Genomic DNA, 110591 nt, shown 5'->3' with positions numbered 1-110591 from the left:
ACAACATTGGAAATGAAACCCGGTTTCGCCATATAACGGTACAAAACACGCGTTCTGTGTAGTAAAACGTAGTAAAACAAATCACGTGCTTATTCCTCATTCATGCGCGTTCTGTGTAGTAAAACGTAGTAAAACAAATCACGTGCTTATACCTCATTCATACCATTGGGCGAAATTTAGAATAGAACTATGGGTAATTAGTGATCACATGATTGCGTGTTTACTTCCAAATATAGTAATAGTTTGCTTGCAATTTTTCGGAAAAATTGATTTATTTGAAAATATCTAGACTCCTAAATGTTATAAATATCGCATGCATATCATTTTGAGTTGCATATATGCACTGCTTTACTATAAATAATGGATTGAAATGACTTATAAAACTGCCATTTCCACGTTATATATATAAATGATATAATGCGAATTGACCAATTCAATGGGTCTAACCGTCTAATCTAGGATTAACGAAGATCGGCTACTCCCGGCTAAAGTCGTAGAATTCTAAAATATGTTGCTTTATGTTTCAAAACAGATTAATATAACACAAAGAAAATAAGATCTCCATCAAAAGCCCAAATTATATATACTAAATACCAGGTCAGAGAAATCATTATATTTCGAAGTAAACACACACTCATGTGATCACTAGTTACCAATAATACAATTCCATATTAATATTTCGGCCAATGGCATGAATGAAGTATAAGCACGTGACATTCTTTACAAAGTTTTACTACCAAGAACGCGTGTTTTGTACCAATATGGAGAAACTCCTCCGTGGATCGGGGTTTCATTTCCAATATTTGAAATTGCTAAGCAATATTATAATATAATTGTTTAGTTTCCATATTCTTTCCAACCAAATGGTTAAGCTTCTGCGTAGCCCACTTAGCTTTTTGGGAAGTTAATGCATGTCATGGACTTTACGCTGGCTGTTCTCGTTTTCGTACTGGCCAGGCGTGTACCACAGGGCCTCGTTCCTAATGTTGAGATATAAAATCAGATAGGTAACGTCTACTTACATAAATAAGGAATAAGGTATGTCACTAGACGTGACCTATCTTTAATATCAGCATCGTCATCATCATCATCATCATCATCATCAGGAACAAGGCCCTGTTACTGGTTACATTTATATAACCTACGTTACAAGTAGGGACAAGTCCCTGTGCATTTATATACAAAATATATAAGAACTCTTTAAGAATGATGTATAGGAAATCACGCAATTGACAATTCGTATATATATAAACCATAGAACAAATTCCATCCACCTGCTAAAAGGTGTTCATCGATCTCCAAAATATCCCCAAAGATATTCTAAAAAACACTTCAATTTTAATATTTTAAACCCATCCTTTTTGCGACATTGGTAAATGTATCATTTGAAGGCGTGGATTATTTTCTTATTACTCCATATGATATACCATGGTAACATTAACAATGGTATACATATGTTCGCTTTGCCAAAAAAGTGGTGGTTATTTTCCTTATTTCATATTTAAACAAAAGGAAGTAAGTTCACTTTTAGAATACATATTCATTATTTGCTGAGAAGAGGGTGCCCGGATTCGGCATCCACATTGTTTCAGGGGCTGCGGTGGCCGAGTGGTTAAGATTTCTCGGCATATTACCACAAGCCCTCCACCTCTGGGTCGCGAGTTCGAATCCCATGTGTGACAGTTACCAGGTACTGACCGCTGATCGGTGGTTTTCTCCGAGTACTCCGGCTTTCCTCCATTAAAAAAAACCTGGTACGTCCTTACATGACCCTGGATTTCTATAGGACGTTAAGCTAATAAAACACATTGTTTTATCCCTGTCGGCTACACCCCTGCGGGGACCTCTTTGCAGATAGTATTAAATGAAATGCAGTAAATACACACATCTATATAGAGGTGTTCGTATATCTACTGTATAGTCTAAAGCATATGCTCTAATAATGCAAAAATGCCAAGTTAAGTAAGACAACTGCTTCTTAATTATCATAATTATCATAATTATAATTAATGTAACATTATCGATGTGTATCCTAAACAGAGGACATTGGTCCCCCGAGACACGCGGGGCTAATTTACCCATGATAACAACAAGTTGTTTGTGGTCGTTGGTCGCCACTGGGGACAATGACCCTGTTTCTGAGTCCTTGACCGTTCGGTCACTGCGTGTATTGTCCTGCCTATACCACAACTATCGCAAGTACATACCACCAAACTCACAAGTATTTTACAGATCAAAGTAAAACATGTGCAGCTGTCAAGCGCTATATCTGATGCTGGTCGTGTTCGTTGGTATACGAGTCAATTAAAAAGCCTAACAAACAAATCTGCATTTGTATATAAGCACAATATTTACCTATCAAAGTTCTGTGTTAGGTCCAGGGTAAAATATAGCTCTTAAATACCCTGAAAATATTTCTGTAAAATAAATCTCTGAAGATAAATAAAAAATTGTTATGATACATTATGACAGTATACGGTAAATCTCGACGATTGAATTACGCGATAGATACTATTATCAATCTACTTTAATTGTGTTTAAAACAATTTCGCGGGGATTTCTCAGTTTCGCGATTTCCTTTCGTATGAGAAAAATAAGTGGATTTACAGTTAATTTTTTCTCGTTGTCAGCAAATTCCTAGGCCTATATGGTCCTCTCGATATCTTTATATGCATTCTTTCCTAGCACAGTTTTCACACTTTCGATTAAGATTTTATAAATTAGTGATTTGACCCAAAGTGGTTTTGACAGGTATGGATCTTGAGAAAAAATAGGATAATACAAATTGACAAAAGTGAGAAATTATCTGTTTGTGATTTTGACAACTTTTGAAATATACATTTACTGGCACTTTCTTGAAATACAATACATATTTGTATTTATTCGGTTTACATTATTTGAACGTGATTTTTAGGATATGTATAGGTAATTCCAAAATACAGAATAACTCTGATCTTACAACTGTATTCCTGTAAAACTACATATCGTTATGTATGGTACAATGTAGATAATCACTTATATAAACATACACGACCGGACCGGTCATAGGTATAGCTTAGTCATAATCTATCAATATTTGATCGTTGTTTTCACATAACAAGGCCTCGCGGACAATAATCAATTTGTGACATCTTTGGTAGAACGTGACCAAAATAGAATTGGTCACACAATACACACATCATGAACCATAACTCGGGTCGGACGACGTCCTTGACTGGGGTTTAATCGTAATCAAGCCATTCAGTCACTGTTGACGTTACGCAGGCACCAGATGTTGACCTTTCAAACAAATTTGTTTACTGTCGAATCCCAAGGTCTCACTAAGGGTCAAGTAGTGGTCAGGGACGAAGTTCCACGGGGTCAGAAACAAACTTTTGTTAAAGATTGCATAACACGTCTGCTACACATAATATGACCGTTTGAGCAAATAATCCATAGACCCAAATTACCCCGAATTAATTTTTTAACTGAGTATTTTGACAGGCTGATGGCATTTATAAATTTCCTGGACCCAGTTTCATGAGCATTCCTTAAATTTAAGGAATTCCTTAACTTAAATTATCCCATAGAAAAGCATTACAAAAGTTAAGGAAAAAATCTTAAGTTAAGGAGCCTGCCTTAAAATCTGTAATGCTTTCCTTTATGGAGAATTTTAAGTTAAGGGGTTCCTTAAATTTAAGGAATGTTCATGAAACTGGGCCCTGATTGCTTCTAACTGCATGGTTATTTCTTCAGAAGTAAATGCAAATTAAACTATTATTACAGACACACGGCATTTATAAATTTCCTGATTGCTTCAAATGGCATGGTTATTCCTTCAGAAGTAAATGCAAATCAAATTTTGATCTTTTTTTCAGCACATAGGTATGTAGGCTACTTTTTAAAAATGTATTTTTTAGATAAAACTTCAATCGTATTAATAGTTATGATTTAAGTTTGCCAGACATACTCGATATTCCAGGGGTTACTATCATTGTCGTTATGGATATTACGACAGTGATAGTAACCCTAGAATATCGAGAATGGGCTATTACATTTGACCCCATGGGTTCCATTTGTGCTTAATCTTAAGCTAAAAGATAGGGGGCCAACAACATATTTTTCAATGCAAGATAACCGGATGGGGTATGCATTTCGGTGTTGTTTTGTTTTGTCAGTATCATACTGTGCTATGGTTGATGAGTTTGACCATGTCGCAGTATTACGCCAAGCTAAGAGCGAAAATGCACAGTGCGACATTGCGACAATGCACCACGTGAAGAACGACAGTATGTTTGTCGTACGGCGTATTGTCGTTGTTAGCTTGACGCATTGTCGCACAGTCGCATGACGCATTTTTGCACTGTCGCATGGCGGCGACAGTGCGGCATGGCTAAAATCAGCCACCATACTATTCACCGGTTAGAATGTGCAGGAGTTCCAAAAATAAAATAATAGATGTCGTTGCCAATATATGATATCATCAAAATAATCAGAGCATATCTATCAAGCATGTTTATATTTAATATATTTGATTGCTTCAAGGTCGACGAGCGCATGCATAGAAGATAACAAGACCATTGCATTCCACTGCAGTGCAATGTACCAAACAATGGGTATTAGTGTCTTGTAATAGCATACAACCATTCCAGACCTTGATCCGCCTTCAGGTACACGGCGCATGGTAAAGTAAATGTACTATAGGACAGTATGCTGGCCAAACAGTTCTGGGTCATTACTCGGTAGATTTACCTCGATTGGTTATAATATTATTCATGTTCATTACACCGTATACACAGGCATTGTAATTACTTGAACGTTGTCGGCATGGTACTATATATAAGGGCACGTGTTTCTTTGTATGGTGTAAGTGACCTTGACCCTTTATTATGTCACAACCTTTCATCCTGATAGTAAAAATATATAATTTATGCTTTTCCAATCACAATATCCACTGTATTTCATTTCGTATTGCATATAACATGCAAATGGATTTGGCATCAGGCAATGTCCATATTAGCCATCTCCAAACAAATATGGTATTAACAAAATATTTAAATATTTAATATCAAATCTTGAAAATGAATTTATGTCAGTGTTTCTCCCCAACCTATCACCGTAGAAAAATCTGATTTTTTAAAGTTTAGATATGTAGTCTGATATACATTGCAATAAATATTTATTCATATCTTCATCACAACGGTCACAGCCATGTAATAGAGTTTTTATGTTAAAATGAGATTGGGGAATATTAGGATTGCGTTTTTTGGTTCTGAGTGTTGAGTGTCTTTGTTAATTAAATAATGGACATATAAAAAAAATCCTGTTCTGCTGCTTCATTACCAAGGCCACAAGAACACTGTATGTAATGTGTTGTGTGCGGTGATTGGTAGTATATTGGGAGGCTGTCACTTTGGTTCGGTTTATAAGATAATGTAGGTTAACGTCGTATTAACAGCCAGGGTCATTTAAGGACAGCCTTCCATGTGTGCACCGTGGGTGTCTGTAAGGTGTGGAAGGCTGCGGTTTATTCGTGTTGTGTCTCCTTGTGATAGTGTGTTTTGGTAGGCTGCGGTTTATTCGTGTTGTGTCTTCTTGTTAAAGTGGAAGTCTTTTCTGTAGTGCTATCTCACTGAAGCATGCCACCGAAGACATAAAAGAAGTAAATCACATCTGGTCACATTATACTTACAACGAGAGAACCAGTCGTCCCACTCCCTTTATATAGACTATATGGTGTCTTGGCCAGGAGACGGAGTCCAGAGCCTTCCTCATAAGGGCGAATGCTCAACTGGAGGCAAAAAGGCGGTGGTGTTATAGAGAAGTTAGGAAGAGGAAAAAACTCATCCTAAATCAAGTCGCCTTATACGATCATGCAATTGGGCAGCAGGCAACATTCTAACGTTTTACCTACGGGGTAGCAGTGGTATGTTTGAGTTTTACTTGGCGGGATAAGCATAAAGGATTAGGATAACCTATTTGTTCGACTTGTGTCTTTGTCCTTATCGAAGGCACATAACTAGGACATATTTTCTCCTAAAAAGTTCAAGTTATTTCTTCATTGAGAAACCATTTTAACTACATAAAGACGGCATGCTATATGTTATGTATCAGGGAAACATACAGAAGAGAAAAGAGAGGATAGCGGGATAATAATGAGAGAAAATACACCATAGTAATACTATGATAGCATACAATCTGTGCTGCGCGTGTTTTTAGACTTCTATAAATAACCATTGTCTAGGTCGCCAAAATAACACTCATTATATAACATGGAACCATCCATCACCGTAATATTTTTCAAAAAATGTACATGTATGTTTTGGTTTGTTTGTAGTTATACGTAGTAAATAGTAACAAAACAATTATAAGAGGTGACTCACTGGAGCAAAATTGTGTTTTCATGCATGGAGTAATAAGTGCTGATCTTGATGTTACGTCATGCGTGTTGACGGTAAATGTTTTCTCTCAGGGATTGTAAACAAAGAATATTCATTATAGCGAGATACGTAAACATGTAAATATACCGTACATATCATGACGTCCTGTTGCGAGAAGACAATACCATGCATCAAGATAACACTAGATCAATTAAAGTGAAACGATTCGACATTGAAGAAACAATGTCATCATCGAATATTCATGCATGTGATGAAATAGATTCCTGAAAATTATTTCAATTGTATATTAACTACTTTATCAGGGTTGCTGAAGAATACCTTTAAACAATTTTAATTCTACATTTAAACTTGATAACAAAAACGCAATCCAAGCACGAATTTGTGTTGATAAATGAATTTATTCGCAAAAAAACTCTTGGTTAAAAAAAATCCTGAAAAGTACATATCCTTGAAAGTTGTGCGTTCTCAGCATCACTAATGACATCAGCGTATTCAAATATTGAACCGTATTCAGTTGACAATTTATATGGGAGAATGCCTTCCAACTGGACAACGGCAGGTTTGATGAAGCGCACCTTTATGACGAATTTTGCCGTTGTCCAGCTGGCATTCATTCTTTCTATCAACAAACCATTCAACTTTAATACATCGAAAACAAATGCATTTGTGTTGATGATCTACAATTTTAAATAATTGACTGCTGATTCGTTGTAATGTACAGACTATTTTTTTTTACCAAAATTCAGTAAGCTTAGTAAGACGAATAGTTAGCTACTATTTTAGTAAATAAATCAATAAGAATATATGTTTTTTTGCTTTCCGGCCTCTTAGATATCTTCGGACATGTGGAATCAGAAGTCAGCTAAGTAAATCTTGAATTTCCAATTGCTGTAATGCCATGTGCCCGAGGATGGTCAAGAGGCCAAACATTTGCAAACGATGATACATCCGTATTGGTTTATTTCTGTTATTTCTCCTTCTGGAGGACAATTATTTACAAATTTTGTCTAGTTTGGAGATATACCGTGATCATAACTTACGCCTACCTACTAAGCGAGTGTTTTTTATCTTTATTATGACTACGTCCTTGTGAAGGTCACATGTTCCTCCTGCAATGTTGCGAGATAATGGAATAATCAGAGCGAGAAGACATTGAATTTACGTTGTCTAGAGGCATGTCAAGGACATTACATATTAAGTGGTCAAAATAGATTTAGAGTTGTTTATCCATAACATGTGCAAAACTCGTGAAGACATGGGTCTCCATTATCTTGACAACCATGATATACAATAGCAGATGTCCTTTCTATAATTAGTAATAGTGTGTTGGGTATGTACTCTTAGAGCGTCACCCAGAGATTCAAAGAATTGCACAAAAGACACACTAGACAGAATCATACTTACAAAATCAATCTGCATGTTTCAAGGTTATGTCATAATCAAAACACATTACCGTATAGTCAGATGTTTTCGCTATTTCACGGTTCAGTGCAGTGATGGCGAAAATGTGACCCACAAAACGTTGTAATTAACATTATGAAGTACTGGGGTTCTTTGTAAGGCGTTTTAAAACATGTGGAAAATATTTAACTCCAACAAAAGTGATCATGTACAGTGAACTTAGTCATTGAAGTTATATGTGCCGTAACAGCTCGAAAATTTTACATCTCATTTTTTCTCCAATAATCTATTAAAAAGCATAAGGTTTAAAGAATTAAGCAGTGAAAATCATTCAAATTGTCGGACAAACATGTATAAATGTTAGTTACAACACAGACGTTATGCACTGTAAAATTTCTTGGTCTTTATGCCTGATGTATATCTAGATGTAATTATACCTGACAATTCACTTAACATTTACTTGTAATACTATAAAAATGTGAAATGAAATTGTAGACCACAATTTGGCTTCATGGTCTGACAGCATGTACTCGTTTCACTGCACTTTAGATGTAAATATAATTTTTACAATTTTCAGCTCCTATTTGTATTTGTAAAAATAAAACCTATGCATTGAAAGTATTGTAATGTATTGTAAATTTTTAACATTTACCATCTTATACCGTATAACGGGTTATTTTCGTGGGTGTTAAAATTGGAAAAAAATAAATTTTAGTAGATTTAGAAGTAAGAGATTTTCCGGTAATGGAAGACCTGCATGTAAATAAATTTCATTGATTTCTCAAAATTTTGCGGATCACGAAGAGATACAATACCGCCATGTTGCAGTCTCCCAAAACAGGCAAGCCAGCACCACATTGTTAGTCTTGAATAACAAGTAAAATCAATTACCAATAATCTGACTCAAGGCATAATTCTATTTTTTGTCCTTCTGAGCTCAAATCAATGACCAATATTCTGACTCAAGGCATACTTCTATATTTTGTCCTTCTAAGACTCGTTCTTCTTGGACTTGTCAGTAACAGTTATCTAGGCCTCATTTGTGGCGTGTTTGGCAACAGAAATAAGGAAGCAACGTCCTAATTACATGACAACAATGTTCAATAGTACAGTTAGGGTGTTTGGCATCAGAAATAAGGAAGCAACGTCCTAATTACATGACAACAATGTTCAAGTACAGTTGTAGTTACAATGTGCGTATACACCATGTGATGAACAATAATAATATTAACACCATCGGGTTTATCACCACCGGGGTTTATCACCACCGGGGTTCATCACCACCGGGATTACCACCGTGGGGTTCAACACACCGGGGTTTATCACCACAGGGTTTATCACACCACCGGGGTTCATCACCACCGGGATTTCATCACCACCAGGGTTTATCACCACCGGGGTTCATCAACAACGGGATTCATCACCACCGGGGTTCATCACCACCGGGGTTTATCAACATCATGGTCTATCACTATCACTCGGTTAGTTTTCCGAGTACTGACCCACAAGCCCTGGCAAGTACACTACCCCACAGTCCATTTAAAACATGACCATGTATCGAATGCATGAACGCGGATTCAAGGCTAGACAAGTACTGATTACACACGGTTAACAAAACAATTATACACATTGTATATGTATATTAGGTTCGTGCATTATCCTTCTGTATTGTATTTGTCTTTTGTTATCCGCTATAAATACGCTCGTCGACCTTGACAAAATCAAATATATTATATATAAACATGATATGCTCTGTTTAATTTGAAACAGCTTTGTGGGGCATAGCACGATACTGACAAAAAACAAAACCGGGGTTTTTGATACAAATTATGATATTCAACATCTAAACTCAGTCTAGAGGAGTGCCATGTTTTTATTTCTATGGGTCATTAGGAACGGTTTGTGTTCATCTACGACTGGTCAGTGACATTTAGAGTCAACAGAAACAACATCAGGAGCCGCTACTTAGTCCGGGCCCGACACCTAGAATATACCAGCGATAAAACTATTTCAAACTTTAAGTAAAGGGCCTTACATCTCAGAGCTTTGCTTTAAAGATGCTCCACCACTGACAAATGATATTTTTCTTTATCGAATACAGAAGCAGACGATTTAGTATTTTTCTTCAGTTAAAAAAGTTACTTACTTTACACCATTACCACTATTGAAAAATCTGAGCTTCTAATTTTACTTCAAGATAAAAATATTTAAAATAATTAAAAAAAAAAATCACTGGCACTATATCCTTTATGGAATAAAGTACTTATTGCGCGCCAATAAAAGCAAAATGAATTATTTTACATTATTTTTTGTGTTAATTAGACACATATATATAGCACCAATTATTGTTAAATTGGTGATTATCGTTTATGCTCTGTCGGCGGTGGAGCATCTTTAAAAATATATTACGTTGATAAAATAGTCGGAGACATCCTCGGTAACACAGGATGAGTTTAAAAGGAAAATATCGCTCTTTACAACAATTTCCTGACCATTTTTGTGAAGACCCACTAGAAATGTTTTTGTCTAGGGAAGCTTTGCTTTCACATGTATAATATGATTTTTATTTTTTCATAATATGATTTTTTGATCTAGACCTATAGAACGGTATAGGGATCTATAGTAGGTCCAATATAAACTGTAACTAATTCTCAGACTTCCGTATCACAGGCAGCACGATATCCCGCTATAATATATTTACATGTTTACTTATCCCGCTATAATATATGTAAAGGTATATATGTTTACAATTCCCGAGAAAAAACATCTACCGTACAGTGGTGTGGTAATTAGCACTATTTATTCTGTGTGAATTTCATAAGCCACCTCTTTAATTTTATTGTTACCGTGAAATACATGACTATAAACAAAACATGATGATGAAGAAAGGATACAATTAACCTATAACGAGTATTATTTTGGCGACCTTGACACTGGTTATTTAGAAAAACACGCACACCACAGACTGTATATATTTACTTTGGGTGTGTTTATCTCAAGATATCCCGCTGACTCTCGTTTTCCCTATGTGTTTCTTTGTTGCGATACAATAAAATGTAGCATTTACGCCTTCTTTCTTTAGATAAAAAAGTTTTCAGATTACGACGTCATTTTCTCATGTTTATTTTTGTCAAATTTACAGTTTATTTGAATTTTGTTTCCATCGTGATATAAAAAAATCCGAAAGTTCCATTCCGTAGGTAAGCAACAGAATCATATTACAATCTGGAGTAGGCAAAAAAAAGTTTTTTGACCATTGAAGCCACCGAACGTTATCAATACATTCATGCTAGGTATACATGTACTATGTAGTCTATTACCCTTTTATTCTGTTAACCGTAGCGTCCTGTCTTTTGATATATAAAGGTCAAGTGACAGTCAGGGACGACTCCTAGAGTAGAAAGTTCAAATGTCTAACCTTGTAGCTATGGCACCACTGGTCGATGTTTATAATAAAAACAGTGTCTAAATATTCTAGTTTGTCTGGATTCACCTAATGAACATCATATCGAATATCAAGTGTGTGAGGAATCCTATTCACTGACTCTTACTCTGAGTAACAAAAAACATATTTTTAGAATTGAATCCGACTATTTTATCAATGTAGTACACTTTTTTAAAACAAAGTCTCTTGGCATTTAGGCAACTACTAAACCAGTAGTATTTCTGCGAACCGGGACAAAAAGTTGTATTTAACGTAAAAACAGTCTCGTGAATTTCAAGTGAAGCAATTTTTGCTTGGCTATGTAGTATAACCGGAATTGATCATTTTGAGGAATTCAATAATTCTAATATATGGAGTTTTATCTAATGATTTTAAAGTAGTGATAAACAGCGAAATTAAAGGCACAATTCAATCTAAGACAACATTAAAATTTGTACATATATCGGGGAAAAACCCGTTCTTATGGAAATTAGATCAGTCGGTTTTACTGTGATATGCTCGAAAAGCCCATGGTGGTGAAATGTGTGTGAAACTTTCAGACTCGCTCGCTGTCCGCCATTACACATTGTGGTCGAACATCTTGTATGCCGAACCCTGTCCCTTGCTCGTAGAGTAATGCAACTTTTGTCTAGAACTGCTCAAATCGCTCTGACAGTAATGGTTTACCTTATTAGATGAATTGTCTTGCCTAAGAATCATTTTATTACCTCCTCAGTGGTTATGTAGTTCATTTGTTTAACGTGCGTGACTTTGGCTCGGGAATTGGTACAGAGTACATACTGTACCTGCTTAATCGTATTGATCAACGATTTGTAGTTACAACGGTATCAATTAAAATACTTAAAAATAACGTGGAATTTGTCAATATCTTGAGTTAAATGTTTCATAAGAAATGTAGAACAATACATTTATGCCATATTTTGCTTCTTGGTTATGTAAAAGAATTAGCCTGAGTTAATTGTCCCTTTAAGTTACCACTAGGAATCTTTGAGGGAGGTTTAATTATACAAACTTCAAAATCAGCCCATAAAAAGTGCTTCACCGTTTGTAACGCCGTTTCTGATTGGTTGAGACAACGACGTCATAGTTTCATAGAAAAAAAAGAGTCCAAAATGAGTTCTGAAAAGATATCTTTAGTAAATTTAATTATAACGATCACTTTGAATATTTTTTTTTGTTATGGACATATAACGCACAAATCTGAATGTACTCTAATCATAAGCCCCATAATAAACCGCCTGATGGTTTCTCTAGAGTTCACTGAGATCTTTGTGTTATAATAACATAAAAATCCATTCAAGTTAATCCTGAAAATCCATTCAAGTTAATCCTGATTGTTTTATGATCTGTATGCAACGTTTGAAGACTTAAAGTTAGACACAATATGGCTAATTACAGAGAGGCCACCAGTTGTTGAAGACCTTTTTGTTTTTCACGCATTTTTTCGTGTTACGACAAACAACTCTAAATCTATTTTGACGACTTAGTTTGTGGTGTCTTTGATCTTATGGCATGGGTTTAAAATGTCTTCTCGCTCTGATTAATCTATAAGCTATTATCTCACAACATTGCAAGAGGGAACATGTTTGTGCTCTATTAAGTACGTCGTCATAATAAAGACTCTCTCTAAGAAAGAAGGCGTAACTTATGATAACGGAATATCTCCCAAATAAGATTTAAATTATAAATTGTTGTTTTCCAAAGGGAGAAATTACAAATATAAACCAATACGGATGTATTTTTTTTTGTAAATTTCGGCTTCGAAGCCCTCCTCGGGTAATGACATCATATTGGAAATTCATGATTGAGCTTGCTTAAATGGTTTTTGATTACATATGCCCGAGGATGGTTAGCAGGCCGAAAAGTAAAAAAGAGACATTCTTATTGATTTATTAGTTAAAGTAGTCTATATATATTCATCTAGCTAACTTACTGACGTTTGGAACATTTTTAAATATCTGCATATTGCCATAAAATTTAAAATGTTTTTTAGAATCAGTAATAATTTATTAAACAAGCGGAATAATTCGTTATTTCAAATTATGAAAACATTAACATAAATGCAATTGTTTTCGTCGTATTAAATTCGTTGATTTGGAGAATAAAGGCCAACTGGACGAAGACAAATTCAACATGAAGCTATTGCGCGTAATTAAATTTACTTATTTACCTGGTAGTCTACCATTATTGTACCTTAACGTACTCTAATGCTCAAAATATATTTCTTGACCGGTGTCATTCATAATGCGGAGAACGCTCAACCTTTCCGGGAAGCTTTCTTGAACAATCTACTTTCCATGAGTTTTTGTACCAAGCGACATTTTGCTTGCGAACAAGTTCGTTTATGAACGCAATGCGTGCCTGGGTTTCGTTTTTTTGTGTTTTTAAGTTTGAATGTAGAATTCAAATTTTAGATATTCATCGGCAAGGCTACTTTCATATTGTACTATTGAAATAAGAACTTTTTAAAATCGGTTATATTGCATGTATATATGCAATTGATGTTGTTTTTAGACATAGAAAAGTACTAGTGTATTATGATTTTTGATTGAATGGTGATAGATTGATGCAGAGTATGCTTATGTGTCCCGTGTAGTATAGTGCACAGTATATTTACTTGTTTACGAATCCCGCTATAATGAATGTATGTATACAATGCCGGTACTGTCAACACACGTATGACGTTACCCCAAGGTGTGGTATGTATCACAATTTGCTCTACGAGTGAAAACACAACCTTTGTCAGCAATCATCCCTTTCATTTTATTGTTACCGAAAAATGCATAACTGTTATGTAACAACACGATGAAGGAAGGCTATCAACCTATAATGCGTGTTATTTTGGCGACCTCGACCGTGTTTATTTATATTACTCATACTTTTTGATATACCAAAATCACGCGCAATAAAGATAGAATACTATACATTTTTGTAGGTGTACATATTTCTCTCACGACTGTCCCGCTACCTCCCGTTTCTCTTCAATATGTTTTCTTGTTATGATACATTAAATTGTAGCATCTTTCACGTCTGTTTTCCTCCGATAAAAAAGTTTCATTTCAGTGACTATTTCAATGTTAATGCCTCATTTGATCTAGAAACTGATTTGTAAGTTTGAATATCCTATGTTATCCATGATTATAACCAAATACATTTTCAAATGTTTAAATTTTTATCAATGAAGCAAAGTTTTAAACGAAAACTACACCTTATACATTTTCTGTTATTTCCTGGGTTTGTCTTATACCGTGAATATATGAAGACTTCTCACTCACTTGTATTTAACTGGTATGTTGATTGACGTCCTGCTTGTTTTTTGGGGTTTTTTTTTGTAACGAAATAAAAATGTTTTCCTTTTCTCCGTTTTTATCATTGTTTTAAAGCACTATGAAAGGTAAAACTGCCAATGCATGTAATTAATGTAAGAAAATTAATTTTATAATAAAGGATTATTTTAAAAACACCAATACCCATTGCCATTTTTCTCATGCTAAAGATTTTTTTCGTGTCTTTAATAAATCCACTAAATACAAAAGTGAACTCTGCTGGTATGGAACAGAAAATCATTTTGTGTAATCTGACAGAGTCCAAAATAAAAAAAGGGGGAAAATCACAAAATTATGGCTTCTTTTTGCGTAACGCAAACCTGGTCGGGACTTCGTCGAATGTTATCATAACTCATGGATAATACATACTGTATGTTGACAGGTATGTAGGTTTTCAGGCTGTTTACCGTCCGATTCTTGTTCCATGGACCTGCTAAAGGTCACGTGACAGTCACGGACGAGTCCTAGAGCAGGAAACCATGTAGGTATGAGAGTATTGTTACGTGCCAATTGGTAACAAAGTCACAAGTCTTACCGAATTTTATTGCATAAAACAATGTTGTACCAATCAGGATTTTGTTACAAATTTCCACGTAACGCTTAATCAATAATACCATAATGTACATGGCGTATAGCCGTATACATAATAGAACAGTATCTATATGTGATCGTTTTCCTGAATTCATAGAAAACCTGTCACAGACTCTTAGCTTGGGTTTGCGAAGATGTTTCATACAAATTGAATTCAACACATATAGTTGCACTTAAAAAACCTTTGCCATGTTAGTTTTTATAACAATACACAAGGACTTGTAAATATTATACGTAGTTTAATGTACATTCTAAAGGTCCTACTTTGATAACTATATTCCCCCAAATTAAAACGATATATTAACATTCGAATGTTTGTTTACCGAAATGTTTGTCTGCTCTGAATACGGCATGCAACAACACGACATTATAATATTACATTTTTGAACATATATGTCTATTTGTAAAAATTGTAAAACATCAATCAAATAAGATATAAACTGTGCAAGATATATATCCCGGGAATACAAGGGTACCAACATGTTAGCTAGGGCGCAAACAATCTAGTTTACCTAATTTATATATATATTATGAGGTCGACCTTGGTAACGTTTATTTATAGACACGTGTATACATATAACATATTATACTATATCCATGTGCAGTACCGATTGGCCACTTCTGACAGATACCGTGCATTAACAATATTAACACTACTGATGAATCCCTGGTAGCATCACATTTTGTCATATATATCGGTCAATATTCCCGCTAAATTGATAACCTAGTTAATTTAACTACTTTTCATTATTTGATAAATCATTTTTAATTGATACAACAGGGAATAAAACAGAGAATTTCACGTGAATTTCATATGAACAATTTCACGTGAATTTCATTTGAACAATTTCACGTGAAAAACATGCATAGTTTCATTATATATGTAAGAAGCATTTGTAAGGTCACAACACAAAGTATTAAGAATCTTTGAAAAAATCCATTAAAACATGTTGTTAATATTCTGAAGTCATTAAAACCTAGTCAATACATGCACAGTCAATACGTAAAGATGGGTTTGGATCAGTCATACCATCATAGTATCATTTGTTTTAAAACCTTAAATAATGAATTTGTCGTCTGTGCGCAATTCTTTTAATATTTAGCCAACGCTTGAAGAGTCATAGCCAATATTTCTTTAGTTCGCCTACGTGTTTTTGCATGTACAGGTTCCCGACATATTGGATTCGATGACCTAATTTTTTTGTTCTTCAGTTATTTTACAAATGTTACGAATACACAACTCAATCTATTATTTGAACACGTACTTAGTAACGTCCTTTGTCTAATTATATAACAAGATAATGCATAGTCTCTACACAGCTTAAATATAATGTCTTCTCGCTCTGATATATCCTATAGCTTTTCCATGGTACCAATTTACGTCATGAATTGTGCTAAACTTATTCCTCGCAACACTACAGGCGGGAACATGTTTGTGGCTTACCAAGTAAATACATAGCCTAAATAAGAAAGATATCTAACGCTTTCTGAGTAACTAAGAGTAATCTATAATAAGGAGGTCCAAACTTTCTTTAACTTTAAATTATTCGTAGGAAAGCCTTACTTGAGTCATTGAAAGACCCCTGAAGCTAAGGAGCCTTCCTTTAAATCTGTAATGCTTTCTTATTGTGAATTTTAAGTCAAGGAATTCCTTAAATTTAAGGCATGTTCGTGAAACTGGGCCCAGAATATCTCCCAGAATTATCAAACTAGTGTTTAACTTTTTATAGAAGTGTGGTTATATTGAATAATATGCATGTTACCTTTGAATTCAAACATTCATGGTGCAGACCTCAGTAATCATTAATTGATTAGTTGGTTGGTTGGTTAAATTAACGTCCTGTCGATAGCTAAGGTAATTTAGGGACAGGCTCCCGTTACAGAGTATGTTGCGTGTATGTGAAGTGCGTGCGTGTTTTGGGAGACTGCAGTATGTTCCTGTTGTGACTCTCTCATAATAGTAGCACACTTACCATTGTGTAAACCACCATAGACACAAAACAAACATACAGAAACACACGGAAAAAACACGGAAACCAAGTCACATTATTATTTATTATGTAAAGTTGCTGAAACCTGAACACTTATACAATTGTTTTCATCGCATTAAGGTTTGTTTGTTGCCTTAACGTGATGTTCATCGATACAGTTATTAAAGGACGACTTTCTGTGATGCAGTGTGTTGCTTGTATGTATGTCAGGAGATGTAGGGATTATGTACTCTTTCTGAAATCAATATGAAGGTTAGGGGTATTCTACCCAATAGTCACAAAATGTTGTCTAGAGGCATGTCAAGGACATTACATATTAAGTGGTCAAAATAGATTTAGAGTTGTTTATCCATAACATGTGCAAAACTCGTGAAGACATGGGTCTCCATTATCTTGACAACCATGATATACAATAGCAGATGTCCTTTCTATAATTAGTAATAGTGTGTTGGGTATGTACTCTTAGAGCGTCACCCAGAGATTCAAAGAATTGCACAAAAGAGACACGAGACAGAATCATGCTTACATGTTTCAAGGTTATGTCATGTTCAAAACACATTACCGTATAGTCAGATGTTTTCGCTATTTCGCGGTACAGTGCAGTGATGGCGAAAATGTGACCCACAAAACGTTGTAATTAACATTATGAAGTACTGGGGTTCTTTGTAAGGCGTTTTAAAACATGTGGAAAATATTTAACTCCAACAAAAGTGATCATGTACAGTGAACATAAAACTTAGTCATTGAAGTTATATGTGCCGTAACTGCGCGAAAATTTTGACATCTCATTTTTTCTCCAATAATCTATTAAAAGCATAAGGTTTAAAGAATTAAGAAGTGAAAATCATTCAAATGGTCGGACAAACATGTATAAATGTTAGTTAGAATACAGACGTTATGCACTGTTAAATTTCTTGGTCTTTATGCCTAATGTATATCTAGATGGAATTATACCTGACAATTCACTTAACAATTACTTATAATACTATCAAAATGTGAAATGAAATCGTAGACCACAATTTGGCTTCGTGGTCTGACAGCATGTACTCGTTTCACTGCACTTTAGATGATTATTTTTTTTTAGAATTTTCAGCTCTTGTCTTTTCTTGTAAAAATAAAACCTATGCATTGAAAGTATTTAATATATTGTATGACTCGTTATTGACGTGTTTGTCTTCTTGGACTTTTCAAGTGAAGCAATTTTTGCTTGTCTATATGTAGTATAACCGGAATTGATCATTTTGAGGAATTCAATAATTCTAATATATGGAGTTTTATCTAATGATTTTAAAGTAGTGAAAGCAGTCGACAATAAGTTACCACTAGGATTCTTTGAGGGGAATTTAATCATACAAACTTCAAAATCAGCCCATAAAAATGGCGTCACCGTTTGTAACGCCGCTTCTGATTGGTTGAGACAACGACGTCATAGTTTCGTAGAAAAATAGAGTCCAAAAATGAGTTCTGAAAAGATATCTTTAGTAAATTTAATTATAACGATCACTTTGAATATTTTTTTTTGTTATGGACATATAACGCACAAATCTGAATGTACTCTAATCATAAGCCCCATAATAAACCGCCTGATGGTTTCTCTAGAGTTCACTGAGATCTTTGTGTTATAATAACATAAAAAATCCATTCAAGTTAATCCTTAAATATCATTATTATTATTGTTTTCGATCTGTATGCAACGTTTGAAGACTTTAAGTTAGACACAATATGGCTAATTACAGAGAGGCCACCAGTTGTTGAAGACCTATTTGTTTTTCGCGCATTTTTACGTGTTATGACAAACAACTCTAAATCTATTTTGACGACTTAGTTTGTGGTGTCTTTGATCTTATGGCATGGGTTTAAAATGTCTTCTCGCTCTGATTAATCTATAAGCTATTATCTCACAACATTGCAAGAGGGAACATGTTTGTGCTCTATTAAGTACATCGTCATAATAAAGACTCTCTCTAAGAAAGAAGGCGTAACTTATGATAACGGAATATCTCCCAAATAAGATTTAAATTATAAATTGTTGTTTTCCAAAGGGAGAAATTACAAATATAAACCAATACGGATGTATTTTTTTTTGTAAATTTCGGCTTCGAAGCCCTCCTCGGGTAATGACATCATATTGGAAATTCATGATTGAGCTTGCTTAAATGGTTTTTGATTACATATGCCCGAGGATGGTTAGCAGGCCGAAAAGTAAAAAAGAGACATTCTTATTGATTTATTAGTTAAAGTAGTCTATATATATTCATCTAGCTAACTTACTGACGTTTGGAACATTTTTAAATATCTGCATATTGCCATAAAATTTAAAATGTTTTTTAGAATCAGTAATAATTTATTAAACAAGCGGAATAATTCGTTATTTCAAATTATGAAAACATTAACATAAATGCAATTGTTTTCGTCGTATTAAATTCGTTGATTTGGAGAATAAAGGCCAACTGGACGAAGACAAATTCAACATGAAGCTATTGCGCGTAATTAAATTTACTTATTTACCTGGTAGTCTACCATTATTGTACCTTAACGTACTCTAATGCTCAAAATATATTTTCTTGACCGGTGTCATTCATAATGCGGAGAACGCTCAACCTTTCCGGGACACTTTCTTGAACAATCTACTTTCCATGAGTTTTTTGTACCATGCGACATTTTGCTTGCGAACAAGTTCGTTTACGAACGCAATACGTGCTTGGGTTACGTTTTTTGTTATTAAGTTTGAATGTAGAATTCAAATTTTAGATATTCTTCGGCAAGGCTACTTTCCTAATTTATTGTTGAAGTAAGAACTTTTTACAATCGGTTATATTGCATGTATTTATGCAATTGATGTTGTTTTTAGACATAGATAAGTATTAGTGTATTATGATTTTTGGATTGAATGGTGATAGATTGATGCAGAGTATGCTTATGTGTCCCGTGTAGTATAGTGCACAGTATATTTACTTGTTTACGAATCCCGCTATAATGAATGTATGTATACAATGCCGGTACTGTCAACACACGTATGACGTTACCCCAAGGTGTGGTATGTATCACAATTTGCTCTACGAGTGAAAACACAACCTTTGTCAGCAATCATCCCTTTCATTTTATTGTTACCGAAAAATGCATAACTGTTATGTAACAACACGATGAAGGAAGGCTATCAACCTATAATGCGTGTTATTTTGGCGACCTCGACCGTGTTTATTTATATTACTCATACTTTTTGATATACCAAAATCACGCGCAATAAAGATAGAATACTATACATTTTTGTAGGTGTACATATTTCTCTCACGACTGTCCCGCTACCTCCCGTTTCTCTTCAATATGTTTTCTTGTTATGATACATTAAATTGTAGCATCTTTCACGTCTGTTTTCCTCCGATAAAAAAGTTTCATTTCAGTGACTATTTCAATGTTAATGCCTCATTTGATCTAGAAACTGATTTGTAAGTTTGAATATCCTATGTTATCCATGATTATAACCAAATACATTTTCAAATGTTTAAATTTTTATCAATGAAGCAAAGTTTTAAACGAAAACTACACCTTATACATTTTCTGTTATTTCACGACTGGGTTTGACTTATACCATGAAATAAGTGAAGATTCCTCACTCACTTGTATTTAGCTGGTATGTTGGTTGACTTCCTGCTTGGTTTTTTTTTTTTTTACGAAATAAAAATGTTTTCCTTTTCTCTGTTTTTATCATTGTTTTAAAGCGCTATGAAAGATAAAACTGCCAATGCATGTAATTAATGTAAGAAAATTAATTTTATAATAAAGGATTATTTTAAAAACACCAATACCCATTGCCATTTTTCTCATGCTAAGATTTTGCTCGTGTCTTTAATAAATCCACTAAATACAAAAGTGTACTCTGCTGGTAAGTAACAGAAAATTATTTTGTATAATCTGACAGAGCTCAAAGTAAAAAAAAGGGGGGAGGAGGACACAAAATTATGGCTTCTTTTCGCGTAACGCAAACCTGGTCGGGACTTCGTCGAATGTTATCATAACTCATGGATAATACATACTGTATGTTGACAGGTATGTAGGTTTTCAGGCTGTTTACCGTCCGATTCTTGTTTCATGGACCTGCTAAAGGTCACGTGACAGTCACGGACGAGTCCTAGAGCAGGAAGTTCAAATTCGTAACCATGTAGGTATGAGAGTATTGTTACGTTCCAATTTGTAACAAAGTCAAAAGTCTTACCGAATTTTATTGCATAAAACAATGTTGTTACCAATTAGGAATTTGTAACAAATTTCCTCGTAACGCTTAATCAATAATACCATAATGTACATGGCGTATAGCCGTATACATAATAGAACAGTATCTATATGTGATCGTTTTCCTGAATTCATAGAAAACCTGTCACAGACTCTTAGCTTGGGTTTGCGAAGATGTTTCATACAAATTGAATTCAACACATATAGTTGCACTTAAAAAACCTTTGCCATGTTAGTTTTTATAACAATACACAAGGACTTGTAAATATTATACGTAGTTTAATGTACATTCTAAAGGTCCTACTTTGATAACTATATTCCCCCAAATTAAAACGATATATTAACATTCGAATGTTTGTTTACCGAAATGTTTGTCTGCTCTGAATACTGCATGCAACACACGACATTATAATAGTACATTTTTGAACAAATATGTCTATTTGTAAAAATTTGTAAAAAATCAATCAAATTGGATATAAACTGTACAAGATATAAATCTCGGGAATACAAGGGTGCCAACATGTTAGCTAGGGCGCAAACAATCTAGTTTACCTAATTTATATATATTATGAGGTCGACCTTGGTAACGTTTATTTATAGACACGTGTATACATATAACATATTACACTATATCCATGTGCAGTACCGATTGGCCACTTCTGACAGACACAATGCAACAATAGTACATCATTAACAATATTAACACTACTGATGAATCCCTGGTAGCATCACATTTTGTCATATATATCGGTCAATATTCACGCTACGTTTGATGACCTAGTAAATTTTACTACTTTTCATTGTTTGATAAATCATTTTTAATTGATACAACAGGGAATAAAACAGAGAATTTCACGTGAATTTCATATGAACAATTTCACGTGAAATTTCATTTGAGCAATTTCACGTGAAAAACATGCATAGTTCATTATATATGTAAGAAGCATTTGTAAGGTCACAACACAAAGTACTAAGAATCTTTGAAAAAATCCATTAAAACATGTTGTTAATATTCTGAAGTCATTAAAACCTAGTCAATACATCACAGTCAATAAGTAAAGATGGATTTGGATCAGTCATACCATCATGGCATCATTTGTTTTAAAACCTTAAATAATGAATTTGTCGTCTGTGCGCAATTCTTTTAATATTTAGCCAACGCTTGAAGAGTCATAGCCAATATTTCTTTAGTTCGCCTACGTGTTTTTGCATGTACAGGTTCCCGACATATTGGATTCGATGACCTAATTTTTTTGTTCTTCATTTATTTTACAAATGTAACGAATACACAACTTAATTTATTATTTGAACACGTACTTAGTAACGTCCTTTGTCTAATTATATAACATGATAATGCATAGTCTCTACACAGCTTAAATATAATGTCTTCTCGCTCTGATGAATCTTAAAGGTTTTCCATGGTACCAATTTACGTCATGAAGTGTGCCAAACTTATTCCTCGCAACACTGCAGGCGAGAACATGTTTGTGGCCTACCAAGTAAATAGATAGCCTTAATAAGAAAGATATCTAACACTCTCTGAGTAAATAGGAGAAATCTATGATAACAATGCCCAGTTTCATGAAACTTTCTTTAACTTAAAAATTATCCGTAGGAAAGACTTACTTGAGTTATAGACAGACCCCTAAAGTTAAAGAGCCTTCCTGGAAATATGTAATGCTTTCCTATGGAGAATTCTATGTTAAGGGATTCATTACTTAAATTTAAGGAATCAATATTCATGAAACTGGAACCGGAATGTCTTCCAGCAAAACTAAAATTATGATAAACTTACTAACAAATTAAACGTGTTTAGATAATGTACAAATAAAACACAGTTTTTTATGTGCTCTTGAAAACCCGAACGCCTCAAATTCGTTCGATGACATGACCAAGTTCCAGTAATATAGAAATTTAATTCGGTGACCATGTTTTCTGCATTCCATTACATAACTAGATTACATTCTGTTTATCTATTGACCTTGTTCTATTTACATGTTTCCATACCTGCGTATATATCAACAGTAAATACAATAGGCAGAATATCGTGACCATGATGTCATCCACAAGTACGACATTACAAAGTTTGTTTTCGTTTTCTTTTTTAGCTTAAAAACAAATACATAATGTTTCGAAACAAATCACAGCATAACGAAAAACAAAATATAAAAACGAATAGATCGCAGACGTGAGAAATGTCTCGCCATTTTTACTTACATGTACTTAAGACATTGGAATACATATGAAGCGAAATACTACTAGTACTTACTGTATCATAACATTAACAACTAAACATCAATGGTTATCAAGCACTTACAGTTGTAATACATGTAGCATTTTTATCATTTGTGTCAGTCTGGTGAAAATCATCTGTCTACGGCTGCGTTTCTTTCTGGTTTTGAGGCAACCCCTAGGTCAAGAACAAATCATTATAATCAGGTTGGATTTTTTGTTTTTTTTAATTTACCAACTATACTTAAACGTGTATGGTCTATGACTTTCTGTCTTGTTGTCATAGCAAAAGTCATTTTAAAGTGTTCTACATATTTTTTTCGCCTCTCTAAATTTTAAACATTCCATATTTACCGACGTTTGAAAAGTGCGTATTCACAAAGTTATTAAATAATTCAGTATATATACTTTTTTTAAATTTTGAATTTGTGAAAAAGGTCAAATAAGAGTTCAAACAAAGGCTTTCTACCAACCAAATGTTGATAAGGAAGAGAGGTCAGTGCAAGATCTCCACCTCTAGGTCGCGAGTCCGAATCCCATGTGGGGCAGTTGCCATATACTGACCGCAGGTCAGTGGTTTTTCTCTGGGTACTCCGGCTTTCCTCCAGCAAACCTGGCTCGTCCTTAAATTACCCTGGCTGTTAATAGGACGTCCTTAACCTAAAAAATCAACTTAACGTGACTTTATCCACAGTGTATCGCACAGATCGTCATTATCTCTTGGAGTCGATACTCATCATTTGATCAATAATTGGTGTTTAAATCAACGACTTTAAAACAGCCAGGGGTAATGTAATGACGGCCTCCCATGTATGCGGTGTGCTGCATGTATTGTATGAAATGCGGGTGTACGTTGTGGGAGACTGCGGTATCTTCGTGTTATGTCTTCTTTTAAAGTGGAACTTTTGCATTGTTACAGTGCTATATCACTGAAGCATGCCGCCGAAGACACCAAGCAACACATCCCAACCGGTCACATTATACTGACAACAGGCGAACCAGTCGTCCCACTCCTTTAATGCTGAGCGCTAAACAGGAGAAGAAACGACCACTTTATTCATAGACGTTGGTGTGTCACGACCAGGGAACAGATCCTTCTTCATAGGACGAGTCCGACAATCGAAGGCTAAAAGTGAGGCGGGGTCAAGGGAGACTTTTAGGAAGAAAAGATAAGATCCTGAATTTAGTCACCTTTGTCAGTGGAATATATCTTTTAGGACGGCCTCCCGTGTATGCGATGTGTTGCGTGTGTGAAGTGTGTATGTGTAAGATTGGGAGACTGCAGTATGTTCGTGTTGCCACTTCTTGTAAGAATGGGACTATTGTGGTCTTTTTATAGTGCTCTCTCACACTGCAGTATGCCACCAAAACACTCTTCGTGGAAACTGGTGAACGAAAAGCAATTTTTTTATGTATAGCATACATATGTATCACTACTTGTAATCGGTTTAGCGAAATGGTTTCAAAGTTGAAGTAAGGAAATAAATAGACAAATGAAATTATAGCGATTTAAGGAATATCAATGATTGACCTTTGTTGGGGTTTAAATAGTGTTATACCCCCCAGGTAGAATATACGCCCTCGGTCATTATTTTAAATTTTACTAGGGCGTTATAACACCAAATGAATCGAAACAAAGGTCCTTAATTTTTATGCTAGAAAAACATTCTCCAATACGCATGTTTATTACAAGTAAAGTGTTGGCAATAGGGCGCCACCCTGAAAAATGCTACATGGAAATAAACTTCACAAAGGGAGAGTCAATATGCTTTATATTGAATGTCGCGTGACCATGTATTGGCAAATGAAAATAATGGAAAATCAAGGCATATCAAATATATGGATTTAAGTCAATGGATAATTGTATTTTTAATGTATCATAGATTTTGCTGTCAATGTCAAACGGTTTTTTAATAGATACCTGCTGCCAAAGTTGAAATAACTAGACGTTTTGATGTTTTGTAGGTACATGTATCAGTATCTTTTGCATATTTTGCATTTTTAGGGTGGCGGCAGGGGGCAAAATTGAAGCTAATGGTATTGTCAATATTGAAACCATTGGAGTGTTTTATTAATTTAATTACATGTATTTGCTTTGTTTGAAAATAAGTCGCTCATTTTGTTTGTAAACACACAAGTTGGTGTACTGCAAGACTCTCGTAGGTGAAAAAACGAACGGTTCCGCGCGTGTTGGCAGTGTATTGCAAGCACATGGCTCTAAAAATAAATATTATCAAGGTCGACCAAATAGCATCCCAGATATTTGGTTATTCAGTCCCGTTGGCCTGCAGCCAGTACTCGTGAGTTACGCCTTCAGTAAAATAAGACAAACCGACATTAAACATGCACAGAAATATTGATTTAGTAAAATGTGATGTGCTATGTAAACAAGTTACTATAGATTTGTACGACATGTATTGTCGTTTTTAGAACTTAGTCTAGTAAACACGCGATGTAATCGGTAACGTATATATATGGGTCTTACTCGTGATGTTTTTTTCTACAAAAACCTGTAAACATCTGTATAGATGTATTTTCAAAAAACATATATCATATGATTTGAAAATGTTGAACTACATAAATATATAATCGTATACATAATTTAGCCTGTACGAAATGCTGAATGTTAATTGTTTTGAAATGCGCGTCAATGAACATTTAGAGAAAATCAAAAAGACTTCTGCCTTCAGTAATAAATATGCGGTACTTCTTTCTTACTTTGTTGTTGTTGTTGTTGTTGTTGTAGTTGTTGTTGTTGTTGTTGTTGTTGTTGTTGTTGTACATGTACATTATTTCTCATTTAGAACTCAAACTGAACAATAATAATCTTAAGGTTCGGTCCCACTGAAGAGCGGATTAATTACGGATGAATTTAGTTTATAACTTTTGGCCGTTCGTTGTCATCCGCAACAAAATTGGCTTAAAATAAGAAATTTTCATGTATAAATTACGGATATATTAATAACATTCTGCGAACTTATAACGAACAAATGCGGACATTTCACGAATACAAGCGAATACGATAACGGACGCTCTCCCGTGAGGTGAACAATCGGTAAGATTATCCAACAATGCGGATACGTAACAAACAATTACGAATATATAACGCATATATTGAGGAAACAGATCGGAAGTATTGCGATTGTTACGGAAATATTACGAATCTATTAATAATGCATTGCGCAGACGTAGCGGAAAGAACGGCTGTATTGAGCATGTAGGGCATCTGAATTACGGAGTTAAAAGAAGCGCGCTCGGGCCTTTCGGTATCCCTTTTCAAGCAAGCTGCAACTTTCATTCAACCTCCTCCAGATACAAAGAAGGTCCAGTCTGTTTCAAATTCAAATCAAAGTAGAAAACTTTTTCTTTTCTGTCTTTGAAACAATTTCATGACTTGAACAAGTAGATTAATATGTTGTTTTATTGCCGATGACCCATTATTACACCAGTACTTCCTGGCGGACAGGAAATAATACACAAATATGTCGAGTTTTTGCCATATTTATACCGTAGTTTTGGTTTACGCAACACGTTTGTTATACATTCGCAAATTATTCTCAAATCAAATGCAAAACAGACGCAATACAAACGCTGAACTCAATATGCATTCGCTACAAATTATTTTAATTCGCGATGTCAACGTGATAGGTACGCTATTCATCCGTTTTACACACTGTCCCAGTTCGCTACAAAGCCGCAAAACCCTGTCAGTTGCGGATATCAACGAATAACAGCGGATATACAGCGCATATAGTAAGCATGTATTGAGTATGTATTGCGTACGAATAGCGTATCTAATGCGAATGATTTCCGCAATCAAAATTTTGTGCAGTTCAAAAATCCTGGGAACGGAAAAACATGCCATTGCGGATAATTGCGGACGTGTGCGGATATGTTGGGCGACAGATACAAGTACGATTTACGAATATTGCGAATGTTCAGCGAATGTTCATTTTGTGCGCAATACATTCGCAAATCTTCCTAAAGGTCAGTGGGACCGGGCCTTTAATTAGATAATCTTAATTTTCCTGATACATTGTGCTTCTAAACCAGCTTTATCTTCTGTACGTCTAGATTATAACGCATTTTAATATGTCAGAGTTACTTCCCTTCTCACTCCGTCAGTCTGACGGACAGAAACGAATGAAAGTAACACTTGATTCAGTGCTTTTAATTCTCATCATGCAAAGCTGAAGCATTGATTCAGTGCTTTTAATTCTCATCATGCAAAGCTGAAGCATGTCAGTGAGAGAAATATCTGGGCTGGAGTATTGTATTTGTTCCGAATCTGCAATCTCTGTAGGGGGCCGCGGTAGCCGAGTGGTTAAGATGTCCCGACATTTACCACAAGCCCTCCACCTCTGAGATGCGGGTTCGAATCCCATGTAGGGCAGTTGCCAGGTACTGGCCGCTGGGCGGTGGTTTTTCTCCGGGTACTCCGGCTTTCCTCCACCAACAAACCTGGCAAGTCCTTACATGACCCTGGCTGTTAATAGGACGTAAAAATAAATAAACCAAAAAACCCAAGCAATCTCTGTCAACAAAAAATGGCGTCTACTTTTCCACAAACAGTTTTATTTCGAAAATGATATTTTGAACTCGTATAGCATTTCATATTGATCAATAGCACGTTCGTCCTGTTTATTTTGGAACACATATTAAAATTCAGATAGTGAGGTCACAGGTTTTCGTTTCTAATATATAAGTACAGTTAAATACTGTAGACTAATATCTATAGTAGATACCCAGTAATATACATACATTTATGTGAGAAACGAAATCCTGTGGTGAAACAATGGGGCCAGTTTCATCAGATGACCAAATTGCTAGATTGAAATATGGAAAGAGTCCAAAGGTCGAGTTTTAACTTCCAGTTAATTCTATACCTTCCATAAATCAAGTATGATAAGCGTATCATTTACAAACGAATAACGTTAGCAGATTGTAAACTGAGATATAGAATATATTTAATTCGTGAGAAGAATACATTTGATCAATAAATATCGACAGCTGTCACGTTCGTATATTGAATATATACATATGTAACTGTGTTGTATCGATATATCTATATGCTAAACAACGCCTACATGATTTTAAAGACTTTATTTTATGTTTTTACCGGCAACTATCATTCTACCGTTCAATATATATACATTAAACAGATAAGGAGAAATCTTATTTGTTTGGCTACATGTATAGATACGTCACATATGGCTTTGTCCAAATTCTAGTGGTCAAACTACCATAGCTACCTGAAATTTTACAGAAAGACCGTGTACTTAGCCAATGTCAACAAAATATATAAGAAAGGCAACAATTTGTAGCTAAAAACATTAAAAAAAATCTAATTTCAAAGTCACTTTCAAATAAATATTCACAATCGATTGGTGAATTTTATTTCGAATTCTGAAAGACATCAACACTGATGAGCTGTGCGTTTCAGGGAAAAACAATCAATCAAATCTACAGCTAGGATGTTACCCAAATACAGGCTATAGAATCTCAACCTAAGCAAATCAATATTCTCCAGACTTGCAACATCACCCACGCTTCAGCTCAAACTGTTTCCTAATTAGTTCACACTCACAAAATGTATACAAGACTTGACATTAAACTCTTGGCAGGAAATGAAAGCAATTACATATACAGTACATATTTATAGGAACTCGGACGAATTTGGCGCAAAAGTTCGTCCAGTCAATGATGCTAATTGATAATTGTTGCAAGCGCAATTAGTTTTTTTTACTTAACGCATGACATACTAGCGTCGTTTTGGCAAGGTTCTGCGCAAGACATTGTTAAACTCTTGAGCTGGGCCATAGAATTTGAACAAGTTATCAAATCATACAGATATTGAAAATATTCTGATGACTCGCTGTAATGAGAAAATAAGTCTAGATAAATTTGGTATCGTCTGTGCAATAATCATATCAATCATACGTGTATGTACATGCAGTATGTATTAGTTAAATAAATATATATGAATATTTCAGTCTACGAATAATGTTTTATGGACTTGTTATATGTGGCATATATATTAATATGTAAGAATGCATGTTTGTACATGAGGATATAAAATCATTTCGTATGATACTTCATATCATAGTTATATATAGTGCTGGAGAAAATAATTCTGGTTTTATTGTAAATAGATATAAGGTGTGAACTACCTGTAAAACTGAATTGTACATGCGATGTAGATTTCACAGTGTCAGCTGGGCAGAGATGGTGACATTCATTATATATAATAGGGATAACTGTATCGATTACAGATATATCTTTTTTTTTAATTTACATTATGTATATTGATCTGTAATAATCACCACAAGAAATACTATGAATATTTTTAAAACATTCATTATGGATTTCATCAAGAAAATTGTGAATGTGAACTTTTTAAAATCTTTAAAAAATCTATATACTGTACATTCATAGTTTGTCAACCATCAACCTAAATATTAATGTAAAAATTATTTCAGTTCGCTTCTAATTCTGTAAAAATTATTACACAAGTAGCGGCAAGTATCAACAAGAAAGCAATAGGATTTGGAGACAAGTTTAAAACTTATATTAATCCTTATCTAGTATTATCTAATAAAATATATATATCTGATACTTGAAAAGGAAAATATCAATATAAGGTTAGTTTTTAATAAAGTCATGTTTCTACTTGTCCGATCTTCTGTCATTTAAGGTCGAGTATAAATAATAAATACATATTTGATAGCTGAGTATTAATTAGATCATTGTTTTTTGTTTTTTAATTTAAAATTAACTTTATTTACGAGTTAAAAGAGAGGTACCGATGGCGTCACCTTTCCATACACATTTGAATGTTTGAAAAATAAACTTGTTTTTTATTAAAGATGCTCCACCGCCGACAGAGCATAAACGATATTCATCATTTGAACAATAATTGGTGTTAATCGTGTATATATATGTCTAATTAACACAAAAAATAATATAAAATAATTTATTTTGCCTTTGGGGCATGTGCAATCAATACTTCATTCCATATAGGATATAGTGCCACGGAATTTTTTCGGGATGCAATTAATTATTTTTCATATTTTTAACTTGAAGTAAAATTAGAAGCTCAAACTTTTCAATGCTGGTAATGGTGTTAAGTAAGTAACTTTTGTAATTAAAGAAAAAATACCAAATCGCCTGCTCCTGCTTTTGATAGTGAAAAAATACTATTTGTCAGCGGTGGAGCATCTTTAAATTTAGAATTAACTTTATTTACGAGTTAAAAGTGAGGGACGGATGGCGTCACCTTGCCATACACATTTTAATGTTTGAAAAATAAACGGTACATACCAAATTATTCATTGATTATAAACATTTTTATCTTACTATGTAACATGTGCAGACGTTGGAACTACTTCAATACAATATTGACGTATTATATGAGGCAGGTATATTAATTTAATATTGTAATTAGTTTCAACAAGATAATAGCGTCGTCAACAGCTACGGGGATAGTCGGGACCGTGGATTCTATATACATACATATATATATGTTAGAACAATTGCATGTGTCTAGCATTGTCAATATTTCATTAAATTAATTTCACAACTTAAATTCTTTCCATAAAAATAATTTATGTCATAAGTTATGGGTGGTTCTTTAAGATTGTTTTCACATTCTTGTTGAGAAGTTTAATTAAAATAAAGGAATATTGATACTTATCCTATCATTTTCAGAGATATTCACAGAACTGTGTTGTTTTTATTTTCCTTTTTGTCATTATTTTATCAATAGTTAGACTTACAAATAATCGAATTCTTGTAGAAAACATGGGAATCTTACTTTAATGGGCAAATGGAGAACATACCATCGTACATCTAGATTAAGTCATCTATAACTAATAACCAATAGTGATTTGTTTGCTCCGAGGATTTCTTGGCCTAAAATACATATAAGCTTTAGGCAGTATGTGTCAAAGTTGTGCTTCTCGACCAGATAAGAACTTACAATTGGTAATCAAAGGTTGGTCGTAGCTGTCAAGCTGACAAATAAATAAATCTGCTAAGCTGTGTGATCGTAACGATATTGACATATTAGGGCGTCAAAGGTCTTGGATTATGAGATCATGAGTATTTCACGTCTAATTCATTTACATACATGTATATAGATGGAAGCACGTGTTATTTATCGTAGGCCTATATAAGTACATGTATAAACATGCGTGTTTTTGTCTTATTTCATTCCAACAAATTTTATTACGTGTGCAAGAAAACACATAAAAATAGATCACAAAGCAGGCTAAGCCTATATATAAACCAAATAAAAAATTTTATCACTCAAATCGGTTCATCGTGCTGATTGACTAATTTCTTATTTAATTTGTATAAAAATTAAAAATAATACCCAATTTCTCATAAGAAATATATAAGTATGCAGGAAAAGTGAGTATTTAGACTCTAGATAAAATTAATACATAAGTAATTAATTAAATATCATTGTGCATATGCCACATTTTGACGCGCAGAGTTGAATATTTACTCATTAAAGTAAAAATGAAATCAAAATATGTTCATATGGTAATTGTTGAGATAGGATATATCTAATTAACAGAAGAATTAATTAAATGTCACTTGAGTAGTGTTCGAGGCGATTGATCTCCAGTCTTAGGACGGTGACATTTCACTTTGGTTTATCGCGGTCAATAGTACCGATGATCAGCTATCAGACTTTCACTCATCAATCAAAGGGTCAAGGGTTGTGACCGCTGTGTGGCAGTTTCTGACCTTAGTTTTATGTTAAATTGTTTCCTATTTTAAACAATCCTATTTCTTTTGCGTTTTCTGTCTTATTTCCTCTGCCATGACATTTTATATATAGTATGAATTCATATAAAGGTTCATTAAAAAGGATGTTCAATTAATGTTGTCTGATACTTAATTTACGGAATTAATTATAGATCTTGATCTATTTAAAACATTAATATGATAATTATATAATCTTGTGATTCGAGAAATTAAAAAAAAAAAATAATAAAAAAAGAAAATATAATGTTATAAAGATATTGATCATGACACAAAAGTCGCAAAAAAAAGTAAATTTTAGAAAGCGAAAAATTGATGAGTGAAGGAAATGAAGAAGTCCATTAAAAAAATCTTGTTAAAATGTTGTTTTTTTTTTTTTTTCAAATATCAATACAAAAAAAATCAATGACCTTGAAACTATAACATCATTGATAATTTTATTCATATTAAGGTAATGCGCATATTCGAATGATTGACATCACCTGAAAAAAAATATACAAATGGCTAATATTATGTTTATATTGAATTTACTGCTGAAATGTAAGCAAAATACCACTGAAATCAGTCATTCGATGATAAAAATACCATTGTTAGCTTTTGTGATACTTTTTAGTAGGCCTACAATGTATATTTTGTAGATACTATTTTTTCATTCTTATGATATCGTTTATCAAAAAATGTTTTTTTAATCATAATATATGATATACCTTAGTCTATTTTCATATGTAAAACGAACCAGTTATTTTTAAATAAAGCTTTAACTGAATATCAAATTAAGTTATATGTCCAGCAATTTAAGCCAGTTCGGGTTTAGGTTGATCAACACCGGTTGGATCTGGTTCTGTGTGGCGATTGCTTTACGGTGTTTTTGAAAATAAGTACTCCACTACAGAAAATAGTTCGCTATATAATTTCTGTGTAAATCATGCTTACGTTGTGTTCCAATTTATAGATAAAACTTTCGTGTAAAAATATTTTGAATATACAGTGGAGAAATTATTAATACAATTCAATTTAGTTTACAATAAGACGCATTTTAGCAATTGGCCGCATGCCAAACACGTTTTCGCGCGGAGGGATACATATGCGACAAGGCCCAGTTAAGTCAGCGAAACAACAATTACGACCAAGGGCAGCAAGGAGACATACGTGTTATAGGATAGTTGGGGATAGGTATAAATTGTTTAAAAAGAACAGATTTACCACATTATCTATTTTACAGTTTAAGCAGTAAGAACTGGGAAAATATTAACTGTAAAGTGTTTGGAAACGTGCACCTGCTGACCGGAAGTGTTGTGTTAATTTGTAAACATTTCATCATTGTTGATCATCTGGTATTCTCGTCCAAGACCATGTTTTGACAAAAGCCTAGGGGTAATACTGGTTACCCCAGGATTTTCTGGAATCCTTAGGAAGAACTTTAACGACGCAATCAAGTAGAAAATCATCATTTTAAACATGGAAGTTGTAAGTATCAGACATGCATAGGGTGTTGTTTAATTTTTGACGTTTTGTGAAACAAGATGATGAAATCTACATCATACATGAATATTTATGAGGTAATCTTAGACTTTAATATCCTCTTATAATCTGTTTTTTTCTTTCTGTACAGTCACCTGTGTTGAAATCGTTCCTTGCCGGATCGCTTAGTGGATCCTGCTCCACCTTGCTATTCCAGCCATTGGATCTTGTGAAAACACGCATCCAGACATCAGTTACTTTTGGGTAAGTGAGCTTGTATATTACTCAACCTGGTGAATACGGCGCATCACGTTAATTTAAGCACCATTTAAAATTAAAATTACATTTAATCGAAAGTATTATTGTAAGAGAGTCCAACGTTTTAGAGAGAAATTATTTTGGTTTTACTTTGCATTAAAGGTCTCCAGGAATGGTGACAGTAGCACATGCTGTGGTCCGCCAAGATAAATTGCTGGGACTCTGGAAAGGACTAGTGCCAGTAAGTTTGTCAAAAAATAAAAGTTGGAAAAAATAAATTTTAAAAGCTATTAATCTTGATAAAAATATTTTAATATATATGAAAAGAATTAATCACAATTAATTAGTAACATAACATTTTGTAATTTTATATTTTATGATCAGTTAGTTTCATAGTATAAGAAATCGAAGCACATGTAGAGTATAATGAATATAAAAAGTACAGATTTACAGGCTTAAGATCTCGATAAAATCAATTTTACATGGTAATTCAAGTTTAAAGATATCTATATAAATAAAATTTTTTATGTTTCAGTCATTTTCAAGAGCTGTTCCTGGTATTGGAATCTACTTCTCATCTGTTCACTACATCAGAAGTAAATATGGGTGAGTTCCACTCAAGTTTTCGCAATTCTTTACTTCAAATTTGTAATCATGATATCTATTTCTGTTAGTTATCAATATCCTTTTGAATTAAATAGACACACAGATATTTCTACAATATAAATAATTTTGGTTTTAGATCTGAAAAGCCTGCATTCCTGGAATCAGCAATGACCGGAATGTGTGCTAGGGCGATGTCTGGAATCATGGTCATCCCATTCACTGTGCTGAAAACTAGATACGAGGTATATACTACAATCTGATTCATCCTGCTCTTATTTAGAGTTTTTATACGGTTTGTCAAATCAGGATTTAAGTAGCAAACTTATTTCAATATAGACTTTGGTTTTCAGAGTGGACTTTTCAAATACGGAAATGGTGTGGCGAACGCTTTGGTCCTGACCTACCGAACAGAAGGTTGTCGAGGTACGTGAAATTTAAGTTAACAATCTTCTTAAGTTCTTATCTCTCGATTTTATCCAATTTCAATTCATGGTGAAAACAGATATTGTACAATAAACTAGGTTTGAAATATAATAGATATCCTTGTCTAAACCGGATGTCGCGAGAGCAGCATATTTGGCTGGTTTAGTCAGATTTCCAAATTATGTACAGGTTTTAATTAATATGAATTAAAAAGGAAAGTGTCATAAAATAAAGTCATAATGCACAGTCATTTGGATTAGACAAGTGTCAGTTTTGTCGAGATATACTGTTTATAATCATATATATCCAAGTTTTTGATGTTTAAAATTTCTCTGCTTATGAAATTATTTGTTTTCTGTTCACAGCATTGATCTCCGGCCTTTCTCCAACTCTGATGAGAGATGTTCCATTCTCTGGGTTGTACCTGATGTTCTATACCCAATTCAAACAGATTGTCAATGACAGTAAGTATTGCTTGAATTCTCACCATAATTCATACCATTAGTGATCATGCAACTTATTAATGATTAATTTTTTTATTTCAGGTAAAAAAAATATCCTTCTAGATACCATGAATCTTCTTATTGATTTTGGAAGAACATTTATATTATTTTTAACATTGAAAGAAAAAAACATCAGAAGAATTCATGAAGGAAGGGTATTTTAAAATATTAGGCCAAACAATAATAAAATGTTTCATGTCTGTTATGGTATTCTTGACCAAATAGTGACAATTTATATAAAAAAGTGATTAAAAAACGATTAAATACAGTATGATGAAAATGAAATTGATATCCACCGAAGTTATCAATTTGGTATGGTGTACTATAGGATTTTGCCAGGTTGGTTTTTCATCCACTTTATAATTATTAAGAGACCTGAAACTCATAAACATTTTTGTTTGGCCTAGTAAGTTATTACTAAATTGTACAGAGATCTGGTGTACGACACTTCAACCCCAGAACTAACACACATTTTTTTTGTGTATCATTATTATAGATTTATCCTGTCCATCATAGCTCTCCAAAGAACAAGAGGTAAACAAACGGTTCTTTTTAACAACAATCTCACGATGCGCACATGTGTGAACAGGTAAATGATGTAAATGCTTTCTTGTATTCTTGTAAGGTGTATTCGTAAGAATGTTGGTCACTTTCAAAAGTTGGAGTAACTAAAGGTACAAATCTGGTGTTAGTGCAAAGTAAAGCAATTCAAGTGACATGGAAAGAAATTGGTATTTGGAATGGTTGATACAAAAAAGAACTGGTACAAAAATTGAAGAGTTAAACGAGTACCTTTTGTACATGGATGGTACGGGAAAATTCTGTTTGTATTATAAATATTGTGTAATGCATTGATAAAATGTTCAATTTTAATTAAAACAATTGCTTTTTAGATGGACTTCATCTATAAAGATTGAAATTAATTAAACTTAGTTTACTCACCAGGGACAGAATCGTCTGGACCATGTGTTTGTCCGTTTTTCTTTTCTTGACAGTAAATACTACACTGCAGTATCTAACCAAGACATTTGAATCGGTTAACCTAAATTGATGATAATAGTTTGTTATAATTTTGTATTTGCAGATACTGTTGACGAGTCAAAGCGTCCAGCCCTTCATTTCATCTGTGGACTGAACGCAGGAATATTGGCTTCACTTATCACACAACCTGCTGATGTCGTCAAAACATTAATGCAGCTGGACCCCAAAAAACATGCCAAAGTTTTTGAAACAGCAAGATATGTGCTGGAGGTTAGTCGTCTGTGTTTCCTTTCATCAAAATGCATATGCTAATACATGTATCATATTTTCAAAGGTTCTTCATGTTAGCTATACATAAGAAAATTGAATCCAGTATATCAAAGTCAAAAACCAAGTATTTCAAACTACAAGTACCTCCAGTTTTTACCCTGTCATAAAATACTGACTCGCAAATGGAAAGACATGTACATTTATGCACATCTGTCTAATGCATGTCTTCAGATATAACTCGAGATTGGGTTGAAAAAGTTTTTAATATTGGTTATTTCACATTTTGTTGTTTTCTGATTGCAGAAATATGGTGCTAATGGCTTTTTGAGGGGTATTGTTCCTAGGACTCTAAGGAGAAGTCTGATGGCTGCCCTAGCATGGACAGTCTATGACGGGGTAAGTCACATGATGTTTGAAATTATTTCATTAATATTTCAATAATTTGTACTGGTGTTTTGAATAAGTGTATAAAATTTGAATGGTAGTTACTATTATTTTGATATTATTGCTGAAAGTTAAGCTTAACATTTTAGTAACAGACAATTTGAGAAAGGTAAACTTTTACACTTTCATTCAACAAATATTCTTTAAAGTCTTATATTTTCCATTGAAGGTGTCAAGGAAATTTGGTCTGAAAGGATAAAGACTTAAGTGATCTTCATATGTATCAATTGACAGCATTCATTCCAAGGATCTCGGCCAGATTATATTGAATGAACTAGTTCTACCATATGTGTTCATTTCTTTTTACAAGAAATAGAAGAATCGGGTAGTATTCCATTGCAATGTCAATATTGCAGCTACAACCAAAGGATATCTGTGTAACTTCGATGGTTTGAATTTTGCCTGAATTGTGAAAATGGAACCTGTGTGTTTGTTACTATTGATAATTTCTTCTCAAAACAATGAGAACGACATTGCTAGAATGCCTACGATATTGACGTTATTTTGTGCATGTCTTGCTGAAAACAGGACAAGTGCTCGCTGTGACAATTCATGAAATTGTTTTATCCATGAAAAAGCTTTGAAATCATATGAAATACATGTACAGCTACCTTTAATTGACTTGGTGCACATGTTGGAAAAGGGATACAAGACTCTGAAAACCAATGTGCTGGACATATATATATTGGTACATCATGATCTATGTTGCCATTCTTGTCTGGAAAAGCTAGCCCTGTACCTGTAGAAGTTACAAGAAGAATTGTGTGATTGGAACTTGTCACTGATGGACAAGATGAACATGAAAACGCAATGAAGAATATATATAACTGTAGATCTGTATTACTTAGTATCAGTACTTTGTGAGAGCCTTGTTGAACTGTTGTTATTGCTCTTATGTGAAATGTGTTGGACAAAACGGTTTCTGGAATTCCAGTAGTTAGTCAGTACCAAGTTCTATAGGTATATGAACATTCTGTGATCTGAAATTTTGTCTAACTTTTGTTTAAACTTGAGATGTGGTAAATGCATTGATTTTACAGCAGTGTTGTTTTTCGTTGAAATTTGATTTCATATGGCAGCAACCATAAGAAATATCTTGTGGAAAGATTTTTAAGCATTTGTATTTTATGCATTGACATATCTTTCAGTTAAAGCTATGAATACAAGTGAAGATGTGTTTGGAAGTATTATTTATTGTTTTGAAAGAAAGGTGTGTGCAACATTAAAATAATGCTTTGAATTATGTATTAATTGATAATCATAATGTGATATTTTATATTTGAAATACTATGCTAGCAATTTGTGTATGCAAGGTTTTTTTTTGTCCGAGAGAATGTGATGTAAAATATTTGAATTTCATGTTTATTTTTTTTATAAATGATTAGATTGCTTATTACCAAAGTATGCATTTATCAGAGAATTACATTATCTTAATCATGAGCAATTTTGATGGTTTTATAATAATACCGACTATGTTGGATATATTCGTATTTGAAGTCTGTGACTTCTGATCTGTATTGATGAGGTAAAGCTCTGAAGGGATTTGCTCTGACACTTATTTGAGCAGTGCAAGATATCATTCCCCTTTGTAATAAAATAATTATAAATTTAATGTTTTGGTATTTGTGTGATTATTTGGTATAAAGGACTAGATATGGTAATGGCTCTTTTTGGCCCCTTAGTCAACCAAATTTCAAATTAAGTGTTTAGAAATTAAGTTGCTGTATTTGAAATATTGAATACGCTCTCGATAAAATCTTCATGATATTTTTGTTGACAGAAAGTATGTTTTTGCTATATAACCATGGTAGCTTTACATAAATTGTGCAAATTTCAAAATTTGGTCAATTTTGGCATATTTTTGATAGTTTTTCTTTTAAAAGCAATAGAGCACAACCTCGAACAAACTTTATATTTTAAGGGAATTAGCCAACATGAAGAATACATCATTTTGAGAAATAATAAGTTTGTTCTAGAATGCGCTCTATGTTAACTAGGTGAAAAACTATAAAAAAGACCCAATTTTGATGAAATTTTCACCTTTTGCATATTAAGTGTATAATTACCAAATAGCACTATCAAATGTCAGGTATGTGGTCAATATTTGAAATGCAAGATTCACATCTTAAAATAATAGACTTTGAAAAATAGCAGATTTGGGGGCCACAAAAGACCCTTACCATACCTAGTCCTTTACAAAGTCCCAGCGTTAATGTCGCAATCTGCACGTACACCATTCCGTTTGTAATACCAATACTAAGAATGTGCAGTTTTAGCGGACCAGAGGTAGGTAGGTACTCATTAGGTGTGACTTCTTTACCTATGCTCCAATTAGCAGATTCGGTCGGACTATGTCACAGTTGAGTGAATCTTTTAGTTTGCATGGGTTGTTCTACCAATAAGTGTCACTGACCCTAGCTAATATACCCCTTATTGGGTGTTGGCATCAAATACTACACACATACACAACTAGTACTCTGATGATGAGCAGTGGTGGTAAAAATGTGAAGCGTCAGATTGATGCACAGCATGCACAGATCGTGCGTCAAAATTGTTTTTGCTGTGTCGAGAACCAGAGGTCTCGGGTTAATGGAACTGCCTGCACTCTATCTTACAAGGTAGTCATGTGGAATTCTGACAAATCAGTGTGAAGTCACCTTTGTTCAATTTGGTATATATAGGTTTTCCGTTGCACAAAGTTACCTAGTTACTTACAATCACATTGTTTATTGATTTAAAGTGAAGAACAACTTGACCAATGGACTATATCATGTATTGATAATTTTATGGCAATTTAATACTCTGAATGTATTAAAGATGTATTTTTCAGACGTTGGTTAATTCACTGAGGAACTTAAATTCTACGTTACATACAAGATGCCATCTTTCACCAGTTATTCGGTGATTGTATTTTGGTTCATTACTTATATAACTAAATATAGTGCCAACTTTATTTGTCAAAATAGCAGCTCCATTGCCATCGACTATTTTTCCATAGTTAAATGAAATATCCATCTTTCACCTGGTCCAAAGGACCAAGGTGAGCTTATGCCATATCGTGACGTCCGCCTGCCCGTTGATAAGGACTTTTTCTCTGACCCCCTGGGGCCTCTAAGGCGCAGGGCCAAAAAGGTCAATTAGGCTACTATTTTCATATAAATTACTTCTCTGAAACTATGTATTGGATAGCATATTTGTATGGTATCTATAGCATCATTATATGGTTGGGATTCAAAATTAAACAAATGGTGGGGTCTTTGCTCAAAGATCAATCTGATTAAAATACAGATCCTTATTATCACTAGGTTGGATAAGAGGATCTGAGAAAATCCCATTAGGGGTCATGTCCAGGTGACCTTTGGAAATGACCAATCAAACTGCTGCTTGCATAATTTTGACAGTGAATTTCGGAGAACGGAGTAATTTGCAAAACGTGTACGTAGTCATCTCGCCCAAAGAATCAGATTGCTCAAAAATCCTCTGTGATCAAATGGTATATGTATACAAATTTTCATGCAAATCACCATTGCCACAGGAGGTTGCTATGGATTTGTGGACCCAGACCCGCTTCAGGTAAGATATGGCCAAAACAATTTCTGTTTAGGGTTACCTAATCAAACTAATTTTCCCCCCACTATTCTATGAAAAGAAAATTAAGTCAGGATTTTGATCCGACTCTGATTCCACCCATTACTTTAGAGTGAAAAACTCCGACCCTATTTCTTTTGTCAATGTAACCCTCAACAGACATTTTTTTTGGCCTAATATGCTGCACTGTTTACAAAGTGTGGTGGATATATATCCACAATTTCTGTAAAAAAAATTCTTTCATAATACCGTATTAACCGTAATAAGCATCCAAGGCACTTTAATAATAGTTGCAATAGAGTGCGGAGGGGGGACTTATTAATGAACCAAAATGCAAGTTGCGGAAGAAAAATCATCCATATTTTAAGTCTCTCTGTATTCATGGTACATTAATTTATTGAAGTTAACATGTTCACCTCACCTCTTTATCCTTTGAGACGCATTATCAGGTCGTGATTCACATGTAAAAGAGTTGCAAGTTCATGTAATATTGGTTACAATGAATGTTAGAGGCAGCAAATTGTAAAACATTTTTAAATCCATGGGATGGGGGTGTTTCAACAACTTATCCAGACAAGAGGCCCAAAGGGCCTTAACGGTCATCTGACTACCTTGACAATAGTTAAATTAAATATATATGGTGTCACTTTGTCAGGATCAAGTCAGGATCATTTTCAATTTCTTTTAACAAATTTTATTTCAAACAAGAGGCCCAAGGGCCTTTAAATATAGGAAATTAATTAGATATATAGTGTCATGGTAGTCATCTTCGATTTGGGATCAACCAGAGATGTAAAAATACTTTGTCGGGATCATGTCAGGATCATTTCATGCAAGTTTCAGCCAAATCGCACCGGTAGAACTTGAGGAGAAGTTCAAAATGTGTTTCCAAGATGGCGGCTGTGACCGCCATCTTGGATTTCGGATTGACCCGAAAAATAACAACACTTTGTCAGGACCATGTCAGGATCATTTCATGCAAGTTTCAGCCAAATTACACCAGTAGAACTTGAGAAGAAGTTCAAAATGTGTTTTCAAGATGGAGACTGTGGCTGCCATCTTGGATTTCAGATCGACCCGAAAAATAACAACACTTTGTCGGGACCATGTCAGGATCATTTCATGCAAGTTTCAGCAAAATCCCACAGGTAGAACTTGAGAAGAAGTTCAAAATGTGTTTTCAAGATGGCGGCTGTGGCGGCCATCTTGGATTTCGGATCGACCCGAAAAATAACAACACTTTGTCGGGACCATGTCAGGATCATTTCATGCAAGTTTCAGCCAAATCGCACCGGTAGAACTTGAGAAGAAGTTCAAAATGTGTTTTCAAGATGGCGGCTGTGGCGGCCATCTTGGATTTCAGATCGACCTGAAAAATAACAACACTTTGTCGGGACCATGTCAGGATCATTTCATGCAAGTTTCAGCCAAATCCCTTCGGTAGAACTTGAGAAGAAGTTCAAAATGTGTTTTCAAGATGGCGGCTGAGACGGCCATCTTGGATTGCGGATTGACCCGAAAAATAACAACACTTTGTCGGGACCATGTCAAGATCATTTCATGCAAGTTTCAGCCAAATCGTACCGTTAGAACTTGAGAAGATGTTCAAAATGTGTTTTCAAGATGGCGGCTGTGGCGGCCATCTTGGATTTCAGATCGACCCGAAAAATAACAACACTTTGTCGGGACCATGTCAGGATCATTTCATGCAAGTTTCAGCCAAATTGCACCGGTAGAACTTGAGAAGAAGTTCAAAATGTGTTTTCAAGATGGCGGCTGTGGCGGCCATCTTGGATTTCGGTTCGACTCGAAAAATAACAACACTTTGTCGGGACCATGTCAGGATCATTTCATGCAAGTTTCAGCAAAATCCCACAGGTAGAACTTGAGAAGAAGTTCAAAATGTGTTTTCAAGATGGCGGCTGTGGCGGCCATCTTGGATTTCAGATCGACCCGAAAAATAACAACACTTTGTCGGGACCATGTCAGGATCATTTCATGCAAGTTTCAGCCAAATCCCTTCGGTAGAACTTGAGAAGAAGTTCAAAATGTGTTTTCAAGATGGCGGCTGAGACGGCCATCTTGGATTGCGGATTGTCCCAAAAAATAACAACACTTTGTCGGGACCATGTCAAGATCATTTCATGCAAGTTTCAGCCAAATCGTACCGTTAGAACTTGAGAAGAAGTTCAAAATGTGTTTTCAAGATGGCGGCTGTGGCGGCCATCTTGGATTTCAGATCGACCCGAAAAATAACAACACTTTGTTGGGACCATGTCAGGATCATTTCATGCAAGTTTCAGCCAAATTGCACCGGTAGAACTTGAGAAGAAGTTCAAAATGTGTTTTCAAGATGGCGGCTGAGACGGCCATCTTGGATTGCGGATTGACCCGAAAAATAACAACACTTTGTCGGGACCATGTCAAGATCATTTCATGCAAGTTTCAGCCAAATCGTACCGTTAGAACTTGAGAAGATGTTCAAAATGTGTTTTCAAGATGGCGGCTGTGGCTGCCATCTTGGATTTCAGATCGACCCGAAAAATAACAACACTTTGTCGGGACCATGTCAGGATCATTTCATGCAAGTTTCAGCCAAATTGCACCGGTAGAACTTGAGAAGAAGTTCAAAATGTGTTTTCAAGATGGCGGCTGTGGCGGCCATCTTGGATTTCGGTTCGACTCGAAAAATAACAACACTTTGTCGGGACCATGTCAGGATCATTTCATGCAAGTTTCAGCAAAATCCCACAGGTAGAACTTGAGAAGAAGTTCAAAATGTGTTTTCAAGATGGCGGCTGTGGCGGCCATCTTGGATTTCAGATCGACCCGAAAAATAACAACACTTTGTCGGGACCATGTCAGGATCATTTCATGCAAGTTTCAGCCAAATCCCTTCGGTAGAACTTGAGAAGAAGTTCAAAATGTGTTTTCAAGATGGCGGCTGAGACGGCCATCTTGGATTGCGGATTGACCCGAAAAATAACAACACTTTGTCGGGACCATGTCAAGATCATTTCATGCAAGTTTCAGCCAAATCGTACCGTTAGAACTTGAGAAGAAGTTCAAAATGTGTTTTCAAGATGGCGGCTGTGGCTGCCATCTTGGATTTCAGATCGACCCGAAAAATAACAACACTTTGTCGGGACCATGTCAGGATCATTTCAGGTAAGTTTCAGCTCAATCCCACTGGTCAAACTTGAGAAGAAGTTCAAAATGTGAAAAGTTAACGCACGGCGGACGGCGGACGGCGCACGACGACGGACGAAACATGATGACTATAGGTCATCCTGACCCTTTGGGTCAGATGACCTAAAAAGGGGAAGAACGTTAATTACGGTGAATGCAGTAAGTGTAAATTTTTGACCAATCCTAGATATCATTAATACACTCAGTAACGTCAATGTCAAAAGTAACAATCCATGTATGGACATATCTACATTCTTTATCCATGGTATCTATGTCGGTCAAATACTACTATATTTTGATAGAAATTGAATTTTAGTAGGAATGTATAGACAGACACATGTTCATAATAGACAAGTTCAAGGGCAAAATAGAATATTCTGTGTAAGTATTAATAACAGAAAGAAAACATTATTGAAAGTGTAATGATTTATTTACAAGTGCTGTTCTAGTACAGATCAATTGTTATGAGCTACAAAAATCAGATAGCTATAAAACCCCCTTCTTGGTCACTGAGAGGACAGACCTTATTCACCGTTAACAGTGATATCAAGTATTCATGATTTTAATAGAAAATGCTTTTACCCAAGATATCACCAACTTCAAATTCAACAGAATAAGACCAAGAATATCTGTGCGGCCGAGTTGTGATGTCTGAGCATTTATAACAACAAATACAGTAAAAAACTAATGAAGTGTTATTTAAGATATATAAACCAAAGTTGATCTTAGAATTAAATAATTCTTTTCTTTGTCTTATTCAGATTCTTTGAAGTATGCAGTCATCCTTTCAACTTTAAAATAAATCAAATTGAAAAGAATGAGACGTCTATTAAGACCAATATCTAATTTTACCCGGCAGTTCTAATAGGTGATATTGTTCATTGATGTTATGTGAAACAGTACAACATTTTTACATGTTGATATAAAGTGTTTCCTTTAAGATTTCAGACAGTCAATGGAACCTGAAACACTAATACACAAATAAGTCACAAACATTAAATCACAGATTAAGACATTACCAAAGACAAATATTTACAAAAAAATTTTTTATAAAAAAAAATCCCAAAACATTAAACTGACCTTTCTGACAGTGCTATGCCTATCCTTTACCTGGCTTTTATCTGTTTTGTAACTTATTATTATATTTTAGGTTTCCTTCAATATTAATATGACACTGAACAAATAGTGAAATTCAAATAGAGACCCTCGATATTTCACGCAGAAAAATATCTTATAAACGAAAAAGAAGTTTGAATTCCCAACGCAAAAAAAAGAAACAAGAGGCCCAAAGGGCCACAACGGTCATCTGACTACCTTGGCAATAGTAAAATTAATTACATATGGGGTCACTTTGTCAGGACCATGTCAGGATCATTTCATGCAAGTTTCAGCCAAATCGCACTGGTAGAACTTGAGAAGAAGTTGAAAATGTGTTTTCAAGATGGCGGCTTTGGCGGCCATCTTGGATTTCAGATCAACCCGAAAAACAACACTTTGTCAGGACCATGTCAGGATCATTTCATGCAAGTTTCAGCCAAATCGCACAGGTAGAACTTGAGAAGAAGTTCAAAATGTGTTTTCAAGATGGAAGCTGTGGCGGCCATCTTGGATTTTGGATAGACCCGAAAAATAACAACACTTTGTCGGGACCATGTCAGGATCATTTCATGCAAGTTTCAGCCAAATCGCTCTAATAGAACTTGAGAAGAAGTTCAAAATGTGTTTTCAAGATGGCAGCTGTGGTGGCCATCTTGGATTTCAGATCGACCCGAAAAATAACAACACTTTGTCGGGACCATGTCAGGATCATTTCATGCAAGTTTCAGCCAAATCGCACAGGTAGAACTTGAGAAGAAGTTCAAAATGTGTTTTCAAGATGGCGGCTGTGGCGGCCATCTTGGATTTCAGATCGACCCGAAAAATAACAACACTTTGTCGGGACCATGTCAGGATCATTTCATGCAAGTTTCAGCCAAATCGCACAGGTAGAACTTGAGAAGAAGTTCAAAATGTGTTTTCAAGATGGCGGCTGTGGCGGCCATCTTGGATTTCAGATCGACCCGAAAAATAACAACACTTTGTCGGGACCATGTCAGGATCATTTCATGCAAGTTTCAGCCAAATCGCACAGGTAGAACTTGAGAAGAAGTTCAAAATGTGTTTTCAAGATGGCGGCTGTGGCGGCCATGTTGGATTTTGGATCGACCCGAAAAATAACAACACTTTGTCGGGACCATGTCAGGATCATTTCATGCAAGTTTCAGCCAAATCGCACTAATAGAACTTGAGAAGAAGTTCAAAATGTGTTTTCAAGATGGCGGCTGTGGCGGCCATCTTGGATTTTGGATCGACCCGAAAAATAACAACACTTTGTCGGGACCATGTCAGGATCATTTCATGCAAGTTTCAGCCAAATCGCACTGGTAGAACTTGAGAAGAAGTTCAAAATGTGTTTTCAAGATGGCGGCTGTGGCGGCCATCTTGGATTTCAGATCGACCCGAAAAATAACAACACTTTGTCGGGACCATGTCAGGATCATTTAATGCAAGTTTCAGCCAAATCGCACTGGTAGAACTTGAGAAGAAGTTCAAAATGTGTTTTCAAGATGGCGGCTGTGGCGGCCATCTTGGATTTTGGATCGACCCGAAAAATAACAACACTTTGTCGGGACCATGTCAGGATCATTTCATGCAAGTTTCAGCCAAATTGCACCGGTAGAACTTGAGAAGAAGTTCAAAATGTGTTTTCAAGATGGCGGCTGTGGCGGCCATCTTGGATTTCAGATCGACCCGAAAAATAACAACACTTTGTCGGGACCATGTCAGGATCATTTCATGCAAGTTTCAGCCAAATTGCACTGGTAGAACTTGAGAAGAAGTTCAAAATGTGTTTTCAAGATGGCGGCTTTGGCGGCCATCTTGGATTTCAGATCAACCCGAAAAACAACACTTTGTCAGGACCATGTCAGGATCATTTCATGCAAGTTTCAGCCAAATCGCACAGGTAGAACTTGAGAAGAAGTTCAAAATGTGTTTTCAAGATGGAAGCTGTGGCGGCCATCTTGGATTTTGGATAGACCCAAAAAATAACAACACTTTGTCGGGACCATGTCAGGATCATTTCATGCAAGTTTCAGCCAAATCGCTCTAATAGAACTTGAGAAGAAGTTCAAAATGTGTTTTCAAGATGGCAGCTGTGGTGGCCATCTTGGATTTCAGATCGACCCGAAAAATAACAACACTTTGTCGGGACCATGTCAGGATCATTTCATGCAAGTTTCAGCCAAATCGCACTGGTAGAACTTGAGAAGAAGTTCAAAATGTGTTTTCAAGATGGCGGCTGTGGCGGCCATCTTGGATTTCAGATCGACCCGAAAAATAACAACACTTTGTCGGGACCATGTCAGGATCATTTCATGCAAGTTTCAGCCAAATCGCACAGGTAGAACTTGAGAAGAAGTTCAAAATGTGTTTTCAAGATGGCGGCTGTGGCGGCCATCTTGGATTTCAGATCGACCCGAAAAATAACAACACTTTGTCGGGACCATGTCAGGATCATTTCATGCAAGTTTCAGCCAAATCGCACAGGTAGAACTTGAGAAGAAGTTCAAAATGTGTTTTCAAGATGGCGGCTGTGGCGGCCATGTTGGATTTTGGATCGACCCGAAAAATAACAACACTTTGTCGGGACCATGTCAGGATCATTTCATGCAAGTTTCAGCCAAATCGCACTAATAGAACTTGAGAAGAAGTTCACAAAATGTGTTTTTCAAGATGGCGGCTGTGGCGGCCATCTTGGATTTTGGATCGACCCGAAAAATAACAACACTTTGTCGGGACCATGTCAGGATCATTTCATGCAAGTTTCAGCCAAATCGCACAGTAGAACTTGAGAAGAAGTTCAAAATGTGTTTTCAAGATGGCGGCTGTGGCGGCCATCTTGGATTTCAGATCGACCCGAAAAATAACAACACTTTGTCGGGACCATGTCAGGATCATTTCATGCAAGTTTCAGCCAAATCGCACAGGTAGAACTTGAGAAGAAGTTCAAAATGTGTTTTCAAGATGGCGGCTGTGGCGGCCATCTTGGATTTCGGATCGACCCGAAAAATAACAACACTTTGTCGGGACCATGTCAGGATCATTTCATGCAAGTTTCAGCCAAATTGCATCGGTAGAACTTGAGAAGAAGTTCAAAATGTGTTTTCAAGATGGCGGCTGTGGCGGCCATCTTGGATTTCGGATCGACCCGAAAAATAACAACACTTTGTCGGGACCATGTCAGGATCATTTCATGCAAGTTTCAGCCAAATTGCACTGGTAGAACTTGAGAAGAAGTTCAAAATGTGTTTTCAAGATGGCGGCTGTGGCGGCCATCTTGGATTTCAGATCGACCCGAAAAATAACAACACTTTGTCGGGACCATGTCAGGATCATTTCATGCAAGTTTCAGCCAAATCGCACCGGTAGAACTTGAGAAGAAGTTCAAAATGTGTTTTCAAGATGGCGGCTGTGGCGGCCATCTTGGATTTCAGATCGACCCGAAAAATAACAACACTTTGTCGGGACCATGTCACGATCATTTCATGCAAGTTTCAGCTAAATCGCACCGGTAGAACTTGAGAAGAAGTTCAAAATGTGAAATGTTAACGCACGGCGGACGGCGCACGGCGGACGGCGGACGACGACGGACGAAACATGACGACTATAGGTCATCCTGACCCTTCGGGTCAGATGACCTAAAAAGAATCTATTCGGGTCACAAAACATTGGGGTTTCATTTTATAACTGATTTTAGCATTCTATTGGAAGTTGATATTAGATAGAACCCTAAAACATTACTGAGTACATATTTAAATAGAGATCATCTCTACAATATTTTCTAAGTAATTAGTCCAGTATAACGTAACTTCTCAGTGACAGAACAACCCTTTGGTCGTAGGAACATACAACATACAATTCACAAAACTAACAATAACCTTTACAATGACAAAACATAAAATTTTAGCACATCATCTTTAAAGTTTTAAGTCCATAAATAAAGGAGCAATATCTTGTGTTTCATATCGAACTTCACAATGAAGGGTCTTTGAATTTCACAGCCTGTTCTCGGACTCGTCTTTCGTAATCTGTTCTGTTTTGGCTAAAAACAAGAAAAAAACCACCACAAAATCAAAAGGTATTCAAAATCAAATGATTTGGAAAATTGATACATAGTAAAAGAGAATTCAATAATTAGACTGTCTACTGCCTATATAATTTGTTTAGCTTCATTCTTGAATCTTCTTGCTTTACAACATTTATACAGGAAACACCCATTATCTTGAGTATATAGTTGCAATTGTCATTTTCCGTAAGGGATTTAAAACCAATTAAAAGTTTTACCAGTGTGTATGCAAATGCAATATGAGTGCAAAAAATATTTGCAGTCAATATCTGTATTAATTTCTGAAACTTTGTCAAGACCATGTCCACAGCATCGATAACAATACAACAAAATTTTACCAGTAAATTGTGTAGGCTTCAGCTTGTGCAGGGTCTTTAATATTAGGTTCATTCAAAAGTTCTTGAATTCCAAGGAGAATCTTATAAAACAAAGAAGATAAGCATTGGTCAAACTTTTTATATCACTTGAACAAATAAGTTTATGAAATTAAATATTTTTATTCCAAAATTATTCCTTAACCTCCCATAAAACAATTGTAAAAACAAGATTTATTTTCTACAGCAAATTCAAAGACAGTATATTTGAATTAAAAATTTGTTTGCAAACTGTGTGAATCTGCGTAGTGGATTCTCATAAAAGTTTGCAAACAATTTTTTTTCTCCATAACCCGACAAAATTAAAAAAAATAGTGACATCAATATGTATAATTAATTCTATACTCCATTTGATAAAATGAAGTATGTTTAAATGTAACATTATAGTGGTTTTTCAAGGGATTCTTTTTCTCCGCATTAATACAAAAAGTCAATGTCTCTATTGTGACTTCACGATAATGTCGGGCTTTCGCGCCATTCTCGGATTTTTTCCCATAGTGGTATGCAAAAAAAATATTGACCAATCAGAAAGCCAGATTTGGTATGAAAACAAAGAAAAATTAATTATTTAACCATAATATTCTTTCAAATTGATGGAGAGACCATTGAGCTTGACCCATTCCATCTAAGGGCCCCGGGTCTGACAGTAACAATGGTGTGATAAGACCAGTCAGATACAATTCCCCAGTGTGGCATTACTCACACAGGGCTACAGTTACAGGCTAATTGTTTCGCACCTCTTTTGTTTACACTAACAACCTATAGGCTTAATTGCTCTGCCCAAGCCGTGTCAAAACCGACAACCAGATGATGGGCGTTTTGGAAAGATCGAAATGACATTCATATTTCTGGTCACTGAAAAGAGATTTTTTTGCGACCACAGGAAGGAAATTTTGTGAGTTGTGTTAGAGAGATGGTCTTTTAATAGAGTTAAAATATATAGTGAAAATGCATAGGAGGAATTAAAGTGGTCGTTTAGAGCAGGGGGTCGCTTGATACAGATGGCCGTTAGTACAGATTCGACTGTATCACTGTTTCAACAATAGCGCCACGATGTTCTGAAATCCATCAATGCTCTCCAGTAAGACTGCATTATTCCTGTCTCACCTGTCTTATTGTCACAGCAGGTCGCCAGTCTTTCTCTTCATCCAGTAATGACAAACACACTGTTCCTGAAGGGTATACATTGGGGTGGAATAGAGGTGGTTCAAATTTACCTGTGAACAAAAAGAGACATGTTTGATGCTGTATTTCATAATCCTAGAACGAGTGTGAAGATTTTCATCATTTGACCGGTCTATTGTTTTTCTATCCAACATTTGGTAAATTTTAAGCAATTTGTGATAAAACAATACATAACACCATTATCACCTGATTCAAACAAATTCAGAACATTGTAGAAAGGGAAATAACTCTAAGTGAAAACTTACATTTAGGTGGAGAACTTGGATAGTCTTCTTTAAATAACATCCGCAGCTTAAACAGTCCACATTCCCATGGCGTCTGTAATGTCAGATATAACATAAGACATTGACTCAATAATCATACTTAAAAAAATATTTAATACCTGGTACCACAATTCTGCAGTTATATGGAGCTTTCACTTTGGCACGAGATGTTGTGACACAAGTATTGGCAGCAATTATGGTACAATGTAACTGGAACACCTCATCAAAGTTGAGTTCTGATTAATTAACTGTTGTACCTAAGAAGTTGACAATGACCATGGCCAGATTCCAGAAAGAAGAAGTATTAATTTCTTAAGAGAAATAAAACAAGAGATCCCAGAGGGATCTTGGCGCCCACCAAAGAATGATCTATGTCTGACAACAGAAAGAGGGATCTTTTCCCTGCTTTTCAAACTTTTACTACATACTATATATGAACCTTGAGAAAGATCTTTTCAGTACTTTCTGAGATATGTAGCAGTAACAAACTTCAATTATCAAAATTCAAGATGGCTACCTGTCGATCATCTTGCTGACCGATCTGTCCCAAAATGCAATATGCACAACTAGGGTCGTAGGGGAACCTACATATAAAATTTGAGAAAGATTCCTTCAGTACTTTCTGGGAAATAGTGTTAACAAACTTTAACTATCAAAATCCAAGATGGCCGCCAGTCGGCTATCTTGTTGACCGATCACTCCCAAAATGCAATATGCACAACAATGGTTCAAGGGGAACATGCATATGAAATTTGAGAGAGATCCCTTCAGTACTTTCTGAGAAATAGCGGTAACAAACTTTAACTATCAAAATCAAAGATGGCCGTCAGTCGGTCGGCCATCTTGTTGACTGATTGGTCCCAAAATGCAATATGCACAACTAGGGCCCTAGGGGAACCTATATATGAAATTTGAGAAAGATCCCTTCTTCAGTACTTTCTGGGAAATAGCGGTAACAAACTTTAACTATCAAAATCCAAGATGGCCGCCGGTCGGCCATCATTGTTGACCGATTGGTCCCAAAATGCAATATGCACAACTAGGGCCCTAGGAGAACCAACATATGATATTTGAGAAAGATCCCTTAAGTACTTTCTGAGAAATAGCGGTAACAAACTTTAACTATCAAAATCCAAGATGGCCGCCAGTCGGCCATCTTGTTGACCGATCTGTCCCAAAATGCAATATGCACAACTAGGGCCCTAGGAGAACCAACATATGAAATTTGAGAAAGATCCCTTCAAAACTTTCTGAGAAATAGCGGTAACAAACTTTAACTATCAAAATCCAAGATGGCCGCCAGTCGACCATTTTGTTGACCGATTGGTCCCAAAATGCAATATGCACAACTAGGGCCCTAGGAGAACCAACATATGAAATTTGAGAAAGATCCCTTCAAAACTTTCTGAGAAATAGCGGTAACAAACTTTAACTATCAAAATCCAAGATGGCCGCCAGTCGGCCATCTTGTTGACCGATTGGTCCCAAAATGCAATATGCACAACTAGGGCCCTAGGAGAACCAACATATGAAATTTGAGAAAGATCCCTTCAAAACTTTCTGAGAAATAGCGGTAACAAACTTTAACTATCAAAATCCAAGATGGCCGCCAGTCGGCCATCTTGTTGACCGATTGGTCCCAAAATGCAATATGCACAACTAGGGCCCTAGGGGAACCTACATGTGAAATTTGAGACAGATCCCTTAAGTACTTTCTGAGAAATAGCGGTAACAAACTTTAACTATCAAAATCCAAGATGGCCGCCAGTCGGCCATCTTGTTGACCGATTGGTCCCAAAATGCAATATGCACAACTAGGGCCCTAGGGGAACCTACATGTGAAATTTGAGACAGATCCCTTAAGTACTTTCTGAGAAATAGCGGTAACAAACTTTAACTATCAAAATCCAAGATGGCCGCCAGTCGGCCATCTTGTTGACCGATTGGTCCCAAAATGCAATATGCACAACTAGGGCCCTAGGGGAACCTACATGTGAAATTTGAGAAAGATCCCTTCAAAACTTTCTGAGAAATAGCGGTAACAAACTTTAACTATCAAAATCCAAGATGGCCGCCAGTCGGCCATCTTGTTGACCGATTGGTCCCAAAATGCAATATGCACAACTAGGGCCCTAGGGGAACCTACATGTGAAATTTGAGAAAGCTCCCTTCTGTACTTTCTGAGAAATAGCGGTAACAAGAATTGTTAACGGACGGACGGACGGACGGACGGACGGAAGGACGGACGGACGACGGACCACGGACGAAAGGCGATTTGAATAGCCCACCATCTGATGATGGTGGGCTAAAAAGGTCTGACAAAGGAAAAGCCTTAATAAAAGATAACTGTAAAATTACTGTAAACAAGAATATTTATGCGAGAATGTGAAGATAACTTGAATGTGGAAATGTTACCTGCGCATAATATTGTTTGAATGTATGAACTGTGTAGCAAAAGCATGAAAGTATATCTTATCCTAAACTAAAAACACACTTGTATACATATTTATATATGCATAGGTTTTAGACAATTAGAATTGGTCACTGAAAACACCTTTTAATTCAACAAAAGTTATGAATAATGAGAGCAGTAACTTGAATGCAGAAATGTTACCTGCACATAATATTGTGTGAATGTATGAACTCTGAAGCAAAAACATGAACATATATCTTATCCTAAACTAAAAACACACTTGTATACATATTTATGTGTGCACAGGTTTGAGACAATTTGAATCGGTCACTGAAAACTCCTATTAATTCAACAAAAGTTATTAACAAGAGATTCCAGAGGGATCTTGGCGCCCACCAAAGAATGATCTATGTCTGATAATGGAAAAAGGGATCTTTTCTCTGCTTTTCAAACTTGTGCAAACATATATACTACATATAAAATAACAATATTTAACTATCAAAATCCAAGATGGCAGCCTGGCGGCCATTTTGTTGACCGATCGATCCAAAATCGCATTATGCACAACTAGAGCCCTAGGGGAACCTACATATGAAATTTGAGAAAGATCCATTCAGTATTTTGTGAGAAATAGCGATAACAATCTTTAACTATCAAAATCCAAGATGGCTGCCTGACCGCCATTTTGTTGACCGATCGATCCAAAAACGTATTATGCACAACTAGAGCCCTAGGGGAACCTACATATGAAATTTGAGAAAGATCCCTTCAGTACTTTGTGAGAAATAGCGATAACAATCTTTAACAAGAGATCCCAGAGGGATCTTGGCGCCCACCAAAGATTGATCTATGTCTGACAAATGAAAGAGGGATCTTTTCTCTGCTTTTCAAACTTACAATTCTTTTTCCTGCTTTTCAAACTTTAAACTATCAAAATCCAAGATGGTGGTCGCAAAATGCAATAGGCAGAACTAGGGTCCTAGAGGAACCTACATATGATATTTGAGAACAATCCCTTCAATACTTTCTGAGAAATAGCGGTAACAAACTTTAACTATCAAAATCCAAGATGGCCACCGGTCGGCCATCTTGTTGACCGATCAGTCCCAAAATGCAATATGTACAACTGGGGTCCTAGGGGAACCTACATATGAAATTTGAGAAAGATCCCTTCAGTACTTTCTGAGAAATAGCGATAACAAACTTTAACTATCAAAATCCAAGATGGCCACCGGTCGGCCATCTTGTTGACCGATCAGTCCCAAAATGCAATATGCACAACTGGGGTCCTAGGGGAACCTACATATGAAATTTGAGAAAGATCCCTTCAGTGCTTTCTGAGAAATAGCGGTAACAAACTTTAACTATCAAAATCCAAGATGGCTACCTGGCGGCCATCTTGTTGACCGATCAGTCCCAAAATGCAATATGCACAACTGGGGTCCTAGGGGAACCTACATATGAAATTTGAGAAAGATCCCTTTAGTGCTTTTTGAGAAATAGCGGTAACAAACTTTAACTATCAAAATCCAAGATGGCTACCTGGCGGCCATCTTGTTGACTGATCAGTCCCAAAATGCAATATGCACTACTAGGGTCCTAGGGGAACCTACATATGAAATTTGAGAAAGATCCCTTCAGTACTTTCTGAAAATTAGCGGTAACAAACTTTAACTATCAAAATCCAAGATGGCGGCTGGTCGGCCATCTTGTTGACCGATCAGTCCCAAAATGCAATATGCACAACTAGGGTCCTACGGGAACCTACATATGAAATTTGAGAAAGATCCCTTCAATACTTTATGAGAAATAGCGGTAACAAACTTTAACTATCAAAATCCAAGATGGCTGCCTGGCGGCCATCTTGTTGACCGATCAGTCCCAAAATACAATATGCACAACTAGGGTCCTAGGGGAACCTACATATGAAATTGAGAAAGATCCCTTCAGTGCTTTCTGAGAAATAGCGGTAACAAACTTTAACTATCAAAATCCAATATGGCTACCTGGCGGCCATCTTGTTGACCGATCAGTCCCAAAATGCAATATGCACTACAAGGGTCCTAGGGGAACCTACATATGAAATTTGAGAAAGATCCCTTCAGTACTTTCTGAGATTTAGCCGTAACAAACTTTAACTATCAAAATCCAAGATGGCGGCTGGTCGGCCATCTTGTTGACCGATCAGTCCCAAAATGCAATATGCACAACTAGGGTCCTAGGGGAACCTACATATGAAATTGAGAAAGATCCCTTCAGTGCTTTCTGAGAAATAGCGGTAACAAACTTTAACTATCAAAATCCAATATGGCTACCTGGCGGCCATCTTGTTGACCTATCAGTCCCAAAATGCAATATGCACTACAAGGGTCCTAGGGGAACCTACATATGAAATTTGAGAAAGATCCCTTCAGTACTTTCTGAGATTTAGCCGTAACAAACTTTAACTATCAAAATCCAAGATGGCGGCTGGTCGGCCATCTTGTTGACCGATCAGTCCCAAAATGCAATATGCACAACTAGGGTCCTAGGGGAACCTACATATGAAATTTGAGAAAGATCCCTTCAGTACTTTCTGAGAAATAGCCGTAACAAACTTTAACTATCAAAATCCAAGATGGCCGCCTGGCGGCCATCTTGTTGACCGATCAGTCCCAAAATACAATATGCACAACTAGGGTCCTAGGGGAACCTACATATGAAATTTGAGAAAGATCCCTTCAGTACTTTTAGAGAAATAGCGGTAACAAGAATTGTTAACGGACGGACGGACGGACGGACGGACAGACGGACGACGGACCACGGACGAAAGGCGATTTGAATAGCCCACCATCTGATGTGGTGGGCTAACAATCAAAATCCAAGATGGCTGCCTGGCGGCCATCTTGTTGACCGATCGGTCCCAAATCAAATTATGAACAACTAGAGCCCTAGGGGAACCTACATATGAAATTTGAGAAAGATCCATTCAGTATTTTGTGAGAAATAGCGATAACAATCTTTAACTATCAAAATCCAAGATGGCTGCCTGACCGCCATTTTGTTGACCGATCGATCCAAAAACGTATTATGCACAACTAGAGCCCTAGGGGAATCTACATATGAAATTTGAGAAAGATCCCTTCAGTACTTTGTGAGAAATAGCGATAACAATCTTTAACAAGAGATCCCAGAGGGATCTTGGCGCCCACCAAAGATTGATCTATGTCTGACAAATGAAAGAGGGATCTTTTCTCTGCTTTTCAAACTTACAATTCTTTTTCCTGCTTTTCAAACTTTAAACTATCAAAATCCAAGATGGTGGTCGCAAAATGCAATAGGCAGAACTAGGGTCCTAGAGGAACCTACATATGATATTTGAGAACAATCCCTTCAATACTTTCTGAGAAATAGCGGTAACAAACTTTAACTATCAAAATCCAAGATGGCCAACCGGTCTTGTTGACCGATCAGTCCCAAAATGCAATATGCACAACTGGGGTCCTAGGGGAACCTACATATGAAATTTGAGAAAGATCCCTTCAGTGCTTTCTGAGAAATAGCGGTAACAAACTTTAACTATCAAAATCCAAGATGGCCACCGGTCGGCCATCTAGTTGACCGATCAGTCCCAAAATGCAATATGCACAACTGGGGTCCTAGGGGAACCTACATATGAAATTTGAGAAAGATCCCTTCAGTACTTTCTGAGAAATAGCGATAACAAACTTTAACTATCAAAATCCAAGATGGCCACCGGTCGGCCATCTTGTTGACCGATCAGTCCCAAAATGCAATATGCACAACTGGGGTCCTAGGGGAACCTACATATGAAATTTGAGAAAGATCCCTTCAGTGCTTTCTGAGAAATAGCGGTAACAAACTTTAACTATCAAAATCCAAGATGGCTACCTGGCGGCCATCTTGTTGACCGATCAGTCCCAAAATGCAATATGCACAACTGGGGTCCTAGGGGAACCTACATATGAAATTTGAGAAAGATCCCTTTAGTGCTTTTTGAGAAATAGCGGTAACAAACTTTAACTATCAAAATCCAAGATGGCTACCTGGCGGCCATCTTGTTGACTGATCAGTCCCAAAATGCAATATGCACAACTAGGGTCCTAGGGGAACCTACATATGAAATTTGAGAAAGATCCCTTCAGTACTTTCTGAGAAATAGCCGTAACAAACTTTAACTATCAAAATCCAAGATGGCTGCTTGTCGGCCATCTTGTTGACCGATCAGTCCCAAAATGTAATATGCACAACTAGGGTCCTAGAGGAACCTACATATGAAATTTGAGAAAGATCCCTTCAATACTTTCTGAGAAATAGCGGTAACAAACTTTAACTATCAAAATCCAAGATGGCCACCGGGCGGCCATCTTGTTGACCGATCAGTCCCAAAATGCAATATGCACAACTAGGGTCCTAGGGGAACCTACATATGAAATTTGAGAAAGATCCCTTCAGTACTTTCTGAGAAATAGCGGTAACAAACTTTAACTATCAAAATCCAAGATGGCGGCTGGTCGGCCATCTTGTTGACCGATCAGTCCCAAAATGCAATATGCACAACTAGGGTCCTACGGGAACCTACATATGAAATTTGAGAAAGATCCCTTCAATACTTTATGAGAAATAGCGGTAACAAACTTTAACTATCAAAATCCAAGATGGCTGCCTGGCGGCCATCTTGTTGACCGATCAGTCCCAAAATACAATATGCACAACTAGGGTCCTAGGGGAACCTACATATGAAATTGAGAAAGATCCCTTCAGTGCTTTCTGAGAAATAGCGGTAACAAACTTTAACTATCAAAATCCAATATGGCTACCTGGCGGCCATCTTGTTGACCGATCAGTCCCAAAATGCAATATGCACTACAAGGGTCCTAGGGGAACCTACATATGAAATTTGAGAAAGATCCCTTCAGTACTTTCTGAGATTTAGCCGTAACAAACTTTAACTATCAAAATCCAAGATGGCGGCTGGTCGGCCATCTTGTTGACCGATCAGTCCCAAAATGCAATATGCACAACTAGGGTCCTAGGGGAACCTACATATGAAATTTGAGAAAGATCCCTTCAGTACTTTCTGAGAAATAGCCGTAACAAACTTTAACTATCAAAATCCAAGATGGCCGCCTGGCGGCCATCTTGTTGACCGATCAGTCCCAAAATACAATATGCACAACTAGGGTCCTAGGGGAACCTACATATGAAATTTGAGAAAGATCCCTTCAGTACTTTTAGAGAAATAGCGGTAACAAGAATTGTTAACGGACGGACGGACGGACGGACGGACGGACGGACGGACGGACGGACCACGGACGAAAGGCGATTTGAATAGCCCACCATCTGATGATGGTGGGCTAACAATCAAAATCCAAGATGGCTGCCTGGCGGCCATCTTGTTGACCGATCGGTCCCAAATCAAAATATGCACAACTAGAGCCCTAGGGGAACCTACATATGAGATTTGAGAAAGATCCCTTCAGTATTTTGTGAGAAATAGCGATAAAAATCTTTAACTATCAAAATCCAAGATGGCTGCCTGGCGGCCATCTTTGACCGGTCGGTCCCAAAACGCAATATGCACAACTAGGGCTCTAGGGGAACCTACATATGAAATTTGAGAAAGATCCCTTCAGTACTTTCTGAGAAATAGCGATAACATGAATTGTTAACTGACGGACGGAAGGACGGACGACGGACCATGGACAAAAAGTGATTTCAATAGCCCACCATCTGATGATGGTGGGCTAAAAATGAGGCCATTTATCAATATACTATTACCCCTTTTTTCCCTGGTATTGCACACTCCCAGTTCAGTAGGTTTAAAGAACCATCAGGACTTTTTGTTGGTCTGGCTACAAATCCCTGTAAAATAATATAAAACATAGATTAAAAACATTTACAAAAAGTTAAACAGTTTGAAAATATTACTTCAACCGTCTAAAAAAATGTATTTATGGATGATTTACTCATCATTTAGACTGGGAATGAAGGATTATTGAGAGTTCACAGTGAATCACTGTACATGTTTTCATTAGCTTATAAAACCTTTGTTGACAGCTCTTTCAATGACCATGGCATTTTATATAGATTGTTCAACAATACTAAACCAAAACAAGAGGCCCATGGGCCTTAACGATCACCCGAGTTAGAATATATAACGAAACAAATTAAAGACATATAAACATTATATGCTGGGCCTTGAAGTTGGTCAGTGATTTATAAATTTGACTATTTAGACTATTAAGAGTATTTACTTCCATCAAACCTGTGAACTAAGATGTATTTTTTGAAATCTTAATCATTTTGACCCTGTTTGGTCCTGCCCCTCTGGTCCCCCAGGAGGTCATCGAGGACGGATATGGTTGTTAAAAGCTCTATCTTAGGTTAATAATTCTAATCAAGTTTGACTAATTTCCTATGAAAATTGGGCAAATAATGTTCACAAATATGTAAACTTGACCCCTCACCAGGGGATAACGTGAGACCCCAAGATCATATAATTCACAATTTTTATAAAACACCTTAAGACCTTTCCATCTATATTAATTTGATTCTACTATTTCCAGAATTTTAGAAGATTTTTTAAGTTTTAGCCTATTTGACCTTTTTTAGCCCTGCCCCTCTGCCCCAAGGGGGTCGGCCAGGACCAATATGGATATATTAAAATGCTATCTCAGGCTAACAATTCTTACCAAGTTGGACTCATTTCCAATGAAAATTGAGCAAAAAATGCTCATTAATGTGTTTTTCCTATTTAAACTATAGTAAATTTGACCCCCTCCCCAAGGGGAAACGTGAGACCCCAGGGTCATATAATTTACAAGTTTTATAAAACACACTTTAAGACCTTTTCATTTATAAAGTGTATTTGATTCTACCATTTCCAGAATTTTAGAAGAATATTTTTGAAGTTTTAGCCTATTTGACCTTTTCTGGCCCAACCCCTCTGGCCCCTGGGGGTCTGCCATGACCAATATGGATATGATGTTAAAATGCTATCTCAGGCTAATAATTCTTACCAAGTTGGACTCGCTTCCAATGAAAATTGAGCAAAAAATGCTCATTAATGTGTTTTCCCTATATAAACTATAGTAAATTTGACCCCCTCTCCGGGAGAAACGTGAGACCCCAGGGTCATATAATTTAAAAATTTTATAAAACGCACTTTAAGACCTTTTCATTTATAAAGTGTATTTGATTCTACCATTTCCAGAATTTTAGAAGAATATTTTTGAAGTTTTAGCCTATTTGACCTTTTCTGGCCCAACCCCTCTGGCCCCTGGGGGTCTGCCATGACCAATATGGATATGATGTTAAAATGCTATCTCAGGCTAATAATTCTTACCAAGTTGGACTCGCTTCCAATGAAAATTGAGCAAAAAATGCTCATTAATGTGTTTTCCCTATATAAACTATAGTAAATTTGACCCCCTCCCCGGGAGAAACGCAAGACCCCAGGGTCATATAATTTAAAAATTTTATAAAACGCACTTTAAGACCTTTTCATTTATAAAGTGTATTTGATTCTACCATTTCCAGAATTTTAGAAGAATATTTTTGAAGTTTTAGCCTATTTGACCTTTTCTGGCCCAACCCCTCTGGCCCCTGGGGGTCTGCCATGACCAATATGGATATGATGTTAAAATGCTATCTCAGGCTAATAATTCTAACCAAGTTTGACTCGCTTCCAATGAAAATTGAGCAAAAAATGCTCATAAATGTGTTTTCCCTATATAAACTATAGTAAATTTGACCCCCTCCCCGGGAGAAACGCAAGACCCCAGGGTCATATAATTCTCAATTTTTGTAAAGGACCTGAAGACCTTTCTATCTATGAAAAGTATTTGATTCTACCATTTCCAGAATTTCAGAAGAAGATTTTTGAAGTTTTAGCCTATTTGACCCCTTTTGACCCCGGCCCTAAGGGGGTCAATTATAGAAAATTTGTTAATAGGATTAAATGGCCATCTCATACTGATAATTCTGACAACATTTGACTCATTTCCTATTACAAATGACCAAATAATGCTCAAAAATGTGTTTTCCCAATATAAACTATAGTAAACTTAACCTCTTCCCCAAGGGGAAACTAGAGACCCCAGGGTCATATAATTCACAATTTTTGTAAAGGACCTTAAGACCTTTCTATTTATGAAGAGTATGTGATTCTACCACATCTGTGAGTAGAGAAGAAGTTTTTTGAAATTTTACTCAATTTTACCCCTTTTGGCCCCTCTCACAGCCCCCTGTGGGGTGTACGTGTGGACCATATAATTCACAATTTAGATTGGCCTTATGCCTTAGAAGGTTTGTGCAAAATTTCATTGAAATTTGCTCAGCAGTTTAAATTTTGGAGAAGAAGTCGAAAATGTAAATTGTTTACAGACATCGCACGACGGATGACGACGGACAAAAGGCGATTAAAATAGGTCTAATTATATAGTACGGTTGTCGGATTGGACGACTAATACTGCTGCTGCACTAATGTAGTAATAACTCCATTAATAGGGGACATTGCAGAACCCTAAATAGTTTACTCAACTAGTTTACTCATGGTCAACTCCCCTTTATGTCAGGGTTCTGTGTACCAAATTCTATCAAAATCTGTCAATAGTTTAAGAGCAGTTCACTGGACGAAGTTGTGGCTACAGACAGATAGAGGGACAGACAACTTGATTCCAGTATATCCCCATGGCCACTTAACTTCATTGCAGGGGGTATTTTGATTTTCACCTGAACTGTAACTGGCTGATATTCTGCTAATCTGATTGAAATACAGATTATTATTCATGATCCGACAACATTCTATTTGGCGTAAAAAAAATTCTTAACAAGGACAAAAAAAGTTTGCAAATCAAGAGTTGTCAGAATTGTGTATGTAGTCATTTTGATTATGGGTTACCAGGGTATTTACAGGTCAGGAGTGGAGTGGTATGGGCATGTATTACTCCGAAAAATTGTAAATGGCAATTTTTTTTTAATGTTACTAAATATCCGGAATTTTTACGCTTTCGGATCTGCCTTATGTTTTAGTTTAAAATTTAAAAAAAAAGGAGGAAAAGTCAGATGTAGCGCATTTGGTTTGAGTTCATATTCCTAACGAGAGGCCCAGAGGGCCTGTATCGCTCACCTAGTTTGTAATGCCAAGTAATGTTCTGAATACAGGTTCATTGTTTCTTTTCTGAAGGAATTTGAATATTTACCTCTAATTCCCATTTTGGGCCCCACCCTTCCTACCCCCGGGGGGTCAGAGCCAAAATTTATACAAGTTCTGTTCCCCTTCTCCAAAGAACGTTTGTGGCCAAATTTGGTTACAATCCATGCAGAACTCTATGACTAGTAGCGATTTAAAGGAAATGTTGACAGACGGACAGACGACGGGCCAGGTGAGCTTACAAATTAATGACATATTAGCAGTGGCATCTCCCCAGCGCTGCTACAAAATGCATATATGTATCACAGACAAAGTATTCTTTTTATTTGAATTGAAGTGCTAGAAGTGTAAAATTGAAAATGATAATTTGATTGGCCAATCTAAAATAGATCACCAGAAGTTGTCAGAATCTCTATAAACATCTATAAAACTGGAGATCACTGCTCTAACTATTCAATCTAAATACAGAATAATCTAAGGCAGCTATTACTAATTAGGATAATTTTCCAATAATAATTAATCTATTTTAAAATCAGGTTTAACTTACAAAAGGGTGATCTTTCCTCCATGCTTTTCTTTCTTCAGATAAACGGGCTAGAGCAATTCCTGACATTATTCAGCATCTGAAGAAGAAATAGTTAACATTACATTGTTTTCAAGTGGAATTCATTATATATATACCATATTTCTAAAAGAAAGCAGGTACGGTACTAGGGCTGCCGCGGTTCACCGGTATATTGGGGTATTGCAATGCACCACCAAAAAATATTGTACCGCGATACAGTTTACCTGTACTGGTTTTTTTACAATATATTTTCTTAGTATCATAATTTCATTAATTTGATATATTTAAAACGTCCTGTCATTAAAACCAAACCAGCAAGTTGTATTTGTTTTCCTTTCCGATAATATGAAGCCATGTGGGTATCCCTTTCGTTTTCATTCGATTCAGATGTTGGTCAAATGTTTGTAACTAACGTGTATAATGTTCAAATAATTCAAACATTTGCATGACGTTGAATATAAACAATATGACATTAGGCTAGTTTCTGAAATATTATCAAGCTGATTTGCTCCATCAATCAACAATACCGGAATATATAATTCTCTAAACACATTTAAGGCCCGGTGAATACATGGCTGCAGGGATTTTGCCAGCTATTTCAGGCTTCATCGTCCGCCGCCATTTTCGAATTCCTACACGTGTCAAAACAACACTGCAAGCCGATCAGCCCTTTGAAGTTTAATCACGATCGTAAGCTTAATTTACCAGGACAATTGTACTTAATTTTTTTCATTATTTAGGTTCAAAAGTGTAAACTATCATGTTTAGTTATTGCATTATTAGGTTACGATCGTCTGTAGCCTAGCATTTTCACAAACAGACTCGTATTTTTTAAAACAAGAAACTCACATTTGAACATTTCTGTTACTCAACAACACGGTTCAAATCGATGTAAAACTACATAACATAGCACTGTATGTTTGTATAATGTAAAGGGTGTTTTTATTATGGAATATATACAAAATAGACACCACATATGTTAAGGTCAAAATATTGCAATATATATCGCAATACAGTTGTTGTGTATCACAATATATCGTGGTACGCTTCTGCCGTATCGTGGCAGCCCTATACGGTACCCATAATTCTCAAGAAAAACAAAATGAGCGAGCTTCATGCCAACCCTAGCTGTTTCAAGCAAAGAATTATGGCGATCCTGTACCCACTCAAACTCGTACCCAAACAATCTTGTACCCACATTTGGCGAACTCATACCCAAGCATGGCGAACCCGTACCCATGAAATTTGGCAAACTTGTACCCATCATAAAATTTATAGTTCATGCATATATATATAGTTATTTGTGATTTTAAAAGACTTTGACTAGACTTAAAATATTTGTGTTCGATCAGATGCTACTTGTCATGATCAGTGATCATAAAACGGTACGCAAGAGGTTTGTTGTTCCATACCGAAAAATTGTCAAAACAAGCGATTTCTAGAATAATTTCCGGTTCAATACTGAAAAATACAGATTATTGAAATATTTAAATCTGCTTTTAAAATGATTGAACATTTGCTGTGTTAAGTCACAACGGGCTCGGATGATGTTTTCGAGTTATATTTAACTTTTATACAAAATTATTACAGATGCTATACCTTGTAAAATATATCAAAGAATGTGTGAAAAATTTATAGCAGGTTACCCGATATATATAAATGTTGGCTCGATTATGCATTTAATATTTAGACCAGTAATAAATTGAATCAGATACACAGAAGAAATAAACATCAATACTTTTAATTAAATTTGAAAACCAATGAAACTTGATTGGTAAGGGTTAGCCAACCATGGGTACGAGCCCATCAAATATTTTGGGTACGACTTCGCCAATTTTGGGTACCGGTTGGTGGGTACGAGTTGGAATGGGTACAGGTTAACTATACCCCCAAGCAAACTGCATTGCCATTAGGAGTTTGCTTAGCAGGGGGCATGTGAACTTGCGAGTTGTTGTGTTTTGGGGTGTAAAGACTAGGAATGTAGCCGATAAGCAAAAAGAATTTATTAACTATAGGGGAACCTACATGTGAAATTTAAGAATGATCCCTTCAGTATTTGAGTTTCTGTAAAATAGCTGTCACAATCTTTAACTATCAATATACAAGATGGCTACCTGGCGGCCATCTTGTTTACTGATCAGTCCCAAAATGCAATATGCACAACTAGGGCATTAGGGGAATGCAAATGTCAAATTTGAGAACGATAACTTCAGTACTTTCTGAGAAACAGCGGTAGGAAATGTTAACTGATGGATGACGAACGTAAATTTATTTGAATAGCCCACCATCATCAGATACAAAAATGAAGATAAAAGATAAAAATACAAACTTCCAGCTAGCACTTTCAATTAGTCCTCTTTTCGACACTAATTAGACCTTAAATGCTCCCCGAAGGCAGCACCCTTTGTCATCTTCTACTACACTCAATTTGTACATTATATTTTTTCTGTTGTGAGAATTTCTTTTGTCTATGAGCTGTAAGATTATTTTTGAAAGAGCGGAAATTAAGTTAGCCTAAGGTGAAGTGTTTGTTTGGTGAAATTAGAATTTAGAACTATTAAAAATCTGGAGCAAAATAAACCCATATGATTTGATGAAATTCTTCAAAACTTTTTGCTTCTGTTTAAATCTCCGTGAATGGTGAAGGTAAGATGAAGATTAAACAGTCGCTTATTACTTAAAATATTTTTCTTCTTTTCTTTCCCTCCACTCCTCGTTGTATGAGCCTTTTTTCTGTATAGTCACGTGACTAATCTGGATTTTCGAAATGTTTTGTTGTCGACGGATTGTGTACAGCTAAATGCAAGCTTCGAGCGGACAAAGATCGTCTCGGACATGACGTGGTCTAAATGAGATTTGAGAGCAAGATGGCGGCCTCCAGTACGGCCAAAACTAAACACTTGTCAAAATTTGCTGTAGATTTTTTAAACGAACATTTTTCTGACGATGTCAAGTCACTTACCAACGTTAAAGACATATTTAAGAAGATGAAGGAATCAAAAGACAGTTTAGAGAGCCAGGTTGGTTATGTTTATTTAAAAATGAGATATTTTCAGTCGCGTCTTGTTGTTTTGATTTTGTCAGGTTGGGCACATGTAAATGTATTGCTATTATAGCGATATATAGCTAATATGAATTTAAGGCAAAGCCTCAGAAGAGCGCAGCTACATGTAAAAGATTAAGATTTTAACATCATAACTTTATATTGTCTATATTTTTCTACGAGATAACAATAAAATATTTCACTGACATGCACATACTATCGATAGTTAGAAAGAATTCAAAATAGTTCAATATACTTCAATCCTGTTTTTATCAGATGCAGAGAAAACTGGGAGCGGCTAAATACCCAATACTACCCAATACTACCCAATACCACCCAATACTACCCAATACTACCTGTAAACAGCTAATAAACTACTGTTTTGGGACTTCATATAATCAATACTATTCAATTAAACTATATTTTGCTTGTAAAAATGAATTTTGTGTAAAAATGTGTGTTTTAAAGCCAAATATCGCCCAATACTGGCCAACGAAACGACTAAATACCCAATACTACCCAATACTATATGTAAATCACTAATTAAACATCCTTTTATGACATAATCTATTTATTTATATTAAATCAAAATAAAATTTGTCTTATGAAATGAGTTTTGTGTAAAAATGTGAGTTCTGAGGCCAAATATCGGCCGGAAATTACCCAATACTAGCTAACGAAACGACGAAATACCCAATACTACCCAATACTATATGTAAATAACTTACTAACCACTTTTTTATGACATTTTCTATTTGTCTATGTTAAATTAAAATAAAGTTTGTCTTATAAAATGAGTTTTGTGTAAAAATGTGTCTTTTAAAGCCAAATATCGCCTAATACTGGCCAACGAAACGACTAAATACCCAATACTACCCAATACTACATGTAAATCACTAATTAAACATTCTTTTATGACATAATCTATTTAATTATGTTAAATTAAAATAGAATTTGTCTTATAAAATGAGTTTTGTGTAAAAATGTGAGTTTTAAGGCCTAATATCGGCCAGAAATTACCCAATACTAGCTAACGAAACGACGAAATACCCAATACTACCCAATACTATATGTAAATAACTTACTAACCATTCTTTTATGACATATTTTGTTTATCTATGTTCAATTAATATAAAGTTTGTCTTATAAAATCAGTTTTGTGTAAAAATGTGTCTTTAAAGCCAAATATCGCTCAATACTGGCCAACGAAACGACTAAATACCCAATACTACATGTAAATCACTTATTTACCACGCTTTTGTGACATAATCTATTTATTTATGTTAAATTAAAATAGAGTTTGTCTTATATGACGAGTTTTGTGTAAAAATGTGGGTTTTGAGGCCAAATATCGCCTATAAACACCCATATACCGCCAAACACATCTAAATGCCCAATACTACACAATACTACATAAAAAGCAACTAATTTAGCATTTTATGCAACATTTCTAATTAATTTTGTTTTATGATAAATAAGTTTTACTTTATTACAAATAATGTATCATTAATCCAAATCTAGTTTACATTATTCAAGGATTTAGAAGTGAGAGTCTTACTTATAAATCCTTGACATTATTATTTGAGTTATATATGGCCTAAAAAGTAATTTGTAAATGTAAAATAGATGATTTGCTTTGATATCCTTTACCCATAAATACCTGATATCACGCAACACAATGAGTCTAGATACTACACAATACTACTTACACATTGTTTTGTTAAACTCTCCTAAGTATAACGTACATTATGTAACGATGTTATTTGTCAATAAAATGCGCGTGCTTGTCATCTACTGGGCTAGATTTTGCTGTGGGAGTGGAAAAGGAATGACTTTCCTTGAGAGACAGCAGTCCACAATGTGACGGTTTATTACATTTTTGCTGTGAAATGCAAGGTTTTATTGTGAAAATATACGGTATTTTCCAGCCGGGTAAAATATCAAGTTTTGCATTTATTTGCAATACTTTTTTCATCTTTTATATCTAATTTGGCACCAATAGGCTTCCGTATATTTATATCCTAAAAGTTATCAATTTATATTGTAAAAACGTCATTTTGTACGTTACAGGAATACACATGGTAAAAATATGCTTGGCTAGAAGTAGAAGATGGGATATGCATATCGCTCTATATACATTTTAATTTCCTGTCTTTAAGTCAACGTAAAACTATGAAAAATATTAATAACCACTTGCAATTTCCATTTGCCGTTCCATTATCTATTTTGAGCAATACGGCAAATATTCTATTGCGAAACACAGGGATCATAAAATTAGTTATAGTTTATATCAATATGGACCCGTTTTATTGGTATAGATCGAAAATCGGTAAAGTTTCTATTTTACATAGTATTGAGCACGTAAGAGGTCAGAGAAATCACTATATATTTGGAAATAAACACATAATCACGTGATCACTAGATACCCAAAGTACAATTCCATATTTCAGCCAATGACACAAATGAGGAAGTAAGCATGTTACTTGTTTAACTAGGTTTTTTACTGCAGAAAAATTCACGTGTTTTGCACTTTTTTAGTGAAATTCTCTCGCGGATCGTGGTTTCATTTCCAAAGTTGAGAAACAGATTGAATTTCACAAATATGAATTTGTATCTATCTTGTTACAAGCGTTTGTTATATAAAGGCATCACGAACTTTAATACGGTTTTAATGGCCATGTACAATATTGGTTCAACTTTGGGGAGGGATCCTCCCGGAATGAATTTGAATTTCATACATGTACAGTATAAATAAAGATTAAGATGAATTGATAGTATCATATCCTTATTTATTGAATACAAGGTCAGTATAGAGGCTAATTTAGCAAGTCTGACCATTATGTATGGATATACATGTTGCGATATATTCAGCTACATTTAGGAACCATTGGAGATATTTTCATTAAGTTCTCAGTATGGGCTGTGCATCGAAATGAAGTTTTAAATGCTCATTGTATCCAATACTGTAAACAACTTGTTAACCACTCTTTTATGACATAATCTATCTAATTATGTTAAAATCAAGTATCTTTTACCTTCAATAATGAACTTGTTTTTACAAATGTGTGTTTTAAAGCCAAATTTCGCGCGGAAATAACCAATACACAATGAATTAATGCCCAATACTACATAAAAACAACTAACATGATTAACAATCCTTTTGCCGTTTTTTTTCTTTTGTGTTTTGAATGATGTTTTGGTGTAAATTTATTTCAAAATTTGTAAGTCCTATACTGACTGAGCCAACCCATAAATACCTAATAACTGTTTCAGTTTCATACTCGGAAACAGGCTTTGAAGACTTTCTGACAGACGCAAAATAAGAAAACTTGTTTAGTCTATAAATCGAGAGTAATTTAGCACCATACTACCTCCATGTCACTTCTTCCTCTAAAAGTTCTTTGATACATTCTTCTCTCCATGTGGGAAATGACTTGGATGAAGCGACTAGATCAACACCTTCATTAGCAACTTTTCAAATATGTACATCACGTAATTCTGATGAAAAAATATCCAGCCAATTACGATTTTGGTGACAGATTCTTCAGATTTCTTTATTACTCTCTTACGTGTGTAACAAGAGGTCAAATCAGTGTAATACATTTTGACATGACGGAACACAGTCAACATAGCATTAGTATAATACAATCAACACAACATAAGTATAATACAGAATATAATGGAATTAATTGATCTAATTATTATAAATTAATTTCTCTAATTTCTCAATAAACCTGCTAAGTTGCGAAAGAATACGTACGTTACACAGTGAGATTAGACCTTTCATTTTTGTTAGATTAGGGTTCGTAATGGGTTGGTATTTCATTATAGTTACATATTACATTTACTCCAGTGAGTGTAATAAAAGATTTCTTTTTCATATTAACGGCGGACAAAAGTAATTTGACTAAATATTAACTATCTAAATATCTGGTATAATGCGATTACTAGTCCGCTAAACCTGCCTATATTATTAGGCTTTTTTATTTATTTTTTTTGCCTAATATATAGTCTATATAAAAGTATAAAAGTATCATTTTACACATTTCAGATGCATTGTGCAATTTTAGAAATAGATTACACAGTGTATGAAGATATCTTATAAAGTATATAAAATATCTTATATATATGCAGTGAAATTAAGGATCGACATTGCTCTTTGAATAAATGTCATGTTGGCTTGCCATAAGATTGATTTGTTTAATTTCTTAGCTTCAGAGTCTTTTATCACTGAATATATTTCCTTTCTATAACAAGCGACTATACAGTGTCCTCGCAAGCAACTATACATCGCCAGTTTCAAAACAATGCAAGTGACTATACAATTTTAACTAATCATCCTACAACTTCAAAATTCGATTAAGTAAAAGATATGGTGTCCATTGATATATATTGATATGTGTTTTATATTGTTGGATTCATTTGTAAACCTTAGATGGTGCTTGAAAGAATGAAAGTCATACAGAATACCTTAAAATTGTGCAAAATATTAGGCGGGCGTCTCAATTCTTCGATGATGAACAGCAGATCAACTCTCGAAAAGTGTCTGAAACGTTAATGCTGATTAACCCTCAACATTTCATTAGTCACTGGTAGTTCAAATTGCTATCCATGACGCCATTTATAACTGAAAATTACAAAAAAAAATGTATAGAATAAATGAAATTGGCAAAAATTATCCACTATCCATTGTTGCATTTGTCTTAGCAAGTGATCGAGTACCGCTATACAGACTCGCAACTACGAAATTTAAAAAATACTATATATACACTTCCGTTCATACACTGTGGATTCGTTCATGTCCAATGTTAGAGATCAAGTAACCAATGAGAATTCAGCCTTGTCAATCACTTGATGATTATAATGACTGACACCTGTAATTAGTGTCCGCTAGCCAATGATATGTTTGAAGAGGAGGGGCCTAGAGTCGTGCACCTGTCAATTATACCTGACTGATCAAAGGGGACGTCCACGGACAAATGCCGTAATTTCTCTATACCGTGTATTTTGTAAAAAGATTAATTATAAAGTTTGAATGGATTTCTACGAAATTTTAGTAGAAAAAAATCGCGTTATTGCACAAAACTTTGGCGTTGTTACGCGAAACTTTGGCGTTATTACGCAAAACTATCGCGTTATTACGCAAAATGTACATTATACGTATGATCGTTAGCACACATTTTTGTAGCTATCAGAAAATAATCAACAACTTTCAAACCAAACGGTTATTACATGATCAATGGTGCAAAAACGTGTGCATTTGATGAGGCAAATATTTATTTTATGGTGTTGTACCACCATAATTAATTTACATTGTGTAAATTATGAATGAGGTCGTATACATAATCGGACATCATTTTTTTATATTCTACCTGGGCAATATAACACCATATGCATATTAAACGAATTCGAATCGGTCCCTAATTTTTACATTAGATGCGTAGTTTCTCTGAAAAAATATCAATTGGATTGTTTGAGGTGCTTGAAGGATGGCCATAGGACACTACCCTGGTGAACTCAACGTTTGGACATTGGAGTTAAAAATTACAATATCTATGCGAATATGACGGCACAACACTAATATTAAGATGATATTTTTGAAAAAGGTAAACAAAAACTTAAAAGTCATATTCCTAACAACGGCAACAACCATTTTTTCCAATGATTTTCAAATTTCTTTTGAAGAGTATCGCTTTTATTAAATAAAAACTATATATTTTTGGATACGGTAGTGATATTTTATAACATTTACATGTGCATTTACATTAAACGTTTTATGGAGACACTTTGTTTTATAAATATAGTGGTTAATAATGAGTAAGATTTCATTATTAGTATTAGTCACTAGAATATGTATAATTCTCACTTGCAACCACTGTAGTTTCGAACTTTTTGTCACGGTGAAGGGGAGTTTATAATTTTTTTCCTATTTCTCTTTATCATAATCAAATTCAAGGTTCCACTTTCTTGTACCTGTTGGTGTATCAGCAGGAGAAATCAAACAGTAAAAAAATCTTTAGACCCTTTTTGTTTCTTAAAGAAAATCTTAAATTCAAGTTGTATAGCGGGTAGGGAGAGTATCTCCAAATGCAATTGTACAGTATTCTGTATTGCTATAAGAAATTCTTGACTGCAGACACAAGACCTTGAAACTGGAGAAAATTAGTATTAATTGTTGAGTCATTGAGGGTAACTACACCAGCATTGTATTTTAATGAAAAAAAATCTTATACTGTATTTGTTATTTGGCATTACAGATGCTTCACCGCCGACAGAGCATAAATCATATTCATCATTTGAACAATAATTGGTGTTTAATCATGTATATATATGTCTAATTAACACAAAAAATAATACAAAATAATTTATTTTGCCTTTGGTGCATGGGCAATTAGTACTTCATTCCATATAGGACATAGTGCCACGGAATTTTTTTCGGGATGCAATTAATTATTTCTTATATTTTCAACTTGAAATAAAATTAGAAGCTCAAACTTTTCAATGGCGGTAATGGTGTAAATTAAGTAACTTTTGTAACCGAAGAAAAATACTAAATCGTCTGCTCCTGTTTTTAATAGTGAAAAAATACTATTTGTCAGCGGTGGAGCATCTTTAATAGTATTTCTTGCGAACTTATCAAAAGGGTACAATGATACATGTAAATATGGATTGAAAAGGATGAAATTGGATTCACGTCGTGGATATTGTAACGAAAACGCTTGGCTCAAATTTCTCTAAATCTAACATCCCGCAGAAGGAAAATACAGATTTCGTGGAATTGATAATGATCTATATGCATATTAATATGAAAAAAAAGCTTTGGTATTTCTGATAAAATATTTTTTTTTAATATCATTTTTTCGATTTTATTAGAAAATCAAACGGGTTTCTTGAACACTATTACTGTAACAGTATTCTGTATTGCTATAAGACTTCTCCAGGGTGACATTCTTTGCCATCTTTCATTTCTTGTGACATGTATAGTTTATATTTTGTATTGCAAAGAAGTGTATCTCTAAAGTATTTATTAGAAAAAAAGCATCGTAACTGAAGTTATAATTTGTCAAATTTTGACATGTAGAGTTTTGTTCAGTAATCTATCAAAAGCTAAAAGATTTAGACAATTAACCTGTAAGACAAGCATATACCGGTATGAGGATTTTTAAAATGGTTAATAATACAGATTTAACATATTGAAAACAACTTCGGTTTCTAATATTTTATGTATATTCGATGCAAAACATATTTTGAAGTCCATAAATACTGTAAATATATGTACAAATAAATAAATGAGTACACATAGTTTGTTTAATTGTAGAAAAGCGAACATCATAAATTTTGACCCGACACTTCTTTCTCACATTCTACATTTACTATCATAGAGAGACATGTTTAATTAAATTGAAAAAAATGAATACAATGCAGATCATGGCAGAATTACGAATAATCGATATTGTCCTGAAGAGTGTATGATGATACGTATATCTGGCAAGAGAATTGCTCCCCACCTCACCCCCACCCCCCGCTTAGTTGCGACAGCTAGGTAACCTTTGAAACACCTGTCAAATCACCGAATGTGTCAGCTGAATTAACATCCGGAGAAATGTGTACACATCACCAGATACCAATTACGAGCACACTAATACCCGTTGACCCCAAACTTATATATGACCTTTTCCTATTTAAAGACTACTTTTACTTTTTTTGTTTATATAAATTATATGGATACCTACTCATTGTAATGAACCTTTTAAAGCTAAGAAGAGATATTGGTCTGTAATTAGACACAATGTTGGGGTCATTAGCTTTTTCCATGCGTCAGGATATACACCAGACGAAAGGGAATAATTAAATATAATAGACAGAGGCAATTTATTGATTGATTGTATATGTTGCGTACTTCCGTCGTTAAATAGGCTGTTGTCCACCTGAAATATTGTCATTTTTTATATAGGTTTTAGCATTAACTATATTGAACATTCCTTCCATTTCTTCTTGACTTGGGTAAGTATAGCAGTATTTTGGAATAAATCTATTTCTTAAAAACATCACTGATTCGTGTTTGCATTTAAAAAGATAATGAAATTCGTCGCCAATATCCGATTTACATAAATCACACTTTCTTTCATTACGCAGAATACCAAGTCATCTTCCTGATTCTATCAGTAGGTTAATATTAGCGGTTCTAAATTTACACATAATTTTTCTATCATTTTCATTAAGTTCTAATAAACACTTTTCTATGCAAACTGAACCCAGCTCTGGATAAATTATCTTTAACATATGACAACCATTTAAAAGACATAGACCAGTTTCATGTAAAGTATACATTAATCTATAATGTTACTTGGTAATTTATTTGAAGTTATAAGGTTATGCCAAAAAGTAATCATTCTACATTTTTTTTTTCAATATCAATCGGGTATCTTCCCAGCTCGCCATATACCATAATTTTTTTTTCTACAACATTTGTATTTTCAAATCCCTATACTTCTGATGAGTATAATATATTTTAAGTTGAAGATCAACAGGCAGAGATATAGTCGAATTAGCAAACACTGATTTATTCAGCAGTCCTTTTTCCTTGCTTTAAAAAAGCTACCATTGAAATTAAAAAAAAATATGCCTAGCCTAGATATGTATATCCTTCTAATAGATCTAATTCTGTATTGCATAACGTAAACTGGTGCTGATTTAGCTTTTGGAAATATTACAACTTTTGTTCTAATTTCGTTTTTTCGTTTTATCAACCGCAGTCAGGTATGATTGACAGGTACACGACCCTAGGCCCCTCCCCTTCAAACCTATCATTGGCTAGCGGAGACTAATTACAGGTGTCAGTCATTGAAAATAAATCAAGTGATTGACAAGGCGGAGCTTCTCATTGGTTACTTGATCTTTGGCAAGGTTTCAAGTTTTTTATTTACCAATGCAATACAGCACATAGGTTTAACATATACATAAATACATAGTACAATGATCATTGTTATATTATCAAGATGGCGGAGGATAATTCCGGTATACTTATATGCAAAGTAAATTAAACAAATTGACAAATATATGGGTATGATATATACAACTGCAGATTAATGAGAATTTTCCTTTTTTCTTTTGCCCGGATCGAATATTTCCCCAGAATTTTGCATGAACTAACCTATTTCTAAAATAAATTGCACATGTATGTGAAATGTGTAAAATGAGGCTTTAATTCGAAAAGATATGACTTGAATATGTTCAATACTGAAGATAGAGACATTTTCATTTTCGCCTGTGGGATATTGAAGAAAAAAGGAGAACTGCAGAGCCTGGTAACATTCTTACTTAAAAGAAAGGCTAAAAGTTCTACATTAGTTTTGCAAATACGCCATTACCCTTACTGCAAACACAACGTTTCTTCAAAATTACTTCTACATGCTGGTTACATATAACTATCAGTTTTAAATAATGAACATTTCTAGCGATATTTTGGAACAAACGCGATTTTAGCATTTATTAAATATTATAATTAGAAAGTGGTGTTATAGAGTTATTTATTTTGATGTGTTTGGGGGATACAAAATTTGTTTTCTAGCTGGACTTTTACTTTCATCTAATAAAAATAAAATAATGAAGATTTGATCTCAGCATTTTGATCTAATTTCAGTAGTATTGATTTGTTAATTTGTTTCAGTATTGGGTATTTATAGATGCATTTGGCATAAAAAAAACCCTTAAAATTAGAAATAAGGCCAAATCTTCATTTGACAATATCAATTATCGAAACGTGTTAAATTAGTTGTATTTAAAAGTATTATTGGGTTTTTATATGTTGGTTCAGTCGGTATAGGGTGTTATTTGACATTTAAAAATTGCAATAAAATTACAACAATTAGGCAAAATATCATTCAAAATACGGGGGGGGGGGGGGGGAAATAGACAAAAAGAGTGTTAATAACATTAGTTTATATGTAGTATTGGGCATTTAGTCGTTGTGTATTAGGTAATTTTCGGGCGAGATATTTGGCTTTAAAACTCACATTTTTACACAAAAATCATTTTATGGGACAGACTATATTTTAATTTAACATTCATAAATGGATTATGTCATAAAAGAATGTTTTATTAGTGATTTACATATAGTATTGGGTACAGTATTGGGTATTTAGTCGTTTTGTTAGCTAGTATTGGGTAATTTCCGGTCGATATTTTGCTTCAAAACTCACATTTTCTCACAAACTTCATTTTATAAGACAAATTTTATTTAAATTTAACATAAGTAAATAGATTATGTCATAAACGCGTGGTTAATAAGTTATTTACATGTAGTATTGGGTATTTAGTCGTTTCGTTGGCCAGTATTGAGCGATATTTGGCTTTAAAGACACATTTTTACACAAAACTGATTTTATAAGACAAACTTTATATTAATTGAACATAGATAAACAAAATATGTCATAAAAGAATGGTTAATAAGTTATTTACATATAGTATTGGGTAGTATTGGGTATTTCGTCGTTTCGTTAGCTAGTATTGGGTAATTTCTGGCCGATATTAGGCCTTAAAACTCACATTTTTACACAAAACTCATTTTATAAGACAAATTCTATTTTAATTTAACATAATTAAATAGATTATGTCATAAAAGAATGTTTAATTAGTGATTTACATGTAGTATTGGGTAGTATTGGGTAATTAGTCGTTTCGTTGGCCAGTATTAGGCGATATTTGGCTTTAAAACACACATTTTTACACAAAACTCATTTTATAAGACAAATTTTATTTTAATTTAACATAGACAAAAAGAAAATGTCATAAAAGAATGGTTAGTAAGTTATTTACACATAGTATTGGGTAGTATTGGGTATTTCGACGTTTCGTTAGCTGGTATTGGGTAATTTCCGGCCGATATGTGGCCTCAAAACTCACATTTTTACACAAAACTCATTTTATAAGACAAATTTTATTTTGATTTAATATAAATAAATAGATTATGTCATAAAAGGATGTTTAATTAGTGATTTACATATAGTATTGGGTAGTATTGGGTATTTAGTCGTTTCGTTGGCCAGTATTGGGCGATATTTGGCTTTAACACACTCATTTTTACACAAAACTCATTTTTAAATGCAAAATATAGTTTAATTGAATGGTATTGATTATATAAAGTCCCAAAACAATGGTTTATTAGCTATTTACAGGTAGTATTGGGTAGTATTGGGTAGTATTGGGTAGTATTGGGTGGTATTGGGTAGTATTGGGTAGTGACCTATAGTCATCATGTTTCGTCCGTCGTCGTCCGCCGTCCGCCGTGCGCCGTGCGCCGTGCGCCGTGCGCCGTGCGTTAACTTTTCACATTTTGAACTTCTTCTCAAGTTCTACCAGTGCAATTTGGCTGAAACTTGCATGAAATAATCCTGACATGGTCCCGACAAAGTGTTGTTATTTTTCGGGTCGATCCCAAATCAAAGATGGCCGCCACAGCCGCCATCTTGAAAACACATTTTGAACTTCTTCTCAAGTTCTACTGGTGCGATTTTGCTGAAACTTGCATGAAATGATCCTGACATGGTCCTGACAAAGTGTTGTTATTTTTCGGGTCGATCCGAAATCCAAGATGGCCGCCACAGTCGCCATCTTGAAAACACATTTTGAACTTCTTCTCAAGTTCTACCGGTGCGATTTGGCTGAAACTGGCATGAAATGATCCTGACATGGTCCTGACAAAGTGTTGTTATTTTTCGGGTCGATCCCAAATCCAAGATGGCCGCCATAGCCGCCATCTTGAAAACACATTTTGAACTTCTTCTCAAGTTCTACTGGTGCGATTTGGCTGAAACTTGCATGAAATGATCCTGGCATGGTCCCGACAAAGTGTTGTTATTTTTCGGGTCGATCCGAAATCCAAGATGGCCACCACAGCCGCCATCTTGAAAACACATTTTGAACTTCTTCTGGAGTTCTACTGGTGCAATTTGACTGAAACTTGCATGAAATGATCCTGACATGGTCCTGACAAAATGTTGTTATTTTTCGGCTCGATCCCAAATCCAAGATGGCCGCCACAGCCGCCATCTTTAAAAACACATTTTGAACTTCTTCTCAAGTTCTACCGGTGCGATTTGGCTGAAACTTGCATGAAATGATCCTGACATGGTCCCGACAAAGTGTTGTTATTTTTCGGGTCGATCCGAAATCCAAGATTGCCGCCACAGCCGCCATCTTGAAAACACATTTTGAACTTCTTCTCAAGTTCTACCGGTGCGGTTTGACTGAAACTTGCATGAAATGATCCTGACATGGTCCTGACAAAGTGTTGTTATTTTTTAGGTTGATACAAAACCCAAGATGGCAGCCACAGCCGCCATCTTGAAAACATATTTCGAACTTCTTCTCAAGTTCTACCGGTGCGATTTGGCTGAAACTTGCATGAAATGATCCTGACATGGGCCCGACAAAGTATTGTTACATCTCTGGTTGATCACAAATCGAAGATGGCTACCATGACACTATATCTAATTAATTTCCTATATGTTAAGGCCCTTGTGCCTCTTGTTTGAAATAAAATTTGTTGAAAGAAATTGAAAATGATCCTGACATGGTCCTGACAAAGTGACACCATATATAATTAATTTTACTATTGCCAAGGTAGTCAGATGACCGTTAAGGCCCTTTGGGCCTCTTGTTTGTATTGTTTGTAGTTGTTAGTGTCAGAATTTCATACACATTAAATGATGCAGTATATGCTTTTCAATGCAGATGGGGTAAATTGTACCACCACTTCTACCGGTTATCGGCCTACTTCAACACGGTGAAGATTATGTGGAGTGTTTGTGGGGCATGAAATGTGGGAATTGGAAATTAATATTTGTGTTTTGAGATTGCGAATTTGAATGAGGGTACAGTTTCAGAAGATATAATTTGTGTATGGAGGTGGTTCCTTTCTCTTATTGTTCTTTTCTGGAAGTTGCACCACCTAAGACACAACACAAACATACTGCAGTCTCCCAAAACACGCACCTTGCAATACATACATACTACACACAGCTTGCATGGGAGTCTGTCCTTAGATAACCCTGGCTGTAAATAGTATGTTAATTAATCATACAAACAAACCACCATCCACCTGTCTACTGTAGCAGGTTTAAGTTGTATATAGTGTACATAGTGATACAGTCGCCTTCTAGCTTTACAGTAGGGGGTATTTCCCTATAGCTCAAATGGTAGACCAATAAGTTTGGGGTTGGGGGTTAGAGTCTGACTGTTACACTACTATATATGTAGAGGAATATTTGACTGGGCTGATTGTGGGTTACCAAGCCGGTAGCTCAATCGGTAGAGCACATGGCTAGTGTTTAGGGGTCCCGAATTCGAACCCCAGTCTGGCTGTTATATTTTCTCCTCTCCTGTTACACATTGAATGAGTGAGTTACTGTGACTAGTGTATTTGTACTATGAAATATAATAAATGGTCACTGTGTCAATAAGCTAGTATTCTTCAAATATTTAATATGCTAGGTGTTAATTATTTCCTTGGCGATCTAATCCTATTTGATTCATCTGTGACAGTGAGACTCATATTATATTCTGATATTTAATTGATTGGCAATAAAATCCTATCCAAGCAGAGAACTGAGATTTTCTCTTGGTACTTCATCACTTAAACCTGTAACAGGAGAGGAAAAATGTAGAGGCCATACTGGGGTTCGAATCTGTGACCTCCACACACTAGCCGAATGCTCTGCAGCTGTGCTACCTGGTCACAGATGATCGATCCAGTCCAATCCATAATACAAACCTAATGTAATATCCTTTGTTAAGGACAAATTTAAACCAAACAAACGAAATTATTGTTTTGTATACAGTTATTCAGCATATCTCTGATGCACACATTGTACATACTTTAGATGTCAGGTGATTTGAAAATGATACACTGGTAGTACTTAAAATATATATATACGGTTTAGCTCATCATGCTCAAAGCCTACAAAGGTCAAACAAATTTCGTTGGTCGTTGAAATATATCCCAAGAGATAAAGAACAGCTAGTCCTTTAAATACTATTGGTATACCCAAGTAGGTAAGTAAGGTAGTTTTAAATAATTTCAGGCAAGCAATTTAGGCCACGAAAGATTCTTGTTGAATACAAGTTTTGGTTAGCAATTTTACCAAAGAACTGTCAGGAATCTTTTGATATATTTTTCAGTTGTCTTTAGCCAGCAGTGAAATACCAAGTGAGGTAGACCTAGCCGTAAGTAATGTTGAAACTGCCCAAATAGCTATCCGCCGGCTACAGGGGGAAAAGGAGAGCCTGCACCATGCGGTCAAGGACCAAAGTCACGACCTCAAACCAATGGTTACTGATGTCACGACACTGATAGAACAAGTCCAGCATCTCCATAAATACATCCAATACCTGTCCTTTATCACCAAAGTAGAGTATCTCAGGTAAGTCATCTCATGAAATACATCCAATACCTGTCACTAAAGTAGAACATCTCAGGTAAGTCATCTCCAGAAATACATCCAATACCTGTCACTAAAGTAGAACATCTCAGGTAAGTCATCTCCAGAAATACATCCAATACCTTTCCTTTATAACCAAAGGAGAGTATCTCAGGTAAGTCATCTCCAGAAATACATCCAATACCTTTCCTTTATAACCAAAAGAACATCTCAGGTAAGTCATCTCCAGAAATACATCCAATACCTGTCACTAAAGTAGAACATCTCAGGTAAGTCATCTCCAGAAATACATCCAATACCTTTCCTTTATAACCAAAGGAGAGTATCTCAGGTAAGTCATCTCCAGAAATACATCCAATACCTTTCCTTTATAACCAAAGTAGAACATCTCAGGTAAGTCATCTCCAGAAATACATCCAATACCTGTCACTAAAGTAGAACATCTCAGGTAAGTCATATCCAGAAATACATCCAATACCTTTCCTTTATAACAAAGTAGAACATCTCAGGTAAGTCATCTCCAGATAATACATCCAATACCTGTCACTAAAGTAGAACATCTCAGGTAAGTCATCTCCAGAAATACATCCAATACCTTTCCTTTATAACCAAAGGAGAGTATCTCAGGTGAGTCATCTCCAGAAATACATCCAATACTTTTCCTTTATAACCAAAGTAGAACATCTCAGGAAAGTCATCTCCAGAAATAGTCACTAAAGTAGAACATCTCAGGTAAGTCATCTCCAGAAATACATCCAATATCTGTCACTAAAGTAGAACATCTCATATAAGTCATCTCCAGAAATACATCCAATACCTGTCACTAAAGTAGAACATCTCAGGTAAGTCATCTCCAGAAATACATCCAATACCTGTCACTAAAGTAGAACATCTCAGGTAAGTCATCTCCAGAAATAGTCACTAAAGTAGAACATCTCAGGTAAGTCATCTCCAGAAATACATCCAATACCTGTCACTAAAGTAGAACATCTCAGGTAAGTCATCTCCAGAAATACATCCAATACCTGTCACTAAAGTAGAACATCTCAGGTAAGTCATCTCCAGAAATACATCCAATACCTGTCACTAAAGTAGAACATCTCAGGTAAGTCATCTCCAGAAATACATCCAATACCTGTCACTAAAGTAGAACATCTTAGGTAAGTCATCTCCAGAAATACATCCAATACCTGTCACTAAAGTAGAACATCTTAGGTAAGTCATTTTCAGAAATACATCCAATACCTGTCACTAAAGTAGAACATCTCAGGTAAGTCATCTCCAGAAATACATCCATTACCGGTCACTAAAGTAGAACATCTAAGGTAAGTCATCTCCAGAAATACATCCAATACCTGTCACCAAAGTAGAACATCTTAGGTAAGTCATCTCCAGAAATACATACTAAAGTAGAACATCTCAGGTAAGTCATCTCCAGAAATACCTGTCACTAAAGTAGAACATCTTAGGTAAGTCATCTCCAGAAATACATCCAATACCTGTCACTAAAGTAGAACATCTCAGGTAAGTCATCTCCAGAAATACATCCATTACCTGTCACTAAAGTAGAACATCTAAGGTAAGTCATCTCCAGAAATACATCCAATACCTGTCACTAAAGTAGAATATCTTGGGTAAGAGCATACTTTTATAATATATAATTAACTTTATATAAGATTCTCCTCCCCTTTCATAAAAACTGATAATCTTTAATAATTATTTTTGATGACATGCATGTTTGCAACATTAACTCTTTCTACATTTCTATGGATAGTTATATAAGAAAGAAAATAATTGTATATAATCAAATGAGTTCCTACAATACGCTCTTGATAATAGCTATTAATTTCAACTGAAATGAATGATTCTTTTTCCAAAAGACATACAGTACTATTAAGATTAACATGACATTTTCTTTCAGTTCGGACATACAAACGAGTATACTAACGGATGGATTTGAGACATCTGTAGAGAGTTTTCACGACCTTAAAAATGTTTACACGGATCTGCAGGACAGTGACTGTAAACACCTTGTAAAGTTTACAAGTGATACTATCAACTTCTGGCACAAAATCCTGAAAAACAAATTAGCAAGGTAAAAACATGTTTACTTGACTCATGATAATTAGTTTTAAGTAACACAAACACCTGTTACCTGTATCCCCCATTATTGGTTCTCCTCTCCTTTTCTGGAGAAAGAGTTGAAGTTATATCCCAAGGATTTAACAATGTTTTACAACATGTGATGCCTCTAACAACAGCATTGTATCCCATATTATCCCATATGAACTTGCAAGTCTTTTAAATGTGAATCGTACACAATAATAATGCATTTAAAATGTTAAAAGGCAATTTGCTAAAAAAATTTAAGCATCTTGGGAGCTAATTACGGTTAATATGATAATTAAGTGAAGTTTCTAATACTGTAAATCAACTCTTCTTTGCTTTATTAATTTTAGCAATTTTCGTTTCCAAATAATTTTGCAGTTTTTCTCTATGCACCTTATTTGATAAAGCAAATATCTCCTTAATGAATTGAATTGATAATTTTATGCATATTTTTGATTGACAGCCAATTTGAAGATGTTTTGAAGAGTTTAGGCTGGCCTTTTGTGGGTACATCATTGAAGACACCTCCTTCTCAGAGTCCTGAACTACGCGCCCACATGGAGACACTGTTTTCTCAGCTTTTAATCATACAGCTGCCGTATCCTTTACAGAAACAATCGATTAAGCCTCACCTCTTCCATAACTCCAAATTCTGTAGCATAAACTATGCTTCAAATCCAGATCCTTTAATATCACTACATTTAGTAAGATTTAGTAAGAAGATCTGGCAACATTCAGTTAGAGGTCACATTTTAGTGACCTTTTGAAATAGCCAGTTATTTTGCTGCCACCAAAATCTTGACTGGGAACGAAATAGTTTGAAAAAGCTGTTAGAATTACTTTCATGTATAAGATAGTAATCTTGTCCAAGAGCACAACAAAGCTAAATGTATATGTATACTGGTACAAATTGGCATTCTATTCAAATCGCCTTTCGTCCGTGGTCCGTCGTCCGTCCGTCCGTCCGTCCGTCCGTTAACAATTCTTGTTACCGCTATTTCTCAGAAAGTACTGAAGGGATCTTTCTCACATTTCATATGTAGGTTCCCCTAGGACCCTAGTTGTGCATATTACATTTTGGGACCGATCGGTCAACAAGATGGCCGACAGGCGGCCATCTTGGATTTTGATAGTTAAAGTTTGTTACCGCTATTTCTCAAAAAGTGCTGAAGGGATCTTTCTCAAATTTCATATATAGGTTCCCCTAGGGCCCTAGTTGTGCATATTGCATTTTGGGACCGATCGGTCAACAAGATGGCCGACAGGCGGCCATCTTGGATTTTGATAGTTGAAGTTTGTTACTGCTATTTCTCAAAAAGTGCTGAAGGGATCTTTCTCAAATTTCATATACAGGTTCCCCTATGACTCTTGTTGTGCATATTGCATTTTGGGACTGATCGGTCTACAAGATGGCCGACAGGCGGCCATCTTGGATTTTGATAGTTGAAGTTTGTTACCGCTATTTCTCAAAAAGTGCTGAAGGGATCTTTCTCAAATTTCATATATAGGTTCCCCTAGGACCCTAGTTGTGCATATTGCATTTTGGGACTGATCGGTCTACAAGATGGCCGACAGGTGGCCATCTTGGATTTTGATAGTTGAAGTTTGTTACCGCTATTTTTCAAAAAGTGCAGAAGGGATCTTTCTCAAATTTCATATACAGGTTCCCCTATGACTCTTGTTGTGTATATTGCATTTTGGGACTGATCGGTCATCAAGATGGCCGACAGGCGGCCATCTTGGAGTTTGATACTTGAAGTTTGTTATCACTATTTCTTAGAAAGTACTATAGCGATCTGTCTCAAATTTTATATATAATGTGTTTGAAAAAGTTTGAAAAGCAGGGAAAAGATCCCTCTTTCCATTGTCAGACATAGATCATTCTTTGGTGGGCGCCAAGATCCCTCTGGGATCTCTTGTCAATTGATGTAGTACAGAGTAGAAAAATGCATTTGATCTGAAGAACAGGTGGTGTAAAGGTCATCCCAACATGACCTCTTATCTGTATTTTAATCACATGGGTTGGAATACTGAATTATTCAATATTGTCTCTTCACTGTTATAATCTATAGTCCAATCTTTTGATACTGCCATCTTTTGTCCAGGGTAATTTTGACATTATGACGAGGGTGAAAATAACGATAAACTAACTGTATAGTATACCGAACATGCAAAAAATATATCACAGTGTATTTTTACACCTTAATAACAAAATAATAAATTGTACTCTTTGGCAATAACATTGAGGGAATGCTGGAGATATTTGGGAAAAAAATGGAGGTATGCTAAGGTGGAGTTGTATTGTTCTGAGGGTTCAGATGGAGCATGGAGGTATATGAGGACGACGGAATTATCAGGTCACGGTAATTTGAGAGAACATTGTATATACAGCAACAAAATTCTTCAATATATATAGGAGGATATTGTTGCTGTATGACTTCTTGTCCCTGCAGGTATGGTATTAGAAGTGTACCTGCTGCCCCTACTGCATGATTGTAAAAGGCGAGTCGCTGCGACTATATTTAAGATGTTATTTCTATCTGACTCTCTTCTTCCTAACCTCTCCCTTGACACCACCTCACTTTTCACCTTAAGTTGAGCACACATCGCTGTGAGGTAGGATCTGGGTCCTGGCTAAGACATACCAAAGTCTGTAGTTTCTGCTCCTGCTTAGCATCTACAAAAAGGATGTGGAACGACTGGTTTGCCCATTTTCAGTATAATGTGACTGGGTGGGGTGTGTTGCTTGGTGTCTTTGGCAGTATGCTTTAGTGAAATAGTACTAAAAAAATGACAAGATTTCCACTATAGAGACACATTACGAATATACGGCAGCCTCCCCAAACATACAGACATCCACACACTGCAGCACATTGCACACGTGGAAGGCCGTCCTTAACTGATCCTGACCGTTATAAAATGCTTATATAATAAAACAAACCAAGCTAATGTATAATCTCCTTGACTGAAAACAGAGATGGTCTGAGAGTGACCGCTCAGCGGTCAGAGGAAGGGCTGGACACCAAACCTCTCCTTCTACCCTTACAACTCATGGTAAAATCTTTCCGCAAACGATTCCGATTCCATTTCTATGGAAACAGACAGACAAATAGCATCGATAAGGTATGATATGGAAGTTTTTGATAGTAACTATTATTGATTAAGTATGATTGGTCTTCAATTTTGTGATAGATTATGTTTTTACCAGCGTCATGATGTTAAGTTAATCTTACAACTTACCACATTCGACCCAATAAGTGTCCCTTCCCCTCTTTTTAGGTCTCAATTTCATTTACAAATGTATATTGAACTAAATGCAGACAGATAATATAAAAACTGTGTAGTTCTTTTTTTCTGTTAATTTTCAAAATGATTTATGGCTTACTTTCTGCGATAATCTTTTTATTTTTCAAGCTGAATGCTTATTGGATTAAGCTTAAAGGGACAATTCACTCAGGCGAATTCTTTTACATAACCAAGAAGCAAAATATGGCATAAATGTATTGTTCTACATTTCTTATGAAACATATAACATAAAATATTGACAAATTCCACGTCATTGTTTAGTATTTTAATTAATATCGTTGAAATATCAAATCGTTGATCAATACGATTAAGCAGGTACAATATGGACGCTGTACCCATACCTGAGCCAAAGTCACGCATGTTAAACAAATAAACTACATAACCACTGAGAAGGTGATAAAATGATTTTTAGGCAAGACAATTCACCTAATAAGGTAAACACACTACTGTCAGAGCGATTTGAGCAGTTCTAGACAAAAGTTGCATTACTCTACGAGCATGGGACAGGGTTCGGCATACAAGAAGTTCGACCACAATGTGTAATGGCGGACAGCGAGCGAGTTTGAACATCTACACACATGTCACATAGTACAGCCATTGGGCTTTTCAGGCATATCACAGTGAAACCGACTGATCTACCAGGTAATTTCCATAAGAACTGGTTTTTTTCCGATATATGTACAAATTTTAATGCTCTCTTAGGCTGAATTGTCCCTTTAATAAGCTTAGTGGTCGTTGTCATTGATTACAAGGGTGCTCCATGTCATATTATACTATTGACATACACAAAAATATTGGTCAATGGAAGTCAATGGCAATCAGGCAGATTTGTATGTGATGAAGTAATATACAGGTTAATTAAACTCTATATCTACAGCCCGAATGGTATTTTGCACAAGTGTTGGGATGGATCCGGGATCACACCCACTTCCTTGACCAGAGAGTTCAACCCATTCTATCCAAGACAGGACATGAGAGTATCAGTGCAAAGGTGCAGTATACACAATTACACTACTCCCTCTTAACTCTTTCATCCCTATGTAACTTTAGTAGACTTTACCATCCATTGACCTGGATGAGTCCATTATGGCCTACAGTGGTGAAAGGGTTAACCCATTCACTCCTGGAAAGTCATGATGGACACTTCCAGACTTTAAGTTAGAAGAGTTTAAATGTGTGTCTAGGATAAGATAAGTTAAAACTAAAACTGTACTGATGCATAATTTTTATTATTATTATTATTTTTTGTCAATGATGAAAGGTTTGAAATTAAGACAGTCATTTAAATAAGCCTTATTGTGTGTGCATGACCACAAAATGATAAGACTGGCTTGAAAGTTGGAAAATAAGCTTGGTATTCCTTATTGAAAAGGGAATAAGCTGCATTAGCACATTATCAAGATTTTAGGGAGCAATTATATAAGGGTGTATGGAGATATTATTACAGAAAAGAATAAGAATGTCCATTTCAGTCTTAAATGCAAGGAATTTTCCCCATTAAATTTTATTTTACTAATGAACAAGTGTATCTTAATATAATTACAAGGACATCTTTATTTTTACGAAAAGGTGGAATTCATGAGAGGTATGGTTTCCTTGGTCACGGAGAAGATGACCAATGACCTACCAGAGACAATGTATGATGAACATATATTCTCCCATCTGGTGGATGAGGCCATTTTGTTTGACCGAGAACTAAAGGACGGCTACAGCTATCCTCCCGACCTGCCATGTTGTCTAGGTGTTCTGACCCTCCCCAGGGCCTTCCACAAGTGGATGCTAGTGGAAAAACAATGTAAGTTTTTGTTTACCCTTAAATGACCATGGCTTTGTTTAACAATAATATATAAAAAAAGCTTTTCTTTCAAATTATCAAAATATTTAATAAGACTTAAATAGCAAGTTTGATATAACAAATTATTTAATGTTTTCATTTAGATGGAGTTTTCTGTACCATTTTGACTTAAAACGTTTATGAAAGATTTTGTGGAATATTTTGATCAGTTGCTGGTGTTAAAATGGATGCCATGCTTTCCTCGCCGTCTGCTTGGCAGTCTCAGTACAAGGATATCGCTGATGTAGATGAACTGAAGGTTCCAGAAAGTGGCGAGAGCTTCATCACACTAATGTTAACTATTACAGGTATGTGAGTAATTAGAAAAAAAATCTCAAGAATCAAGGTAAATTAGAAAAAAAATCTCAAGCATCAAGGTAAACAATAGGTCACAAAGACTTTGAAACAAAATGTAAAATGATAAAAAGTTCAATAGATTGTATTTTACAAAAAGTTCTATATTATTACAGAAAAAAATCGAAATTTTGTTATTTTTTAGAAAAACTATTTTTCAGTATATTTATAAATTCATTTACAATGAAATGAAGCTTCTATTTCCAGTTTAACATATTATATTTTGATTAATTGATGACTATGTTTTAAGTGGGCGACCATCTTTACTCAAAATTAGTTAACTATTTATCAATGGAAATAATTCACATACCATGTGACTATTATTTCTATTGGTGATGCAATGACATCAAAAGATGATATCTCGCACTAACGTCATTTCGGTGAGAAGATTACAAATAGTTACCTTTCATCACCACTGGAGATACCAGTCCTGCACAAACATTATCAGGTGTCTTATACGAAGTACAACTGTTGTGTATCGTTTTCTCTTCACAGATCGGTACAAAAGTTTGCCCACCGTCATCCACAAAGTGCGCTTCCTCAAGTTACAGCTTCACCTCCTTGAGGATTTCAGGATCCGTCTGGTACAGGTGATGCAGGGTGTTATCCACGACCCTCTCTCCGATATCTTCTGTGCCATCATCAACGCCGTCTACTATGTTACTGAAGTTCTCCAGGAGTGGTGTAATCTACCGGTAGGTGACCAATGTTACTGTAAATTTTGTGGGGAAAATATTTTTTTGATTCCACCTGGCCCGAAGGGCCGGTGAGCTTATGTCATGGCGCGGCGTCCGTCGTCCGTCGTCCGTCCGTCCGTCCGTCCGTCCGTCCGTCCGTCCGTCCGTCCGTCCGTCGTCCGTCCGTCAACATTTCCTTTAAATCGCTACTAGTCATAGAGTTCTGCATAGATTGTAACCAAATTTGGCCACAAACATCCTTGGGGGAAGGGGAACAGAACTTGTATAAATTTTGGCTCTGACTCCCCGGGGGCAGGAGGGGCGGGGCCCAATAGGGAAAATAAAGGTAAATCCTATAAAACGCTACTTGTCCTAGAGTTCTGCATGGATTGTAACCAAATTTGGCCACAAACATCCTTGGGGGAAGGGGAACAGAACTTGTATAAATTTTGGCTCTGACCCCCCGGGGGCAGGAGGGGCGGGGCCCAATAGGGGAAATAGAGGTAAATCCTATAAATCGCTACTTGTCCTTGAGTTCTGCATGGATTGTAACCATATTTGGCCACAAACATCCTTGGGGGAAGGGGAACAGAACTTGTATAAATTTTGGCTCTGACCCCCTGGGGGCAGGAGGGGCGGGGCCCAATAGGGGAAATAGAGGTAAATCCTATGAATCGCTACTTGACCTAGAGTTCTGCAGGGATTTTAACCAAATTTGGCCACAAACATCCTTGGGGGAAGGGGAACAGAACTTGTATAAATTTTGGCTCTGACCCCCTGGGGGCAGGAGGGGCGGGGCCCAATAGGGGAAATAGAGGTAAATCCTATAAATCGCTACTTGTCCTAGAGTTCTGCATGGATTGTAACCAAATTTGGCCAGAAACATCCTTGGGGGAAGGGGAACAGAACTTGTATAAATTTTGGCTCTGACCCCCCGGGGACAGGAGGGGCGGGGCCCAATAAGGGAAATTTAGGTAAATCCTATAAATCGCTACTTGTCCTAGAGTTTAACATGGATTGTAACCAAATTTGGCCAGAAACATCCTTGGGGGAAGGGGAACAGAACTTGTATAAATTTTGGCTCTGACCCCCCGGGGACAGGAGGGGCGGGGCCCAATAGGGGAAATAGAGGTAATCTTATAAATCGCTACTTATCCTAGAGTTCTGCATGGATTGTAACCAAATTTGACCAGAAACATCCTTGGGGGAAGGGGAACAGAAAATTGTATAAATTTTGGCTCTGACCCCCTGGGGGCAGGAGGGGCGGGGCCCAATAGGGGAAATAGAGGTAAATCCTATAAATCGCTAATAGCCATATAGTTCTGCTTGGATTTTAACCAAATTTGGCCCAGAAATATCCTTGGGGTTAACAGAATTTGTATAAATTTTGGCTTTGACACCCTTGAGCAGAAAGAGTGGGGCCCAATAGGGGAATTAGAGGTAAATATTCAAATTCCTTCAGAAAAGAAACAATGAACTTGTATTCAGAACATTCCTAGGCATTACAAACCAGGTGAGCGATACAGGCCCTCTGGGCCTCTTGTTTTTTTGATTCCACAGTAGTTACTGTATACTCCATTATTTTTGTGATTTCCCCTAAGTTAGTCTATACTCCATTATTTTTGTGATTTCTCTTAAATTACTGTATACTCCATTATTTTTGTGCAGAAGATATTTCTATGATTTCTCATAAGTTACTGTAAACTCCATTAATTTTGTGGGGATGATATTTTTGTGATTTCGGGGGACATTGAAAATTTGAGGATTATACAAATTACAAATTACGTTATAAGAAATGTGTATAGTGTAATGTGAGGGTGTGAGTAGGTTTAAGGAGTTACATATCAATGAAGACAAAAACAAGTCCATTACATTGCAAGTCTTTATCAATTAAATCTCTACTCAAGGGGAATAACTCTTTATACCTTCAGAACTAAATTATCTCCCTTAGACTTTCAAAGAGAGATAATACCCCTACACCACCTATATAACACGACTTATTGTGTAAAATGTTACACACCTTAAACTCTATAAACCTGATTGATAGAAAGAGTTGTTGTATAAACATTAAATGTTGTGTTTTCTTTAGTTTTTCCTACAGCTGCAGTACCAGCATCTCACACTAGATGACGCTGATGACGCACAAGAACAGCTACTAACTTCATCATCCAGTCCAACGGCGGTCTCCAGTCCAGTCTCCATGTCCAGTCCGACATCTGTGTCAAGTCCGTCCATCTTGACCACAGCTTCGAGTCCAACATCCGACGTTAGTCTTGTAAGTCTTTAAAGTGAACAGTCGGGCAAGGATGGCTAAAGTCGGTAAAAATGGTGTGAATGTATCCAGTATAATTTCTTATGAAATGGAAAAATAAAATCTCTCGTCAAAATCTGTCTGCGTACGAAGAAATTAATTTAAAGTATGGGAATTCTAAAACGTCCTCCCGGCTCACTATGTGCGTGGTTACATTTCCACGCAGCCTCGCTTTCAATGCTTTCAACTTTTCTTTACTTTAATGGTCAGAACTGGGAAACTAAGCAGAACTTGACTGTCGTATTAATATGTGAGAACTTTTGGAAGGCCAATGAACGCATTTAGACTGGTTTTCTTTGCCCGACTATTCACTTTAAAGTCCACATACATGCATCCTCGATACTTCAGGGGTTCCGATCACTTACGATGTCTTCACCCCTGGACTATCTCATAGTAAAACTGGAGGCAACAGAAAAGTACAGGTAATTAAGTCCTTTGATATACATCAAGGGAGCTGTATAACGGTACACTGTGGTTGACTGTGTGGCTCTGAAGTTGGACGTCACTCTCTCTGTAGTCTTCAAAGGAAATCTTTGCTGGTCTGTGATTGATCAAATGTTTTCCGCTGAGCTGCCTTCAATTTTACTTTGAGATAGTCCAGGGATGTAGAGATCGTAAGTGATCGGAGCCCCAGGAATATCGAGGATGACATACATGTAGAGCTGTTACACCGCTTCTCTGCTTTATATAAATACTGTACAGTGGAATTATTTGTGAGGAAATTTTCACTTTCTTCAAATCTCCAGGAATGTGTGAATATATCAAAATCAAAAAGAAATTGACGATTTTTGTTCATCATCGAAAAAAATTAAAAATGCATTTGCATGCAAAAATAAGTTTTAAATGATAGCTACTTGATATTATTTGTAATGAACAAGTTACAGGGCACCATTTGTCTGTCAAAGGCTATTCAATATTTATCATTACCACTGGCAATTTAGTGGAACTCTTTCAACCTTATATAGATGCCCTGCATGATCATTAGCATCAAAATTGATAGACAAATCAAATCGTAATTCTAGGATAAATACATGTACGGGATATTACTGGCAGGTGAACAATTCTCGCCATCGCATGTGTACCTGAATGATTTTCATAGACAAGTTTTCAAATAATATTTTGTGGAAATCAGCATGGTAGTGTCTTCTATCAAAAGAGGGCTTTATTGACGTAAACTTGTGTGGTAAATGTACAGATACCGATGTGATTGCGAGAATTGGTACTTGGTGAGAACTGGTTGCCTGCCAGTAAAGTTCATCCTCTCCCGAAATTTCATTATGTATTGGTTCTAGTCTTTAATTTAGAAGATCTTAAATGTGTTTTCAGGCGCTAATAAGTTAACTGAGTGATGTTTAAATTCATATTGACTCGTTTCAGTATGAAGATTTGGGGAATGTGGCTGAGGAGCTGGAGATTAGCATGTTTGAGGAGGCTATAGATACCTACAACCAACTCAAGACAGAAATGTTAAAAAACATTGTCAAGTGTATCGAGTTAGATGTACAGTCACGCAGCCAAGCATATCAAAAAGACAAGTAAGTAGATGTACAGTCAGGCAGCCAAGCATATCGAAAAGACAAGTAAGTAGATGTACAGTCACGCAGCCAAGCATATCGAAAAGACAAGTAAGTAGATGTACAGTCAGGCAGCCAAGCATATAGAAAAGACAAGTAAGTAGATGTACAGTCAGGCAGCCAAGCATATCGAAAAGACAAGTAAGTAGATGTACAGTCACACAGCCAAGCATATCGAAAAGATAAGTAAGTAGATGTACAGTCACACAGCACAAGCATATCGAAGAGATAAGTGAGTAGATGTACAGTCAGGCAGCCAAGCATATCGAAAAGACAAGTAAGTAGATGTACAGTCAGGCAGCCAAGCATATCGAAAAGACAAATAAGTAGATGTACAGTCAGGCAGCCAAGCATATCGAAAAGACAAGTAAGTAGATGTACAGTCACGCAGCCAAGCATATCGAAAAGACAAGTAAGTAGATGTACAGTCACACAGCCAAGCATATCGAAAAGACAAGTAAGTAGATGTACAGTCAGGCAGCCAAGCATATCGAAAAGACAAGTAAGTAGATGTACAGTCACGCAGCCAAGCATATCGAAAAGACAAGTAAGTAGATGTACAGTCAGGCAGCCAAGCATATCGAAAAGACAAGTAAGTAGATGTACAGTCACGCAGCCAAGCATATCGAAAAGACAAGTAAGTAGATGTACAGTCAGGCAGCCAAGCATATCGAAAAGACAAGCGAGTAGATGTACAGTCAGGCAGCCAAGCATATCGAAAAGACAAGTGAGTTTTACAGGCACACAGTCAGACATATAGAATAAATAAATTTGGAAGTTGGAATTTGAATGGCCAGTCGGAAGGTCCCCAGAATGTGACCCATACAATGTTGAATGTTTTCAAATCCTCTATAAAATGGTGTTAGAATAAGGATTGTTCATGATTCAGTAAATTGTAATGAGTAAAATCGTAATTTTACGTTTTTTGTAAAACCCATGATAATACCCCTTTACTTAAATAAGCAATTAGGTAAAAAACTGAGTTCTTAAAAATCAAAAACATTTGTAAAATTAGTTTTAACAGAAATTGTTTTAGCTTGATTTGAAAATTGTTGTTTCATTTTAATTAGGCTTTTTAAATCACCTTTTGAACAACTGTGCCCTGTCTTTAATCAGAATGATTTTCAATAGAAGTGTTTATTAATTTAACATTTTGTATGGACTTGTTTTAATATTTCCTTTTGATGATGTTATAGATGGTTACTGCTGTCAAGTCACAGAGACCCAAGTCTCACGCTGTCGTCCTCCGCCTGTGAGATGTTACTGGTACTGAAGGATCACCTGACTCACATACAGACTCAGCTGTCTAAACCTCTCTTCACGTTGGCATGGCAGCGCTTGGCCGATAGACTGGACAAGTTCATTTTAGAGGAGGTAATTCAGCCTTAACATGGGTCATTCCAACAGACATCTTCAAAAAAAATTAAGTTATCAATAAAATCTGGCTTGATGATTTTTGTCTTTACATTTCAACTAGGGAGAGATAATCTAGAGCACTGAGAAATACTTAAAATGAACAAGTCAAGATTGATCTGATAGCCAGTTTGCAGGTTGGCATTCTATCTATCTGAGTTACTTCCCTTTATTGAACCTAGTACTAGACATATTCTATTTGTCCTCTTCCACTAGACTATAACTTCCAGACACTCGATATGTAACTCTTCTGCTTCAGGAAGCTCTTCCATCTAGGAGGTGAAAGATCTTCTGAGAAGTTGAGCAGAGTTACTGACATAGTGAAATGAAGGGAAATAACTCTTATCAATCAGAATAACAGCTTGGAAAATGAATGATACTTTCATTGCAGTCTTTCACACAGATTTGTTTTTTTTTTACCTAGGTGATCCTACAGAACAGATTTAATGACGGCGGGGCCTCACAACTTGAGTTTGATATGACGAGAAACTTATTTCCTTTGTTCGGAGAGTTTACCAACAAACCAGAGAATTACTTTAGACAGTGAGTATAGAGCCTTATTCACCCCTGAAATTTAATAATGGAATGGTCTAGTCTTTGATTTAGAAGAGCCTAAATATGTCTTCAGGGTTGAAGGAGTTAAACCCTGATCCAGAACAAAATGACATCCATAGTAACCTATCAGTAAACTAATATTTTGAAAAGGAACGTAATTTGTTATTTTTTTCAACAATTAAATTTACAGTAATTTTTTGGGTTCCAAAAAATCATATTTTGCTAAAGAAATTTCACTATGGCTAAAATTTTGGTGATAAATTTTCAAAAGCTGGTGTGAACCCTGTATAAGTACGGAAAGAGTTTAAATAATTACTGACTCTTTTTAGGTTTTTTTTTTGTCCAAAACTTTGGTTCCTTCTTTGTTGTGACTTTTTAAGCACCCCGTGCACTTGTTATGGTGAATACAGTGTTACTCAATATCAAGGTTTTGAGTCATAAAATTCCCTTTGTGGAGCGATTAATAAAGAGGATATTACTGAAAGGCATACATCATCTCATCTGACTTGTTTAAATATTTTTCAGAGTGAGCGAAGCCATAAAACTTCTAACTATGGAGACAGGCACATCACTTCTGATGAAAGATCTGATGAGCCACGAGAGCAGCCCCACCCCGGGGAAGGACTCGAGTGTGTTTAACGCTTTACACGAACTGGGAATATTTAAATTGTCATCACAGACCTGTAGGGTGCTATTAGACATTAAGGTCAATACATGATCACACAGGATTGTATTAGATTGTATTAGACATCTCCAAGTTACTGTAAGCATACTTTTTTTTGTGGTGATCATATTTTAAGCAGTATCAGCGAAAGAACTTTTACACTGAAGTAGGATTATGCAAATTGAATTTTCTTAACTATATTACATGAATTTGCGAGTATTTCGTTTCATGATTTAGAGCTTTCTTAACATTGACTGATTGCAATTGCCAGGCAGTATGTAGCCATGTCTCATGATCACAAATGCACATGTACCTATTCAATAAAGGACAAAGAAATAACGTTGGTTCTATTATATATATAATAGCAACCAGGAAAACAATGTACATTTCATGTTATCCAGTACGACATTAACATGTCAACTAACAGGTACAAAACCAGTACATTGTACTGTGCAAATTAAAATATTGATTGCACGGAACATAAGTATGCTTACAGCATTCACAAATCTTGGGATATATTTATGAATTAATTCAGCAAAAAAAAAATTGTGAAAAAGGATAAATACTTGAAAAGAAATCATGCAAATTTTGTTAAAAAAATTATTTTATCTGCTGGAAACACAAAAATATCATCTCTATGGCTGTGATTATTACATTTGTGTATTAGTCCACTCACCCCTAAAAGTCCATTATGGATTGTTCCAGTCTTTGAATTAGAACAGTCCAAATGTGTCTGCAGGGGTGAATGAATTAAATATGTGAAATTTTGATTGAGACTGAGAGTTGATTTCTTGATATGTATTTATATAATAGGACTCATTATTTTAATAATCTGGTATTGTTGACTTGAAGTAAGAAATTTGGGACTCTTCAAGGGAAATGCCTGATGTCTGGTTCATTTGATAAATATGTAATTAAAATCACAGAATTTGCCTAAGATTAGAAAATTAAATTTCAATAAATCTTAATTTTGCTGTCTCACTATAGGAATATAAAAACAGATTACTAATCATGGTTTAAATTTTACAATATCAAAAGCTGTAAAGAAAAAACTCACTATGACTGAACATTGTATTTAGAAATTTTCAAACTGAAGTACAATAAAAATATATAAATATATTGTGCTAACGACTGATAACGTTGAAATATTTGCGAATGTTTAATTTCACGAATAGCCAAGGTAAACATTTCGCTTTGTTTTTAATTTTGTGAAAAATACACATGTTGTCCTTTTGCAACATAGTTTCATACATATACAACATTACAGGCTGGGGAATTTTCCGCACCAAACCGTCCTACACTTAATTAGCCTTTAAGTCTTAACCAAGTGATTTATTTAAAGTATTAAGTGCAATAGTTTCAAAATTGAAGAATCTTATATTTGTTGTTGCAGTGTCTCTCTCTCCTGCAACATTTGGTTGTCTTCTAATCTTCTGCTTTTGTGAAAATCATTTTACACCAAAACCAAATTCTAGATATCAAATATGCTGCCTGAGTATTTTCAACAAAGCCAACATTTCTTGAAACAAATACACTGGAATCCGCTTATTTGCATAATAGGTGGTTTTTTTCAGGAGATAATATGCAAATAACTGGAATATTCATATAGACACAGAGCAGGATTTTTTGTACCTTCATTTGACCCTACATGTGTGTATATATTCGCTTGAGAATTCTTCTGATATTCATTTTAAATGTGAATAAAGTGTTTCTTTAGTGTCATGAGACTTTTATACTGGTTTATGTTTCACCAAAGTCCTGCGCAATATGTTGCATATACATATAGTGCTATATATATATATAGCACAGGTATCTGTAAATTATGTTGCACAAAAAAATGTGCGATAGGTCTCATAAACATATCGACTAATGATTACTGGTTCAAAAAGGTCAATCGTCGTTCAATTAAACTGAAATATTTTATTTTATAACTTGCTACATGAAATTTTCATTCTTGAATCAAATGTTCGAATTGTGGTGGAGTTGGATTACCTCCCTTCAGATAAAAAAATGTATTGTGCATTTGGGCACAGGGACCTAGCACAAATCAAACTAAAGGTTTGTAGAGTACCATAATATTATACCATTGGTTGGAAATTCGTGTCAGGTCCCTGTGTATTTGGGTGCTGGGTGTTTACTGTTAATGATATAAGCAAGTGCTTTATATGTGATATTCAATAACTATATATTGTATTTTGTTTCATTTATTTAATAAATGAGAATTTAAATGTGTCATGAAAATATTAAGTTAAATAAGATATTTTATTTGAAATAAATTCTGTTTCATGTTGTAAAATGGTTGTTAGTAATGTACGTCAAAACGGTTTTTTAGCTCACCTGGTCCGAAGGACCGAGGTGAGCTTATGGGATACCGCAGCATCCGGCGTACGGCGTCTGTCGTCCGGCGTCCGTCGTCCGTCAACAATCAACTTCTTCTCCATAACCGCTTTTCGGATTTCAACAAAATTTGACTGGTAGCATCCTTATGGGCTACTAACTGAAAATTGTACAAATGATGTGGCTGATCCCCTGGGGGCCTGAGGGGCGGGGCCAAAAGGGGTCAATTTGGCTATTTCCATATAAACGACTTCTTCTCTGAAACCAAGCATGGGATAGCACCCATAATGCAATGGTAGCATCCTTATAGGGTGGGGATTCAAAATTGTACAAATGATGGGGCTGACCCCCCGGGGGCCTGAGGGGCGGGGTCAAATGTGGTCAATTTGGCTATTTCCATATAAACGACTTCTTCTCTGAAACTAAGCAAGAGATAGCACTCATAATGCAATGGTAGTATCGTTATAGGGTGGGGATTCAAAATTGTACAAATGATGGGGCTGACCCCCGGGGGGCCTGAGGGGCGGGGTCAAAAGGGGTCAATTTGGCTATTTCCATATAAACGACTTCTTCTCTGAAACCAAGCATGGGATAGCACCCATAATGCAATGGTAGCATCCTTATAGGGTGGGGATTCAAAATTGTACAAATGATGGGGCTGACCCCCCGGGGGCCTGAGGGGCGGGGTCAAAAGGGGCCAATTTGGCTATTTCCATATAAACGACTTCTTCTCTGAAACTAAGCATGGTATAGCACCCATAATACAATGGTAGCATCCTTATAGTGTGGGGATTCAAAATTGTGCAAATGATAGGGCTGACCCCCCGGGGGCCTGAGGGGCGGGGTCAAAAGGGGTCAATTTGGCTATTTCCATATAAATGACTTCTTCTCTGCAACTAAGCATGGTATAGCACCCATAATACAATGGTAGCATCCTTATAGTGTGGGGATTCAAAATTGTGCAAATGATAGGGCTGACCCCCCGGGGGCCTGAGGGGCGGGGTCAAAAGGGGTCAATTTGGCTATTTCCATATAAACGACTTCTTCTCTGAAACCAAGCATGGTATAGCACCCATAATGCAATGGTAGCATCCTTATAGGGTGGGGATTCAAAATTGTGCAAATGATGGGGCTGACCCCCGGGGGCCTGAGGGGCGGGGTCAAAAGTGGTCAATTTCCATATAAATGACTTTTTCTCTGCAACTTAACATGGGATTACGCTCATAATGCAATGGTTACATCCTTATAGGGTTTGGATTCAAAATTTTGCAAATGATGGGGCTGACCCCCCGGGGGCCTGAAGGATGGGGTCAAAAGGGGTTAATTTAGCTATTTCCATATAAACGACTTCTTCTCTGCAACTAAGAATGGAAGAGCACTTATAATGCAATGGTAGCATCCTTATAGGGTTGGGATTTGAAATTGTACAAATGATAGGGCTGACCCCCGGGGCCTTAGACGGCAATAGATGCGAGGTCAAAAAGGTCAATTAGGCTACTACTTTCATATAAATTACTTTGTCTCTGAACCTATGTATTGGATAGCATATTTGTATGGTATCAATAGCATCATTGTATGGTTGTGATTCAAAATTAAACTTTGGGAGTCAATTTTGCTTATTTTTCTAATTGTCAGAGTCTTGTGATAATTACTAACAAAAAAAAAACAGGTGAGCGATACAGGCCCTCTGGGCCTCTTATTTTGATGAGAGAGAAAGTGTGTCGGAATTGTGAAGCTATCTCGACAAGCCACAAGTTATAATAATATGAACTAATAATTTTGATTTGGTAGTTGGTATACATAACATTAACTTTGTTTTGATAATGTCAATGAGTTTCGACGAAAACATTTTTCTGTTCTGTGTAAAGTTATTTAAAGATGCTCCACCGCCGACAGAGCATAAATGATATTCATCATTTGAACAATAATTGGTGTTTAATAGTTTTTATATATGCCTAATTAACACAAAAATAATATAAAATTATTTATTTCGCCTTTGGTGCATGCGCAATCAGTACTTCATTCCATATAGGATATAGTGCCACGGAATTTTTTCGGGATGCAATTAATCATTTTTCATATTTTTAATTTGAAGTAAAATTAGAAGCTCAAACTTTTCAATGGTGGTAATGGTGTAAAGTAAGTAACTTTTGTAACTGAAGAAAAATACTAAATCGTTTGCTGCTGTTTTTGATAATGAAAAAATACTATTTGTCAGCGGTGGAGCATCTTTAACCGCCAATCTTGATGGATGGGTGGCAAAATGCCATTTGTTCATGGAGAATTGCTGATCAAAACTGCATAGAATTATGGAAGATTTCATAACAGAAGCTATCTCATAAACAAGCATTCTATGAAATAAAGATGCAATATAAAGTTTATGAGATGTTGTGGTATTATTTTGTGAAAGCGACAATGTGCGGAGCGACAAATATACTCGCCGATACTACAAAATTACGCGACAGTGCGACAAAACAATTTGGCATTTTGTCGCAATGTCGTTCATTGTATTGTAGTCTCGCGCATTATTGCTTAACTGCTCACGGCAATGCGACAAAGTAACAATATCGCCGCATTTGCTCCATATCACAACAGAATCGTTGTAAATATAAATATTTCCAAAGTTTACGAATTATGTCAATATACTGACAGAGTACGATGAGACATCAATGTGTGAAAATAAAAAAAAGACTTGCCATGATGTTGGCTATTTTCAGTGTTTGAGGAAATTCGTATGCTTAAAAGAAAAAAGACGCATAATGTTATACTGTAAAATAGTCAATTGATCATATAAAGTATTCTTAGGTTTGGTTTTATGAGTTCTACGTCCTATAAACAGTCAGGTTCATCTAAGGACGTGCCATGTTTAAATGGCGGAGGAAAACTGGAGTACCTGGTGAAAAACCATATAATTAAAATATTATCTATCTTTAAAGGCCCACTACCTTTCCGGAGCAAAATTTAAAGGTTTCTTAAAAACATTAATTACAAATTGTAAAAAAAAAATACCAAAAATATGCAAAATTTCCTGTCTAATGTACGATAACAGTGGAGATTCATTTCGCTGTTTTGTCGTCTGGCGCAGTGATAGTCAACTACCGCGCGGCATTTAGGACGACGGCGGGAAACATAAAACGACCCGCGTTATGAAAATTAACATTTTATTTATTCTAATTAAATAGTTCTGAAGGCGATGATAAGTTTGCTAGTAAACGTATAGTTAATAACTTCTGCGACTCTACAAAATTATTGATCTCGTTTTACATTCCTATTTTAAAAATTAAAAGCCGTTTCGGAAAGGTAGTATAATTAAAATATTATCTATCTTAAAATTAAAGTCCTAATATGTCTTATTTTTTCATGATTTAGTAGAATTTTGAAAAATAATCCTGTTGTAAATCATGCAGAGACAGGACTAAATCGAAGTCTTAATGATCGATAATGATAAGGAAACTTTTGATAAAAAAATTTAAATCGAAATATTGAACATCGCTAGGTGGATTCCATTTAGTCAAACAAGCTCAATGTTAGCAAGTATAGCATTTTGATACAGATTTATGCATTTATATGGTATATTCTTACCTGTGAAAACCATATCGGAATCACAGATAATAAAAACAATTTGCTACCACTCTTGATCTCTTTTTCTTATCAAAACCTAAAAAAAACCCGACATTTTTTTCGAAACACGTTTTTTAATAAAAGACATTGGTCAATCTGCCTAATAGTCGTCTGCTACCTTATGTGACGTCACAAACAAGATAACCCGGATATGACCACATGACTTAAAACCCATGGCGTAATAATTACCGTGACGTCATAGGTAGCTGAAGCCTAACAACAGAAAGATGCGCTAAATGGAAGACGAAGAACGCACATTTTAGAAGCAAGAATGAAGCTGTTTGACGTTCGTAATCAGTTCAGGCAGCAACTGAATTTTAATCGAAACAACATTAACAATATTTCCAGCGAAATTCAAAGACGATATAAGGTAAGACTTGTAAAATGAACGTTGAATTGTTTATCATACTTGTTAATGTTGAGCTGCTCTTTGGAACTGTTAATTGCGTCAATTTATTTCGAGACTTGTAATTGCGCGCTGAACGCTACATTAACAAGTAATTATTTGGCTACTATTGTTTAATTTTAATGATGAAATATTGAATTTTAATTTGATATGACCTATATATGTTTTTTTTATGAAGCAGCTGTTTTAATATAATTCATTATGCAATTAGAAATGTTCGTTTTTTAATTCAAAGTGGTCCAAAAATTCCCTGTATATCAGAAAACATGTTCATCATACTCGAAATATATTTTGTTTTTTATCGAGTTTCCGCTGACTTCGAGTTATCGAGGTTTCATTGAACATTGACAATGTATAAGCTTGTTTCATTTTAAGAGTACAATAAAACCCGGTTAAAACGAACCTATCTCTGGGGACCAAAATTGTACTTCGTTATAAGCTGGTCAGAAAAACTATCCCATTATATCGGAGAACATTTTTATCATTCTCGACTTCTTTCAGTTTTATCAAGTTTTCGTTGACTACGAGTTATCGAGGTTTTATTTATCATTGGTAGCATATATTCTTGTTTCATAAAAGAGTACAATAAAACACGGTTATAGCGAACCTATCTTTGGAGACCAAAGTAATTACTTCGATATAAGAATAGTTCGTGATACACTAATTGCAAGTTACATCACTGAACGCTAGGTAATATTCTTTGTTTAGAAGGTCTGGGGTGCAGAAAGAAGAATTGTAACGGACCCTTGACTTGGAATCAAAGTTACTGCGTTATCACGACAAAGGATTTGTTGCAAGCGTGTTCGTTAAAAAGATCGTTTAAACTTACTACATCTAATATCGCCGTAACCAAGAAATAAGGTTCACGCCAAGGTGGTGTGTTTTGACCTTCATTTTTATACTGTTAAAAGGAGATGTCCTTATTTACACAAAATAACAGTAAATAACAACCGGCAATTTACCACTATTTCAGACTGCTAACGTTCCCAAATTTGCGATGTGTGGTATGCGGTACGCATCGCATAAATGCGCACATAATCCAAACCGCACAAATCGCTCAGCGTGGACACACCGTTATAACAGTGTAACATTTTGTGATCCCATAACCATGCAAAAGATGTACATGCTTTCCATTCCTTCATTAACAATATTCATTTTTTTTTTAAATTATGTCTTCAATTAGAAAAATGCATTTTTGTAACAGAATGTTATACCAAGCCAAAAGCCATGCAGTCCGAGACCAGGATGGATACAGGAGAGGGTCATGGTGTCCGTGTGTCAACCGTCAAAATATCCGGCACCACTCGACCTTGCACGTCTCGTGCTTGACCCAAGGTCAGATTCAAGAGCAGTCAACAGAGGCAAGGTAAGTACGAATCCTGATATAAAACTGGGTTAGGGATAAACGTCAAATTTGTCCATAATACAATCATGGGTCAAAGTCTCTAAACTGCAAAAAGTATGTCTATGATCTTAGTACAGAGGTGATCGGTTAGACATGCTTTACTGTATATGAAAAGCTGGTAAAAAGAGAAGTGTTTCCTTAAGAATGGAACCGTTGTAATGTATCATTCTGGTGTCTACCAACGGTTTTTGTAGGTTTGAGAAACATTTGTCGAAAAGTCCAAATATCTGGAATTTCAAAGTAATGTGTACAATTAGATTATTTTTCTCTGAAACAAGGTCATGCAAGAAGTTCTAATTGACGCTTCTCGCCCACTGAAAAAAACACAAAACCCCACTCAAAAGCAATATTTAGTAACTCTCTATCTAATAATACACGTGATCAAGATTATCCATCTGTTTCACAGACATTGCGGAGAAACCTGATACAAGAAAAGTTCCTTGTGATGACCTGTAAGCCCGTACCTATACAGGTAAACACTATGTTTATATAACGAGTATCTGTACAAGTTTGTCGTTCATTACTTTTCTATTATCGTCTGCAAATCGTCAAAATTATGATGTTAAAACTATATATAAATCAATCTTTCCAGAGAAACATAGTTCATGATCGTCTTGGGCCCGGCACATTTGGGGACGTCCCCCGGTTACCATCAATGTTGGATGAAGAAAATCTCATTGCACTTGCTCTGGATTTCCAAAGCCTCGATGAAGCAAGACGACTGAGACCGTCTGTATTAATTGAACCGTGGATGTTCGGTCTAAGTTGTTCACCACAACAGGTACAGCTAAAATATTTTTGTTTGTGTTTATGCATGTTGAATCTGTTTTTTGAAAATATAATTTTCATAATAGAAATGATGCAAATTTAAAGACCTTAAGTGTTATTATCTAAAGATAATATAGCGATTACCAATGAAAAATACGCTGTGTATGGATTTCAAATGAGCTGTATGGTAAATAAATTGTCAAATATACCATATTGAAAGAAATACTAATTAATTTCTTCAGAGAGACGAAGAAGCAAGAGAGTCTGTTCTTATTGAACCATGGATGTTTGGTCTATGTTGTTCACCACGACAGGTACAGCTAAAATATTTTTGTTTGTGTTTATGTATAATGAATCAGCGTATTGAAGATATAATTTTCAAAAGAGTAATGATAGATATTTCAAATTCAAGAAAAAACTTCAGTATTGTTATCTAAAGATACTATATATATATAGCTATTATAATTCGATTTTGCTTGTTACAAGCATTTTCATTGGCTTAAAAATTTACTTTATCAGCCCATAAAGGAAAATATGGCGTCGCCGTTTGTGACGTTGCTTCTGATTGGCTGAGATGACGGCGTAATGATTTCATAGACAAAAGAGTCCCAGAATGAATTTTGAGAATTGAAGGGATTATCTTTAGTAAATTGAATTATAAGGATTAACTTGAATATATTTTTTTATGTTATGGAGATATAGCACAAAAATCTGAGTGTACTCTAAATAAACCGCGAAGTAAATTTTCAAATATACCATATTAAAAGAAATACTGATTAATTTATTCAGAGAGACGAAGAAGGGAGGTCGTCTGTTCTTATTGAACCATGGATGTTTAGTCCGAGTTTTTCACCACGACATGTAATGCTGAAATATTTTTGTTTGTGTATATGTATAATGAATCAGCGTGTTGAAGATATAATTTTCAAAAGAGTAATGATAGATATTTCAAATTCAAAGAACTTCAGTATTGTTATCTAAAGATACTATATATATAGCTATTACCGATAAAAAATACGCTGTGCATGGATATCAAATGAGCTGTTTGGTCAGTAAATTGTCAAATATACCATATTAAAAGAAATACTGATTAATTTCTTCAGAGAGACGAAGAAGGAAGCCAGTCTGTTCTTATTGAACCATGGATGTTTAGTCCAAGTTTTTCACCACGACAGGTACAGCTGAAATACTTCATTCTTTTCCAAAGATAAATTATGCAAATTGAAATTTAAAAACCTTTCGCACTTCTGATATATTATGTGTTGCTTAAACTGTATTTAATTGTAAGAAAATATGATTTTATTTGCTTTTATACTTATGTTAAATTAAAAACCGGTAAGAGAACAGGATCTTGACCATTTTTATTTTTCCAGGTGAACATTACACCAGAGATATCTGATGAAACAAGTGTTGTGTACTCTGAAGGCAGCTCTTTGGTTGGTGTAGACAGTATAACATCATTATCTGCAGCCATCAGTGTTTTGTCTACAAGTCCCTATTCCGTAAGTCTTATCTGTTCGCAACAATTGTAATGTAGGTCAATTAATAAGATAATGACGCCCGCGTATTTATAATTTCATAGCAAATTCGATGCAATTTAGTCAATATTTAGTTTTTTTAGCAAAAGCGAAAACGGAAAAAAGTTTAAAGATGTTTATAAGAAAAATCAAAGGAGATAAAAGCAATATCATAATAATGTGATTGCTTACAGTAATGCATTAAATTAACTTAAAACGAGGTGGGATGAATGACAAAATCTGTTGTTTGTATAAATGCGTGCTTCTTCAGGTAATTACGACCCCAAGATCATCGCCATCGAGTAGATCATCCATTGTTTTATCGAGTTCCTCTATGGTGGCTTCTTCCAGTGATCTTCAATATTCTGATGTGGAAAGTTATAGTTCTCACAGATCCACATCAGCGTCAGAAAATTATGTGATTACTGGAAATCCCCACTCGGTATGTTAATGGTGGTCAACTGTTCAGTAAAATTACAAAGAATGAAAGAAAACCATTTGATAAAAAATGCAAAGTATTCCGAAGTCTATGAATTAATTTAATTCGGAGGACTATATGGTTTTCACAGATAAGTATTGTATAGCTCAAGCCCTGTTGTTTACTGCTATGTGTTTTCGTATATATATATATATCTATGCATAGTTTCAAAATAAAATAAAAATACATTAACGTGACAATTCCACGTTATAAACTGTAAATTGATGTTGTTATTTTCAAAATGTTTGAAGATGGCGTTTCACCTTACCACTTCTGAAAAATGGATGTGGTATATGTTTCATAATACATGTAATTAGATATTGAATGTTTGATTCTTCAGGTAATTTTGACTCCAAGATCCTCGGCATCGAGTAGATCATCCATTGCGATACTGAATGCCTCTCTGGTGGCATCATCAACTGAGATTTATTATTCTGATGTGGAAAGTTCACACAGATCCACATCAGCACCAGGAAATGTGATTGCTGGAAGTTCACATTCAGTATGTTAATGTTGGTCAACTGTCCAGTGATATTAAAATGCATAAATAAACATGAACAAGAGAAATAATTGATCAATAATATAATTATTCGGATGATGATATGTTTTTAACAAACAAGTATAGCACAAGCTCTGATCGCTCGTAACCACGTGTTGTCTTATCATTGTGGATTGTGTCGAATTAAAATTATGTAAAAAGTTCAGTGACGTAACACGTACATATCATTATCAACTGTAAATTGATGAAATAGTTCAGACAATTCTAAAATGGTGAAAAATTGACATGTTGTATACTAATGGACTTTTGTATATTGTATATATTGGATTTTTTAGATTTCCATGGCAGCAATAGAAAACGAGCTGATGGCGCTTATGGATTCGCCCCGTGTAGTGCACCAGCAAACTTCAACTAGCTTGTGTGGTATGTTTAGTCATGTGTAAACAAGAGTCTAATTAATTTGTAAACAAAGTGTAAGAGACTTCCTTCTTTTCTTAATTATTATTTTTAATACGTACATTTGAAAATTGCCAAACAGGGTATCGTCTCATTGAAATCTGATGAATATTATGCTTTTATATGAAATTGAAAAATATTACTTTACTGAAAATGGTCCGTTGATTTAGTATTAATAGGTGGCATGGAATACCAGTACCAACATTCCCACTTCAACTTTTCTGTCTTTGGAAACCAAGTCAGAACCGTCGACGCAACAATTGAGATACTGTCAAGCGTTGACTTTTTGAATGAAATCAACCCAGAGAATGGAGGCCTAAATATCCTGGGATCCGGTGTGTTTGGGTCGGTGAGTAGCAATAACTTCTCGAGAAGAAGGAAGTAAATTTTAGCAGATGTTCTTACATCATTAATCCTAATTATTTGAGATTAATAAATAATATTTCAATATTGCTAAACGGGGTATCGTTTCATTGAAATCTGAAGAATATCATTATTTTATATGAAATTAAAACGCAAACATACGGTGTCTTAGACGTTCATCAACTATCCTTATCACTTAAACATTAATATTTAATATGATAAATCAGGAATCATCACACTATGTAAAGGATTGAACATTGCGATGCCAACAATAAGTATCTTTAACTATCACAATCGTTTTAAATACATGTACACAATCTTTTCCGAAAATAATTTATTATCCCAACATCTGTAATCAACATAGCATTATATAGCTAGCTAATGATTAGTGATTTGTATACGCGTACTGGTAAGCGCAGACATTTTTGCGGCTGCTATTTTTTTATATTTGGAGAGATGGAATTAATTTGCGGATAATTCCTAAATGTATTATCCATAGCTAACTAATCAATTATGGACCTTTGTTGAGGTTATAACATTATATTAGATATGCGTAGTTTCTTTGAAAAATGACAAAATGATTATATGATATGTATGTTAATTACAAGAAAAACGATGGCCATAAGACGCCACCCTGAATAACTCAGTTAGGTATAAATAATATGCGTATAATGGTTGGACAAAGAAGTAATATTCCGACAGTATTTACGAGGCAACGTGCCTCTTGATCAAGATACAAAAAGAGCAATCAAAATAAGATGTAATAAATATTATTATCCCTCATTCAGAATAATTTTGAATTATGCCGTTCTGTTGCACTGATAATGTATAATTCTTAGTGTTGGTATATTATACGCATTCAGTCGCGTAGGAAGATGAAACGTAATGGGGATATATGTTTTTCATATATCATTAAATGATATATGAAAAACGTATATCAAGTATATCAAGTAATATTCTGTGGGTTTATATATAATCCGTGTACACATCTATAGACAGTGGCGTCGTAAACAGGATATTAATGAATACGCAAATTAGCGTGCGAGTTTGGGGAGTTCGGGGTCCCTGGAAAAATATTACGATTTAGAATGACGGAGATGATTTTTACGATGCATTTTGTTGCATTTGCAAGCGCCGAAGGCCGCGCAGCGAAAATTTTTCTAAAATGAAGTACAAAAATGTGCAGGAGGATCCTTTCTTCTTTAAAATGTGCATTTTAAGAACATTTCACTCGGTGAAATGGGGGGGGGGAGATATGTTTGACCCCCTCCCCTCCCCCCGCTTCCTACGCCCCTGGGATTTCATTGTTTTTATTTTAATTAAAGATTTTATCGTCGGCCATAGGAATAAATGAGCGTAACATAGCCTTCGTTCAGAAAAAAGTTACCCGTTGTAAAATTTGTATATATGCACACACTAACATTCACAATGCTTTAAACACCGAGAGCTTACCGCTCTGCCAGGGCCTATTGCAGTTTATTGGGACAGGTCTGACTGTTCTGATAGAGAAAGTGGCTTTTGATTGAATTATGTTAGATTAATTACTTCGATTGCTCGGAGATATGACGGATTTATTGTGGATTCTATTCTTATACACAGCTCTGCTATATAGTAAGAATCCCAGCGCCGTGAGCCAGAAAAATAAAAATAATCCCAAAAAAAATTAAAACAGCAAATGCAGCAGTAAAACAACAGGAAAAACGCCTCCCAGCAAAAACGTTCTGCGCTTTAAAATGCGTTTTTTTATTTGATTTTAAAAGCATCAAATTGATAGCTGGTGACATTTAAAACAAGTATACCATAATAAAACAACATTCTATAAATAAGCAATTAAAGGCCCACTACCGTTCCGAAACGGCTTTAAATTTTTTTAAATGGGAATGTAAAACAAGATCGATAATTTTGTAGAGTCGCAAAAATTATTAACTTACCGTTAATACTACATTTATCATCACCTTCTGAACAATTTGATTAAAAAAAATAAAATGTTTATTTTCATAACGCGGGTCGTGTTATGTTTCCCGCCGTCGTCCTAAATACCGGGCGGTAGTTGACTATCACTGCGGCAGACGGCAAAACAGCGAATTGACTCTCCACTGTTTTCATATATTACGCAGGAAATCTTGCATATGCTTGGTGTCGTAACCTTATTTTAGGTCATCGGTACGCATTTTCTGATGCTATTAATGTTTTTTTAAGAAACCTTTATATTTTGCTCCGGAAAGGTAATGGGCCTTTAAAAAGTGATTTAATTTCGGAAATAAATTTGAAAGGAATATTTCAGAACTATATGTTAATTTCTGCTTTTGGAATTCACAGTTCGCCAACGTCTGGTCATGCATCTAATAAATAATCAACAATTAAATTGTTATAAATAAATTTTGAGATTTTTAATTGACTGTAAGTTGGTGGTTTATCTGTAAGTGCTCCTGCTTTTTCCTTAACCTGATATGTCCTTAAATGGCACTGATTGTTAACGAGGCGAAGAGCAAACATCGATTAGTCATTTATATAAAATGTCTTATACTTCCTACCAGGATTAGAATCCAGCAACAATCCATAAAATACTGTAATTTTAGTAGTTCAAATCGGTCGGACAGTCAGTTTTTATGAGAAACCATGATATATATATTGTTTTTTTCAAAAAAAATAGAGAGCACGTTATTTGTAGTCATTTGTAGATTTGTTATTTTGACGATAGATAACTTGCCATTAGTATTTGACCGGCAGACTGACCACAAGAACTGACCACATGTTTATTTACTCTTCTGACTACACACGGAAATGATCGAAGTGACCACGCACGGCTTCAAAAGTGTGGTCAATCAGAACTAGATTGGCGGCAGTGGTCAGCGAAGACAGGGGAATAACCAATATTAACTGGACTTACTATTGGTCAGTCGTTTGTGACGTAATACGACCCAGATCCATCATGGACAGTCCCCTGTGGTCATTCGGGAAGTTATGACCAGTACTGGCACTGTCATCCTTGGCGGCGATCACTTTAAAGATCCGAGCTCTGTATGAAACACGTATTAAAATACTTATCAGTAGTAGTAATCTTTGACCTGGAGATATCGGTTAATTTTATATCTCTTAAAGCGTTCGGTAATGCTGTTTGGAATAAAACATTACAAAATCGATAATACTTTATTACGAGTTCGAATACTACAGAGGCTGAATCGCATCATGCAGAAAAAAAATGAAAATGTTTTTTTTTTTTTTTTTTTTTTGTTCTCGTGATA

The 110591-nt window shown here is 35.5% G+C and overlaps 4 protein-coding genes across 4 annotated transcripts; 3 read left to right on the top strand and 1 right to left on the bottom strand.

Annotated features, from left to right (window-relative positions):
- The first annotated feature begins 33456 nt into the window (after positions 1–33456).
- Positions 33457–38926, top strand: LOC138323961 (mitochondrial glycine transporter B-like). The gene is made up of 10 exons (XM_069268918.1): positions 33457–33835; positions 33981–34093; positions 34250–34328; positions 34623–34693; positions 34830–34935; positions 35044–35116; positions 35482–35580; positions 36704–36870; positions 37174–37266; positions 37484–38926. Exons 1-10 carry the CDS (start codon positions 33827–33829, stop codon positions 37511–37513), a joined length of 840 nt encoding a protein of 279 aa, XP_069125019.1. The 5' UTR covers positions 33457–33826; the 3' UTR covers positions 37514–38926.
- Positions 38927–49056: 10130 nt separating this feature from the next.
- Positions 49057–66007, bottom strand: LOC138323962 (SUMO-conjugating enzyme UBC9-B). The gene is made up of 7 exons (XM_069268919.1): positions 65893–66007; positions 63198–63273; positions 59275–59358; positions 51063–51135; positions 50740–50849; positions 49597–49676; positions 49057–49234 (listed from the first exon to the last, which is right to left on the bottom strand). Exons 2-7 carry the CDS (start codon positions 63261–63263, stop codon positions 49165–49167), a joined length of 483 nt encoding a protein of 160 aa, XP_069125020.1. The 5' UTR covers positions 63264–63273; positions 65893–66007; the 3' UTR covers positions 49057–49164.
- Positions 66008–66053: 46 nt separating this feature from the next.
- On the top strand, positions 66054–96413 carry LOC138323960 (RAD50-interacting protein 1-like). The gene is made up of 14 exons (XM_069268917.1): positions 66054–66235; positions 80440–80681; positions 82621–82794; positions 83272–83406; positions 85784–85931; positions 86992–87105; positions 87684–87909; positions 88119–88256; positions 88798–88997; positions 91069–91254; positions 92668–92825; positions 94061–94238; positions 94702–94820; positions 95358–96413. The coding sequence occupies exons 1-14, from the start codon at positions 66065–66067 to the stop codon at positions 95548–95550; spliced, it is 2382 nt and encodes a 793-aa protein (XP_069125018.1). The 5' UTR covers positions 66054–66064; the 3' UTR covers positions 95551–96413.
- Positions 96414–101552: 5139 nt separating this feature from the next.
- LOC138324439 (uncharacterized) lies at positions 101553–107368 on the top strand. The gene is made up of 12 exons (XM_069269506.1): positions 101553–101824; positions 103065–103226; positions 103672–103737; positions 103858–104046; positions 104276–104347; positions 104823–104894; positions 105137–105208; positions 105407–105535; positions 105822–105992; positions 106369–106530; positions 106863–106950; positions 107154–107368. The coding sequence occupies exons 1-12, from the start codon at positions 101726–101728 to the stop codon at positions 107366–107368; spliced, it is 1497 nt and encodes a 498-aa protein (XP_069125607.1). The 5' UTR covers positions 101553–101725.
- Positions 107369–110591: the final 3223 nt, after the last annotated feature.

This window comes from Argopecten irradians, chromosome 5, assembly GCF_041381155.1.
Source record: "Argopecten irradians isolate NY chromosome 5, Ai_NY, whole genome shotgun sequence".
Classification (NCBI taxonomy): Eukaryota; Metazoa; Mollusca; class Bivalvia; order Pectinida; family Pectinidae; genus Argopecten; species Argopecten irradians.
This window is presented reverse-complemented; position numbering and strand designations above follow the sequence as displayed.

Bases quoted from the DNA above. Each gene is read 5' to 3' on its own strand.
- LOC138323962 (XM_069268919.1), bottom strand. From the start codon at position 63,263: ATGTCAGGAATTGCTCTAGCCCGTTTATCTGAAGAAAGAAAAGCATGG. The intron at 59,359-63,197 runs GTAAGTTAAACC...ATTATTTTACAG, and splicing joins GGAGGAAAGATCACCCTTTT to GGATTTGTAGCCAGACCAAC. The intron at 50,850-51,062 runs GTAAGTTTTCAC...TTTTGTTCACAG, and splicing joins TCCAAGTTCTCCACCTAAAT to GTAAATTTGAACCACCTCTA.
- LOC138323961 (XM_069268918.1), top strand. The intron at 34,329-34,622 runs GTAAGTTTGTCA...TTTATGTTTCAG, and splicing joins TCTGGAAAGGACTAGTGCCA to TCATTTTCAAGAGCTGTTCC. The intron at 36,871-37,173 runs GTTAGTCGTCTG...TTCTGATTGCAG, and splicing joins CAGCAAGATATGTGCTGGAG to AAATATGGTGCTAATGGCTT.
- LOC138324439 (XM_069269506.1), top strand. From the start codon at position 101,726: ATGAAGCTGTTTGACGTTCGTAATCAGTTCAGGCAGCAACTGAATTTT. The intron at 103,227-103,671 runs GTAAGTACGAAT...TCTGTTTCACAG, and splicing joins GAGCAGTCAACAGAGGCAAG to ACATTGCGGAGAAACCTGAT. The intron at 103,738-103,857 runs GTAAACACTATG...CAATCTTTCCAG, and splicing joins GTAAGCCCGTACCTATACAG to AGAAACATAGTTCATGATCG.
- LOC138323960 (XM_069268917.1), top strand. From the start codon at position 66,065: ATGAGATTTGAGAGCAAGATGGCGGCCTCCAGTACGGCCAAAACTAAA. The intron at 83,407-85,783 runs GTATCCTTTACA...GACTGAAAACAG, and splicing joins CTTTTAATCATACAGCTGCC to AGATGGTCTGAGAGTGACCG. The intron at 91,255-92,667 runs GTAAGTCTTTAA...GACTCGTTTCAG, and splicing joins CAACATCCGACGTTAGTCTT to TATGAAGATTTGGGGAATGT.